Source organism: Musca domestica, unplaced genomic scaffold (genome assembly GCF_030504385.1).
Source record: "Musca domestica strain aabys unplaced genomic scaffold, Musca_domestica.polishedcontigs.V.1.1 9, whole genome shotgun sequence".
Classification (NCBI taxonomy): domain Eukaryota; kingdom Metazoa; phylum Arthropoda; class Insecta; order Diptera; family Muscidae; genus Musca; species Musca domestica.
Window position 1 is genome coordinate 11,580,438 of NW_026712435.1, and position 114,942 is coordinate 11,695,379.

At 34.5% G+C, this 114,942-nt stretch overlaps 2 protein-coding genes and 1 long non-coding RNA gene across 10 annotated transcripts; 1 reads left to right on the forward strand and 2 right to left on the reverse strand.

Annotated features, from left to right (window-relative positions):
• Positions 1-9,997: 9,997 nt before the first annotated feature.
• LOC101887251 (fibroin heavy chain) lies at positions 9,998-31,511 on the reverse strand. 6 transcript variants are annotated; one of them, XM_059131570.1, is made up of 16 exons: positions 31,375-31,511; positions 30,239-30,475; positions 20,119-20,189; positions 19,772-19,875; positions 19,570-19,650; positions 19,372-19,512; positions 19,268-19,312; positions 17,651-19,192; positions 17,504-17,590; positions 15,981-17,444; positions 15,571-15,917; positions 15,306-15,499; positions 15,120-15,242; positions 14,944-15,050; positions 11,117-11,179; positions 9,998-11,054 (listed from the first exon to the last, which is right to left on the reverse strand). In XM_059131570.1, the coding sequence occupies exons 2-16, from the start codon at positions 30,308-30,310 to the stop codon at positions 10,396-10,398; spliced, it is 5,100 nt and encodes a 1,699-aa protein (XP_058987553.1). In that variant the 5' UTR covers positions 30,311-30,475; positions 31,375-31,511; the 3' UTR covers positions 9,998-10,395. The 6 variants fall into 6 exon arrangements, with proteins under 6 accessions (XP_058987553.1, XP_011295152.1, XP_011295157.1 ...); XM_011296850.3 differs by lacking the exon at positions 31,375-31,511 and adding an exon at positions 31,013-31,147; XM_011296855.3 differs by lacking the exons at positions 11,117-11,179; positions 31,375-31,511 and adding an exon at positions 31,013-31,147.
• LOC109613913 (uncharacterized) lies at positions 30,248-83,543 on the forward strand. Of its 2 annotated transcripts, none has more exons than XR_009344190.1 (3): positions 30,248-30,340; positions 30,408-30,493; positions 83,148-83,543. It is a non-coding gene; the product is annotated as an uncharacterized LOC109613913 (long non-coding RNA). The 2 variants fall into 2 exon arrangements; XR_002195267.2 differs by lacking the exon at positions 83,148-83,543 and adding an exon at positions 31,313-31,403 and having other exon boundaries at positions 30,408-30,585.
• LOC101893488 (zinc finger protein 571) lies at positions 70,666-101,005 on the reverse strand. 2 transcript variants are annotated; one of them, XM_005186168.4, is made up of 4 exons: positions 100,108-101,005; positions 77,337-78,177; positions 77,089-77,261; positions 70,666-75,320 (listed from the first exon to the last, which is right to left on the reverse strand). In XM_005186168.4, the coding sequence occupies exons 2-4, from the start codon at positions 78,161-78,163 to the stop codon at positions 74,503-74,505; spliced, it is 1,818 nt and encodes a 605-aa protein (XP_005186225.1). In that variant the 5' UTR covers positions 78,164-78,177; positions 100,108-101,005; the 3' UTR covers positions 70,666-74,502. The 2 variants fall into 2 exon arrangements, with proteins under 2 accessions (XP_005186225.1, XP_005186224.1); XM_005186167.4 differs by having other exon boundaries at positions 77,089-77,279.
• Positions 101,006-114,942: the final 13,937 nt, after the last annotated feature.

Sequence of the window (114,942 nt, forward strand, 5' to 3'; positions counted from 1 at the left end):
AAAAAAATATTTATTAACACATGGGCTGAGAAACTCTGTATTTACTGCGCAAACACTCCTGTTTCTGTAGAAAACTGATTTTTGAGGAGGAACCTCATTTTGTAACCATTTTTAGGTGGCGCGTGCTGAGCGTGATTTCAGCTGACCTCTTTGGCAAGTAAACACGATCAGTTTGTTTGTTTACAAACTGCTGGACAACGAATGTTTTCTCATCGGAGAAAACCAAATTCGGCAGTTCAACACTTTCGGCCAAGCGAAGCAACTCCTTAGCTCTTTTAAGTCTATTTTCTTTCTGTTGCGGCATAAGTTCTTGAATTTCAATCGCTTTACCCCGAGCTAATATTTTAATATTTGCCGAATGGAATATTGCGATATGTACAGCTCACGAGCCATTTTTCGGCCACTGCGACGCGTGTTTCGTTCAAGTCGCTTCTTTATTTTTCGAACCATTTCTGCTGATGTTGCTGTTTTCTTTCGTCCACTTCCTTGACGTCGGGCTACGCTACCAGTATCACGGTAACGAGCGATGACACAAAAGATTTATTCACATTTAAATGCTGGAGTGCTCTAACGATAGCCACTTGTGGTTTTCCAGCCGAATATAAAGAAATCACACTATCTCGCTTGAATTTCATAACGAATAACTTTTTTTCTGGAAAATTCTCACCAGAATGCTTTTGTACGTTTGTAAACAATATAATGAGCAGTCACTGGTATAATTTAACCGCAGCCGGACTAGAAATGACAGCAGTCTGAAGTTGGTTGCAGTTTTTACATGTCGCACTGTATATTTTAGATGCAGTAAATTTTAGAAATGTAACTTTTTTAGGGGAGGACTGAGATCCAGAGTATACGTTCTTAGTCCACATCTACACATATTTTGTATATCATTGAAATATTGTATGTGATTCCTTACATAACCCATTTTTAAATGTGTTAGGCCACGATTCTCCTTCAGCCCATGGGTTAAACTAAACTGAACCCAAAAAAAAAAAAAAAAAAAATACAAATAAAAATAAACACCAAAGATTACTTAACGAATATTCTAGATTTTGATGACAAAATAAACACAACAAATTCTTATATGAATGTGAAATGAAAAAAAAAACAAAAGAAAATACTCAGAAATATTAAGGGACAAGTAAAACATGATAAGTTAAAAGAAAAATACAACAGAAAACATTATGTAAACTCAGCACACCGATAATTATAAAAACCCTACATTATAATACCTATATATTACCATTAATACTAATAACAAATTACTACTAAAAAAAGCAAAAATATATAAAGAAACAAAAAACAAAAAAACACAAAAATTAATTTGTAATTAAATTTCACGTACCTTTAAAGATAATGATTAATTCTTCTATTCGCAAACTAGTTTAGGGGAACACAAAAAAAACACAGATCAACTAAAGCCATTTTCCCTTGGTAAGACAAACAAATCCACACATATACAAACATATTTATTAACCTAAAAACCAAGTCCAGTATGTATGGCGGAGTCTTCAATTGTAGACTCTAAAAATATTACAAAAAATATTGTAACAACACACGAAAACATTTGAATTTATGGCTGTTTAAACACTTTTTTAGATATTGTAACGACAAACATAAGTAAAATAAAAATAAAAATAATAAAAAAGGAACACAACAACAAATATAAGAAAAACTAATTTTTTTAACGTAGAATGCCTACCTAAATACTAACAAGTTTCTTTCCCAACTCGTATATATTCCCATCAAAACGTAAGAAATAACACCACAACAAAAATAGAAATTAGAAATCAAACTTAAAGTTTACTTCATCCGTAAATACATACTTACATATGAATATACTACCACCATGCGCTTGCCCTGCAATTCTCGTGGGGGAAATTTTAAATACCATTCGGTCAATAATTAAGCTTTTTTTTAATCTGAGGCATTTTATGTGTAATGAAATACTTGGAGATATTTTCTTCTTCCTGGGCGACCTTATGTAGGCCATAGAAAAACAATATATGGAAAAACATCCTCAGAAATCCTGGGGATCAATTTTTAAAATATGCTGAAGATCATTTTTTTTAAATAATCCGGAGAAATGGTTTTTTTTCTTTGGAAAAAAAATCCTCAAAATTCCTGAGGATCGACTTTTTGTCTTTGGAAAAAAATCCTCAATTTTTTTATAGAAAAACATCCTCAGAAATCCTGAGGATCGATTTTTTGCTATAGAAAAAATCTTCAGAAATCCTGAGGATCGATTTTTTCTATAGAAAAGGATCTATTTTTTATAGAAAAAATGCTAGAAAAATGCTGAGGATCGATTTTTTTCTATAGAAAAACAACATCCTCTGCATTTTTTCTATAGAAAAAAATCGATCCTCAGCATTTTCTATAGAAAAAAATGCTGAGGATCAATGTTTTCTATAGAAAAAAAATCCTCAGAAATGCAGAGGTTCGATTTTTTCTATAGAAAAAAATCCTCAGAAATGCTGAGGATCGATTTTTTTTCTATAGAAAAAAATCCTCCTGTTAAGGTGATCATACCAAGTAAGAACCTTATGTGAATGAGTATCTTCGTTTTAAAGAAGTCACAATTTGGAATTATATTAAACACTATTTATTGGAGCAATAGATATACTGGACCGAGTTTCACCATATAGAAAACTTAGTTTCAATAGGAAAAAATATATCAAATTTGGGCTGATGTTACATATATGGTAAATAATAACCGTAAAATCGGATGAAGAAACGATCTCAATAAAACTTGGCAGAGGTATTCTCGAACTGTCCGGCATCAAATATCATTCTTGTGTAGTGCATATAACGCATGTGAGGGATTCTAACACTAAGCCGGATGAAACATATGTATGGGAGCTATGGATATATCTGAACTGATTTGCACCAAAGATGAATTCAGTCGGAATTGCCAAAATTCAGGTTATTGAGACTACTATTAGCCATTTGGTGCACAATTAATTGGAAATCAGTTGATGATATATATGTGTTAGAAATGCACAAAGACATAATACCCTTACGACTATGTGGTGTAGCGTATAAAATTGTTGGTTTTGTCACTGAGAGAAAAAAGTAGTTAATACGAACGCCAACTAAAGAACGAAGAAATAACTATTAAAATTATATAATATGGTTATGTAATGACTCTTTTGATAACCATGAAGTATTAAAATTAGAATTAAATATCGATATGTTTAGAAAAATACCCTCAAGTTAATTTCGATATGGTATTAAAATTTTGGATCACACAACATTGTCGTATTTGTGAACACTAAATTTTTAAGGAAAAATTGCGCCCAATTGGTGATATTTCTACTTCATTTTGGCCGCGGTAAAATTACTCCATCCGGAGTATTACCATTGTTGCATCTCCGATGTCAAGAATGATTCTATCTTCCCTAAATATAAAACATTTTAGCTTGCCTTTAATTTTGACCGTTCTTCAATAACAATTAAACCTTATGCACATGCAAGTAACAGTATTGTAGCTCAGATAAAGGCCTTAATTATTAATCATTTTGAAATCTTTTTATATGTACTATTAGTTCAAGGTATAGTTTCTGCATACTCGGTGTCATTTTTCCCAAAATTACTCCAGATAGTTGTTAAAACTTAATTAATTCTAAAAGTGTGGAGGTTATGCCATAGAAAATTGATCTATTTAAAATCTGATTACCTATTATTCCTCTAAGAGTTTTGCAGAGCATGTATGTATATAACATTTTAGCATGTTCAAAAGCCCATAGAAAAATACATAGCTTCAATGTCATCTCTACATAAATAAATAAATTTATAAACCCATTACTTCCATAACTACCCTCGTACATAATAGAGTTATTTTTTACTATATTAGTAGAAAAAAAGAGCAAAAATAGGCAAATATAAATCTTTGTAATCAGTCTATAGCAACAATAAATACACATACATATATCACAACATGCATACCTACATGCAATCTACATACATAACGTACATTACATGCAAATATGTATAAATTGTGCAACAGGTCAACAATTTTTGTTGTTATACCCCGCATTTATGCATACATACATACATACAAACATATTCTATTTATTAGAAAGAAAACAAAGCAAATCTGAGAAAAATAATAACTTTTTGTGAAATTCAGTGTCTTTAAACACATTAAATTACAATATTTAAACAATATTACTTACAAAACATAAATATAATAAACATTTATAATAACAAACAAAAAATAGTTTAGTGCAGAGAGTATTTATATGACAAGCGGAAAGCAAAATAAAAATCATTATATAATCTCAAACATATATACATAGATATATGATATGAATTTATATATATACAAACAAATATTGAAAGAAAAATAAAAATAAATTCAAAAGAAATAAAACCTCATTCTAATCCCCGCCTAAATAATTAACAAAAATACATTTACTATGTGTCGAATGTCCAGTTAAAAGAAATAACATTTAAGAGAAGAATTGAAAATAGACAAACATATAATTGAATTGCAAAACAAAAAACAAAGATAATATGTTTTATGTATATTTTGTGAATTAAAACATAAATTAAAAATAATAATCCAACAATTGTATGTACATTTATTATAATTAAAATTTATTTAATTTACTTTTAATAACTGTATTGTGTATATGAATGTAGTTACTACAGATCAAATCTACCAAACCAACCAACCAAACCAATAAGTATGTATATGTAAGTGTAAAATATCGATTACAAATTAATCAAAATTACATCTCATCTATCTGTACTGTAAATGCATCTGCAACATGTCAACAAACCAATCAACCAACCACCCCAACCAACCGTAGTTATGTAGGGTGACACCATTGTAGCACTCACAACAAAATAGGTTACAATGCACTACTGAACAGTTACTGGAAACGCCTTGTTGCGGATGCAAGAGAACAGACCAACTTATTCGTATCATTGATTCGTGTGCATGTGTCTGCAATTGAATTGGAATTTGATTTTTTTAAGAATGTTCACGAAAATTGCAGCGAAAACAATAATTCAATTGCAGATGACAAGAAAAAGCGAGAATAACAAAACATCAAATTTGTAAAAAATATATTCGAAAAGAAAAACAAAAAGTAAAAAAAAACAAGCAAAATTAACAAAGAATGCTGAGTCACAAAAAAACATAAATAAAAGAAGATGCAAATAAAATAACAAATATATATTAAAATTATGAAATTAAATTTGTGTTTTATTTTTTTAAAATGCGGTCAAAGTTGAAAATCTATTGGTTGAAATTGCGACATGCACCTTTGTTGTGACTGACTGTCCGTTATTTTTATACCCTCCACCATAGTATGGAGGGTATATTAAGTTTGTCATTCCGTTTGTAACACATCGAAATATACATTTTAGACCCCATAAAGTATATATATTCTTGATCAGCATAAAATTCTATGTCGATTTAGCGATGTCCGTCCGTCTATCCATCTATCCGTGTGTTCATCTGTGGAAATCACTCTAGCTTCCGAACGATATTAAGTAGATTGATGAAATTTTACTCTATATATTTGAGTCTGCAGGACTTTTGGTATTGAAAATGGGCCGTGCAGGTCCACGTTTTGGTATAGGCTCCATATGATGGTATCTCCCTATTTTCGGTATTTTGGTGATTTAAGCGATATTATTCACCGGAAATGTTTCAAACTTGTTATTTGAAGTTCGTAATGAATACTACAGCCTATGATAGAAAATTGTCTGTGCAGGTCCACGCCTTCATATATCCCCCATATAACGGCAACTCCCGATATTCGAATTTCGTACTGGAAGATACCAATGGGTACTACAGCCTTTGGCAAACATTTTTGTATGCAGGTTCAGATCTTCGTATAGCCCCCATATTACGGTATCACCCGATATTCGGTATTTTGATGATTTTAGCGACATTATTCACCGGAATTGTTTCAAATTTGGTATTTGAAGTTCGTAATGAATACGTCAGCCTATGACAGAAAATTGTCTGTGCAGGTCCACGTCTTCGTATAGCCTCCATATAACGGCACCTCCCGATATTCGGTATTTTGATGATTTTAGCGACATCATTCACTGGAATTGTTTTAAATTTGTTATTTGAAGTTCGTAATGAATACTACAGTCTATGACAGAAAATTGTCTGTGCAGGTCCACACCTTCATATATCCCCCGATATTCGGTATTTTGATGATTTTAGCGACATTATTTACCGATTTCTTTTCAAGGAACACGTCGTCCGTTAGACCCTAATATGACGGATACATTTGGTATTTGTAAGATTTTAACAAAATTTTTAACGAATGTTATTTTTTTCAAAATTGCTAAATTCGATCCAAATGATGGAGGGTATTCAAAGTTCGCCCTGGTCGAACTTACATCTTTTTTATTTGTTAGTACTCAAAATAAACAATTTTTTCAGTTTGACAATTTTTTTTAATCAAACGTCATCGTAATAAGTTTTCAGACTTTCAGGGTGTCACATATCATTAGAGTTTTTCCTTTTTCGTAAAGGATAATATGAAAAAGTTAACCTTTTACACCAAAAAGCCTCCAAAATCTTTAACACAAGTAAAACAATTGAACAATGAACCCACATCCAATTTTTCTGTCCAAAACTAAATTAACACCTCCATTTGTAAACCCTAGGAACCAACAGTGACCTCAATATGAAATATCAAAGTTTCAGCTCTATCCCTCCACCCAATTCCAAATTAAGTGACATTTAGTACACATATCCAAAACAATCTACAACTCTACATCCTAGACACCAACAATGATCCAAAATTAGTATCACTTTGTATTTATCGACAATTATAGTGTGCATTTGCAAAACCACCATCAGACCTCAATATAAAATGTCTGGAATCCAGTTCTATACATTCACTCAATACCAAATTTAGTAGCATTAATTTATTTTCGTACAGTTATAAACAATCAACATATTTCAATCTCAGATACCAACAGTAATCTTAATATCAAATTTCAGGATTTTAGCTTTTTAATTTCCCCCATTACCAAGTTTAGTACCATTGATTTCAATTATAGTACCCAAACCAGATCCTCCTCTCAACCACAGACACCAACAGTGGCATCCATATCAAATTTCGGAATTTCAGCTCTATCTCTTCAGCCAATGCCAAATTGAGTACTATGCTGTACACATTTTCAAAATCACCTCCATATCTCAAAATCAGATAACAGCAGAAACCTCAATATTAAATTTCGATATTCAGTCCCTAAAGAAGATTTTTTTTAAATGGAAACAGAGTTAACTGAAAACATTATACCCTCAGTCAGAAGATAGACAAAATTAAAGGCTTGAAGGATGGCCTTCTAACTTAATTATGCTATACCCATTAGGATATTGAAAATGTGATTTGGATTTCAGATAGGTCAGTATAAGAACCTATTTTAAAATTCAATATTTCATTCATCTATCATAAGACTACAGCAACACTTTTTATGGGTTTGAAATTATGTATTTTTTCACTTTTTCCTATAGCTTCCATATAAAGTTAGTAGATTTTGAGAATTTTAGCCACATTTTACAGCGAAATTGTTTAAAATTTGATATTTAACAGGGTAACCCTGGAAAAAAGGCTGATAAGACCTTAGTCACTTATAACGACATAACAGTGACTGATCCAAAGAGGTGCGCTCAGTATTTTAGCCGACAATTTGTGGAACAACCCGAGAGCGGTGGGCGAAGCGATTAGTACTACGTCTTATCAGACCGGAACGCTAAGTCATCCATAGCGTTGGACCCACGAAATCTTAATGGGATTTGAGTACCTGACGAAAGTTCTCAACCTTTCGCTAGCCACCCATATAGTTTCCGAAGCCTAAAAAGTTGGTTGGGTGGTCCCGCTACTGAAGTCAGGCAAGGATCCCAAATTCGCTTTTGTCGCCAGGCTTTACTCCACCCCAGCATTAGAGGAAGCTATCCAGTTGGATTCCGTCCACAATATAGTACCACAACAGCATTACAAGCCATTTCCACACATTTTAGTAGTGGATTGAACCAGTATAAGCCGTGTCATAGAACAGTGTTGGTAGCCCTTGATCTAATAAAGGCATTTGGCATGCCACACTCTTTGAGGATGTGCAGAAAACTATCCCCGGCCATGTTTGAAACGTCGAATAATCAACTATATGTGTGGACGCCAGTCGCACGAGGAATTCCGGAACAAGAAGTCCAACGCCCGTAGAGTAAAAAATGGAGTTTTCTAAGGTGAGGTCACACCTTCGGAACTGTTTAACTTCTATCTTTCCTGAATTCCTCCCCTTCCAGACGACATAGAGATCGTAACGTATGCGGATGACATTTTAGTCAAATGCTCTGTTCCAGAACTTTTTTTGCTCTGTTCCAGAACCGCAAGAATGTAAAACTTGTTACCTCGACAACCTTTCCTTTATGACATTGAAAATAATTGGGCTACCACTATTTTTTATTGGGAGTTCTTAATACAAAATACACTATTGCTCTGTTCCAAAACCTGCTAGAATGCAATTTTTTCGACACTTACAGACATATTTTCACAAGTGTAACTTTTAAGAGTTTGGCCTGCCCAAACTTATCTGCTTATAGCTTATCCATTTTTTATACCCTCCACCATACTATGGAGGGTATATTAATTTTTTCATACCATTTGTAACTCCTCGAAATACTCATGTCAGACCCAACAAAGTATATATATTCTTGATCAGCGTAAAATTCTAAGACGAGTTAGCCATGCCCGTCTGTCTGTCTGTTGTAATCACGCTATCTTTCGAACAAATTGAGATAGAAGGCTAAAATTTTGCACACATGTATATTTTGCCAGTAGGCAGGTTAAGTTCGTAAATGGGCCATGTAGGCCCAAGTTATCATATAGCCCCCATATAACGGCAACTCCCGATATTCGAATTTCGTACTGGAAGATACCAATGGGTACTACAGCCTTTGGCAAACATTTTTGTATGCAGGTTCAGATCTTCGTATAGCCCCCATATTACGGTATCTCACGATATTCGGTATTTTGATGATTTTAGCGGCATTATTCATCGGAATTGTTTCAAATTTGGCATTTGAAATTCGTAGTAGATACTGCATCCTAAGTCAAAAAATGAGCCATGTAGGTCCTCGTCTTTATATAGCCCCCATACAACGGAACCCCTCGATATTCGGTATATTGATGATTTTAGCAACATTATTTAACGGAATCGTTAAATTATTCGTTGGTATTTGAAGTTCGTAATAGATACTGCAGCATAAAACAAAAAATGGGCCATGTAGGTCCACGTCTTTGTATAGCTCCCATATACCGTACCCCCCGATATTCGGTATTTTGATGATTTTAACGACATTATTTACCGGGATTGTTTCAAAATTCGCATGTGAAGTTCGTAATGGATACTTCAGCCCATGCCAGAAAATTGTCTGTGCATGTCCACGTCTTCGTATAGCCCCCATATAACGGTACCCCCTATATTCGGTATTTCGATGATTTGGGCTACATTATAAACAGATTTTTCTTCAAGTTTCGCATTTAAATATTGTAATAACTTATGACAAAAGTTTCCTATGCAGGTCTACGTCGTCGTATAGGCATTCGGCATTTATTAGATTTTAACAGAATTTTTAACGGATTTTATTTATTTATTTATTTATTTTTTTTTTTTTGGGAATTGCCAAATCTGTACCAAATGGTGGAGGGTATTAAAAGTTCGGCCCGGCCGAACTTACAGTTTTTTTACTTGTTACTTTTGGCCCCGTATAAATTATTCTTGCACACATAGAATTAAAATATATTTTTGCCAAGGAAAGCCCTTTGCTCTCTACCATTATTTAGGGAGGAACTTGGGCTATTTGACCGAACCTTTAATAATAGCTTTGTAGGATTTTGAAAATATACAGCGACACGCACACTTGACGTTTTCCTAATAATGAAACCATTGACAAGTTACCCCATCTTTATTACCTACTTTAGCTTACATTTTATCACAATTTAAACACATCGAATTTAATTCGTAACTTTATTTTGCAAAAACAAAATATTGAATACAAAAGAAAAAAAGTAAAGAGGTTCAAAGTTAAGGGGGGAAATTCGAGTTGTATGTTAACTTATTAATAATTTAATTAACGAGTTGGGCAGTGGTAGGACTCACACACACGCGTGAATAAAACAAAAATTAAGAATACAAAAAATACACTTATATAACGGTACTTGGAGGTTAAGACTTAAAGTTATGATTAATGATGAGTGGGCTAGTTGTTACTTGGGTGTAAATCGATAGGAAAAAAATATTGGACTTAAAGAGTATTGTTGTTAAATTACAATGTGGCACGTTGACGTACGTATGTTGGCACGTACGTTGAATGGTGGAATTAGGATACATATATTTAGAGACTATCGATTCCTAACATTTACCGTTGGCGGGGGTTTTGGGGCGACATATTTTACTGCGTCCATTCACACCGTAAACAATGTTACAGGAGAAGGTGAAATAACCGCAGGTGGAGGATTTCGTGTAGTAGGTGGATTCGAAGTTCTTATTGTTTTCCGGAGGACTCTTTGAATTGTCCATGCTACCAGTTACGGATTTGGTTACAGTTACATAGCTGTCGGGCTTGCGGGGTGCCTTGGAGTCGGAGTTCTTTTCATCGGCTGTAATATTCACCTTATTCTCGGTCTTATGAGGCTCCAACGATTTGGTATGGAATTTCTTTTCAACGTTGACGGATCCACGGAAGCCACTGGGAACGATCTCTGTGGTTGAACGCATGGGATAGGTATGAACGCGACCATTTTGATTTTGTTCTACATTATATTTCTTTGTGGACTTTGGTACGGCTACTTGTTGTGTTTGTGTGGGTGATGATTGGGTGTGGGTGACGTATGGCGAAGGAATGTATGGTTTCTTAACTTGTGATTTGGCTGCATTGGCAGTTTTTGATTCGTCTTCTTCCATGCTGATGGGGGTCTCACTGTCGTTATATTCTTCTTCCTCGTATTCATCTTCATATTCGTCTTCTTCGGGTAAATTGGAATCATCGTCTAGTTTGTTGAATGGAGCAGCTGTCAGGGAGAGAGAAATGGAAATTATTGTCTAGGACTTGGAAATTATCCAATGAAATTACCATTACTGGGGGATTTGGGTTTAAATACGGCATTTTCTTCATCTACTTTATTTGCATTGACGGCTGTAAGGAGGGGAGGCAGGGATATAGAATAAGGTTATTTAATTTGCGACAAAGAAGGAAAAACAGTTAACAGTTCATTAAAACTTAGACCTTTGGCTTCTACAGAATTATCATGAATTATTTTTTTATTGGAGTCATACTGCGACTCTTATTTCCCCATCATTGATAAAAGTGGAGTGGGAACTGTTTGCAAATTATTTTTTTGTGGAAAACATTGACAAATCGATGAAAATTATCATCGCAAAATAAATTGTTTGTAGGTCTAGGATTTTGAATTAAAATGGTAGCCTCCATTTTTTATGGTATGTTAAGGTCTTACATTCAGTTTATTAAAAGGAGTAAATATATCTTAAATCGATACGGAGATAATATAAAGCTATTAGTTAAAAAAAAAAATTAATTGGATTTTGTTTTTACAGTAGGAGTAATCTAAAAAGGCTACTGAGGAGTCGAGTAATACCAAAAACTTCAATAACCAGTAAGGAAAGAAAACCGTAGAGAGGGCCAGCTTTCACTTGTGTGAAGTAAATCATACTAGTTACACTGTACGACAAAATTTAATCAGATTTACAGCCTCGGCCATGTCACTTTATTCAAAATATATTTTGACTTACGATATGATTATTCCAAATGTTGATTCTTAATGGAGAAGATATCGGAGGAGTGGGCCAATACTATCCACTTCTCATCTGAACTAATTCTGATATAAACTTTACCACGTGCCCGATTTATACTATATTGACAACTTCCTTCAGTTTATAGCAAATATGCGATAATTTTTGGAAAATATTGAAATAGACGTGAGGTCTCACTTCATCTAATACTGATACAAATATTGGGATGTCCAAAATGTAAAGGAAATCGGACATCTATTATCAATTTAAGCTTTTGTAGTGGAGATACGAGAATGAATGAGCCGATAAATTTCATATTTACATCAGATCTTTTGTTGAGCAAAATATTAAAATATACCAAATTTGACTGGAATCGCAAACTTGTTTTACAAGTTATGAGAAATATTTTAAATTGTAATATTTTGTGGAGGAAGGTACCAAAAGGAGTGGACCGATATTGCCCATCTCCTAACCCGATTTAAGCTTGATAAGCTTGATAATATGTAATGTGATAATGTGACGATGGACCAAGTTTGGATCAAATCGTATATTCCCTTCGTGCAGAGAGACAGACGGTCGGACGAACGGACGGACATCTTTAGATCGACTCCAAATTTGCTGAAACGGATTTGGTACAAAGGGTCTTAGGATCTAAAACCGTTATTTCGATGAGGCACGTTTTGGCCGTATCAAATGATACCCTCTGTAGTCATATGGCTGAGGGTATAAAAAGAAGACACGTGCATCGGAGTTTTGAAAGTTTACATTGCAAAGTAGCCTAAATAGAGCTGACAAATTTTCCTCTGTTCCACAGTTTTGGAGATTTTCGGATTAAGATTCTTAGGAATTCTTGCATTTTGGGTGTATAGTGTCTTCAACAATATTGCAGATGAAAACAAGTAAAAAAGCTGTAAGTTCGGCCGGCCTGAACTTTGAATACCCTCCACCATTTGAAACGAATTTGGCAATTTACCGTTAAAAATACTGTTAAAATATTAAAAACGACGACGTGGGCCTGCATAGGAAACTTTTGCCATAAGCCATTAAAATATTAAATGCGAAACTTGAAAAAAAATCGGTGAATAAAGTAGCTAAAATCATCGATATAGGGAGGTACTATTATTAGGCGGTAATACCAAAATGTGGACCTGCACAGACATTTTTCGTTTGAATTTGAAACAATTCCGGTGAATGATGTCGCTAATATCATCAAAATACCGAATATCGGGAGGTGCCGTTATATGGGGGCTATACGAAGACGTGGACCTGCACAGACAATTTTTTGTCTTAGGCTGTAGTATTTGTTACGAACTTCAAATACCAAAATACGGAATATTGGGAGGTACCGTTATATAAGGACTATACCATGTTCAATACCAAAAATCCTGCAGACGTAATATACATTTGAGTAAAATTTTATCAATCTACTTAATTTCTTTCGGAAGCTAGAGTGATTTCCACAGACGGATAGACGGGCGGACAGACGGATAGACGGACGGACATCACTAAATCGACATAGAATTTTATGCTGATCAAGAATATATATACTTTGTGGGAACTTAAATGTATATTTCGAGGTGTTACAAACGGAAGGACAAAATTAATATACCCTCCATACTATGGTGGAGGGTATAAAATAGGAAATGGAAATAGAGATTTCATTTCTTTGGTGACTTATATTGAAATTTTACGAAGAATATTTTTGTCTTTGACGTCATCCTTCTAACATGACGCTTTGTTGGAGATATTTGCACAAACTCTCTCAAGGTACGGCTTTAATCCTAAAATGTGTTTTAATATACATGAATTCTTGGCGTTTAGGTAGGATCTAGAGTATTGACATCTTCTAGGACCTATAGTAGAATTTTATGACAAATAATTTTATAAAATATCTTGACTTGCTATGATCCCGTTTAAGGGAGTTTTTAATCGCATTTTAGAAAAGGACGTTTTTTTTTCTCTTCTATATTGTCGAAGAAGGATTCTTAATCCGAAAATTTCCAAGGGTATTAAAGAAAGGGGAACTTGACTTTGCGATGCAAAAAACGCTGATATACGTGTCTTCTATTTTCAGCTCTACTTTCATAATCTGTCGGAAATTCCCGTAATTCTTTTTTTGTGTTGAACAGATTGTTACACTGGGCAAAGAAAAAAATGCAGGACATAATCGGTATATTATGAAATTAGATATAAAATAAGAAGACACATGTCACGGTGCTTTTAAAGGTATCATCGTAATGGAACAAAAATGGAGGAGGCAAGTTCCAACCTCTTCCATATCTTTTGCAATTTTCGGATGAAAATTTCTCGAGGTCTATATATGAGGTCTATATAAAAACGTGGACCTACATTGATTATATTCTGCAAGGACTAGTTCCTCATATTAAAAACAAGAAATTTGTGAAATGAGATGGGAAATATGTTTAAAACTTACAAAATCTTTGAAATTGCCACCAAAATTGGACCGACATGACCCATCTTTTCAAATGATGAATGAACCACAATATAATTTTTGAAGTTTTATGTGGCTTTAATGGATTCTGTTTAAAGGCTGTTTCAGCTATTAAAAAACAAAAGACCGGTTTGGTGAATCGCTTGAAGGTTAAAATTTTCGACTAAAATAATCCTCGTATTATTATCAGCAATATTTTTGAAGACAGAAAATGTCAAATATGTAAAGTTTTCGGGAACTTTTAATCCGTAAATTGCAAAAAATGTCTAAATAGGTCACTTTGCGATGTAACCTTTAAAACTCCAAGACACGTTCTACACGAATTTTGAATTTTATCGCAATGTAATATTGAACGTGTATTACGGCTTTCTAAATTTGAACTGATTCTGAACAAATGCGGGAAAGGTATTTCCAGGCTGCATCCGATATTTGGTTGCGAATATAATTTCTTTAGAGTGCACGGCTTTGAGAGGCTTAAATGGTATTTTCTACACATTCTATCAAAAGGGTGGAACAATAGATATATAAAATTTCTTTAGCACACAGCCTGTATCATAGAGCCTCTTAAGCTATTAGTACGCACGTCACTTTTGTCATAGGAATATAAGTTTGCAGATATAAATCCCAAGTACATAATTAGGAAGTGAAAAGTGGGAGAACCTTGGTATGTGGGGGTTAGGATTGCTCGCTCAACTAACCTTCTTTAGGGGTCTGTCCTGATTTCAATTGTAAATCGGGTATGGCATCAGATTCTGAAGTGAGAGCAGTTTGGGGATTGTACATGGTGTCGACACGATCAGTTACTCTGTAAATACAAGAAACATAACGTCCAGTTAGCAACAATTGACCTCAACGTGATAAAGATCAATATTACGCTTCAGTGTTTCCAAACTGGCTGATGGTATTGAAAAGTTCCCTGTTTTGTTCGCGGTAGGTGGCTACTTGTTCCTTGGTTCCAGAAGCAGATTGAGCGGCTCCATGATAAGAAACACCAAATCTGAAAATAAAAGATCATTGTTAATGAATCATAATCACCGTGCGTAATAACTCTCTGCCTTACTTGGATGTGCCTTGAATCTGAGATTGACTTTGGCCGGAATGAGAACCAGATTGAGCAGAAGCCTGACCGCCTCCTGTTGATTGAACAATTTCATCATCTTGTCCAGGACGGAAACCAATTTGAGCCTGTGATGATGTTTGTCCGGGTCCACTGGACTGAGCATCGGCTAGGCCACCCTTGTCATTGGCTTGGACCTTTACGGGAAAAAAAGTCATAATTTTATTGACACACTTTCTCCAGGAATGGCCATTCATTCTAATATTACCTCGCTTTGGCTTTGATGGATTAATCCACCGCTCTGTGAAGAAGCCTTGGTTCCACCATCTTTCTCATTGACTTGTACTTGAGCCTGAGACTGGGCGGCACCACCTTGACCTTGTGACTGACTCATGGCACCTTCTGCACTACCGGTGACTTGAGAGCTGGCAGAGCGGTCATTGTCCGAGGTCATAGCGCTGGCACTGAAGGAACCAGTGGAACTGTAAGTACCTTGAACTTGTGTCTTGGCAGTACCACCGTTCTTCTTGCCTTGAGCACTGGCCGCAGCCTGACCATTGCTGATCGAGGATTCAGCTTGGGAGAATGCATCATCAGCACCGACTGAACCGGAAGCTAAAATTATTTTTTTTTTCAATTACACACACTTCATAGCCAATTTTATTAGAGGACACCTACCCAGAACACCAGATAAGTCTCCGGTTGTTTGAGCTCCAGTGCCAAATGCCGATCCTGGTTGAACTATTTGCTGAGGTCCTTGTCCGCCATATGCTGGACCGACGCCGACGCCGCCTTGACCAACACCTCCAGTTGGGCCATAAACACCAGGTTGGTAACCAACACCAGTACCAGAAGGAGCACCTGGTCCAACTTGATAACCAGTGGAGGCTCCAGGTTGAACACCTGTACCTGGTTGATATCCACTGCCGGCACCGCCTGGCTGAACACCAACTCCGGGACCAACAGATCCTCCAGGACGAGTTTGATAAGCAGCTCCTGTACCGGGCTGACCTCCTGTGCCAGGTTGGTAACCAGCACCTTGTTGCGTTCCAGTTGGATAACCAGCTCCAGTGCCAGGTTGAACACCAGTTCCAGGTTGATATCCAGCTCCTGCACCTTGTCCAACTCCGGCTCCAGTTGGGTATCCAGCAGCCCCAGTTCCTTGTTGAGCACCAATTCCTGATTGGACTCCGGTTCCCGTTGGATATCTAGCAGAACCTGATCCTGGTTGAACTCCGCCTCCAACTCCCATTCCACTTCCTGTTGGGTAAGCGGCGCCAGTGCTAGGTTGAACTCCTGCTCCAGTTGGATATCCGGTAGACACTGTGCCTTGTTGAACTCCAGTTCCTGATTGTACTCCAGCTCCTGTTGGATATCCACCAGAACCAGTTCCTGGTAGAACTCCGCCTCCAACACCCATGCCAGCTCCTGTTGGATAAGTAGCGCCAGCGCCTGGTTGAACTCCAGCTCCTGTTGGATATCTGGCAGCACCAGTTCCTGGTTGAACGCCAGTACCTGGTTGAACTCCAGCTCCAGAAGGATATCCAGTTGTTTCAGGTCCTTGTTGTACTCCGGCTCCAGTTGGATATCCAGTTCCTTGTTGAACTCCGGTACCAGGTTGATAACCTGCGCCTCCAGTTACTGGTTGATAACCAACTCCGCCTCCTGGCTGTACGCCAGTTCCTGGACGATAAACACCACCAGTTCCGGTTTGAGTGCCAGTACCAGTTCCAGGTTGGTAACCTACGCCAGTTACTGGTTGATAACCAGTTTGAGTTCCAACACCTTGTTGATAACCCGCTCCCATTCCCTGTTGAACTCCAACTCCAGTTTGCATGCCAGCACCAACGCCAGTTCCTTGTTGACCAACTGCTCCGACTCCAGGTTGTAGGCCGGTTCCGGTTCCTGTTGGGAAAACACCAGTACCATATCCTGGTTGAACACCAGCCCCTTGTTGTTGACCTGGTCTTTGTTGGCCACCTACACCTTGTTGCACACCATAGCCAGGTTGACCTGGTCTTTGTTGTACAATTTGTTGAGGTCCAAAGCCCGGTTGAGTTGTTGTTGGTCTTCTTCCTGAGCTTGGTTGGCCATAAGATGGTGCGACACCAGCGCCAGTTCCAGTTTGTTGAGGAACAACTCCTAAATATGACATGTTGTTGTTAAATAAAATGTCTCTAGGAAAATATTTTAACAAGTACCTGGTTGTCTGAGTTGTTGTCCTGGTACGTACTGTTGACCAGCTCCAGGTTGGAGTCCTCCAACACCAAATTGACCAATTCCGGGACCTTTATGTATATTTAAGTACATTAAAATGTATATTTTTCAAAGTTTAGAACTTTAATTACCTTGAGGTTGAGCATAACCTGGTCTTCCCTGACCTTGTCCAAATCCAGGTCTAGATACACCTTGTGAGGGGAGTGTTGGTCTACCCATTCCAGCAGAAGGCTGTCCGGGTTGAACTAAGCCTGGTCTACCACCAGAAACTTGTTGAACAGGTTGTCCATAACCTGGTCTTCCTTGTTGACCAACACCTTGTGTGCCAAAGCCCGGTCTGACTGCGCCAGCACCAAATCCTGGTTGTTGAGGTGTTCCGTAGCCTTGTTGGCCAATTCCAGGCTGTCCCACTTGACCTGGCTGACCATACAATTGTTGGCCAACGCCAGGTTGAGTCTGTCCAAATCCTGGTCTTTGTTGGCCATAGCCTGGTTGGCTTCCTGATGGTTGTACGCCACTAACTTGCCCAACACCTTGTTGTTGTCCAGGTTGACCAAAACCTGAAGGTCCCTGTTGACCATAACCAGGTTGCGTTACACCTTGAGAACCGTAACCAGGTTGAGATAATCCTTGTTGTCCTGTTCCTTGCTGCTGACCATAACCTGTTTGACCAACACCTCCGTATCCTGGTTGGGTGATTCCTTGTTGTCCAGTGCCATGTGGCTGCCCAACACCAGGTTGACCAATTCCACCATATCCCGGTTGTACTACTCCCGGTTGTTGTCCGAAACCAGGTTGACCTGTACCTTGCTGGCCAAAACCTGGTTGACCAACACCTTGTTGTTGACCGTAACCTGGTTGACCCGTGCCTTGCTGTCCAGGTTGAGCTACACCGGGCTGTTGACCATACCCTGGTTGACCTGTGCCTTGTTGTCCTGTTGGCTGAGCAACACCTCCATATCCCGGCTGTTGACCAAAGCCTTGTTGTCCTGAAGGTTGAGTTGCTCCACCATACCCTGGTTGTTGAGCAAAACCTTGTTGACCTGTTGGTTGGCCAACACCACCAAATCCTGGCTGACCGGAACCTTGTTGTCCTGTTGGTTGAGCAGCACCACTATATCCTGGCTGTGTAACACCTTGTTGTCCAGTCGGTTGAACAGTGCCTCCATAAATGGGTTGCTGTCCAAAGCCTGGTTGAGCAACACCCTGTTGTCCAGTTGGTTGAGCAGCGCCACCATAACCTGGCTGTTGTCCAAAGCCGGGTTGTCCCGACCCTTGTTGTCCTGTAGGTTGAGTAACACCACCATAACCTGGCTGTCCAGCACCCTGTTGTCCCGATGGCTGACCAACACCTCCTCCATAGCCGGGCTGTTGTCCTACACCTTGTTGGCCATAGCCAGGTTGACCAGCTCCTTGTTGATCATATGTTGTGCCGTAGCCGGGCTGTGCTGATGTTGGCTGTTCCAATCCCTGTTGACCCAATTCAAAACCGGGCTGACCAGCTCCTTGTTGTCCTGCTCCGATTGGGACATAACCTTGTTGACCACCAACTAGATCTTGTGGAGTTTGCCCAGCCGAAGGCTGTGCTGCTCCAAAATCTTGTTGTCCACCAACGCCTTGTTGTCCAGCTCCACCAAGGTCAGCACCTGTAGCACCAGGTCCATATGTTGCACCTTTTATGAAAAATGAATTATCCACATACAAAAAGAACTTCTAACAATTGCTTTAGTTATCTATTTCCACATTACCTGGCTGTCCATATTGTCCTTGTGGTCCGGGTGAAATGATTTGTCCTACTCGAAAATATAAAGTGATTATTAATAAAGTCTGATTAAATCAAACGAAATCATACCTTGAGTATCGAACTGTCCACCACCAGGTTTACCAATAAGAGAAGATGGTGTACCATCTGTGTAGGTAGTTGAGGGTTGATATCCAGCTCCTCCTATGCCTCCACCGTAAATCAAAGGATCAGGTGAGCCAGCATTATAATCTTAAACAATGTTAGTTAGTGAACGTTTTCAATAGTTAGCGATCATTCGATACCTACCATAAACAGTGCTTCCCGCACATTCTCCGCAATCGCCTACAGAGAATTGACTCTGAGCCTGACCCATACCGTGACTTCCGGCTGCAAATGTAAGAAATGTTTTTAGAAAAGTTTCGTGCAGATTTTTTAACAATTTTTTCCAACTTTGAAATAGAGCTCAATAAAATGGAAACCCCTTAACCTGTAACCTTTCTCAACTTACATACTGTTGATCGGGAGCCACTTTCATTAGCTTCTGCCTCAGCTTTGCCATCCTGTTCAGGTTTACCGAAATTTAAGTACTGCGACTGAGTTTGACCTCGCATACTGAGAAAAATCAAGAGTCTATTAGTACGTGTCTGTTTAAACCAGATATGTTTATAAATGTATTATTAAGGGTCAGGTTACACTTCATGTTAGAGTGACCAAATATATTAATTTAAACTATACTTCTAAAAGCTTCTAAGAGCATGATATAAATATGCTAGGGATAAATGTGGAAACGGCCGCTTTAGATACCTAACATGATGCGTAATCTGGCCTTAATTTGTATGGTAATTGTTTACTCACTAGCCTCTATTGCTTCTTTTTAATCTCTGAATGTCGTCAATAAATTCCACATTTTCATCGTTTGAGGAGCCCTGAAAGAGGTAAAATTAAGAGGTTATTTAAATATATATTTTACTTTTATGTTTTTATTTTGTTTGTAAAATTGAGAAGGAAATGTAATAGATCTATGGCTACTTTTGAGGATCATAGAATTACTTTCTGAGTCGATTTATGGAAGTCCGTCCGTCTGCTTGTCTGTATTTTTGTGAACAAAATGAAGTTCGCATTTATTGTCCGATAAAGATGAAATTTTCCATACATCAATTGTTTGGTCCAAGGACGAACCCTATTGAAATTAGTGATAATCGGTCCAAATTTAAATAAAGCTCCCATAAATATCTTCATCCAATTTAAATTTTATTGTGTGCCAAATGTGAATTCGGCCACAAGAATAATATTTGGTATCAGATAACAGGAATAGATCAGAAATATTAAATCTTCAAATTTCAAAGTTTCTCAAGATCGCATCATTGTTTGACATAGCTCCAATACAGGGTGAGATGAAAAAAAACTGCAACCAACTTCAAACTGCTCTCATTTCTCCGACAGCTGTTAAAATTATTCAAGTGACAGCTTATATGGTTCACAAGCATACAAAAACATTTTTTTTTCAGAAAAAATGTTATTCGTGATGGAATTCAACGTGATAGTATGATTTTCGTATATTTGGCTGGAAAACCACAAATGCCTATCTGGCACTCCAGAATTTAAATGTGAATAAATCTTTTGTGTCTCGTACCATCGCTCGTTACCGTGATACTGGTAGCGTAGACCGACGTCAAGGAAGTTGACGGAAGAAATCAGCAACATCAGCAGAATTGGTTCGAAAATTAAAGAAGCGATTAAAAATGGCTCGGGAGCTGAACATATCACAATATTCCATTCGGAAAATATTGAAAAATGAGCTCGGCGTAAAGTGAAGGAATTTACACCGCAACAGAAAGAAAGTAGACTCAAAAGAGCTAAAGAGTTTGGCCTAAAGTTTTTTTTCGAAATCTGGTTTTCTCCGATGAGAAAACATTCGTTGTCCAGCAGTTTTTAAATAAACAAAATGATCGTTTATACCTGCCAAAGAGGTCAGCTGAAAATTACCTTCTGAAAAGAGGTCAGAATAAATGCCGAATATTATCGCGAAAATATTCTGCAGGGTGTATTAAAACCTTGGTGTCAGAACAAATACCGAATATTTTCGCGAAAATTTTCTGGAGAGTGTATTAAAGCAAGCAAACATTTTGGCCGCAGACCTTCGACATTCCAACAGGACTCGGCACCATCGCACTCAGCACGCCACACTCAAGAATGTTTACAAAATGAGGTTCCTCGCTTCATTTCCAGCGCACAATTGCCACCAAAATCTCCAAATACCAATCCGTTGGACTATTGTGTCTGGAGTATTTTGGAAAGCAAGGTTGGCACTAAAAAATAACAAAGTGTCGATCACCTCAAGTAAGCGCTTTGCCGGGAATGGGCCAAAATACCGAAGAGCAACATTCGGACAGCGCTAGACGGTATCATTGGCCGTCTGAAGCCCATAATTCGTGCCGAAGGTGACCAATTCGAACAAATCTAAACTTATTTTAAAATTTGATGCTTTTTCCGCCATTTTTTGATTTGATTCAATAAAATTAAAAAAAATGTAAAAATTATGGCGTTCGACTTTGTTGCAGTTTTTTATCTCACTCTGTATACATGTATAACCGATATCCGGTTTATTGTGTTCCATATGTCTAATATCAGCCCACATGGATTGATTTTTAACACTTCCGACCGAATTCAGCATGGAAGCACTTCAAAGTTGGAGAAAATCGATTACGATAAAGCTAAGAAATTTTATCAATATCGGTTCAGATTTGAAAATAGACCCCATACATACATATCTTCATCCGGTTATTGTTCAACATATATGTATGTAATGTCAGACCAAATTGGATAGATTTTTTTACATTCAACCGAATTTTTCTATTTTGTGGAACTCAGTTCTAATATATATTTTTAATATAATCCTTCTCGAAGTAATATCATGCACTCTTTAACAATGTTATTTGGCATGAGAGGTAAAAATGCCCCTGTCAAAAGTCGATGAAAATTGAATAAACCTACTATATATTGGTTCCCTCTGAGACCTCTAAAATGTCTCTAAAGCCATGATATTTACTCAAATGAAGTTCATTGTTGGTATTATCTATTCCACATAAATTCCCAACATAAACTTTTTTGTTACGGGAGCTCTACTAAATATGCATAGTGGTGTAGGGTATCATATGGAAGGCCCCGCCTGACTTTTGACCTTTCTTTACAAGTTTTATTATATACGTATTAAATTCAATATATTTGTTACGCATACATGTGTATATTCTATATTAGGTCAAGGTCGAATTATGTGCTGTAATCAACCCTCATAGTCAGAGGAAATTTTCAATTTAGATCGATTAAAACAAAATAAAGGTTTAGGTTTTCAAATTTCACACATCCCATAATGTATCGGTCCACTGCTTCTATAGTCCAAGCCACTCGTTCGGAACTTTCCCCATAACAATGATAACGCAAGGCTAAGGGTATACAGGGTGAGATGAAAAAACTAAGCCACTCGTCCGTCAGCTGTTAAAATTATTCCAGTGACAGCTCATTATATATATATAGCGTACAAAAGCATTTTTATGAAAAATTTCCGGAAAAAGTAATTCGTGAGGGAATTCAAGCGTGATAGTGTGATTTCTTTGTATTTGACTGGAAAACCACAAGTGGCTATTGTTAGAGCACTCCAGCATTTAAATGTGAATAAATCTTTTGTGTCTCGTACCATCGCTCGTTACCGTGATACTGGTAGCCGAATTCGCACTCAGCACGCGCCACCCAAGAATGGTTACAAAATGAGGTTCATCGCTTCATTTCAGCGCAAAATTGGAAAGCAAAGATCACCTCAAGCAAGCGCTCGCCGGGAATGGTCCAAAATACCGCAGAGCAACATTTGGTCAGCTTATTCTAAAATTTGATGCTATTTCCGACATTTTTTGCTCTCATTCAATAAAATTTAAAAAAATGTAAAATTTATGACGTTTGACTTTGTTACATTTTTTTATCTCAACCTGTACATGTTAGGACTGCATAATCTGTTTCATGGGATACTTGTATGTACGCATATAAGATACAAGTTTCTTATAAAAAAAAAAAAACACGGAAAGAAAACAAATTGAAGTTTTTAATGAGTTTCTTATTTGTCTTCTCTGCCATAATATGTCCTTTGAAATTACAGTTACAGTGTAGTTAAAATAAATTTTCAAGAATACATTTTTGGTCAATTTTAAAATCAGAACCACATAAATATTGCAGAATTAGTGGATTTAAAAAAATACGCATGCTCTCCTCAAGATTTAAAATTTTGGACTCATTTGTTATAGGGAAGCTTATGTCACTCATTTTCACTCTTAGAGCGAACTTTTGCTCTATTTTGAGCCGTTCTGCTCCCACTCTAATTTTTCAAACAGGAGTGACTCGGAAAATGAAAATGAGCAAATCTGTAACCTGGTCAATTTTTAGCGAAACAAAAACGAATCAACCCAATTTCTGATACCTCTTGTAAGGAAAAGTGCATACAGCAGAATGCGTTCTTCTTGGATAGATGCAAGGGGTAATGGAAGGGGCAAGGAGTAGGCTATAAAAACTATGCAAGATTTCCCATTCACTGGCTTCAAATAGTTTTTGATTGGCATTGCAAAATGTAGACTACCATTTTCGTGATGGTAGATTATGTTCTCGTGTATGATCGAATATTCTGATTGCCAATTATTGATTTCTATCTTCAAACCGCTTAATTGTGTTTGGCGTCTGATCAGACTTTAAAAACTCATAATATATTATTGGTAGCGCAGGGCGTATGTAGTTATCATTACTTTTGAGATACTGGTAATGCAAAGGGTTTTGTATGGCCTATGAGGTATAATTACTTTTTGGCGTAGCTCCCATATAGCTCCCATATTGCCTTTCCTACTGATTTCAAGTAATTCAAACGTCTTCATTATATTTTCAACGGGATCACCTCATCATGGTCATGTTCTGGGTAGGTAAAAACTTCCCGCCTATTTCACGGTGGAGTACGTTAGAAATTCTTGTGAATTTAAATATTTCTATTTTAAAATCTAATTCAAAATGTTTGTTCTAACACTTAAAACTGATTATTTCAAATAAAGTTCAATTTTTAATGTCAACTTTATCGCTGAGACCTACTTAGATTCTTGTGAGACGCTTCACTGATTCTAGTTCTCTGTTCTTGCTGTTGTTTTTATTGTCATTCGTTGATTTAAAGTTTTGGCTTGAATTCATATTTCAAATATGACCTTGGAGAATAGATTTATATAGTGGGCCATAAAAATATGTGTTGGCGCTTATCAAAAATCTTTGTAATTTCCTGAAGATTGACGATGAAACGGAAGTTCATAAAAATAAAATTTATTAGTTTTTTTTCTATTTTCTTCGTGTCTTAATATGTGTACAAATTTACGTACATATATTTGTATGGTTATGTAAAATTGTAAATAACACTGGGAAACACAAACAAGTAAAAAAGAACATTAAGTTCGGCCGGGCCAAACTTTTAATACCCTCCACCTTAGGGTAAAGGAAACATTAGAAGAAATGTGGCAAAAACCATCAAAATACCGAATATCGGGAGGTACCGTTAATGGGGGCTATACCAAATCGTGGACCCATACATGCAATGTTTCGCCACCGGAGCTGGAACCCATTATGACCAACAAATACCATTTTTCAGCCAAATTCGTGAAAAAATGTGGCATAAATCATCAAAATACCGAATATCGGGAGGTACCGTTATATGGGGGCTATACCAAATCGTGGACTCATACATGCAATGTTTCGCCACCGGTGCTGGAACCCATTATGACCTACAAATACCAATTTTCAGCCAAATTCGTGAAAAAATGTGGCATAAATCATCAAAATACCGAATATCGGGAGGTACCGTTATATGGGGACTGTACCAGAACGTGGACCGATATATCTCATTTTCAATACCAACCATCCTAGACACAACACAAATTGCTCTGCTTATTATGGGGTCTACGACGAATATTTAAGGATGTTACAAACGGAATGACAAAGTTAATATACCCTCCTTTCCAAGGTGGAGGATGTACAAATAATTGCAGAGGGAAAACTAGTAGATTGTGAAAGAAGTGCTAATAAGAGTAGATTACAAATTAAGCTAAATAGAGGGAGAAGGCCTCTAAATCTTCCACTTTTTTTCAATTTTGGGATTAATATTATTATATTTCTTAGAATTCTTACATTTTACGCATATACTGGATAATTTTAGTCATCTATTTTAAATATCAAGGGGTTCTTTTTAGCCTTGAAAAAAACTACACTAAGTCCTAGAATAAATCAGAACTCTAAATCTGAACTAAGCGCCAGTAATTTGAAAATATGTAAAACACATTTCTTTATTACTTATAGCGAAATGTTATGAAGAATAATTTTATCTTTGGCGTCATCATTTAAAAATGACGTTTTGCAGGAACTCATGACGTACGACATTAATTCTAAAGAGGTATTTTTAATATTTGTAAACTTCTGGCGCACCGCGGTTTTCCTACTCAAAACCATAATTTTTCGTCTACTTTCTTTATGGGATTCAATAGTAAACTTATTGAAACCGGAAATGGCGAAGCTATGTCTTTTGCACCAGAATTAATAAACTAGGACATCTAGAAGAAACAGTCTCCCGGGATAAGACAATGTGTTTCTCCAGTAAAGTCAAGAAGCATTTGGAGTAATCCTAATCCTTAACGATAGAGCAAATCAATCTGTATAAGGACAATAGGTTAAATTATTAAATTAGACCTATTCTAGCATACGAATCAATAGTTCGGTGAACAGCAATGGTTAAAAAATGCAAAATCAAAATCTTGCAGAAAATATTAGTTGTCTGGGCATCTGCGGAGCAATAAGGATTACACCAATAGAATAGAGCCAATAGAAATTCGGATTAGGTATGACGATCAATAGTTATACAGGTCACTATAGGAGATTTAAAATTAACGATTTTTATCGGTAACTCAACAATGAGTTAGAGAATCCCACTACAGGGTACAATGAAGTCAAGGTAGGGCTGTGAAACTAATTGATTTTATTTTTTTTATTTGCCTGGCTTAATATCAAATTAATTTGTGCTAATTTGGCACAAAAATTTGTATTGTGTCCAAGACGGTTGATATTGAAAGTGATTCACGGTCCATGTTTTTGTATACCCACCAAATAACGATACCTCTCGATATTCGGCATTTTAATGATTTTTGACACATTTTACCAAGAATTTGTTTAAAAATGTTGTAAGTAGTTCATAATGGGTTCTATCTCCGGTGGCAGAACATTTAATATCTAGGTCCACTTTTTCCTATAGCGCACATATAACGGTACCCACCGATATTAGGTATTTTGACAATCCTATCCACATTTCAAATTTGGTATTTAAGACTCACAATAGATAGAAATCTTTGTAGCATAAAATTGTCTGTAAAGGTTCGCGTTTTTTGGTATGGACCCCATATAACCATATAACGGCTTCACCCACATTATGGTTTCTTGAAAAGTTTAACTGCATTATCCAAACGGTCTTACTGGTATTTGTAGTTTAAAGTAGAACACGTTCGAATTCAAATACTTTCATATAATTATGTTTTATTTTACTGTTTTTTAAAGGGGAAACTAGATAACTTGCTTGGGGGTTGAAATTCGACCAAAATAATCTTCCGATTGTTGTCAGTAATATATGCGGAAAAATTAAGAATTACAAGGAATATAAATCCGATGATTTCAAATGTTTTAAAATTCAACTTTTAAGAACCATAATAAGTCTTTTGCATGAATGAAATTGACCATACATTAAATGTATCAAAGTGAACGCAGTTATGTGGAAAATATTGGTTCCAGATCTGTGAGGATTTTTCGAACAGATTTTAACAATAAGGACCACAACTTTTTAATTGAAAAGTAATACATTATTTATTTGCAATCCATCCATCAGAAATTAGAAAACAAACATTTATACTTGAAAACACTTATCCATATCATGAACGTTTCGATCTTTCTAGTCAATACAGTTTCACGTCTACAAACCCTTTACCGAGAATGATGGCGTTGTGAGGTATCACATGGTCGGTCCGGTCGACTTTTGGCTTACTTGTTATATTTAACAATTTTTAAAGGAGAATTTCTTCTTTAATCATAATGACAAAGCTATCCACCAGCTTTTACCGACCGAAATTTGAATCAAAGTTCTAACCACATTTGATTTGACAAAAACGTGCCTTATCGTAATGATGGTTTTAGACACTAGGTATCTTTGGGCCAATTCTATTTCAGGACACTTGGAGTCGATCTAAGGGTGTCCGTCTGCCTGACTGGTGCGCATGATAATTTTCGAAGGAAGTATCCGATTTGTTGCAAACTCGATACATCGTAATATTATTGTCAAACTTAGATCGAGTTCGGATATGGGTAATCGGCCCACTTCTTCAGGTACCTCCCCCACAAAAGGTCAAAATTGTTACAAAAAATGGACAATATCGGTCCAGTCCATCATTTACCTCCCAGACATAGGATCAATAGTTGATCTCATAAAATGCAAAGTAAACATCCGATACTTCTCAAATTTAACACATTCCAATAAACACAAAAGGAGCATCCGGCTATTTTCAAACTCTGCATATCCCAATATTTCGATCAACACAAGATCAGGTGTGAGGATGGAATAGGTCCGACAATTCCTTCTGAGTCAAAATTTGGATTTGTTATATATCCCATAATATGCGAAATAATCAACCGATTCTCTTTAAATTTCACATATCCCAATATTTTCACTAAAACAGGATCTGGTGCGAATATGATAGATATCAGCTTACACCTTCTGATACTTCTCCCGCAGAGGGGATCAATTTTCAATACTAATATCCCGCATAACATGTGAACCAAGACGGCAATTCTTTTCAAAACTAGTATATATATCTACACATTTTTCTCAGTCAGAGATCTGATGTGAATACGGAATTAATCTGCTCACTCCTTCTCGTAACTCCCCCATAAAAGGTTAAAATTATGATTAACAGTTATTCCCAAAAAAATTGGTTATATATCAGATTTTAAAATTTTGCACATCCCAATATCAATCAATAGTATTAGAGGAAGTGGGTATTTGGTCCACTAAATCTGGTACCTGTCAAGTCTGGAAGAAGTAATCGGCAAATTCCAAATTGGGCCCGTTGTATCATTTATATCAAAGTTATTTCAGATCAAAAGGGGATAAATAGTTCAGCATTGTGAATAATAATAATGTAAGTCAAAATATATGTTAATTAACTGACATAGGCTGAGGGTATACATCTATCGGCAAAACTGACAGATACTTTTTAACTTGTTCCATCGAAAATTGTTATTTTGAAATGATTGAATGATGAACAATATATATAAGAGCTATAACAATATCTGAACCGATCTTCACCAAATTTGACATACTAGCTTCTAGACTCAATTCGGTCATAAGTGCCAACATTTCATTTTGCCCATTAGACGTTTGGTGCACAATAAAAGGTAAATCGGACAAAGTTATATATGGGAGATATATCCAAATCCGAACCGATCTCGATAAAATTTAGCAAAGGTATTTCTGAGCTGTATTTGATATATTTCCCCAAATATTGTTGTTACAGAGTGCATATTACGACAGCGGAGGACTAAAATAACAAATCGGATGAACAATATATATTGGTGCTATATCTATTTTCAGCTTATTTTCAGGCCTAATTTGGTTGTATGTGCAAAATTCCATACTATTCGGGCTGATATTACACATGTGGTGCACAATAAGAGGCAAATCGAACGAAGATAAATATGGGAGCTATATCTAAATTTTGACAGATTATCTCCAGTATCAACAGGGTTCGTCCTTGGGCCAAACAAATGATTTGTGCAAAATTTCATCTGGATCGGATAATAAATACGAACTGTACTTAGTTCACAAAAATTCATGGACAGTCGAATGGACGGACATGCATAAATCAAATAAGAATGTGATTCTATGGAGATCATCAAAAGGAACTATGGGTCTATCTCGTTCCCTTTTGCCTTTTTCTGAACAAAGACATAATATCCGGACCACCTTGTGGTGTAGGGTAAGAAAAGGGTATCTTTAAAAATTAATTTTAATATTTCCTATTTGAAATGCCCACCAGATTTTCAAAAGCCCATATTATCTCAAAATACCAAATCACAGCCCATAATTTCTACATCTGGTGCCTATTCCAAATATGGCTATAATTTAAGTTTGGCTCGTTCTTACGACAAAATTTAACCTTTTACTGTTTTATTATTAGTTATGGCCAGGCTAAGAATTTGTTGACAGAGGTGTCTGCACCAAACCACTTGATTTAATTTCAATCCTTTCATAGTACAGGGTATATATATATTTTCACCATTCAGTTTTAATGTATGACAACTTGCTCCTGTATAAATGCCTTCATTGTTAACAAATTACAAATTACAATCTTTAACCTTATTCTTCACGATATTGGATTGTGTAAATACATATAAAGGCGGCTATAAAGGACTAAATGCTAAAATATTGTACATTTGTTCTTTACTAACTGCGAACATTGGTTCAATATGTGCACAAATGTTTATATGAATTGAAGTAATATGTTAATACCGAAACAGCTGCTGAGGGAGTTTTATTCTAGAATACGATTTCTTTCGAAAAAAAAAACTATTAATCTTAAGCTTTTCTCTTAGTTTTTTTTTTTTTTTTTTTTTTTTTTTGCTTTGGCGTCAGGATAGAAATTTTTTCCGCATTATTTTTTTCCGTATTCATGACTGTTCCTATGTTTTACACATGAAAATGTCAGCATATTTCATATTTTTAGTTAATTTTTTTCTTTTCATATTCCTCAGAGTTTTTTTTTTCTGACATTTACACTCTTTATTTGTCAATTTTGGGTATTACACATTTTACTTTCACTTTTGGTTTTCAAATGAAAAAAATATTACTATTTTTTATAATTCATTCACTTACAATTGTTGCTGCATTCGCACAAACGACAGCCAACAGTGCAACTCCCACTAGGCCCCAACGAAAGGCCTGCATTTTGACGACAATTGTTTGATGGGATAATGGGTGGGTATTGAACTTTCTTATATTTGTTTGGTAATAATTAGTTGATCACTTCGTAATTCGTTTAAAGTCTTTATTTTAGAGGTTCTTGACGTCGTCGTCAAAGAACGCCTTATTTCCGAATGAAACACCAGCAAACTAAAATGAGATCGAAAGGTACATTAATCACACCAACCAACTGAACTGAAATCTTCAAATAATCAACACAGGGCGATGTACATATTCCATTTAATCAATTATATTGTCATGTATGTATGTATAATTTTTTTTATTTCACTTCTTTGTATCACTAAAGAGCAAACATTTTCTCAGCACATATTTTTTAAAGAACATGAGCACATGTCCCCTTGTATTCTTAATAATCGCCAATATAGTGGAAAATCAAGATTTTATTGTTATTATTGTTAATGTTCTTGTTTTACTCTGGGCTTATCACTAAATTCACTTCTTTTTTGTTTATTTTTCAATTTTTTTAAGGTGGACAGTTTTGTCAAAGAGTTCGAACCAGAAATCTAGTTAATTTAGTTGATATATTTTTTAATAATGTATAAATCCTTTGGTAGTCCTTGCCACGGAATTTAGTTAGAACACATTCATATTGAATTTATTTTATATTTCAAAGCAATGAGGGTCAAAGAGGATATTCTTTTTTCTTTTTTTTTTTTTTTTTGTTACTTTTCAACGCAGGAATCTTCAGCGAATTCCTATGCTTCCGATCGCGACAACTGCTGGATTCCAAATAACGCACAATATTCCAAAGAGCTAAGAGCTGTACTTAAAGTATATTGAAATTTATTCAATTCCACATCGAACAGAATAAAGACAATTTCACAGATACTCTTCACACACAAACACCCACACGTACACACTCACACCCAAGATCAGGGCATGTGAGTACATAAACATTATTCTGTCGTAATAAATGACACTGTAAATATGCGTTCTGCCAATCGATTTATGTGAATATGTTTGTAGTGGGTCGATCTTCCAGCGACTACTCAATTACACACAGCAAGTACATGGATGGACTCACTTACGCTTCTCAACTTGGCACGCAATATCGCCCATCTCCCATACAAGATGGCCATTAGAGAATCGTACAGAGGGACAGGCAAAAGACATACTCGCCGGATGAATGGATGGATAGACCCTTTTGCCATTCAGCCCAAACAAAAAGTCGAACATCGTCGTCGTCATTACCACCATCGACCGCGATATTGGATTGAATATAAAAGCTCTTTATGGAAACAGAAATTAAATGGAGGGTGCGAAAATGATGGGACCACATCAAAGCACTTTGATCTTGTCAATCGATTACAATTTACAAGTGTTGATGTTTAAGCGATTTTCTTCATTTTAATCTTCCCAATTTTACGACTATTTTGAAATGTTTTCAAACACATCCGCTGTGGATGAACGCTTAAGAATTGTCCCATTTAAATTATTTTGAATTTAATTTTTTCATGAGGGGAAAATAAATGACCTTAAATTAAATTAAATTTTTAAGTATTTTCTGAATTACAGCGACATCTTAGAAACATTAAAATAATTGATGAGTTATGACATACTTTGATCAACAACAGGAATAAACAGAATGATAATTTTCAATCCCTGAATCGGGGAGTTGACATTGTCGGCCTACAGATTAGTCGAGGAGAAAAGACAAACATTGGCCATTAAATCAATGGCCGTACTTCTTCTTCCTGGGGATGCGGAGATTAAAATTTCACTAAAAGTGCAGTGATTTTGAAATAACTATATTTGTTTATTATTAAAAAAATATAAAAATATGATCAGTAGTGGAATTCTTTAACTAATTTTTTGGGTTACCAACAAATATCGGTAATATTAAAACGCAAAATTATGAATGAAAAGTGTAAATTAAAGTTGACAGCACTTTTGCTATAGGAATGTTTCATTTAGGTTGCTAACTTTCATTAGTAACTTAAATTATAAGCATTTAAATTTTACCGATTTTTGTCGGTTAGAGAATCCTACTACCGAGCAGTGTTTGTTTTATTGAAAGAATTATAAACCGACATGTTTCATACATATTTTCCAAATCTTTTTATATGATGAATATGCAATACACATACCCCAAATATATGAAAAACTTGAAAGTCGGCTTTGACCGACCGGTTTCAATTCGGGGATATATTTTTTTTCTTTCGAAATTGCGTTTTTTGACACTTTTGAGTAGATGAGAGATGTGTTTTGCACGATATTCCACTGAAATGTAGATGCTCGCATGTAGATAGTTATACCTCCGATCTCTGATTTTATACGTAACATCTGAAAGCTAAGTGTAGGCTAGATGTAAAAACAAGTAAAAAAACAACGAACTTTTAATACCCTCCACTATTTGGAAGGAATCTAAAAAATTAAAAAAAATCCGTCGAAGAAGACGTATATCCGCATAAGTATTTTTTTGTGGGCTTAGTGGACTTAGAATTTTACGCTGATCCAGAATATATACAGGGTGAGATAAAAAAAAACTGGAACAAAGTCAAACGCCATAATTTTCACATTTTTTTAAATTTTACTGAATCGAAGCAAAAAATGTCGGAAATAGTATCAAAATTTAGAATAAGTTTAGATTGGTTCGAATTGGTCCCCTTTGGCACGAATTATGGCCTTCACACTGCCAATGAAACCGTCACACGCTGCCCGGCGAAGCGCTTGCTTGAGATGATCGACACTTTGGTATTTCTTAGTGCCAACCTTGCTTTCCAAGATACTCCAGACATAATAGTCAAACGGATTGATATCCGGAGATTTTGGTGATCATTGTGCGTTGGAAATGAAGCGAGGAACCTCATTCTTGGGTGGCGCGTGCTGAGTGCGGTGGAGCTGAGTCCTGTTGGAATGTCCAAGGTCTGCGGACAAAATGTTTGCGTGCCCAAGGCTTTAATACACCCTCCAGAATATTTTCGCGATAATATTCGGCATTTATTCTGATAATCGACCGCGGCGATTAATACGAGCGGAGAGCGATCATCGGCTGTTATGGCGGCCCACATCACACCATAAACAAACTTTGTGCACCGAACATGCACATTTTCAGCTGACCTCTTTGACAAGTAAACACGATAATTTTGTTTGTTTACAAACTGCTGGACAACGAATGTTTTCTCATCGGAGTAAATCAAATTCGGCAGTTCACCACTTTCGGCCAAGTGAAGCAACTCTTTAGCTCTTTTGAGTCTATTTTCTTTCTATTGCGATGTAAGTTCTTACACTTTTTGGAATTTCAATGGCTTTATCCCGAGCTCATTTTTCAATATTTGCCGAATGGAATTCTGCGATATATTCAGCTCACGAGCCGGCCATCGCGACGCGGGTTTGGATCAAGTCGCTTCTTTACTTTTCGAACCATTTCTGCTGATGTTGTTGTTTTATTCCGTCCACTTCCTTGACGTCGATCTACGCTACCAGTATCACGGTAACGAGCGATTGTACGAGACACAAAAGATTTATTCACATTTAATGCTGGTGTGCTCTATCATAGCCCCTTTTGGTTTTCCAGCCAAATATAAAGAAATCACACTATCACGCTTGAATTCCATCACGAATAACTTTTTTTCTGGAAAATTCTCACCAAAATGCTTTTGTACGCTTGTAACAAATATAATGATCTATCACTGGAATAATTTTAACAGCTGTCGGACGAGTGGTAGCAGTCTGAAATTGGTTGAAGTTTTTTCATCTCTCCCTGTATATCTCTATACGATATCAGGTTTTTTGTGCACCAAATGGCTAGTATCATTTCAAATGAACGGAATCTTAGCAAATCCGACTGGATTCAGCCTAGAAGCAAATACTTTAAAATGTTGGTGAAAATCGGTTCAGATATAGATAGCTATAGCTTCCATATATATGTTTCATATGATTTGGTGTTAAAGTCCCTCACATGCATAATATGCACTCCACAACAAGCATATTTGATACCGGACATCAGATACAGCTCGAAAATACCTCTGTTAAATTTTATTGAGATGGGTTCAGATTTTTATATAGCTTCGATATACACTTTCATCCGATTTTACGGTTATTTTCCACCATATATGTAATATCAGAACAAATTGGATAAATTTCATTTCATATTCAACCGAGTTTTTTTTCATTTGATGAAACTCGGTCTGGTATATCTATTGCTCCAAAAAATATTTTGTTTAATATAAGTCGTATCAGCAATGTTATTTGGTACTAGAGGTACAAAAGCCTCCGTCAAATTTGTTAAAAATCGATTAACGAAGAGTGAGTTTTATTTTAGAACTGACCCATTACTTTCAACCAACTGGTAATGCAGATGATATTTTGTTTATATCATGTGTTAATGGATTGTTGTATGGGTCACACAGATCCGTAGCTTTTGCTACATGTGTATACCATGCATTGATGCTCAGTGTATGTTGTCATTTAGATATTAACTTTTGACCTATTTTATACAAAATATTGACACCCATTAAGTTTGACACTCATACAAAACACACAATCCGTCGTTTTGTAGCAGCAGCAGAGGAAGAAGAAGAAGGAAAATAATGCATTTTCACAAGACCAGGCATTTGTTTGTTGCGTTCGCCTTCCAAACGATCGATTCATGTGTGGAACAAGTGTTTGCGTCCGATTGCACAGACAAATTGTTCGAAAACGCTTTTCACACGCACTCAGACAACGCTGGCTGCTGATGCGACAATATGACATTTGAAATTAATTGTTGTTGTAATGGCGAGTGAGAGTGCTCTCAGATACTTGAATTGTTCTTTGCAGTTTCATTCGGTTTGTTCTTGGTGTTGTTGTTAATTTCAGCGCCACACTGTCCATCGAAAAATGGGGTTCAATTGGTGGGGATGGTTTCGTTGTATTGGTGTCCCGCTTTATGTCATAAGTAATCGCATGGCATTTTGGGTTTCATCTTCGTCGTCGTTTGGTGCTGTCAGTGTCCCTGTATTCATTTCCATATTGAATTGAAATGTTGTTTTTTGTTGTTTTTTTTTCTTCTAGTGATCGATGTAATTCATTGTGTTTTGTGCTCTTGTTATGACTTCTTTCATTTGTTTTATTGTTATTGTTAATAATTCTCTATGGCATCGCTAAAAGTCACAACATGTCGGCTTAATTTGTCTGCTTGTCCACGCACAATCATCTAAAAATAAATGACTTGTCGTTTGTCGGAACCATAATTAAGTAGGTTTTTATTATGAAATTGTTCTAAGATGGAATGAATTTGGAGTGGAATTTGGAATGGGATCTTTATGGAGGACAAAAAGCAGTAACATATTGGATTACAATTGCAAGTAGTAGTTAGTTCTTTTCCATTCCTATTGTCTAATATATTTGATATAGGTTTTTGACGGAGGTGTAATTATACCCTGCGTCACCCTTTGGCTTGAGACATTTGTTTGTAACATCCAAAATGATCAGCAAAAAATGTCTCCTGAGTCGATTTAAGCTCTTAGAAAGCAAATTACAGGTTGCATTGTTTGGTAGAAGGACGATCCCCATGGAAATTGGAGTTAATCGGTACAGATTATATATCTTCGTTCAATTTCAATTTTACTGCAACCAAAATGCTTGATAAATGACTGAATAACATTTGCACGTAATCGTGTTACGTTTAGCTAACTGAAGTTAGGAATATACGACCAAGTACCGACTATAATGCAGATATAGATGTAACTCCCATATTTATGTTTAAATTTAAGGCTTCCTAGAGTTGCTAAATGGAAAAAGAATAAAAAATAGAACTTTTTATACCCTCCACCATTTGCTAAGTGACTTAAGTAAAAACAGGAAAGAAAAATAAAAAATCAGATGTACCAAGTAACACTGCTTTAGAGAGCACAATATTACTTCGAGAAGGATTATATTACACAAGTAAAAAATTAGTAAGATCAACCGGGAAGAACAAATTTTCAAAAAAAAAAAAAAAAAAAAAAAAATATATAGAATCCTTTGAGAAATACCTATTTCAAAAATGTCAATTATAGGGATTTACTGTTACATTGGTTAGGCAATTTTGTGTCACAGATGGTGGTACCCATCAGGAATTTCAAATACGACATTTATTACAATTCTGATGAATAATGTCACTAAAATCATCAAAATACCAAATATAGGGAGGTTGCGTTATATGGGGGCTATACGAAGACATGCATAGACAATTTTCTGTCATAGATATCCATCAGGAACTTCAAATACGAAATTTGTTACAATTCTGATGAATAATGTCGCTAAAATCATCAAAATACCGAATATGGGGAGGTAGTGTTATATGGGGTTTATGCCGTAATACGGACATTTGAGTAATATTTTATCAACCTACTTCATTTTGTTCGGAATCTAGAGAGGCTTCCACAGACAAAAGGTCCGTCCTTTGCTAAATCGACATAGAATTTTATTCTGATCAAGAATTTATATTCTTTAAGGGGTTTAAAATGTATATTTTGAGATGTTACAAGCGATCTGACATGGTATGATGAAAAAACTGCAACTGACTTCAGACTACTGTCATTTCTAAGTCACTCGTCCGACAGCTGTTAAAATTATTCCAGTGACAGCTCATTATACAAGCGTACAAAAGCAATTTGGTAAGAATTTTCCAGTGGCCGAAAAATGGCTCGTGAGCTGAACATATCGCAATATTCCATTCGGCAAATATTGAAAAAAATGAGCTCGGGGTAAAGCCATTGAAATTCTAAAAAGTGCACGAAAGGGAGTAGACTCAAAAGAGCTAAAAAGTTGCATCGCTTGGCCAAAAGTGGTGAACTGCCAAATTTGGTTTTTTCCGATGAGAAAACATTCGTTGTCCAGCAGTTTGTAAACAAACAAAATGATCGTGTTTACTTGTCAAAGAGGTCAGCTGAAATTGTGCACTTTTGGTTGGCCACCAAAACTCAAGCGCCGGCCAAGGTGCTCGTATTAATCGACCGCAGCATCAGAATAAATAAAGAATATTATCGCGAAAATATTCTGGAAGGTGTATCAAAGTCTTGGGCACGCAAACATTTTGGCCGCAAACCTTGGGTATTCCAACAGGACTCAGCACCATCGCACTCAGCACGCGTCAAACAAGAATGGTTAGAAAATGAGGTTTCTCGCTTCATTTCCAGCGCAGAATGGCTACCAAAATCTCCGGATACCAATCAGTTGGACTATTGTGCCTGGAGTATTTTGGAAAACAAGGTTGGCACTAAAAAATGCCAAAGTGTCGATCACCTCAAGCAAGCTCTTCGTCGGGAAATAGCGCAGTGCAACATTCGGGCAGCGTGTGACGGTTTCATTGGCCGTTTGAAGGTGCCAAATGTGACTAATTCGTGCCAAAGGTGACCAATTCGAACAAATCTAAACTTATTCTAAAATTTGATGCTATTTCCGACATTTTTTGCTTTAATTCAATAAAATTGACTTTGTTGCAGTTTTTTTATCTCATCCTGTGTATAGTGAATATGAATAATCAAATTTGAAGAACTATGGAAAAATGTTAGAAAAATGCGGCTTAAATCGTCAAAATACCGAATATCGGGTGGTATCGTTATATAAAAGGAACTAGACCCCTAGTTCACCACAGTGTGACGTAGGCTATAAATATGTATATAACAAAGAAAGAAAGTTGTTCAGAAAAACGTTGACTTATATAGAAATTTGTCTATGTAAGCAAAAAAACCCATTACGGAACCCAAATACCAAATTTTATATAATTTCGTTGGAAAATGTGGCTAAAAACTTTAAAATACCAATTATGAAGACGTTTTTTGTATGGTACCTATACCAATATTTTGCCACGTGAAGTAAGATACGTTATAAACTCAAATTACAGAATTTAAAAATATTTTGTTAGAAACTGCGGCTGAAATCGTAAAAAAATCGAATATCGAATGGTACAATTATATGGAGGCTAGAGGAAAACGTGGACCCGTATAGACAATGTTCTGCTCCTGTCCATTATGAACTCTAAATACCGAATATATGTATGTGGAGGGTATATAAATATTTTGTACAATAGGTCTGTAAAAAAAATACTTCAGTCAAAATTAGTGGAAATCGATTCAGATTAAGATGAAGCTCCCATATATTAGTACCATTCCACTTGTGGGTATAATTTACTTCATAAAATCCCAATATAAACGCCCGCCCGACTTTTTACATTTTCTTATTGGCTTCATATTCCGTTTGGATATTCAATAATTAAAATCTACATGCGTATGTCCACATGTAGCTTTGCAAGTAATCAATGTTCCATATTTACATCTCAGCCTCCAATAACTTTAGAATACAAGGGTATATACATACATATTTAAAATTGACTGACAATATTGTCATAAGAAAATTAATTAAGGTCTTTGTAATTATTGACCAGACTGAACTAAATTGGCATTAAAAGATGCCGCATGGAATACATCACCACCATCATCATCATCACATTCGAATACATAAACATTAAAGAGGTCATTTTAATGAGCATAAAGATCCCGACCCATACAAATGCGCCCAGACAGAAATTTATGTCGACATTAAAAAGGTACAAATTGCAATTGAAGACATATTTATTGGATGCGTTTCAGACTCGATTTTATCTGTTGCACTTTAAATATTTGCCTGTCATTTCAGTTGTGTTGGCACAACATTTGCCGCTCATTGAATCTGCAACGTTAAGGTACTGTTTATATAATATTTTATCACTCAATTCAATATTGTGTGTAGGATATTTCCTGTTTGGATTATAGGAGAAACATCAACATTAGTTTCTGCAAATTCATTGAAAATATTGGTCATTTCCGTATGTAAAAAGCCCTCAGTAATGCACATGACCCTTGAAAATAAGAAAAACAATATTTTTTTAGGAATTTATAAAAACATCTGTGGAATGCGGTATCTGTTAAATTTTAAAATGTTTTTTTTTTTGGCAAAGGTTGTGACAGAAGAGAATGTTGCCACGGTCATCAAAAACTTTCCAGCAATATCTTGAAAACTATGAGCCGAATAACCTATTATAAAGCAAATAAAATCGGCGCAAAGTGAGCGCGTCAACTAGAAAACAAAAAGTTTCAAGTTCGAGGCTAAGTTTAATGTCAGCAGCGGTACTTTGTCCGGTAAAACGGGTAAAAAACGCATCTAAGTTTAGGCGAGCCGAATTTGTAATACTTTCCACGATTTGGAAGGAACTTCCTAAATTAAAAAAAAATACTTTGAAAAATGTCGCCAAAACTTTTAAAATTCTGAATATTAGGTGTTACAGTTATATGGGACTATACGAAAACATGAATATCAGTAGCCAATTATCTGCCAGAGAAGGTGGCTTATTGCTAACTCAAAATACCTATTAAACTTGGTAATTTTATTGTAAAATTTGATAGAAACTATAATACAGGATATAGAGAGTACTATACGAAAATGTGACCTACATGGGTAATTCTGTCATACGAACAACAAATACCAAATTTGAAACAAGTTTGACACAAATGATCAAAACCCGAATATATAGAGGTTCAGTTATATGGGGGCTTTACCAAAATTTGGACCCATAGGGAGAGTTCTATACAAGGGTGTTTTCTACATACTGTGAACACAAAGTTCAAATTTACATCTAAAATTATGACTACGACAACCAAAAGACCTTAAATATGTCGGGAGAGTTATATATAGCTATAACACAACGTGGACCTGTACCACCAGAAGGATTTGTCCGGTAAATTCCATACTCACGCCATATATCTAGTTAGGAGAAATATTTAGATATACCATGTTTTAAAAGAATCGCTGAATTGTTCCGCAAGTTATGAGAGCATTGAAATTTATGGCACTTTGTGGGGGAAGTATCAAAAGAGGTGGACCGATATACATCATATTCACCTCAGATCTTGTGATGGTCCTTTCGTATTTTATGAGCGTTTTGTTATTCAAAATGTTGGAAGGTACCGGAAGGAGTGATCCAACACACATCTGATCTTATGTTGATAGAAATATTGGTATATGCCGTATTTGAAAATTATCGGATGATTATATTTTTTGAAAGTTGCATTAATTCAAAATTTTGACCCTATGTAGGGGAAGTACATGATGGAGTGGGTCGGTATTGCCCTTTTTCGCACCTGATCCTTAAACACTGATGGTATAAAAAGTTGTAAAAGAGAATGCCACGTTTAACTGTGCTCTTTTCATTTTGGATAGCGCTATTATATTTCCAAGGATATTGGGAAATTATCTATATAGGTTCACGATATCGTTTTGCCTCCAAGTAACGGATGATTTTAGCCACTTTTTTCAATGGAATTGTCTGAAATTCTACACAAGGAGTTCTTCGTGAGTACTTTACCCCCTAAAAGAGAACTTTCTATATAGGTCCACAATGTCGTATATCCCCCAAACATCGGTAAATTCCAATATTCGGTATTTTTTAAGATTTTAACAGAATTTTTTATGGATTCAATTTTTTTTTGAAAATTTCCTAATTTGTCCCAAATGGTGGAGGGTATTCGAAGTTCGGCCTGGCCGAACTCACATCTTTTTTACTGGGTTGAAATAAAATTACAATCATATGATATTGTAAACAACCTTGATGTTCCATTTCGTTATTATCGATTTGCTCTTTAATGTAAAAGTTATGAAAAGTGTCAAATAAACCAAACAACTTCTTGCATTTGTTCAGGATTGTGTTTTGAATATGATTGTGGTGTCATCATAAATATTAAGTGACAGTCCGCTTTTGAGGAGCATACTGTAACCGCACACGCCAGATTTGAGCCCATCAAATTTTCCTTGTTCCCAAAAATAAAAGTGATAAGCACCTAATTGTGGAGTGGGTTCAAGGGTGTAAAAAATAAGAGAGTAAAATGGCTGTTTCGAATACTGTATTAAACTCTCCAGAGTAGAGATTTCTTAAAAATACAATAATAAACAAACGTTGTTTCTATAAAAACAATAATATTGGGATTAAGCCTGACTATTTTACAACAACAAAATGCAACACTTTTAGTTTTATTAATGAGTACAAACCGATTTTATGACACAGTCAATTTCTTAGAGGTAAACAAACGAAATAACATTATTTGCTCAATTTACAATCAGAACTAATCGCTAAATGAATACCAAAATGGACGAGATTTTAAAAGAATGTGGAAAACTATTTTTTATGAGAGTGCTTCGTAAATATGTATGTAGAAATACAAGTTTGCAATTTAGGTACTACATAACTACATATGTACACTGAAACATGATTATGATTTTTCTATTATTTCAGTTACCGAACTTGCTTCCACAGCGAATTGAAATGAGGCAAGCCCTAAAAATAAATGTTGCGTTACTTTCGTAATGCCAGAAAGGTTATCGCCGTTGAAAGAGTAATTGTTTCAGAATCCGCTACTTTCATGTCAGTATTGAGACATGACAAAACATCAACATTTTTTAGTTATGTGCCGAAAAACGTTTCATTTTTTTCTAAATTATCAGTAAATAATAAACAATATTTAAATAGTGACGAACTATTTTATGTTGAATAGTTTATTCGCAGCTGAGAATGATTAAAGAAAATTTATTAAGAACAATAAAAACAAATGACAATTGGTCGGCCCTGAATATGAGTTTGTTTTTTTGGTTTGTTACAGAGTTCAATGATTTTGAGTAGTTTTGAAGAGGAATATAATTTGAGATTTTTGATTGAGATTAAGGAAAAATTTACAGAGTTTGTCTGCAGATTAGGTTATATTTATACCCTACACCACAAGGTGGTCAGGATATTATGTCTTTGTGCATTTGTAACAGGCAAAAGGAAACGAGATAGACCCATAATTATTTTGATGATCTGCATAGAATCACATTCTGAGTCGATTTATGCATGTCCGTCCGTCTGTCCATGTATTTTTGTAAACAAAGTACAGTTCGCATTTATTGCCCTATCTAGATGAAATTTTGCACAAATCATTTGTTTGGCCCAAGAACGAACCCTATTGAAATTGGAGATAATCGGTCAAAATTTAGACATAGCTCCCATATATATCTTCCTCCGATTTGCCTTTTATTGTGCACCAAATGTGTAATATCAGTCCGAATAGTATGGAATGATCAGATTGGACCTGAAAATAAGTATGCCAAATTTGATCGAAATCGGTTCAGATATAGCTATAGCTCCCATATACATTGTTTATCCGATTTTTTATTTTTGTCCTCCGCAGCCGTAATATGCACTCTGTAACAACAATATTTGATGAAATATATCAAATAAAGCTCAGAAATATATTTGCTAAATTTTATCGAGATCGGTTCAGATTTGGATATAGCTGTAACAACAATATTTGATGAAACATATTAAATACAGCTCAGAAATATATTGCTAAATTTTATCGAGATCGTTTCAGATTTGGATATAGCTCCCATATATAACTTCGTCCGATTTACCTTTGATTGTGCTCCAAACGTCTAATATTTGCCCAAATTGGATGAAATTTGGCACTTACGACCGAAGCCTAGAGGCCTAGAAGCTAGTATGTCAAATTTGGTGCAGATCGGTTCAGATAAAGCTATAGCTCCCATATATACTGTTCATCCGATTTGTCATATTTGTTACCCACAGCCGTAATATGCACTCCGTAACAACGATATTCAGGGAAATATATCAAATACATCTTTGCCAAATTTTATCGAGATCGGTTCCGATTTGGATATAGCTCCCAAATATATTTTTATCCGATTTCAAATTAATTGTGCACCAAATGGGCAATGCAAGTCCGAGTTTAAAAGATACAAATGCTTCGGCATATTTAGTCCTTGAACTTTAAATTATAATTATTATCATAGCGTGTACGTTTAAATTCTCCCATAAAAGCTTTTAATTTTTATGCGCAGATCTAATAAATTAGCAAACTGGTGTAGGGTATCATAAAGTCGGCCCAGCCCGACTTTAAGACTTTCTATACTGGTTTTATTTGAAATATGATTTTTTTACCCACTATCATTCACCGGGGGGCATAATCAGTGTGTTACTCCTTTTGTAACTCCTTATGGATTTTCAAGATGGATAGGAGATTTCAATTTTGGATTGTTACCAAATAATAACTAACTTGTGAAATCTATCGTAACATTTATTATGTTCCGCTCAAGTATAGACTTTGCATGCTCAGTCATATACATAGTTATCCAGCAATTATTTACGAAGGTTGTGAGTTCGAGACTCTGTGTCGACAAAAGAAAAAAATAATAAAATAATGTGTGTTGTTCATGTAACACTTGAAATACTTCATTATATTCGCAGCAGTAGCGCCGTTAGGGTATTTAACTGCAAATCGTAAGTTTGAGAAGTGGTGGGCCAAATTGGATTGTATTGACTAGTTCCATCTCTTTATATAATAATAATAATAATAATAATAATAATAATAATAATAATAATAATAATAATAATAATAATAATAATAATAATAATAATAAAAACAATTATTTGAGCTTGATTTTTTTTTATTAACAATAAAAAAGGTCGAAAAACCAGAAAAATATTTATATGATATATGTGATGGAAAATTTTAAAATGTATGTGAGGTACCAGATATAGTAGACCGAGGTGTTCCACTTCGACTAATACTAATCAAAATACTGGGATGAATTTACAGAAAATCTAACATTTTTTACAATTTTATGCGAGTATTTGTTAATCAAAATGTTAACCTTTTGTGGGGGAGATGCGACAAGGAGTGAGCCGATAAATTCCATATTCCAATCAGATCTAGAAATATTTATATACACCAAACTTGAAAAGAATCGCTGACTTGTTTCCCTAGTTATTAAAATTATAAATATTAAAAAATGTTATCCTTTGTGGGCCAGGGACCAGAAAGAGTGCGGCGATATATCCTATCTTGATGCCAGATCTTGCGTCAATAAATGTATTGGGATGTGTGAAAATTTAAGGGAATCAAAAGCTTATTTCCCCATTTATGAGAGCTTAGTTATTTTAAATTTTGACCTCATTGCGGGGAAGGTACCAGAAAGTGTTCACGCCAGATCTTGCATTAATAAAAAAAATTGGGATGTGTTCGAGTTTTATGTTTGATTGGATGCTCATTTCGCGCTTCATGAGCTTCATGGTTGTGGGAGAAGTACCAGAAGAAGTTGTCCGATCTATCCCATCTTCATACCAGACCTAGAGTTGTTAATAATATTGAAATATTCGAAATTTCAAGACTCTTGACTCATATTTCACATTTAATAAGCTTAGAGATTATTCACAAATTTTACCCTTTTTAGAAGGAGGAGAATGTATCAAAATCATCAAAGTACTGAATATAGGGAGGTACCGTTAAATGGGGGCTATACGAAAAATTGGATACACATATACAATGATCTGCCACCGGAGCTAGAACCATTAAGGACTCAAATGCAAATTTTTGGACAAATGTGGGGAAAACCATCCAAATACTGAAGAAGTATGTTATATAAGGGCAATAGCTAGACATGTCCATACTTACTTTTGAGGATCTTCATAGAATTACTTTCTGAGTCGATTATATATATATATATATCTATATCTATAAAAGAGGAAAATGTTTGTACGTTTGTTTGTTTGTTTGTTTGTTTGTTTGTTTGTTTGTAATTTATGGACTCGAAAACTGCTGAATAGATTTTTCTGAAAATTTCCATATATACTGCAACATCGCCTGAAAGTAACATAGGCTATATACATTTTTGAATTTCCACTTGGAACTGGAGATATAGCATCAGAATCGGAGGTACCTCCCAAAAATTTAGATTTTATATGCACATATCTATTGATCGGTTAAAGATACAGTCTCCAAATTTGGAATGTGTAACGGAATTTGGAACAAAAATAAGTTTGGTAAATTATATTGTAATCGGTTCAGATTTGGATATAGCTCCCATATATATTTTCGACCGATTTCGTTCATTTGATGCCTCAAACACAATATGAATGTTCCATTCCAATGAAATTTGGAATATGTGACGGGATTTGATCCGAAAATAAATTTGTCAAATTATATTGAAATCGGTTCAGATTTGGATATAGCTCCCATATATATTTTCGGCCGATTTCAAGCATTTGATGCACCAAACACGCTATGTATCCCCAATTTCAATGAAATTTGAAACGTGTGATAGATTTTATCTAAAAAAAAATTATTTCCCAAATTATATTGAAATCGGTTCAGATTTGGATATAGCTCTCATATACATTTTCGGCCGATTTCATGTATTTGGTGGACCAAACAAGATATGTATGTCCAAATTTAATGAAATTTAAAATAAGTAACGGAATCGGGAGCAAAAATGAATTTTTCAAATTATATTGAAATCGGTTCAGATTTGGATATAGCTCCCATATATATTTTCGGCCGATTTCAAGCATTTGATGCACCAAACACGCTATGTATCCCCAATTTCAATGAAATTTGAAACGTGTGATAGATTTTATCTAAAAAAAATTATTTCCCAAATTATATTGAAATCGGTTCAGATTTGGATATAGCTCCCATATACATTTTCGGCCGATTTCATGTATTTGGTGGACCAAACAAGATATGTATGTCCAAATTTAATGAAATTTAAAATAAGTAACGGAATCGGGAGCAAAAATGAATTTTTCAAATTATATTGAAATCGGTTCAGATTTGGATATAGCTCCCATATATATTTTCGGCCGATTTCAAGCATTTGATGCACCAAACACGCTATGTATCCCCAATTTCAATGAAATTTGAAACGTGTGATAGATTTTATCTAAAAAAAATTATTTCCCAAATTATATTGAAATCGGTTCAGATTTGGATATAGCTCCCATATACATTTTCGGCCGATTTCATGTATTTGGTGGACCAAACAAGATATGTATGTCCAAATTTAATGAAATTTAAAATAAGTAACGGAATCGGGAGCAAAAATGAATTTTTCAAATTATATTGAAATCGGTTCAGATTTGGATATAGCTCCCATATATATTTTCGACCGATTTCAAGCATTTGATGCACCAAACACGCTATGTATCCCCAATTTCAATGAAATTTGAAACGTGTGATAGATTTTATCTAAAAAAAATTATTTCCCAAATTATATTGAAATCGGTTCAGATTTGGATATAGCTCCCATATACATTTTCGGCCGATTTCATGTATTTGGTGGACCAAACAAGATATGTATGTCCAAATTTAATGAAATTTAAAATAAGTAACGGAATCGGGAGCAAAAATGAATTTTTCAAATTATATTGAAATCGGTTCAGATTTGGATATAGCTCCCATATATATTTTCGGCCGATTTCAAGCATTTGATGCACCAAACACGCTATGTATCCCCAATTTCAATGAAATTTGAAACGTGTGATAGATTTTATCTAAAAAAAATTATTTCCCAAATTATATTGAAATCGGTTCAGATTTGGATATAGCTCTCATATACATTTTCGGCCGATTTCATGTATTTGGTGGACCAAACAAGATATGTATGTCCAAATTTAATGAAATTTAAAATAAGTAACGGAATCGGGAGCAAAAATGAATTTTTCAAATTATATTGAAATCGGTTCAGATTTGGATATAGCTCCCATATATATTTTCGGCCGATTTCAAGCATTTGATGCACCAAACACGCTATGTATCCCCAATTTCAATGAAATTTGAAACGTGTGATAGATTTTATCTAAAAAAAATTATTTCCCAAATTATATTGAAATCGGTTCAGATTTGGATATAGCTCCCATATACATTTTCGGCCGATTTCATGTATTTGGTGGACCAAACAAGATATGTATGTCCAAATTTAATGAAATTTAAAATAAGTAACGGAATCGGGAGCAAAAATGAATTTTTCAAATTATATTGAAATCGGTTCAGATTTGGATATAGCTCCCATATATATTTTCGACCGATTTCAAGCATTTGATGCACCAAACACGCTATGTATCCCCAATTTCAATGAAATTTGAAACGTGTGATAGATTTTATCTAAAAAAAATTATTTCCCAAATTATATTGAAATCGGTTCAGATTTGGATATAGCTCTCATATACATTTTCGGCCGATTTCATGTATTTGGTGGACCAAACAAGATATGTATGTCCAAATTTAATGAAATTTAAAATAAGTAACGGAATCGGGAGCAAAAATGAATTTTTCAAATTATATTGAAATCGGTTCAGATTTGGATATAGCTCCCATATATATTTTCGACCGATTTCATGTATTTGATGCACCAAACACGCTATGTGTCTCTAATTTCAATGAAATTTGAAATGTGTAGCGGAAATTAAAACAAATATACATTTGTCAAATTATATTAAAATCGGTTCAGATTTAGATATAGCTCTCATATATATTTTCGACCGATTTATGCACCATACACGATATGTATGTTCGATTCCAAAGAAATTTGGAATATGTAACGGGATTTTGATTAGAAAATAAATTAGTCGAATTATATTAAAATCGGTTCAGATTTGGATATAGCTCCCATATATATTATCCGCCGATTTCACATATTTGATGCACAAAACACGATACGTATTTCCGATTCTAACGAAATTCGGCATGAGTGGCTAAATTTGGTACAAAAATAAATTTGACAAATTATATTCAAATACGCTCAGATGTGATTATAGCTCCATATATATACTCAGCCGATTTCACATATTTGATGCACCCAAAGCGAGAGAGACAAAATCTGGCACCAGCAAAAATTGCCAAATTATATTGAAATCAGTTGAGGTTTGGATATAGCTAACATATATATTTCGGCCGATTTCATACATATTATGCACCAAACACGATATATATGACCGATTCCAATGAAATTCAGAATGTGTGGCGGAATTTTGTTATAATAATAAATGTGATAAATTAATTGGAAATTAGTTAAGATTTGGATATAGCTCCCATATATATATTCTCGGCCGATTTCACATATTTGACGCACCAATTTCAATTAAATATGAAAGGTGTGGCGGAGTTTGGTGTAAAAGTAATTTTTTTTAATTATATTTAAATCGGATCAGATTGGGATATGATTTTAATAAGAACCATTGACCCACAACGCCTTAGGCTAACACTAAAAAACAACACAACAATTTATTTGAAATACGCTTATTACGGCGAAGTATGTTGCTATCTCGAATTCACTACTTGCAATAGAAATGCCACTCTACTTAAAAAAATTGCAGTTTCCTGCACGCTTGGTATTTGCTATGAAATAAATAAATCCAAAGGACAAACCCTTCGTGTATGTATGTCATGTTACTGCTTTTCTAATGGTTTTGGTTATTTACGCCTTAAATTAGTGCAATATTTTTTTTTTAATTTTTAAATTTGTTTTTCTTTATCCAACATATATTCGTAAATAAAATTTTGAATGCATATAAAATCAAAAGGGGTAGCGAAGCGCACCGGGTTCAGCTAGTATATATATATATATATATGTATATATATATATATATATATATATATATATATATATATATATATATATATATATATATATATATATATATATATATATATATATATATATATATATATATATATATATATATATATATATATATATATATATATATATATATATATATATATTTATATATATATATATATATATATATCTATATCTATAAAAGAGGAAAATGTTTGTACGTTTGTTTGTTTGTTTGTTTGTTTGTTTGTTTGTAATTTATGGACTCGAAAACTGCTGAATAGATTTTTCTGAAAATTTCCATATATACTGCAACATCGCCTGAAAGTAACATAGGCTATATACATTTTTGAATTTCCACTTGGAACTGGAGATATAGCATCAGAATCGGAGGTACCTCCCAAAAATTTAGATTTTATATGCACATATCTATTGATCGGTTAAAGATACAGTCTCCAAATTTGGAATGTGTAACGGAATTTGGAACAAAAATAAGTTTGGTAAATTATATTGTAATCGGTTCAGATTTGGATATAGCTCCCATATATATTTTCGACCGATTTCGTTCATTTGATGCCTCAAACACAATATGAATGTTCCATTCCAATGAAATTTGGAATATGTGACGGGATTTGATCCGAAAATAAATTTGTCAAATTATATTGAAATCGGTTCAGATTTGGATATAGCTCCCATATATATTTTCGGCCGATTTCAAGCATTTGATGCACCAAACACGCTATGTATCCCCAATTTCAATGAAATTTGAAACGTGTGATAGATTTTATCTAAAAAAAAATTATTTCCCAAATTATATTGAAATCGGTTCAGATTTGGATATAGCTCTCATATACATTTTCGGCCGATTTCATGTATTTGGTGGACCAAACAAGATATGTATGTCCAAATTTAATGAAATTTAAAATAAGTAACGGAATCGGGAGCAAAAATGAATTTTTCAAATTATATTGAAATCGGTTCAGATTTGGATATAGCTCCCATATATATTTTCGGCCGATTTCAAGCATTTGATGCACCAAACACGCTATGTATCCCCAATTTCAATGAAATTTGAAACGTGTGATAGATTTTATCTAAAAAAAATTATTTCCCAAATTATATTGAAATCGGTTCAGATTTGGATATAGCTCCCATATACATTTTCGGCCGATTTCATGTATTTGGTGGACCAAACAAGATATGTATGTCCAAATTTAATGAAATTTAAAATAAGTAACGGAATCGGGAGCAAAAATGAATTTTTCAAATTATATTGAAATCGGTTCAGATTTGGATATAGCTCCCATATATATTTTCGGCCGATTTCAAGCATTTGATGCACCAAACACGCTATGTATCCCCAATTTCAATGAAATTTGAAACGTGTGATAGATTTTATCTAAAAAAAATTATTTCCCAAATTATATTGAAATCGGTTCAGATTTGGATATAGCTCCCATATACATTTTCGGCCGATTTCATGTATTTGGTGGACCAAACAAGATATGTATGTCCAAATTTAATGAAATTTAAAATAAGTAACGGAATCGGGAGCAAAAATGAATTTTTCAAATTATATTGAAATCGGTTCAGATTTGGATATAGCTCCCATATATATTTTCGACCGATTTCAAGCATTTGATGCACCAAACACGCTATGTATCCCCAATTTCAATGAAATTTGAAACGTGTGATAGATTTTATCTAAAAAAAATTATTTCCCAAATTATATTGAAATCGGTTCAGATTTGGATATAGCTCTCATATACATTTTCGGCCGATTTCATGTATTTGGTGGACCAAACAAGATATGTATGTCCAAATTTAATGAAATTTAAAATAAGTAACGGAATCGGGAGCAAAAATGAATTTTTCAAATTATATTGAAATCGGTTCAGATTTGGATATAGCTCCCATATATATTTTCGGCCGATTTCAAGCATTTGATGCACCAAACACGCTATGTATCCCCAATTTCAATGAAATTTGAAACGTGTGATAGATTTTATCTAAAAAAAATTATTTCCCAAATTATATTGAAATCGGTTCAGATTTGGATATAGCTCTCATATACATTTTCGGCCGATTTCATGTATTTGGTGGACCAAACAAGATATGTATGTCCAAATTTAATGAAATTTAAAATAAGTAACGGAATCGGGAGCAAAAATGAATTTTTCAAATTATATTGAAATCGGTTCAGATTTGGATATAGCTCCCATATATATTTTCGGCCGATTTCAAGCATTTGATGCACCAAACACGCTATGTATCCCCAATTTCAATGAAATTTGAAACGTGTGATAGATTTTATCTAAAAAAAATTATTTCCCAAATTATATTGAAATCGGTTCAGATTTGGATATAGCTCCCATATACATTTTCGGCCGATTTCATGTATTTGGTGGACCAAACAAGATATGTATGTCCAAATTTAATGAAATTTAAAATAAGTAACGGAATCGGGAGCAAAAATGAATTTTTCAAATTATATTGAAATCGGTTCAGATTTGGATATAGCTCCCATATATATTTTCGACCGATTTCAAGCATTTGATGCACCAAACACGCTATGTATCCCCAATTTCAATGAAATTTGAAACGTGTGATAGATTTTATCTAAAAAAAATTATTTCCCAAATTATATTGAAATCGGTTCAGATTTGGATATAGCTCTCATATACATTTTCGGCCGATTTCATGTATTTGGTGGACCAAACAAGATATGTATGTCCAAATTTAATGAAATTTAAAATAAGTAACGGAATCGGGAGCAAAAATGAATTTTTCAAATTATATTGAAATCGGTTCAGATTTGGATATAGCTCCCATATATATTTTCGACCGATTTCATGTATTTGATGCACCAAACACGCTATGTGTCTCTAATTTCAATGAAATTTGAAATGTGTAGCGGAAATTAAAACAAATATACATTTGTCAAATTATATTAAAATCGGTTCAGATTTAGATATAGCTCTCATATATATTTTCGACCGATTTATGCACCATACACGATATGTATGTTCGATTCCAAAGAAATTTGGAATATGTAACGGGATTTTGATTAGAAAATAAATTAGTCGAATTATATTAAAATCGGTTCAGATTTGGATATAGCTCCCATATATATTATCCGCCGATTTCACATATTTGATGCACAAAACACGATACGTATTTCCGATTCTAACGAAATTCGGCATGAGTGGCTAAATTTGGTACAAAAATAAATTTGACAAATTATATTCAAATACGCTCAGATGTGATTATAGCTCCATATATATACTCAGCCGATTTCACATATTTGATGCACCCAAAGCGAGAGAGACAAAATCTGGCACCAGCAAAAATTGCCAAATTATATTGAAATCAGTTGAGGTTTGGATATAGCTAACATATATATTTCGGCCGATTTCATACATATTATGCACCAAACACGATATATATGACCGATTCCAATGAAATTCAGAATGTGTGGCGGAATTTTGTTATAATAATAAATGTGATAAATTAATTGGAAATTAGTTAAGATTTGGATATAGCTCCCATATATATATTCTCGGCCGATTTCACATATTTGACGCACCAATTTCAATTAAATATGAAAGGTGTGGCGGAGTTTGGTGTAAAAGTAATTTTTTTTAATTATATTTAAATCGGATCAGATTGGGATATGATTTTAATAAGAACCATTGACCCACAACGCCTTAGGCTAACACTAAAAAACAACACAACAATTTATTTGAAATACGCTTATTACGGCGAAGTATGTTGCTATCTCGAATTCACTACTTGCAATAGAAATGCCACTCTACTTAAAAAAATTGCAGTTTCCTGCACGCTTGGTATTTGCTATGAAATAAATAAATCCAAAGGACAAACCCTTCGTGTATGTATGTCATGTTACTGCTTTTCTAATGGTTTTGGTTATTTACGCCTTAAATTAGTGCAATATTTTTTTTTTAATTTTTAAATTTGTTTTTCTTTATCCAACATATATTCGTAAATAAAATTTTGAATGCATATAAAATCAAAAGGGGTAGCGAAGCGCACCGGGTTCAGCTAGTATATATATATATATATACCTCAGTCAAATTTTATCTAGATCGGATCAGATTTAAATATACTTCTCATATATATCTTTATCCGATATCAGATTTATTGTGCACCAAATGGCCACTAACACCCCAAATGGACTAAATTTCTTCAAATTTGATAAAAATCGGTTCAGATATAGCTATAGCTCCCATATACATGTTTCATCCGATTTGGTCTTTAAGTCCCTCACATGCGTGAGGGTGCTACATATCAAATACAGCCCAGAAATACCTCTGCCAAATTTTATCGATATCGGTTCAGATTTCGATATAACTCCCATATATGTTTTTATCCCATGGCTAATTTGAACCCAAAAGAACTGAATCTTGACAATTCCGACTGAATTCATCCTAAAAACAAGTTAAAGAGTATCTGTCAGTTTTGCCGACAGATGTATACCCTCAGCCAATGTACGATTACTTAAAAATATTTTGACTTCTGTTATGATTATTCAAATGTTTAACCTACCGTTTTTATAACAGATCCTGTGTTCATAGAAATATTCAGATGTGCCAAGTCTAAATGGAATCGGATGTTAATTTCGGGTTTTATGGGCTTAATGGATATTCAAAATACCACAAGGAGTGGACCGATATATTCTATCTTAACACCAGATCTTAGGTTTATAAAAATATTGCGATATGTGAAATTTTAAGACAATCGGATTCTTACATCGCATTTACTAAAAATTATTACAATTATTAAAAATTGTTGCCCTTTGTGGGGGAGGCACTTGATGGAGTGGATTATTGATTCTCTTTTTGTGGGGGAGGTACCAGAAGGAGTGGACTGATGTATTCCATTTTGGCACCAGACCTTGGGTTAATAAAATTATTGCGATGTCTGAAAATTGAAGACAATCGGACTCTTAAATCAAATTTTATAAGAGTTGTAATTATTCAAAATTTTGACCCTTTGTGGGAGAGGTACTTGATGGAGTGGACCTATATTGTCCATTTTCACCTCTGACGTAGCATTGACGTAAATATTAGGATATGCAAAGTTGGAGCAAAATCGGATTGTCTTTTCTCTTCCTGTGCAGAAAATATATTTTTGGAAAGTTTCGACATTTTGTGTGGGTGGTGTGGGGGGATACGAGATGGAGTGGACCGATATTGTCCATTTTCGCACGTGATCTAGCACTGATGAAAATATTAGGATTCGCAAAGTTGAAGCAAAATCGGAATTATTTTCTTTGAAAATTTTGACATTTTGTGTGGGAGGTACCAGAAGGAGTGGACCGTCCACTCTTCCAAAGTCGATCTAAGTTTGACAATAATATTACGATGTACCAACTTTGAATCAAATCGGATGCTCCCTTCGAGAGTTATCGTGCGCACCAGCCAGACGGACGGACGGGCATCGCTAGATCGACTCCAAAATTTCCTGAAACGGATTTGGTCCAAAGAGACCTAGGGTCTAAAACCGTTATTTCGATGAGGCATGTTTTGACCGTATCAAATGATATATACCCAATGAAGCCATATGTCTGTGGGTATAACAAGTACTTTAAATTTGATGAAAATTGGTTCAGATATAGCGATAGCTCCAATATATATGCTTCTTCTGATTTGGTGTTAAAGTCCCTCACATACGTAATATGCACTCCACAACAAGGAAATTTGATACCGGACATCAGATACAGATCAGAAATACCTCTATCAAATTTTATCGAGATCGGTTTAGATATACATTTTTATCCGATTTTATAGCCCAAATTGAATAGATTTTTTTCGAATTTTTCCATTTGGTGAAACTCGGTCTTTATGGAAGTCATATCATGCACTATACAGCAGTGTTTGGTACTAGAGATACAGAAGTCTCCGTCTAATTTGTTGAAAATCGATTTAGAGTTAAATATAGTTCCCAAATTGTGACTACACTAAAGCCATGACTACTCAAGCATTCAAATAAGGTTCATAGTTGATATGATCTACTTCACATAAATTCCCAAAATAAACTTTGTTCGTTACGGGAGCTCTACTTAATACACATAGTGGAGTAGGGTGTCATATAGTCTTCCCCGCCCGACATTTTAATTTCCATTTATTGTGAATGCTATAGATGAGAGGAAATAAATCTTCATTAACACAATTTCGTGATGTTTTCCTGGTGTTATGCTCTCTATAAAATCGATAGTCCTTGTTTCTTTTTCCCTGAGCTTCTTCTGATAGATATCCGATTGGTACTAAATGATGCTTTATGACGTCTGCTACATGGCATAGGATTTTGCGCACTGTTGCAGACATATTTTTCCATCCATATTTTGTATCATATATATGAGGAGTTCTTTGGTAATCATTTTAAATTTTGAAATTAGATTTATATGGACTCCAGTTAATCCCAGTACCCTTTCCAGAGCTGTGTCAAAGACCTAAAATTGTAAAGACTAGACAAAAGGCATTTGTGTCGACAATACATAGAGTAACAGCTCATGGCAAAGGCAGTAAGTTCGGCCGGGCCGAACTTTGAATACAAATACCTAATATCGGAAGGTGCCGATATATGGGGGGGGGGGTATACGATATTGTGGAGCTATATAGACAAATCTATGTCTGGGGGTAAAGTACTCACAAGGAACTCCTTGTGTGGATTTTCAGATAATTCCATTGGGAAATGTGGCTAGAATCATTAAAATCCCGAATATCGGGGGTACCGTTATATGGGGGATATACGATAATGTGCAAAGACCTAAAATGGTAAAGACTAGACAAAATGCATTCTGAGCAAATGGTTTGTGTCTACAATACATAGATTAACAGCTCATGACAAAGACATCTATCTATATATAAATGAAAGTTGTGTTAGTTACTACGCTTATAACTTAAGAACCGCTGAACTGATTTTAATGATTCATACAAATTCGGAATTGTCTCTTATCCGAAAAGAATAATATCCAAAAAAAAAATCGCGTAAAAATGTGATATGTTAACATTTTCATTTTGACTTTTCAAATGTACAATAGTAATGTTTTATTTTGCATAATTTTGTTTCCATTTTGACTTACTTTTTTCTAATGTACATTTGTAGTGTTTTTTATATTTTATTTTTCAATTCGAATATTAATACCAATTTATTTAATTGACTTGATTTCTTGAGAACTGAAATTGATGGCGGGTTACATGGAAGTGTAGTACCGAATTATGTGGTGGCGAAACGGAATAGATGAAACCGAAATAATTTAATGCGGTCACACCAAAGTTAAAAGATAATTACTTTTTCAAAATCGTTAAAAAAATCACGAAAAAAGAGATCTCATTGCAACAATTCTCAAAACGGGAAAATATCGAAAAAAATTTCCAATGGAATTGAATTTTAAAATAAAAGTACATTTTATTGACAAACTTTGTAAGGATCTTTAAACAGTTGCTGTAAAAAATCAGCGAACAAGTTGAAGATTTTTTCAATTTGTTATTCTTCTTTTGTCAATTTTTTTCAATTTGTATTATCATATTGAATTCAGTGGATTTTTTGTGAACGAAATAAAGAATAATTTTTCACTACATACAATTTTTCACAAAAAAAAAAATGAAATAAGTGCGAAATACGATGGTAACTGACATCTACTTTTCAACTCCAGGGCCTACTTCTTTCATGTGACAATAATTCGTCCAATGAGAGCTCAAAATGCAAAAATTTTTGAGAGTACAATCAGTAAAATACCAAATATAAAGAGTGCAAAATAGTAGAGCGAATGGGACTTTTAGTAAGCAAAGGCTTTGTATCTTTCCAAAAGTTCTTCCCGAACATTTAAGATACGTTAAATCGCTTTTGCAGGTCATGATATCGATCACAAATAACCATCGTATGATTTAAGCCATTTTTGGAGTCTACGCCACTTTCTTCTATTTTTGGCCCTTATTTGGCATCTTTATTTCTAAGGGGGTCGAGAACCTCTTCGCATAAAATTTATTGAGTAGGGCCCATATTGGTCTTGACCACTAAAAAATTGTATTTATGCTACCCTGGGGTAAGGAACCATCGTACAGATAATTGCCACATAGAAATTTATTTATGTAAAGTCCCCACATTTGAGTATCGCCAAGTCCACTTTCACATCTAATGTGTGGTCAGAAAAGAAAATTTTGTATTCTATTGAATTTGTAACCCCACAAGAGAATATTGGTTGGGAACGTAGATTTGGGATGTACATCTATATGAAAAAAATTGTGAAAACATAAACAAATTACAAATATAAGAAAGTAGCACGGGACCGAATATTTGTCATCGTCATTGAATTATACTATGATGAAGAATATGGATTTTATGGGGTCTCCAATTTACAATTTAAATCACAAATAAAATTAGTTCCCATATTACGGTAATGGGTGTAAAATAGTAATTATATTTGACTATTCTGAAATCAGTCTGACCTCAATTATGAGGTGGATAAAACTATTTTTACTTATTTAAATCACGGGATTTTTTTTTCAGTTTGACATGCTATGTTGTTCTGCTATATTTTCGATTTGGCCTCTATTTGTCATCTTGGATTATAAGGGGAGAAGAAAGTTTTCAATGTAAGTCGATGTTTCGCATTTGACCATATTTCAAAGGATTTGGCTAAAAATGTGTATTTGGGGGTGAAAATCTTACACAAAAATTTCAACATATCTACAAATTTTAGAATTTTCTCCATGTAATAGTACCCTCTCAAGTCCACCTTTTGGCGGACAAACAGACCGACATGGTTAGGGGGACCTATGAGGACTCTAATGCACAATCTGAGTTGCTAATGGGTTTAAAAAAGTAATTAACTTTGGCTATTCTTAAATCATCCAGCCCTCAATTATGAGGTGAACAAAATACAGTAAATTCCAAATTACTGCTCATTTGACAAAAAATTAAAAATTAATCGACCAGTACATGAACACTTATAACAATCATATCTTTGAATAATTATGCTTTGACAAATATGCATAATAGACTAAAACTACCGGCCGGCAACGCGGACAGGGCCAGCTAGTATTAATATAAAATCCACAATTACAGAAACGGATAACAAATAAAAATTTGAAAAATCCAAAATTTTGGTTTCAAAATTATATTCCATGGGCCTTTCCAAAACTTTGCATATTGCCTTAGCGGTTTAAATCAGTTAACATTGGTAACTATGTTGTTATGATATCGTAACAACAGAGGTATTTCCACAGGGTTACCATATTTTGACTCTGTCTTGTCCTATCTTTACACTTCTATGTCTTTGTAATGTGGACCTATATAAAGTGCTCACAAAGAACTCCTTGTGTGGATTTTCAGACAATAATATTGGAAAATATAGCTAAAATCATCAAAATACCGAATAATGGGGGGGTACCGTCAAAATACCGAATAATGGGGGCTATACGATATCGTTAACCTATATAGAGGACTCTATGTCAGGGGGTATAGTGCTCACAAAGAACCCCTTGGGTGGAAATTCAGATAATTCCATTGAAAAATGTGGCTGAAATCAACAAAATACCGAATATCGGAGTGTACCATTATATGGGGGATATACGATATCGTGGACCGATATAGCCCATCTTCGAACTTGACCTGTCTGCAGACAAAAGAGAGATCTGTGCAAAATGTTAGCTTCCTATCTTAATTCGTTTAGACTGTAGCGTGATTACAACAGACGGACAGACGGACGGACAGGGCTAAATCGTCTTAGAATTTTACGCTGATCAAGAATATATGTACTATGTTGGGTCTAAAATGATTATTTCGATGAGTTACAAACGGAATGACGAACTTAATATACTCTCCATACTATGTATGGTGGAGGGTATAAAACCACAAATACAGAAAAAAAATTGGTTTTAAAATTCTATTCCATAGACTTTTCCAAAAATTTGTATATTGCCTAAGCGGTTTATATCAATTGTTATGTTATGATATCGTAACAAAAGAAGTATTTTCACAGTGTTGCCATATTTTGACTCTGACTTGTCCTATCTTTATAATCCTATGTTCTTGGCTGTGTTTCCATCTTTTGTATTTCCCGTTCCTCGTTTTCTATTCCTATCCTATTATTGCCATTATTATATGTTCATATTTACGAAACTCATTCTGAATACAGAGTTAGATGAAACAAGTAAAAAATCAGTAAGTTCGGCCGGGTCGAACTTTGAGTACCCTCCACCATTTGAAACGAATTAGAAAATTTTCAAATAAATAAAAAAAAAATAAAATTCAGATAAAATCTTTAAAATATCTAATATCGGAAGGTGCCGATAAATAAGGGGGGGGGGGGGGGTGTTGGTTTGGAAAATACGATAATGTGGACCTATGTAGAAAAATCTATGTCTGGGGATAAAGTACTCACAAGGAACTCCTTGTGTGGATTTTCAGATAATTCCATTAGAAAAATGTGGCTAAAATCGTCAAAATACTTAATATCGAAGAGTTACCGTTATATTGGGACTATACGATATCGTGGACTTATATAGATAATTATCTTACAGGGGATAAAGTACTCACAAGGAACTCTTTGTGTGGAATTTCATACAGTACCATGGGAAAATGTGGCTAAAATCATCAAAATGCCGAATATCGGGGGGTACCGCTATATGGGGGATATACGATATCGATAACCTATAACGAGAATTCTCTTTCAGGGGATAAAGCACTCAGAAGGGACTCCTTCTGTGGAATTTCAGACAATTCTATTAAAAAATGTGGCTAAAATCATCAAAATACCGAATATCGGGAGGTACCGTTATATGGGGGCTATACGATATCGTAGACCGATATAGCCCATCTTCGAACTTGACCTGCCTGCAGACAAAAGACAGATCTGTGCAAAATTTTAGCTCCCTATCTTAATTCGTTTTGACTGTAGCGTGATTACAACAGACGGACGGACATGGCTTAATCGTTTTAGAATTTTACGCTGGGTCTAAAATGATTATTTCGATGAGTTACAAACGGAATGACGAACTTAATATACCCTCCATACTATGTATGGTGGAGGGTATAAAAACTGCAACCAACTTTAGACTGCTGAGGGCTAAGCCACTAGTTCGACAGCTGTTAAAATTATTCCAGTGACAGCTTTTTGTAATGTTTATAAGGGTACAAAAGCATTTTGGTGAGAATTTTCCTAAAAAAGTTATTCGTGATTCTTTATACTTGGCTGGAAAACCTCAATTGGCTATCGTAAGAGCACTCCAGCATTTAAATGTGAATAAATCTTTTGTGTCTCGTATCATCGCTCGTTGCCGTGATAATGGTAGCGTAGCCCGACGTCAAGGAATTGAACGGAAGAAAACAGCATCATCAGCAGAAATTATTCGAAAAGTAAAGAAGCGAAAGTAAAGAAGCGAAACCCGCGTCGCAGTTGCCGAAAAACGACTCGTGAGCTGAACATATCGCAATATTCCATTGGGCAAATATTGAAAAACTAGCTCGGGTAAATCCATTGAAATTCCAAAAAATGCCGCAACAGAAAATAGACTCAAAAGAGCTAAAGAGTTGCTTCGCTTGGCTGAAAGAGGTGAACTGCCGAATTTGGTTTTCTCCGATGAGAAAACATTCGCTGTCCAGCAGTTTGTAAACAAACAAAATGATAGTGTTTATTTGCCAAAGATGTCAGCTGAAAATGTGCACCTTTGGTTGGCCACCAGAACTCAAGCGCCGGTAATGGTAATGATGTGGGTCGCCACAACAGCCGATGTGTCGCTCTCCGCTCGTAGTAATCGACCGTGGCATATAAATAAATGCCGAATATTATCGCGAAAATATTCTGGAGGGGCACGCAAACACTTTGGCCGCAGACCCTGGACATTCCAACAGGACTCAGCACCATCGCACTCAACACGCGCCACCCAAGAATGGTTACAAAGTGAGTTTCATTGGCCGTTTAAAGGCCATAATTCGTGACGAGAGTGAACAAATCTAAACTTTTTCTAAAATTTGATGCTTTTCCGACATTTTTTGCTTTTATTCAATAAAATTAAAAATATGGCGTTTGACTTTGTTGAAGTTTTTTTATCTCACCCTATATACCCTCTCTAGCCATATGGCTGAGAGTATAAAAGGATTGTTTGAATAGGTCCGCCTTCCCCTTTCTGGATTCTCGAATATACATGCAGTAGGAATCTCTAAATCTATTCTCTATTTAACGACAAATTTCGATTACGGAAATTTTTCTATGCTTATTTTTCGAAAATTAACAAATTAGTGGTTAATTAATTCACTTTTTACATCAAAATTAGCCTTTACAAGGCTACTGATTGTTGTTTTAAACAATGCCATGTATGTTATAGATACTTTTATCACAAAAAAAAAACTAACTATTTTTCGATTGTAGATCTTATTCTTTATTGTGATATTCGTATGAAGGTCTAATTCTAATAAAAAAAAAAAAATATATATATATATATATATATATTATTTGGTATATGAAATCCACTGCTCCAAATGGAGGAAGCCCAGGAGGAGTGCATAAAATCTTTGGTATATATTTAGCTGTATGAACTTCGGTTAACGTAAATAAACGAAATAAGTTCTTAAATTATTACAAAAAAAAAATAATATATAATACATACGTTGTTGTTGTTGTGTAAAAAAACATTAAACAAAAAATATACAAATGAAATGCTTTGATCACTATAATAAATAATAAACAGAAATAAGTTTACATTAAAAAATACAATAGTTTGTAATGTGGACCTATATAAAGTGCTCACAAAGAACTCCTTGTGTGGATTTTCAGACAATAATATTGGAAAATATAGCTAAAATCATCAAAATACCGAATAATGGGGGGGTACCGTCAAAATACCGAATAATGGGGGCTATACGATATCGTTAACCTATATAGAGGACTCTATGTCAGGGGGTATAGTGCTCACAAAGAACCCCTTGGGTGGAAATTCAGATAATTCCATTGAAAAATGTGGCTGAAATCAACAAAATACCGAATATCGGAGTGTACCATTATATGGGGGATATACGATATCGTGGACCGATATAGCCCATCTTCGAACTTGACCTGTCTGCAGACAAAAGAGAGATCTGTGCAAAATGTTAGCTTCCTATCTTAATTCGTTTAGACTGTAGCGTGATTACAACAGACGGACAGACGGACGGACAGGGCTAAATCGTCTTAGAATTTTACGCTGATCAAGAATATATGTACTATGTTGGGTCTAAAATGATTATTTCGATGAGTTACAAACGGAATGACGAACTTAATATACTCTCCATACTATGTATGGTGGAGGGTATAAAACCACAAATACAGAAAAAAAATTGGTTTTAAAATTCTATTCCATAGACTTTTCCAAAAATTTGTATATTGCCTAAGCGGTTTATATCAATTGTTATGTTATGATATCGTAACAAAAGAAGTATTTTCACAGTGTTGCCATATTTTGACTCTGACTTGTCCTATCTTTATAATCCTATGTTCTTGGCTGTGTTTCCATCTTTTGTATTTCCCGTTCCTCGTTTTCTATTCCTATCCTATTATTGCCATTATTATATGTTCATATTTACGAAACTCATTCTGAATACAGAGTTAGATGAAACAAGTAAAAAATCAGTAAGTTCGGCCGGGTCGAACTTTGAGTACCCTCCACCATTTGAAACGAATTAGAAAATTTTCAAATAAATAAAAAAAAAATAAAATTCAGATAAAATCTTTAAAATATCTAATATCGGAAGGTGCCGATAAATAAGGGGGGGGGGGGGGGGGTGTTGGTTTGGAAAATACGATAATGTGGACCTATGTAGAAAAATCTATGTCTGGGGATAAAGTACTCACAAGGAACTCCTTGTGTGGATTTTCAGATAATTCCATTAGAAAAATGTGGCTAAAATCGTCAAAATACTTAATATCGAAGAGTTACCGTTATATTGGGACTATACGATATCGTGGACTTATATAGATAATTATCTTACAGGGGATAAAGTACTCACAAGGAACTCTTTGTGTGGAATTTCATACAGTACCATGGGAAAATGTGGCTAAAATCATCAAAATGCCGAATATCGGGGGGTACCGCTATATGGGGGATATACGATATCGATAACCTATAACGAGAATTCTCTTTCAGGGGATAAAGCACTCAGAAGGGACTCCTTCTGTGGAATTTCAGACAATTCTATTAAAAAATGTGGCTAAAATCATCAAAATACCGAATATCGGGAGGTACCGTTATATGGGGGCTATACGATATCGTAGACCGATATAGCCCATCTTCGAACTTGACCTGCCTGCAGACAAAAGACAGATCTGTGCAAAATTTTAGCTCCCTATCTTAATTCGTTTTGACTGTAGCGTGATTACAACAGACGGACGGACATGGCTTAATCGTTTTAGAATTTTACGCTGGGTCTAAAATGATTATTTCGATGAGTTACAAACGGAATGACGAACTTAATATACCCTCCATACTATGTATGGTGGAGGGTATAAAAACTGCAACCAACTTTAGACTGCTGAGGGCTAAGCCACTAGTTCGACAGCTGTTAAAATTATTCCAGTGACAGCTTTTTGTAATGTTTATAAGGGTACAAAAGCATTTTGGTGAGAATTTTCCTAAAAAAGTTATTCGTGATTCTTTATACTTGGCTGGAAAACCTCAATTGGCTATCGTAAGAGCACTCCAGCATTTAAATGTGAATAAATCTTTTGTGTCTCGTATCATCGCTCGTTGCCGTGATAATGGTAGCGTAGCCCGACGTCAAGGAATTGAACGGAAGAAAACAGCATCATCAGCAGAAATTATTCGAAAAGTAAAGAAGCGAAAGTAAAGAAGCGAAACCCGCGTCGCAGTTGCCGAAAAACGACTCGTGAGCTGAACATATCGCAATATTCCATTGGGCAAATATTGAAAAACTAGCTCGGGTAAATCCATTGAAATTCCAAAAAATGCCGCAACAGAAAATAGACTCAAAAGAGCTAAAGAGTTGCTTCGCTTGGCTGAAAGAGGTGAACTGCCGAATTTGGTTTTCTCCGATGAGAAAACATTCGCTGTCCAGCAGTTTGTAAACAAACAAAATGATAGTGTTTATTTGCCAAAGATGTCAGCTGAAAATGTGCACCTTTGGTTGGCCACCAGAACTCAAGCGCCGGTAATGGTAATGATGTGGGTCGCCACAACAGCCGATGTGTCGCTCTCCGCTCGTAGTAATCGACCGTGGCATATAAATAAATGCCGAATATTATCGCGAAAATATTCTGGAGGGGCACGCAAACACTTTGGCCGCAGACCCTGGACATTCCAACAGGACTCAGCACCATCGCACTCAACACGCGCCACCCAAGAATGGTTACAAAGTGAGTTTCATTGGCCGTTTAAAGGCCATAATTCGTGACGAGAGTGAACAAATCTAAACTTTTTCTAAAATTTGATGCTTTTCCGACATTTTTTGCTTTTATTCAATAAAATTAAAAATATGGCGTTTGACTTTGTTGAAGTTTTTTTATCTCACCCTATATACCCTCTCTAGCCATATGGCTGAGAGTATAAAAGGATTGTTTGAATAGGTCCGCCTTCCCCTTTCTGGATTCTCGAATATACATGCAGTAGGAATCTCTAAATCTATTCTCTATTTAACGACAAATTTCGATTACGGAAATTTTTCTATGCTTATTTTTCGAAAATTAACAAATTAGTGGTTAATTAATTCACTTTTTACATCAAAATTAGCCTTTACAAGGCTACTGATTGTTGTTTTAAACAATGCCATGTATGTTATAGATACTTTTATCACAAAAAAAAAACTAACTATTTTTCGATTGTAGATCTTATTCTTTATTGTGATATTCGTATGAAGGTCTAATTCTAATAAAAAAAAAAAAATATATATATATATATATATATATATATATTATTTGGTATATGAAATCCACTGCTCCAAATGGAGGAAGCCCAGGAGGAGTGCATAAAATCTTTGGTATATATTTAGCTGTATGAACTTCGGTTAACGTAAATAAACGAAATAAGTTCTTAAATTATTACAAAAAAAAAATAATATATAATACATACGTTGTTGTTGTTGTGTAAAAAAACATTAAACAAAAAATATACAAATGAAATGCTTTGATCACTATAATAAATAATAAACAGAAATAAGTTTACATTAAAAAATACAATAGTTTGTAATTAAATAAAAAAACATGTTTATTAAAAAATCCAATTAAAAATAATATTGCACCAATTACGGCCGTGTTTTGAAAAAAAAAACTAAGTAGTAAATAAAAAATAAACATTTTTTTGGTTTCTTTCTTATTTTTTGGAAAATAATATTTTTGACTTTAAATTGCTAATTTGTTTATAAATTTATGATAAAATCAGATGAGCCTTTTGTTTTGGTCCCATCTGATTTGTGACTAATTTTAAAGACTAGATCATCTCGTCTATATTCGCTTCGAACCAAAGGCTCTTGGCCAAATACAAGTGTGCTGCTTAAGGCTAAATCGACAAGTCGATGTGTAAATCTAAAGACTAAAGTGCGGTGGCTAAAAACTAATGTTCGAGTAAAAACGGCTTGCTGCTTTTGTGGTTTTCTTTGCTCATTGGAATTTCTAAAACTACACAATAGATTTTATTGTTGTTGTAAAATAACAATTAAAAATTGATTGCAATACTGTAAAGTTGTTATGTGAATAAATACATTCTAAAGTTCTAAAAACAAAACTGAAAAATTATAATAGAATGATAATTATGTATCCATGTGTTAATTTTGGAATTTTTATTATTACTTTGGTTAGTCTCAACTCCCAGAACATCAAATTATGTGGAATATATTTGGCCCACTTATTAATAATGTCGATTCTGCAAATGATAAGGCATGTGAAACTATATTTAGAGCTAAAGGTGTGATGCATCGGACCACATATTTTGAACCTTCCCCTCAAAAGGTCATAATTTCGAATAAATAGAAAATTAATAGTTTTTAAAAATTTGAAATTGGTGTCCTATTTTTCTTCAAAATTAGCACTTTTCAATATTTCTACAAATAAAACTTCCTTTGACACCTATCTTACAAAACTTCTAAGATTCTAAAGAACTAGTTAGAAAGTTTCAATAGTCTCAGCATTTGACCAGTTTTTTATGTACACGTATTTTGAGACGTACCAAAAGATTGGGCGCACATATCCCCACTTTTCACCAGATCGAATACAAATATTAAAGTGTGCAAAATAATTTATAATTTTATAAAGCTATGTTTATGAAAAATAGTGTACCAATATATTCCAATGATTGCTCCTGACCCAAATTTGATATAAATATTACCACGGACCAAATTAGTCCTATATCGGGAAAATTATTCGATATACATTAAATATATGTATAGTATTTTTCCAAATTTTTAAACGGTTGTGAGGAACGAGTGGTCGAATATATCCCATTTTCACACTATCACAAATATAGAAAAAATATTAAAATGTGAAATGTTTGAAAAAATTGGACATTGGCATTGGACATAAAGGAGTTGTCATTAAAATTGTTGATCATTTGTGTTTGAGGTACAGAAATGGGTGGATCTATGGTGTCCATTTTAAATTCTGACCTATGTCTAATTATACGCTACACCACACTGTGGTCTGGGTATTATGTATTTGTGCATTTGTTTGTAAAATGGAGAAGGAAGCGAGATATACCTATAGTTGCTTTTGATGATCTGAATAGAATCAAATTCTGAGTCGATTTATGCATGTCCATCCGTCCATGTTTTTTGGTAAACAAAGTACAAGTCGCATGTATTAGCCTATTGAGGTGAAATTTTAACAAAATCATTTGTTTGACCGAAGGAGAAACCCTATTGAAATTGAAGAAAATCTGTCAAAATTTCGATATAGGTTCCATACATATCTTCGTCCGATTCGTCTTTTATTGCTCACCAAATGTGTAATATTAGTCCAATTAAGATTGAATATGTAGCGTACGACCAAATTGACCATAGAAGCAGGTATGTCAAATTTGAAGAAAATCTATATCTATAAAAGAGGAAAATGTTTGTACGTTTGTTTGTTTGTTTGTTTGTTTGTTTGTAATTTATGGACTCGAAAACTGCTGAATAGATTTTTCTGAAAATTTCCATATATACTGCAACATCGCCTGAAAGTAACATAGGCTATATACATTTTTGAATTTCCACTTGGAACTGGAGATATAGCATCAGAATCGGAGGTACCTCCCAAAAATTTAGATTTTATATGCACATATCTATTGATCGGTTAAAGATACAGTCTCCAAATTTGGAATGTGTAACGGAATTTGGAACAAAAATAAGTTTGGTAAATTATATTGTAATCGGTTCAGATTTGGATATAGCTCCCATATATATTTTCGACCGATTTCGTTCATTTGATGCCTCAAACACAATATGAATGTTCCATTCCAATGAAATTTGGAATATGTGACGGGATTTGATCCGAAAATAAATTTGTCAAATTATATTGAAATCGGTTCAGATTTGGATATAGCTCCCATATATATTTTCGGCCGATTTCAAGCATTTGATGCACCAAACACGCTATGTATCCCCAATTTCAATGAAATTTGAAACGTGTGATAGATTTTATCTAAAAAAAAATTATTTCCCAAATTATATTGAAATCGGTTCAGATTTGGATATAGCTCTCATATACATTTTCGGCCGATTTCATGTATTTGGTGGACCAAACAAGATATGTATGTCCAAATTTAATGAAATTTAAAATAAGTAACGGAATCGGGAGCAAAAATGAATTTTTCAAATTATATTGAAATCGGTTCAGATTTGGATATAGCTCCCATATATATTTTCGGCCGATTTCAAGCATTTGATGCACCAAACACGCTATGTATCCCCAATTTCAATGAAATTTGAAACGTGTGATAGATTTTATCTAAAAAAAATTATTTCCCAAATTATATTGAAATCGGTTCAGATTTGGATATAGCTCCCATATACATTCTCGGCCGATTTCATGTATTTGGTGGACCAAACAAGATATGTATGTCCAAATTTAATGAAATTTAAAATAAGTAACGGAATCGGGAGCAAAAATGAATTTTTCAAATTATATTGAAATCGGTTCAGATTTGGATATAGCTCCCATATATATTTTCGGCCGATTTCAAGCATTTGATGCACCAAACACGCTATGTATCCCCAATTTCAATGAAATTTGAAACGTGTGATAGATTTTATCTAAAAAAAATTATTTCCCAAATTATATTGAAATCGGTTCAGATTTGGATATAGCTCCCATATACATTTTCGGCCGATTTCATGTATTTGGTGGACCAAACAAGATATGTATGTCCAAATTTAATGAAATTTAAAATAAGTAACGGAATCGGGAGCAAAAATGAATTTTTCAAATTATATTGAAATCGGTTCAGATTTGGATATAGCTCCCATATATATTTTCGACCGATTTCAAGCATTTGATGCACCAAACACGCTATGTATCCCCAATTTCAATGAAATTTGAAACGTGTGATAGATTTTATCTAAAAAAAATTATTTCCCAAATTATATTGAAATCGGTTCAGATTTGGATATAGCTCTCATATACATTTTCGGCCGATTTCATGTATTTGGTGGACCAAACAAGATATGTATGTCCAAATTTAATGAAATTTAAAATAAGTAACGGAATCGGGAGCAAAAATGAATTTTTCAAATTATATTGAAATCGGTTCAGATTTGGATATAGCTCCCATATATATTTTCGGCCGATTTCAAGCATTTGATGCACCAAACACGCTATGTATCCCCAATTTCAATGAAATTTGAAACGTGTGATAGATTTTATCTAAAAAAAATTATTTCCCAAATTATATTGAAATCGGTTCAGATTTGGATATAGCTCTCATATACATTTTCGGCCGATTTCATGTATTTGGTGGACCAAACAAGATATGTATGTCCAAATTTAATGAAATTTAAAATAAGTAACGGAATCGGGAGCAAAAATGAATTTTTCAAATTATATTGAAATCGGTTCAGATTTGGATATAGCTCCCATATATATTTTCGGCCGATTTCAAGCATTTGATGCACCAAACACGCTATGTATCCCCAATTTCAATGAAATTTGAAACGTGTGATAGATTTTATCTAAAAAAAATTATTTCCCAAATTATATTGAAATCGGTTCAGATTTGGATATAGCTCCCATATACATTTTCGGCCGATTTCATGTATTTGGTGGACCAAACAAGATATGTATGTCCAAATTTAATGAAATTTAAAATAAGTAACGGAATCGGGAGCAAAAATGAATTTTTCAAATTATATTGAAATCGGTTCAGATTTGGATATAGCTCCCATATATATTTTCGACCGATTTCAAGCATTTGATGCACCAAACACGCTATGTATCCCCAATTTCAATGAAATTTGAAACGTGTGATAGATTTTATCTAAAAAAAATTATTTCCCAAATTATATTGAAATCGGTTCAGATTTGGATATAGCTCTCATATACATTTTCGGCCGATTTCATGTATTTGGTGGACCAAACAAGATATGTATGTCCAAATTTAATGAAATTTAAAATAAGTAACGGAATCGGGAGCAAAAATGAATTTTTCAAATTATATTGAAATCGGTTCAGATTTGGATATAGCTCCCATATATATTTTCGACCGATTTCATGTATTTGATGCACCAAACACGCTATGTGTCTCTAATTTCAATGAAATTTGAAATGTGTAGCGGAAATTAAAACAAATATACATTTGTCAAATTATATTAAAATCGGTTCAGATTTAGATATAGCTCTCATATATATTTTCGACCGATTTATGCACCATACACGATATGTATGTTCGATTCCAAAGAAATTTGGAATATGTAACGGGATTTTGATTAGAAAATAAATTAGTCGAATTATATTAAAATCGGTTCAGATTTGGATATAGCTCCCATATATATTATCCGCCGATTTCACATATTTGATGCACAAAACACGATACGTATTTCCGATTCTAACGAAATTCGGCATGAGTGGCTAAATTTGGTACAAAAATAAATTTGACAAATTATATTCAAATACGCTCAGATGTGATTATAGCTCCATATATATACTCAGCCGATTTCACATATTTGATGCACCCAAAGCGAGAGAGACAAAATCTGGCACCAGCAAAAATTGCCAAATTATATTGAAATCAGTTGAGGTTTGGATATAGCTAACATATATATTTCGGCCGATTTCATACATATTATGCACCAAACACGATATATGACCGATTCCAATGAAATTCAGAATGTGTGGCGGAATTTTGTTATAATAATAAATGTGATAAATTAATTGGAAATTAGTTAAGATTTGGATATAGCTCCCATATATATATTCTCGGCCGATTTCACATATTTGACGCACCAATTTCAATTAAATATGAAAGGTGTGGCGGAGTTTGGTGTAAAAGTAATTTTTTTTAATTATATTTAAATCGGATCAGATTGGGATATGATTTTAATAAGAACCATTGACCCACAACGCCTTAGGCTAACACTAAAAAACAACACAACAATTTATTTGAAATACGCTTATTACGGCGAAGTATGTTGCTATCTCGAATTCACTACTTGCAATAGAAATGCCACTCTACTTAAAAAAATTGCAGTTTCCTGCACGCTTGGTATTTGCTATGAAATAAATAAATCCAAAGGACAAACCCTTCGTGTATGTATGTCATGTTACTGCTTTTCTAATGGTTTTGGTTATTTACGCCTTAAATTAGTGCAATATTTTTTTTTTAATTTTTAAATTTGTTTTTCTTTATCCAACATATATTCGTAAATAAAATTTTGAATGCATATAAAATCAAAAGGGGTAGCGAAGCGCACCGGGTTCAGCTAGTCATCTATATATATAAAAGAAAGTTGTGTTAGTTACTACGCTTATAACTTAAGAACCGCTGGACTGATTTTAATGATTCACACAAATTCTGAATTGTCTCCTCTCCGAAAAGGATAATATCCAAAAAAATCGCGGAAAAATGTGATATATTAACATTTTCATTTTGACTTTTAAAATGTACAATAGTAATGTTTTATTTTGCATGATTTTTTTCCATTTCGACTTACTTTTTTCTAATGTACATTTGTAGTGTTTTTATATTTTATTTTTGAATTCGAATACTAATACCAATTTATTAAATTGACTTGATTTCTTGAGAACTGAAATTGATGGCGGGTTACATGGAAGTGTAGTACCGAATTATGTGGTGGCGATACGGAATAGGTGATATCGAAATAATTTAACGCGGTCACACCAAAGTTAAAAGATAATTACTTTTTAAAAAATCGCTAAAAAATCACGAAAAAGAGATCTCATTGCAAAAATTCTCAAGTCTGGAAAAAATCGAAAAAAAATCAATAGAATCGAATTTTAAGATCTTTAAACATTTGCTGTAAAAAATCAGCGAACAAGTTGAAGATTTTTTCAATTTTTTATTCTTCTTTTGTCAATTTCGTTCAATTTGTATTATCATATTGATTTTTTGTGAACAAAATAAAGAATAATTTTTCACTATATACAATTTTTCACCAAAAAAATGAAATAAGTGCGAAATAGGATATTAACTGACATCTACCCTTCAACTCCAGGGCCTACATCGTGGTGCAGCTGGAAGATGCGAACACATTTAAACAAACAAAAATGACCGAAAAAGTCTAATGAGGCTCATTTCAAAGCATGGACCTACTTCTTTCATGTGACAATAATCCGTCCAATGAGAGCTCAAAATGCAAAATTCTTTGGGAGTACAATCAGTAAAATACTAAAATTAAAGGGTGCAAAATAGTAGAGCGAATGGGACTTTTAGTAAGAAAAGGATTTATATCCTTCCAGAAATTCTTCCCAAACATTCAAGATACCTTAAATCGCTTTTGCAGGTTTTGATATCGACCATAACTCACGGATAAGGGTACAACCCGATTTCATATTTATATAACCATCTATGATTTAAGCTATTTTTGGGGTCTTTGCCACTTTTTTCATTTTTTGGCCCTTATTTATCATTTTTGTTTCTAAGGGGATAGAGAACCTCTTCGCATAAACTTTGAAATTTTCAGAGTAGGCCCATATTGGTTTGACCACCTTCATCAATTGATTTGGCTAAAAAAATGTATGGGGTAGCATCATGCAGATAATTGCCACATAGGAATTTATTTAAGTAAAGTCCCCACATTGGTGTATCCCCAAGTCCACTTTCACATCTAATGTGTGGTCACAACAGAAGATTTTGTATTTTATTGAATTTGTAACCCCCAGGAGAATATTTGTTGGGTCACGTTTTATCCTGGTATATCCTTCGTCATTTAATTTTACTATGAACAAGAACATAGACTCTTTGGGGACGCTAATGCGCAATTTGAGGTGCTATGGTAATGGGTTTTAAAGCGTAATTAACTTTGACTATTCAGAAGATATTTATTTCTATTTAGTCGGATCAATATTTATATTAAAATTTGTTCACCTTTATGAACTAGATTTGTGAAAGATTATGATATATAAAATTTACATTACAGGCTAAAGTTTAAGATAAAGCTATAGCTCTCCTATATATTTTTCATCATTATTTTTGTCCCCCATAGCCGTAATATGCACTCCACAACAACGATATTCGGAAAAATATATCAAACACAGCTCAGAACAATCTTTGCCAAATTTTCTCGAGATCGGTTCAGATTCGGGTGTATATATCCCATATATATCTTTATCCGATTTCAGGGTTATGGCCAAAAAATTATTAATATAAGCCCAAATGGAGTAGATTTTTGCCCATACGACCAAATTCAGCCTAGAAGCAAATGCCTCAAAGTTGGCAAAATCGGTTCAGATATGGCTATATATCTTATATATTTGATTCACCAGATTTGTGGTTTAAGTCCCTCACATATATATTCTAGAAATACCTCTGCCAAATTGCATCGAGATCTGTTCAGGTTTGGATAGATCGAATTCAGCCTGGGAGAAAGTGTGTCAAATTTCGTGAGAATCGGTTCAGATACAGATATGTATTTAAGTCCCTCTCATCTATAAAATTGACTCCACAACAATGGTATTTGGTGCTAGTTATCGGATGCAACTTAGAAATACCTCCGCTAAATGTTATGGAGATCGGTTCAAATTTGGATATAGTTCGCATAGCTCCATTCCCCATATAAATGTTTATTTGTTATGGGTAGCTCTACTCAATAAGCATAGTGGTGTGGGGTATCATAAAGTCGGCCCGTCCTACTTTTGACCTAAATAAAAAAATTATAAACCACATTGCACACTCCCATTGCTCAATATGAGATTAGTAGACAACATTTTTGAAGTTTCGCGTAAGAGGTACCAGACTTGAGAGGCGTTTTCACACTTCCTCTATAAAAGGCAAATATATCGACGCATGCTCACTTTGAAATTTCATAAATTTCGAGAGTTTTTACCAAAATGTGGATCACTGTGTAATTATTGTAATTATAAATATTAACATGTGCAAATTTTGAACTGTATATACCCACAATGAATATGGACCGGATCTGGAACTCTCTTTGAAAGTTTGGCGAGAATATCCCAAGGTGTTCAGAAATTCATTCAATGTTAACGGTTTAACGGATTTTCCAGTCAAACGTCTGTCAATAAATTGAAGGACTGCACTCATATAGACCATCCTCATAACCGATCTTGATTTTAGAAAAATATTAGAAATTGAACCCTATGAGATTGACGGTTGTTTATATTTTTGTCTCAATATGGAAAAAATCCCAGAGAGAGAGAGAGAGAGAGAGAGAGAGATGATATTGTTATAGCATATGCAATTCTGAATGTATCAAATATATATTTTCTGTAAGCGTACGTATGAGAATATCAACAATTATCGATACTTATATATTCCCTTCAAATATTGTACCACAGAAATCATAAAATTGGGGAAGAATACTTCAGAAATACAGAGAATACCCAGAAAGCATTTCAGAACTAAAAATTAATTTCTATGTAAAATTAGAAAAAGAGAAGATTTCGAAGTTCGGCTGTTCCCCAGGGCTTCTCGGTGTGCGTTCCTGCAGAGGCCTCTTTGTTTAGCACGTATTCGAAGGTCTAGAAATATACATAAATATTTTTTCAATTTCACATGCAAAATCTTTTTCTTTACGGAAATCTTATATTCAAAGATAGATAGATAGATAGATAGATAGATAGAGAGAGAGAGGGAGAGAGACCAATTAATTTCACCTTCATGGGATACACATTATCATTCTCAAAGAAATGAAAATATGGAAAATATGGTTTCTATAAAAAAAGTTCTACTCTTTGGAAATTCTACATAACTACTAAATGAGAGTGTACATATTTCAAAAATTAGATGTGTAAATAAATATGTACAAGTACGTATGTAAGTAAGTTTACTATCACATGTGTTTTTTTGGTTTTGGTTTCTATTAACTTAATAACTATGTATGTATGTAAGTATGTTTGCTTGTGTACTAAAATCATAAAAAATACCATCATTACATTGTTACACGAGAGAGAGAGAGGAGATGGGTGGGAAGCCTTTCGAATACGTATCCTTCCAATTAGTGTCTTTCCTGTTTTTTTTTTTGATCCTATTCATATCTCTTTTTGTTTTATGCACAGTTTCATTGTCGATTTGTATAAATTCCTAAAAATTTCTTCTGAGATACATTTTGTTGTCTTTTTCCAGTTTCAATGATTTTTTTGGTTGGCTAACCTATTTTCAGGCCACAATGGCATAGTTTCCAGTCAATTCAAAAGGACTTGTTTTGGCCGAATGTGTAAAATTGTTTTTGGGTGAAAAATCAACAGGTTGATCTTGCAGTTGTTCGCTAGGTGGCGCTGCTGTTGTATTATAAAATTGGACTTGCATGTGGGTGGTGGTGGAGGCGTTGGTTGGAGGAGCCTGGCTTACATCCACACTCAGATGGCCAGATGAAAATAGATGACCTCCACCCGATAGACTGGTGATGGCTGGTGTCTGTATAACACTTATACGTTTATAATGATCATAATCCTCCGCGCCCATTGGACTGGTCAACATTGTATAGGATTTTTGGTGTTGTTGCTGCTGCTGCTGCTGTGGCCTATCCATCCCAGTTTCACTGGCCAATGCAATTATTTGTAACCCTCCTGAATTGGCATTTGTAGCCGCCATACTGGCATATTGTAATACTGTCTGCTGTCGTTCTTTTTCCTTTTGCAATAGCTTGGTGGCCAATGTGGATTTAGCCGATTCGGCAAGATTACCAAGATTGTTAACATGATTTTGTCCATAATTACTTGATGTCATGTTGTTTTTTGGGGTTTGCTGATGGCTATGCTGGGATCGATTGGATCGTACTTCCTTGTCAGATCTATGGTGATTTTTCAAACACGAAGACTCTTCATGTTTATACAGGTAGGATTTGAGGGCAAATGCTTTGCCGCATCGTTTGCAGGTGTGTGGTTTTGTATTCGAATGCGTCTGTATGTGTGCACGTAAGTTTGATTTGTCGGCAAAGGCTTTGGTGCAAACGTTGCATTTGAAGGGCTTTTCACCTGAAATGAGAGAATGTGAGAATTTGTTTAAATATTTTATTAGGATATTTGGATATAAATCAGTGGGGGAAAATGATAAATGTACACTCTTGATCATATGTACATCTCTAGCACAAAATCATTGCACGAAACGGCATTATTCGCCGGAATGGTATCAATTTTCGTATTTGAAGTCCCTAATGTGCGTCCTGGTCTTCGTAGAGTCCCCATTTAGTACTCCCCTATATTCGTCTGTTGTAATCATTCAAGAGTCAAAACGAATAAAGATAAAAGCTAAAATTTTGCACAGATCAGTCTTTTGTCTGCAGGCAGGTCAAATTCGAAGATTTACTTCATCGGTCACGATATCATATAGCCCCATATAACTGTACCCCTGATATTCGGTATTTTGATGATTGTAGGCAAATTTTTCAATAAAATTGTCTGTTCGGAATTTTGATGATTTTAGGGACATTATTGACTAGAATTGTTTTAAATTTCGTATTTAGAGTTCGTAATGGGTACTACAATCTATGACAAAAAATTGCGTTGCAGGCCCACATCTTCATATAGCATCTATATTACGGTACCTCCCTACATTCGATATTTTGACGATTTTAGGTACCCTATTTACCGAAATTATTTCAAATTTCGTATTTGAAGTTTCTAATAGCTACTACAGCCTGTGATAGAAAATTGTCTATGCTGGTTCAGGTCTTCGTATGGGCCCCATACATCGGTACCTCCGTATATACGGTATTTTGACGATTTAAGGTAGAATTTTCACCGAAATTGTTTGAAATTTCGTATTTGAAATTTCAAATAGGTACTACAGCCTACCACAAAAAATGCGTATGCAGGCCCACGTCTTCGTATAGTTTCCATATAACGGTACCCCTCAACGTTCGGTATTTTTTTGATTTTAGCGACAATATTAACCGCAATTGTTTGAAATTTCGTATTTGAAGTTTCTAATAGCTACTACAGCCTGTGACAGGAAATTGTCTATACAGGTCCAGGTCTTCGCAAAACCCATATATCGGTACCTTCCTATATGCGGTATTTGATTTGTTTGAAATTTCGTATTTGAAGTTCCTAATAGGTATTGGAGACTGTGACAGAAAGTTGTCTATGGAGGTCAAGGATGATTTCAGCTAAATTATTCACCGGAGATCTTTCAAAATTTCGTATTTAGAGTTCGTATAGGCCACATACATCGGTACCTCCCTATATTGGTATTTCGACGATTTTAGGTTAGGAGATTTCGTATTTAAAGTTCTTAATAGGTACTACAGCCTGTGACAGAAAATTGTCTATGTGCAGGTCTTCGCATAGGCCCTATATATCGGTTCCTCTCTCCAATATTCACCGAAATTGTTTGAAATTTCGTATTTTAAGTTAATAATGGGTACTACAGCCTGTGACAAAAAATTGTCTATGTCGGTCCAGTTCTTTGCATAGCCCCCATATATCCTCCGTATATACGGTATTTTGATAATTTTAACTACATTAATCCGGATTTTTTCAAGTTTCGTATTTAAATATTGTAATGGCCTATCACAAAAATTGCCTATGCAGATCCACCTCTTCGTCTGGAATCACATTATAATGGCTCTATTCGCTATTTTTAAGATTTTAGCAGAAGTTTTAGCGGATATTATTTCTTTGAAAATTTCCTTCCAATTATGTAGGATATTCAGAACCGGTCGAACCTACTCCCTTTTTACTTGTTAAATATCCGTATTAACTTTACAAAAAGATTTAAATTTTAAAATTCTCGCAAACTTACCGGTGTGCGTTCGAATATGGCCCTGCAATAGCCACGGCCTAGAGAACTTTTTGCCACAATACTGACACTCACAGCCCTGGCTGTGGGTGCGAACATGCATCGAAAAGGCAGGCATAGAAACATAGACCTTCTCACAGAATGGACAATGTCTGGCCTTTTTATCCATAATCGACCTGAAATGTAAATCATCGCTAAAATTAGACATTTTTAAATCCTCCATCGACTCAAAATCGTTAAATGTTACGGACCTATGGGTTTGTCGATGTCTTGCCAAGTTCGATGATGTTGAATACTTTTTGCCACATTCAGGACATATGTGTTCATCATCGAGAAGATTAAGACCAGCATCCGTATGGGATTCCATGTGCATTTGTTGTAAGATCTCATCACTAGACGATGGCGTAGCTTGGTGTTGGTTATAGCATTGCTCATCACTGCTGCCACTGCTACTGCTGCAGCTGCTGTTACTGCTGCCGGATTTACTGCTACACGATGAGTGTTCATCGTAACGTGGTGAATTATCGGATATTGTGGATCTACGCAGTTTTTTGCGATCAAATACTTTATGGCTATAATAGTTGGAGTCATCATCCGAAGAGGAATAGAACGCGGCACCATTCGAATTCGAGTTACAAACATGAAGATTATGTTGGCTGCGTTGATGATCATGTAGATGTTGAAGGTGGTCATACTGCTGCTGTTGTTGCTGGAGATTATATTTTTCTTGCTCTGGGAAGGCATCAAATGACGGCACGGGTGATCTGTTTTCTGTCTTAATGGCGGCGGATATTTCACAATTTAGCATTGTTAAACACTGCCTCTTTTCATCGCCCTGATCTTCTTCGTCAGCTGCCTGTGAATGCCCTTGTATATCTTTCATCAGTCCATGTGCGGTTTTATGGTTAATTATCTCATTACGACGTTCAACGTTCAGTGACTCCATTTCGCCAATGTGATGGTGTTTCCGTGGCCACTTCTCCTCCGCGGCGGTGTTTAATCGACCAGCTGCCACTTCGGCTAATTGCGTCAAATTATAAAGCTCTTCGGGTATAACTGCTGTCTGTTCCTTGGTCATTTTGTACAATTGATCTGTAACAATAAAATAGTAAAGAAAACATAATTAAATACCAATTCATGGTTCTGCAGATAATATTAAAAAAAAAAAACAAGAATGTTTCGTTTCCAACAAATTAATTAGATTTCGATTTGAAATATCTTCATGACAATACAATTTGTCTTTTCATTTCCCGTTAATGAATTTCGAAAAAGAAAATAATAAGATTTTGAAACATCGATGACGTCGATGAGGAAGGAGGCTTGTATTAACATACATATGTACATATATCCCATACAACAAGTGCATTTTTGGTTTGCTCGATGACGGGGAAGGTGAAGGCGGAGAACACTTGTCAAAACAACCTGCTGCATCAACTTAAGTGCGTCATGTTATAAACGATTGAGCGGTATATAAATTAAAAGCTACCATTTATAAACAGCGATCACAAACTCATGCATATTGATGTACATTACATACACACATTCGGACATATCTCTGCTCATTTATTTCTAATGATTTGAATTGAGGCCAATTTTAATTGTTGTTTCCCTTTTGATACAGGGTTGGACAAAAGTTGGCATACTAAAATAATCACTTGTTTAACATATTTAGTAAATGAGGGAATGTTCCTAGAGAAAAAACTCTGTCATTCAGATTGGAAAACATATCTTTGAATGGCCCGTGATAAGCGATATTTTTCACCAAAAATCTTCAAACAATTAATAATTTTACAGTCCGGCGAAATGTTGCAGAAATTCAAGAAAAAAAAAACAAGTTAAAAAGAATTAGTCGGTTTTGCCGACAGATGTATACCCTCAGCCAATATTCGATCATTTAAATCTATTTTGACTTCTGTTATGATGATTCAAATTGTTGACTCTATGGAGTAGGTTTCGAAGGTTTGGGCTATATTGGTTATTTCCTTCACTTTATATGAGATATGTGATAATTTTTAGAAAAAGTTAAAATGTTCGTGAGGTACCAGATAAAGTCATCATCTTCACAACAGATCTTGTTTTAGCAAAAATGTGTTGATATAAATATTTAATATCGCTTTTTATGAGCTTCATGGATATTCAAAAAATTGTACCCTTTGAGGGTGAGGTATCAGAAGGAGTGGGCCGATTTATTCCATCTTCACACCAGACATTGGGTTAATAAAAAGATTGTGATGTGTGTACTTTGAAGACAATCGGACATCAAATTTTATAAAAGTTAAAATTATTCAAAATGTTGACTCTTTGTGGGGGAGGTACTCGATGGAGTGGCCCGATATTATCCATTGTAACACCTGACCTAGCATTCATGCAAATATTAGAATTTGCAAAGTTGGAGCAAAATCGGATTATTCTTTCCCTTTTTTTTTTTTTTTTTGAAAATTTCGTACCAGAAAGAGTGGGCCGATATTGCTCATTTTCGAACTTGATCTCTGTTTGATAATTATATTACGATGTACCAAATTTGGATTAAATCGGATACTCCTTTCAAAAGTTATAGTCCTAAAAAGAATTTAATCCAAAAATACATAAGGTCTAAAACCGTTATTTCGATGAGGGAAGTCATAATTTATAAAATGGTATATAACCTCTCTAGTCATATGGCTGAGGGTATAAAATACCCTCCACCGCTTTAGCTGTATCCTAAACGGAAAGTAGTAAGTAGATCTTAATCCCAAAAAAGTTTTGGATTCCTATGCCAAACTTTTTTAAGGGCCCATTTTTTGGCCCTCATAGTTTCTATTTCAATTACCATAATATTGAAGTGCAAAAAACATTTTGAATTTTTAGTAGGTTTAAGAATATTTGTTTTATATACTTTTGAAAAAGCTTACAGCTTTTGAGATCAAACTAAAACAAAAGTATTGACCATTGATATGCATATTTTTTCGTCCATTGTTTTTCACTTTGTTACCATTCAAGGCATCATTTTTAGATCACTAATAAAAGATCACCCTGTATGCTGTGTGAATTGATTGTGTGTCTGCATGTCTGTTTATTCAAACTCAAACAAACAATTTCAATATTCAAATTAATGACCAACAGAGCAAAGTAATGTCCGATATGATTTCGTTTAGTTGTTGATTTTAAAACAAGAACAACAACAATGCAAATAATTTTATATCGTTGCATATGATTGACTTTACACATGCATACACATACGTCCCTGCAGGCATGCATACACACATGCACACATTTGTATGTTCACAGCATTGGGCACTTAACCTAGTTCAATAATTGGGACGAAAACATGGTAGTGGCGCGAGAACAAGTGGATCTAAAAAATACTCAGTGCATTGCAAGGTGTTGTGCCAAATTGGGTGCGACAGACGAAAGGCGTAATCATGTGCTACGAAAATATGTAAAACTATTAAAAATTAATAAAAAAAATAAAAATATGTATGTGTAGCTTTTAAGTTTACATAAAGAGTTTGGTGGCGTTTTGATTATTAAATGTTTATTTTTTAACAAAAAGCAAGATGCCTTCCAAGGTGGCGTATGTTGAATGCAAGTCAGTAACTACCATTTTAGTGGTAAGCATACGTCACATGGTACTTGAAGAAAGTTAAATTCAAAGTGAAGCAAACCGTGTGTCACTTAATCCATAGCGAAAATAAACAGAGAAACTTTTTACCGATCAAAACAATTGTACTATTTTTATAAAGGAAGAATAGGCTTTGGTTGTAAAAATGTTTGGTTGTTTAAAGTTCTACGATAGAGCAACTGTTGTAACTTTTAGTAATTTTCGTAGCCCTTAAGTATGAAATTTCGAACTCACTTATATCCCTATTGATTAAAAAAAATATAAAATGTAATTTTGTACCATTTTGTACATACATAGTATGGAGGGTAAATTAAGTTCGTTATTCCCTTTGTAACTTATCGAAATAATTATTTTAGACCCAAAAATATATATATATATTATTGATCAGCGTAAAATTAGAAAGCTAAAAGATAGAAAGCTAAAATTTTGCACCGATCGGTCTTTTGTCTGCACGCAGGTCAAGTTCGAAGATGGGCAATATCGGTCCACGATATCGTATAGCCCCCATATAACGGTACCCCCGATATTCGGTATTTTGATGATTTTAACCACATTTTTCAATGGGATTGTCTGGAATTCTAAACAAGGAGTTCTTAGTGACTACTTTACCCCCTAAAAAAGAATTTTCTATATAGGTCCATGAAATCGTATAACCCCCATACAATGGTGCCCCCCTATATTCGGTATATTGATGAATTTAGTCACATTTTTCAATGGAATAGTCTGAAATTCCACGCAAGGAATTCCCTCTGAGTACTTTACCCCTTGGAAGAGATTTTTTTTATATAGATCCACGATATCGTATGGCTCCTATAAAATGGTGCCCCCGATATTCGGTACTTTTATTAATTTAGCCACATTTTCCAATGGAAAAGTGTGTACTTTACCCCCTGGAAGAGAATTGTCTATGTAGGTTTACGTTTTAATATATCACCCATATAACGCTACTCCGAGATATTCGGCATTTCCAGGATTTTCGCGACTTTTTTTTACCGGAATTGCGTCAAATTTCGTATTTCAAGTTCGCAATGGGTATTACAACATATGACAGAAAATTGTCTATGTAGGTCTACGTCTTGGCATAGCCACCATGCAAAGGTACCTCCCTTTATTCCGTATGTTGATGATATTAGCGACATTATTCATCGGAATTGTTTCGAATTTCGTATTTGAACCACCACATCTTCGTATAATATATATAAAAATAAAAATAGTTCGGCCCGGCCGAACGAAGCAGCTTTTTAATTGTTTATTTCCAAAATTTTCAATTTCCCAATCTATCGCCCAATTATAATTTTGTTCAATTTTGTAGTTCTTTGAACTTTCAAGACCATATTGTACCTTTCAGTACTTTTTCATTCTCTTAAAGTATCAAAAACCAGATTTATTTTTATTACTTTTCAACAAGAGTTTCCCGCGTAAAAAAATTCAAACGTCTAGCTCTTATCGATCGTAAAATAACAATGCAATATATATAATGTACACTCTCCAAGATTGGTACTTTATCTCACCTCTTCGTAGCAATAACATCCCTCAAAAGGGCCCGTTTGTTTAAAATTGTCAGATAATTCTATGTTTTAGAATTTCAGCTCTAAAATATTTAGTAGTTTCCAGTACTAGATTCCAAAACAATAAGTACGTTTTAGAAAAGAGTACTAATGTCCCAAAAACCAATTTATCTTTTATTCCGCATCAAGACCTACATACAACAATTTTAGCTCTAAAAGTATAGAGTTTTGTGCCAAAATTGAGTTTTAGGGACGAATATCCAAAGAGAACAACTAAATAACATTTTTTAGCGAAGAAAATTAGGAAAGAGAAGAGTGAAGGGTGGGATATTTTGGACACTACAGAGTTGCATAAAAGGGTTTTTAGAATTTTATTTATGTATGCACTGTTTAATAAAGATAACTCAAGGAAACCTTATTTCAATACAAGGTAACCCTAATATTTATAATGTATTTCATAATTACTTTGTCAAATCTAAGCTGTTTCTATCTCTGATTTTTGAATATACAATGGAAATATATATTGTGGCCATAAAATTTTGTCAAATATACAATTTCATACAATAAAATAATACCATTTTAATTCTGCCGTGGTTGCAGAAAAAACTCATATTTTCTGGCAATAAATTATACAATTTTGGCCAAAAGAATTTTAAGAATTTTTTGAAATATAAACAAAACCAATTCTCGTACTGAGTTTAATTTTTCGTAGCTCCTTTGATATTTAACTACCTTTTTGGCTGTAATATTATTTGTAATAAAAATCTGGAATCAAAAAAAAAGGAAAATATTTTCTAATTTTAGAAAATTGAAAATTGAACGAATCGCATACCTTAATGCCCATTAAAATTGTTAATTCTTTTTATTTTACTGCAAACTAATATTAATCGCCCCCACACAAAACATGCCTCATTAATATGAGCATTTTAATAAATTTCCTCATTTTTATTTAGGTGAAAACGAAATTACACATGCAATCGCAACCCAATATCGGGAGGAATGGGATTTCCAGAGACTGTTGAAAATAAGCACTCACCGCTATAATAAATATAAATGTATTTTAAATATTATTATTGAAGAAAGTTCAAAGTCCTTTTAATGGAAAAATTCTTGGTAAACAGAAACGCAAAAATATATATGAGTGTGTATGTGTGTGTACATATGGGGGTGGAGTAGCTGTCGAGTGCAACCCGGTGTAAAGACCATTTTTAACCACCAGCTAGCTTCACTTGCTGCATCAACGTTGCCATCATCAACATCACTGGATGGGATCTCAAAATGTTTTCTATTTTTACGATCGATGTTTTAAAACAAAAACTTTGAAAATAAACAGCGTTGTGGGAAAAGAAGGGCATTTCGTACAGTATTTTGACATTTACAGCCAAATATCGTTTATATACATATATACTATAGTACGTTTACACTGTACTGCAGTTAGTAAGTAAGTAATAGCGCGTTTAGAAACAGTTTAGGATTTATTCCACCAGGTTTACGGACCGGATTCCCGCCGATGATTTAAGCTAGTCAGAAAAGCGTTTTATGTATTCTCACCTTAATTGACTGACTGACTTAACGATTCATCAGCACCCAGACGAAACGGCTTAAGCCAGAATCCTGAAATTTTGGGTGAGGGTTAATCTTGGTATGAAGTTGTCAGATAACGTAAAGATGATGTAAAGATGTAGTTCTCAGAATGTGTTCTCATGTACACTTAGTACTAAACGGTACTAAATTTTGTACAATTCAAATTTGGAGAAACAGATAGAGCTGGAATCTTGAAATTTGAAATTAACATTACTGGCGGAAGGTAGGATTGGGTAGTAGGTTTTCAAAATTTGTCCCAATGTGCACAAAAAGTACTAAATTTGGTACAAATTCGTTTTGGGTGAACCGATAGAGATGGGATGTTGAAATTTTGGATTGTAGGGAGGTAATTTTAGGAACGCATACTTATGTGTACTAAGTGGTACTACATTTGGTACAACACATAATACGTGCTAAATTTGGTGGTGTTTTGTGCTGTTTGGTTGATACTTGGCGGGGGATTTGGAAATACGTACTTAAATGTACTAAATTGTATTAACGTTGGTATTTGGGGAAGGAATAGGGCTAGAAATCTGAAATTCGGAGTTGGAGTCTTTGATGTTGTGTAGGATACACAAACTAAAGTGTTTTTTCGAAATACGAACAATTGGAGAACCGAAAATTTGGGAGAACCGATAGAGCTGGAATGCTGACATTTTGGAAACAATATTGGAATCCAGACATTTTGAAATAAGATTTTAATTGGATTGTAGAACTGAGATATGTAGTTAGTTATGGAAATTTGTACACATGTGTACTAAATAGCACTACATTTGGAACTAAATGGTACTAAAATCCGAAATTTGGCATTAAAATCACAGTTAGTGTGTTGGGTTGAGGTTTGGAGGTGGTTTTGGAAAGTATAAGTATTACAATTGGTATTTGAGTAAGGGATTGATTTGGAAGTAAAAAATTTGGCATTCGTATCACCTTTTGTGTGGTTTGGTTGATACTTGGCGGGGTATTTGGATATACGTAATAAAAGTGTTTCTAAAAAATATTTTTTGAAAAGTAAAGTTATTTAAAAATTCTCTTAAGGATTTCTCTTTTATTATTTTGTCCACCTATGATTTAATACATTCCCAATCCACTGAATGAATGTATATTCATATTTCCGATTACGAAGTAGCGGCTATTTGCTAATTATAAAAATATTTGTAATTTTTAACACCCTGCACCAAAATGAAGTGTATTGTCAGGGGTGGACATTTCGGCTGTTGTTTTTTCTGTGGCAACACTAGGTACGAGTAAAATATATCCCATGTTTATGCATAAACCAAAAATCCCTATTTTGAATTGAAAGAATTAATAAAAAACATTGAGAAATGTAAATTTAAACCTTTATTCAGCTTCACATTTTCATAAGATTTTTGGCAAGTTTCAGCCAAACCCAGCTAACTTTTACTCTACTGTAATATTAATGACAAATTCTACCATGCTTAATAGTCCAAAGAATAAAACTGGGGAAGTGAATTGGCCTATTCGTCCCAATTTTGGGGATTTTTTTACCGACAAAAATCGGAAACCACATTTTTCAGTAAGTTTACAACTAAATAAGATAGTCACTAAGTCCTAAAGAGAAATATTTCGTAAGACAAAGTTCGGAGCGATTTTACATAGTTCAAAACTCTACAAAGAACAATATAGGGATGTATTTTCAAACCAAATTGAGTTGCACTTTCACAGCCCTCAAAGACAGGAAACTAGCAGGGACAGGACATTGAACGAAATTTTCGATACAAAAAATAACAAATTAAATATCCAACATTTCAAATTTCATTTAATGCAATTAAACAGTTTCTCTATTTTTCGTTTTTGTTTTCTTTTAATTTTCTTTATGGTCATTCTGTGCGTGCGAGTGTGTGTGTTGTGTTTTTGTACTTGATTTTAATTTGAAATTTATATCATTTAATTTATTATCATTAAATCTGACATTGATTGTACAATTTAGCTAAGGAGGCGCAGAAAACGATGCTTGTAAATTTTCAAAGACTCATAATTTTGTGTCACAACGAGTTTTACGCGTCCGTTCCGTCCGACGTGTATCTAGTTGGATATGTGTGTGTGCGAGTACATAAATCTCAAAGTGCATTTGAAAATCATCAGCATACGGTGTTGGAATATGAGATATGCATAAATAGACACACAAATATTCAATTTCGTACTAGCAACAATGGTACCGCAAGGGTACCGTTGCAAATTCGTCCATGTATATTATTTGTGTTCTACATTCCATGGCATTTATTTTGGGAACATTCAATTGCATTAATATCGGCAAGTGATTGGTTGGATGTGAGTTTTCCAATTTTAAAAGAGTTCATTTTTCTTTATTCTTTATTGCATTTATGTTTTGAAAATGCATTGACACCTTTGGAACTTCCGGATATTGGGGTTTGGGGGCACAAAATTGCACAAACGAAATTTAATTTTAATGCCAGCAAATTAAAATGGCACTTATTCATAGTGAACTAGTAAGGAAAGGCCAAAAGTTGGGCGGGGCCGACTATATAATACCCTACACCATCCTGCGTATTTAGTTGAGTTCCCGTAACAAAAAAGTTTATATTGGGAATTCATGTGAAGTAGATCATACCAACTATGAACCAAATAACATTGTTGTATAATGCATGATATGACTTCGGTAAGGATTATATTAAAAAAAATATTTATTGGAGCAATAGATATACCGGACCGAGTTTCACTAAATGGAAAAATTCGCTTGAATATCAAAAAATCTATCCAATTTGGCCTGGTATATATGGTGAGCAATAACCGTAAAATCGGATGAAGTTGTATATCGAAGCTATTGAAAAATCTGAACCGATCTCGATAAAATTTGGCAGAGGTATTTTCCGAGCGCATATGAAACATACGTATGGGAGCTATAGCTATATCTGAACCCATATTCACCAAAATTTGAAGCACCTCTTTTTAGGCTAAATTACGTCAGAAAAGTAAAAATTCAGTCCATTTGGGCTGATATTAGCCATTTAGTGCACAAAAAACATCAAATCGGATTAATATGGGAGCTAATCCAAATCTGAACCGAACTTGACAAAATTTTAAACACTTATTTCTGAGCTATATCTAATATCTGGTACCAAAGATTATTGTATTCGAGTGCATATTACGCATGTGAGGGACTTTAACACTGAATCGGATTAAACATATATATGGGAGCTATAGCTATATCTTAACCGATTTTCACCAATATTTAAAGCACTTGCTTTAGGACTGAATTCAGTCGGAAATGACAAAATGCGGTCCATTTGGGCTGACATTAGCCACTTGGCGCACAATAAACCTGATGTGGGAGCTACAGCTATATCTGAAGTGATTTACACCAAAAATCTAGGATGAATTTATCCGTAATTGCTAAAATTTAGTCCAATTGGGCTAATTTTAGCCATTTAGTGCACAATAAACATGATATCGGATAAAGCTATATATGGAAGCTATATCCTAATCAGAACCGATCCGAGTATTTTTGAGCTCCATAAGTTATCTGTTTCGAAATGTCATCCTTGTGGAGTGAATATTACGCATGTTTGGGACTTAAAACCCCTAATCGGATGAAACATATATATGGGACCTATACCTATATCTGAACCGATTTTCTCCAATATTTAAAGCACTTGCTTTAAGGCTGAATTCAGTCGGAAATGACAAAATGCGGCCCATTTGAGCTGACATTAGCCATTTGGCGCACAATAAACCTGATGTGGGAGCTATAGCTATATCTGAAGCGATTTACACTAAATTTGAAGTACTTATTTCTAGGATGAATTTATCCGTAATTGCTAAAATTTAGTCCATAGTCCATAAGTTATCTGTTTCGAAATATCATCCTTGTGGAGTGAATATTACTCATGTTTGGGACTTAAAACCCCTAATCGGATGAAACATATATATGGGACCTATACCTATATCTGAACCGATTTTCTCCAAATTTGATGTACTTGCTTCTAGACTGAATTCAGTCGGATGTTTCAGGTCCTTTGGACCGATATTGACCATTTGTTGTACAATTAACGAAATCGGTTGAAGATATATATTGGTGCTATATCTAAATTTGAACCGATTCTCACCAATTTCAATGGGGTTTGTCCTTGGGACAAACAAATATTGTTTTCAAAATTTCATCTCTATCGTATAAAAAATGCGACCTGCATTTTGTTCACAAAAATACATGGACTGACATGCATAAATCGACTCAGAAGTGATTCTATGAAGATTCTCAAAAGTAATTATGGGTCTATCTCGCTTCCTTCTCCTTGTTACAAACAAATGTACAAAGACATAATACCCTTACTACGATGTGTTGTAGGTTATAAAAAGCAATACATTAAGGATTCCAATTTACAAAATAAAAATGTTTTCAATTAGCTTGCATAAAAATATATCACCGGAAACCTAAAAGACTTGATTGCAAGAAGTTCGGCAAGAAATTGTAAACTCTGAGTAAAATTACTGTAAAAATGTCTCTCTCGAATCGCTCTCTTTTTCCAAAACTTTTACGTTTTTAGGGATTGGGCCAATATGTCCCATTTTTGCATCTGACCGCAGTCTTATTTTAATATTACCAAAAAAGTGGAACGATATTGCCAATCTCCGAATTTGAACTAATTTTGGTAAAAATATAACCATGTATAAACTTTGGACCAAATCGGATATGTAATGTAACATATAATGTTGTATTTTATTCCTATTAAAGGACGGGGTTCTATTTCGGATAAAATCCATTTATAAATACCTGTGAATATCCTTTATTTTCAATCCCTTAGTTTGTATAAAATTCTGTAACTTTATCACTTGATTTATTTATATTTGCATACATATCTTCCAATCATATTCAATTATTTTGCTGAAATAATTATTTGTTTTTTTTTTTTCAAAAAATATCCAATTTATCGGAAACACAAGTCTGAATTTTTTGAAAATGCAGCAATTTTTCTAATTAAAAATGAAATATTGAAATTTTCTTATGAGAAATTAAATGGTAAAAGTGGGGATTGCAAGGGAAAATAGGATTTTGCTCACTCTCTCTCTCTCTTCTCGTTTGATTTGAGGTGTATCGTAGAGTAGTGTATTTTTAAATATTCATCATTTCGTTATAATTATTATTAATAACCTGCAGATCCTTCAATAAATGTTTATTTATTTGCAATATTTTTTCTACGCTGTAGTGTTTATCTGATTGAAATCATGCATAAATCGTTCGGCAAAACAGCACCAAGATCTAAGACCATTGCAATGAACTTTTTTTCTGCCGAATGATCATCTGTTACATGGGCATCGCTTACATGCATTGGTGTGAGTGTGTATTTAATGTATGAAGAAAGATATTTTTGAAAATAGATTGAAATTAACAGGTAAGATGTGTATTGGGGTTGGGAAATGTGACAATTTTTGAAAAATATGAAAATTGGGTTTATATTAAGAATGTGCTTAAGGTCCAGAATTTAAAATATTTTCAAAAAATTTAGATTTTGAGAAATTAATAATATTTTTGACATTGTATTGCAAGTAATTCTCTTTGTTACTCTCCAACCTAATATTCACGACGCCATGCCATGTCACACACACACTTATATATTCGATGGCTATGTGAAAAGCGTCAGTGGCATCCAACAGATAAATAAAGAAAATCATGCACCGTCAGTGTCCATTTATAATCAAACGAAAGAAAAAACGCATTCACCAAAGCAACACTTGTTAAATTTATTATTAAAGATTATGAATTCTTTTGATATTTTGACATTTAGAGGATAGATACAACCTGAACTATGTAAAAAATTTACGTTACCGAATTCATGCAACAAAATATCGACTTCTGTTGAAAAAAAAAACTTAGAAAGGGTTGAGGTCAAACAAAAAAAAAACTGAATGGCGCTAAGTTTGTCTGTGCTGAATTTTTTTCTTGCTTTAAACATGATGCAAGAAATCTGGTTAACGCCTTGTGTCCAAATCATGCATTTTAAGCTAGACATTTATATGATTTGAAAGATCTTTTGTATTAAAAAAATCCTATTTTGGCGCAGTCTTCATATAATTAAATTCAATTTTTACCATTGTTTCTGCCTCTAATTTCATTCAGTACTGAAACCTATATACAGGGTGAGATAAAAAAACTGCAACTAACTTCAGCTCTAACTGCTCTCATTTGTAAGCCACTCGTCCGACAGTTTTTAAAATTATTCCACTGACAGCTCATTATATTTTTTACAAGCCTACAAAAGCAATTTGTGGAGAATTTTCCAGAAAACAAGTTATTCGTGATGTAATTCAAGCGTGATAGTGTGATTTCTTTATATTTGGCTGGAACACCAGAAAGAAATGGTTCGAAAAGGAGGAGGGTGCATTAAAGCAAATATTTTGGCCGCAGACCTTGAACATTCCAATAAGACTCAGCACGCGCCACCCAAGAATGGTTACAAAATCGCTACATTTTAAGCCCATAATGGCCACCAAAATCTCGGGATACCAATCCGTTGGACTATCGTGTCTGAAGTATTTTGGAAAGCAAGATTGACACTAAAAAATACCAAAGTGTCGATCACCTCAAGTAAGCGCTTCGCTGGAAATGGGCCAAAATACCGCAAAGCACCATCCGTTTGAAGGCCATAATTCGTTCCAAAAATGACCAACTCGCACAAACCTAAACTTGACACCTAAAATTTGACGCTATTTCCGAAATTTTTTCTTTCATTCAATAAACTTTAAAAAAATGTAAGAATTGTATATGGGACCTATAGCTATATCTGAACCGATTATCACCAAATTAGGCATACTTGTTTCTAGACTCAATTTGTTCGTAAGTGCCAAAATTAAAATTACACATTTGGTGCGCAGTAAAATGCAAATCAGATGAAGATATATCCAAATCTGAAATATCCACGATATCGTATAGCCCCCATATAACGGTACCCCCCGATATTCGGTATTTGGATGATTTTAGCCACATTTTCGGATGGAATGGTATGAAAATCCACAGAAGGAGTTCCTTGGGAGTACTTTATCCCTTTGAAGAGAATTATCTATATAGGTCCACGATATCCTATAGGCCCCATATAACGGTATCCCCCGATATTCGGTATTTTGATGATTTCAGCCACATTTTTCAATGGAATTGTCTGAAAGTCCACACAAGGAGTTCATTGTCAGTACTTTATGCCTTGGAAGAGAATTATCTATATAAGTCTATCATATCGTATAGCCCCCATATAACGGTAACCCCCGATTTTCGGTATTTTGATGATTTAAGCCACATTTTTCAACGGAATTGTCTGAAATTCTACACAAAGAGTTTTTTGTGAGCACTTTATCCCCTGAAATGAAATTGTCTATATAGGTCCACAATATCGTATAAGCCCCTATGCATCGGTACCCGATATTCGGTATATTGATTTTAACCACATTTTCCCATAGTCTTGTCTGAAAATCCACACAAGGAGTTCTTTGTGAGTACTTTGTCCCCTGGAAGATAATTATCTATATAGGTCCACGATATCGTATAGCCCCCATATAACAGTTCCCCACGATATTCGGTATTTTGATGATTTTATCCACATTCCCCAATGGAATTATCTGAAAATCCACACAAGGTGTTCTTTGTGAGTACTTTACCCCAGACATATATGTGTCTATATAGGTCCACAATATCGTATATCCCCCCATATAACGGCACCTTCCGATATTAGGTATTTTAAAGATTTTAAAGAATTTTCAATGGATTTTATTTTTTTTGAAAATTCTTTAATTCGTTCCAAATGGTGGAGGGTATTCAAAGTTCGGCCCTGCCGAACTTACTGCTTTTTTACTTGTTATTTTTGCCGAATGAAAACATAATCAGATTGCACGATTTTCCGAAAAGATCAAGTCCATTTCATTTAAAAACATATGTACCCATATAAACAAATAAATTTATAAAGCAAACAAAAAAAACTTCACAGGTTGTTAATACATCAACATGTCACATTAAAAACAATTTAGTGAATGTCCAATTTATTTTTCGTTTTCGTTTTTTACAATGTTGACTCTCCTTAGATGAGAGACACATGGTCACCCACCAACATTTCGATTTCGATTTAGTTCAACATGTGATCATTTTCTTATAATGACAGGCGGTGGAACGTCTGACTGGCTGACGGACTGATCGTCTAACCAACTACGAGGTGTTCAGGCACCAAAAACATTGTACGTACACTCCGCACTCATGTGTTAAGTATCGACTAGGTAGCAAACATTTGTATGTACCTACATGGGCGTAAGCATATTAGTACTTATGTCCATTCATCCATCTAACTGTTCATGATTCTTGACAGGCAATGATCTTCGCATGTGGTACAAAACCCCCCTCTCCCGCAGAAAAAAAAAAAACAATCTGAAGGAAGATACCACAAGAATAGGAAACAACAACAACACAGCACAAACACCATCGCCACAAAGAACAACAGAACAGCAACAACTACTGCACAAAAGACGGACAAAGAAAAGTAACAACAATTAAATATGCTTAAATATTTTAATGATGATGATTCGTTTATAGACAGCCAAAGAAAATATTGTACTGGCAGCCAACAAAGTGTGCTGGTGGTCAACAAAACCAAAACCAACACCAACAATAATTATATTTCCAATTCACTTGAACACTCACTCTGTGGGTTGAGATTTTTCAGGAAATGTCGCCACACGTTCTTTTATCTATGCTTCTTCTTTGCTGTTCTTTCGTTTTTGCGATTTCTGGTGAAATTCCCATTTGGCGTAATTTTTTTTCGCACAGCATGAGAGCACAAAGAGTTGTCGGGTTTTGTTGCTGTTTTCATTGATTTTAAGCAAAATATTTTCAAAATATTCCCCAAAATTGAAGGAAAACAAATTACGCATAACCTCCTAAAATACAAATGTACCTATGTAAATATGGGACATTCCGTGGGGGGTTGCCTATCTTCACAAGTGTGTGTGTGTGTGTATGCTCGATCTCTAATTAAAACAGGCTGTTTACTCGGCATTTAAGTAGATATTGTCTGTTTACTTAAGAGCTAAGTAAAGGACAGTGAATTGCGAGAGATTTTGACAGTCACGCCCGATCTTTTGTTGATAAAAATATTGAAATGTGCCCAGGTTGAAAGGAATCGGATACATTTTTCGCGTTTTATGAGTTTCGTGTTTATTTAAAATTTTGACCCGTTTTGGGATGTGCAAGAAGGAGTGAACCGATATGTTCCATGTTCTCACCTGATCTTATGTTGATATAAATGTTGGGATATGCCCAGTTTGAAAATAATCGATTGTTCATATCGTTTCTATGAGGGTTATTCAAAATGTTGACCCTCTGTGCGGAAGGTCCCAGAAGGAGTGGATCGATATCCACCATTTTTGATCAAAAATATTGAGATGTGTGGAATTTGAAGAGAATCGCATGCTTAGTTTAGTATTTTATAAGAGTTATTATTATTCAAAATGTTGACCCTTTGCGGTGGAAGTACATCATAGAGTGGGTTTATATTGTCCATCTTTGGTGCCTCACATAGCACTGATACAAATATTAGGATTTGCAGAATTTGACCAAACACTAGTGATCCCTTCTTGTTCAATGAGGTAATCTATTTTTTTTTTTTTTTTTTTTTTTGGAGCAAATCGGATACTCCTTTCAAAAGTTATCGTGCGCACCAGCCAGAGAGACGGACGGACATACTCCCCTAGATCGAATCCAAATATCCTTAAACGGATTTGGTCCAAAGGGACCTAGGGTCTAAAATCTATATTTCGATGAGGCACGTTTGGGCCGTATCAAACGTCATATACTCTCTGTAGTCATATGGCTGAGGTTTTAAAAAGAGAAAGATGAATTCCCAAGATCAGGAGATTTGTTTCGTATTCTTATTGGAAGCATTGGGTGAGATCTCTCTTACTCTGTCAAATAAGTTACTGAGTAAATCGGTCCTGATTTTTGATGTTATGGTCCCAATTTTATTGTAACTTCATATTTCGTGTTTTCAATGGGTAGTTGAACTCCTCGCAAAAAAATATTCCATCTATTTCAACTTTGGAGCATTTCTCTGCTAATGCTCAGAGTTTGCAATTATCAGATCCCAATTCTTAGGATACGACTCAATACCATACTTAAATCAGATCATGGTAAATGAAATAAAACAGTTAAGGAATTCTGTAAGGACAACTGATCTTTAATTATAATAGTCTTCTTTCAAAAGCCTCTTAGCCTAGAGCACACAACAAACCTATACGGGCTTAAATGTATTTCCCCCAGGTCATGTGGCGATCGTTTTCGCCATTCTTTTCAATCTAACATATGTCAATATTTTAGTGTAGCTATCATAAATTGTACCTCCTGATTTTCGATATTTCAAAGATTTTGCCCAGCCCAATTAGGTGTAAATGGACATTTCGGGTTCTCAGTATGTGGTTTAACTTTTCGCAAAAAAAAAAAAAAATGTTAAAGTCCTAATATAAAGAAACTCCAACATTTTAAGGATTTTAATGGTAACCGATTTTTCAATAAATCAAGATTTCAAGATTTACGTCGGAAATTACCGCCATTCCACAGACAATAAGTATAGGTCCATTCTTCGGTATAGACCCATATTCGATATTTTAAAGACCGAATAGAACTTTTGATGACCTCCCCCATCGGTAAAAAAAACCGTTGAAAATAGCGTCAGCATAATTCAGTATTCTATCAAGTTCCATGAAAAGCTAAAAGTACCAGTGAATTCAGAAGGAAACCCATGAAATATTGTTTATACATTCGTTACATAAATACGTTTTATAAATAATCTCGGACAACCAGTGGATGCTGGACAGAACACCAGTGGATGCTCTTGCGTATGACTAGTTTAAAGGTTGAGAGAGACTTTTTCATAATTTCTACACCACATAGTGGTAGGGGTATTATGTCTTTGTTTGTAACAGGGAGAAGGAAACGAGATAGACCCATACTTACTTTTGAGAATCTTCAAAGAATCACTTTCTGATTCGATTTATACACGTCAGTCCGTCCATGTATTTTTGTGAACAAAATGCAGTTCGCATTAATTATACGATTGAGATGAAATTTGCCAAATAATATTTGTGTGCCCAAGGACGAACCCTATTGAAATTGGTGAGAATCGTTTAAAATTAAGACATAGCTCCCTTATATATATTCAACCGATTTCGGATTAATTGTGCACTAAAGGACAATATCAGTCCAAATTACGTGAATCCGACCGAATCCAGTATAGAAGTGAGTACATCTAAATTGGGTAAAACCGGTTCAGATATAGCTATAGCTCCCATATATATGTTTCATCCGGTTTGGTGTTTTAAGTCCCTCACATTCGTAATATGAACTCCACTAGAATGATATTTGGTATCAGATATCTTATCGAACTCGGAAATACCTTTGCCAAATTTTATCGAGATCGGCTAAGATTTGGATATAGGTTTATTAGGTTGGATTTCAGGTTTATTGTGCAGATAATAGCTAAAATCAGCACAAATGGAGTGAATTTCGAGTAAAAATTAGGAATAATTATAACTCTCATAAAAATGCGAAAAAAGCATCGCATTCTCGTTGTTTGGTATAAAAGATAAACACGTCTCCGTCAAATTTAGTGAAAATCGATTCAGAATTAGATATGCCTCCTTCTGAAACCAAACTTTAACTGCTCTGCTCTGTTGATAGGTGGTATGATCTACTTCAAATAAATTCTTTTGTTACAGGAGCTCTACTAAATATGGTGTGGTGTAGGGTGTCGGCCCCGCCCGACTTTTGGCCTTCCCTTACTGGTTTTGGACTTTTCTTAATGAGCCATGAAAATCTATTTTATCATTTCAAAATGACAAAATATGTTTTTAAATTTTAATTGGTAGTTATACATTTAAAATAAGATTCCTGAATTTCCCATAGAATTCCCAAACTTTAATCACTATTGTCGATAAAACATATCTCAAAAAACTTTTCTCTGAATTTCAATTTCACAAGAACATAACATTGTGGAATGACTCATATGTTTTGAATACTAGCAATGAATGAATTATACAACGAAGAACTGCGGAAAAACACAAAACCACCTTGGTCAGAAAATCCAAAAGAGATTAATTTATGCAAAGATTTTAGTGTGAAAATGCATAAATATATTTTGCGTGTCAGTGAAAAAAAAAACGTTAACAGATGGATGTGGCTATAAAGCACGACGAATTTAATAAATGCGTGATATACCCATATTAAAAAAGCATATGATAAAGTAAAGACTAATAAAAATTAATTTCACTATAAACAGGTTTCACTGTTTCAATAAAAAAAATACCTACAAACTTATAAAATTAAATTGTGATATATGTATATAGATAACTAGCTGAACCCGGTGCGCTTCGCTACCCCTTTTGATTTTATATGCATTCAAAATTTTATTTACGAATATATGTTGGATAAAGAAAAACAAATTTAAAAATTAAAAAAAAAATATTGCACTAATTTAAGGCGTAAATAACCAAAACCATTAGAAAAGCAGTAACATGACATACATACACGAAGGGTTTGTCCTTTGGATTTATTTATTTCATAGCAAATACCAAGCGTGCAGGAAACTGCAATTTTTTTAAGTAGAGTGGCATTTCTATTGCAAGTAGTGAATTCGAGATAGCAACATACTTCGCCGTAATAAGCGTATTTCAAATAAATTGTTGTGTTGTTTTTTAGTGTTAGCCTAAGGCGTTGTGGGTCAATGGTTCTTATTAAAATCATATCCCAATCTGATCCGATTTAAATATAATTAAAAAAAATTACTTTTACACCAAACTCCGCCACACCTTTCATATTTAATTGAAATTGGTGCGTCAAATATGTGAAATCGGCCGAGAATATATATATGGGAGCTATATCCAAATCTTAACTAATTTCCAATTAATTTATCACATTTATTATTATAACAAAATTCCGCCACACATTCTGAATTTCATTGGAATCGGTCATATATATCGTGTTTGGTGCATAATATGTATGAAATCGGCCGAAATATATATGTTAGCTATATCCAAACCTCAACTGATTTCAATATAATTTGGCAATTTTTGCTGGTGCCAGATTTTGTCTCTCTCGCTTTGGGTGCATCAAATATGTGAAATCGGCTGAGTATATATATGGAGCTATAATCACATCTGAGCGTATTTGAATATAATTTGTCAAATTTATTTTTGTACCAAATTTAGCCACTCATGCCGAATTTCGTTAGAATCGGAAATACGTATCGTGTTTTGTGCATCAAATATGTGAAATCGGCGGATAATATATATGGGAGCTATATCCAAATCTGAACCGATTTTAATATAATTCGACTAATTTATTTTCTAATCAAAATCCCGTTACATATTCCAAATTTCTTTGGAATCGAACATACATATCGTGTATGGTGCATAAATCGGTCGAAAATATATATGAGAGCTATATCTAAATCTGAACCGATTTTAATATAATTTGACAAATGTATATTTGTTTTAATTTCCGCTACACATTTCAAATTTCATTGAAATTAGAGACACATAGCGTGTTTGGTGCATCAAATACATGAAATCGGTCGAAAATATATATGGGAGCTATATCCAAATCTGAACCGATTTCAATATAATTTGAAAAATTCATTTTTGCTCCCGATTCCGTTACTTATTTTAAATTTCATTAAATTTGGACATACATATCTTGTTTGGTCCACCAAATACATGAAATCGGCCGAAAATGTATATGAGAGCTATATCCAAATCTGAACCGATTTCAATATAATTTGGGAAATAATTTTTTTTAGATAAAATCTATCACACGTTTCAAATTTCATTGAAATTGGGGATACATAGCGTGTTTGGTGCATCAAATGCTTGAAATCGGTCGAAAATATATATGGGAGCTATATCCAAATCTGAACCGATTTCAATATAATTTGAAAAATTCATTTTTGCTCCCGATTCCGTTACTTATCTTAAATTTCATTAAATTTGGACATACATATCTTGTTTGGTCCACCAAATACATGAAATCGGCCGAAAATGTATATGGGAGCTATATCCAAATCTGAACCGATTTCAATATAATTTGGGAAATAATTTTTTTTAGATAAAATCTATCACACGTTTCAAATTTCATTGAAATTGGGGATACATAGCGTGTTTGGTGCATCAAATGCTTGAAATCGGCCGAAAATATATATGGGAGCTATATCCAAATCTGAACCGATTTCAATATAATTTGAAAAATTCATTTTTGCTCCCGATTCCGTTACTTATTTTAAATTTCATTAAATTTGGACATACATATCTTGTTTGGTCCACCAAATACATGAAATCGGCCGAAAATGTATATGAGAGCTATATCCAAATCTGAACCGATTTCAATATAATTTGGGAAATAATTTTTTTTAGATAAAATCTATCACACGTTTCAAATTTCATTGAAATTGGGGATACATAGCGTGTTTGGTGCATCAAATGCTTGAAATCGGCCGAAAATATATATGGGAGCTATATCCAAATCTGAACCGATTTCAATATAATTTGAAAAATTCATTTTTGCTCCCGATTCCGTTACTTATTTTAAATTTCATTAAATTTGGACATACATATCTTGTTTGGTCCACCAAATACATGAAATCGGCCGAAAATGTATATGAGAGCTATATCCAAATCTGAACCGATTTCAATATAATTTGGGAAATAATTTTTTTTAGATAAAATCTATCACACGTTTCAAATTTCATTGAAATTGGGGATACATAGCGTGTTTGGTGCATCAAATGCTTGAAATCGGTCGAAAATATATATGGGAGCTATATCCAAATCTGAACCGATTTCAATATAATTTGAAAAATTCATTTTTGCTCCCGATTCCGTTACTTATTTTAAATTTCATTAAATTTGGACATACATATCTTGTTTGGTCCACCAAATACATGAAATCGGCCGAAAATGTATATGGGAGCTATATCCAAATCTGAACCGATTTCAATATAATTTGGGAAATAATTTTTTTTAGATAAAATCTATCACACGTTTCAAATTTCATTGAAATTGGGGATACATAGCGTGTTTGGTGCATCAAATGCTTGAAATCGGCCGAAAATATATATGGGAGCTATATCCAAATCTGAACCGATTTCAATATAATTTGAAAAATTCATTTTTGCTCCCGATTCCGTTACTTATTTTAAATTTCATTAAATTTGGACATACATATCTTGTTTGGTCCACCAAATACATGAAATCGGCCGAAAATGTATATGGGAGCTATATCCAAATCTGAACCGATTTCAATATAATTTGGGAAATAATTTTTTTTAGATAAAATCTATCACACGTTTCAAATTTCATTGAAATTGGGGATACATAGCGTGTTTGGTGCATCAAATGCTTGAAATCGGCCGAAAATATATATGGGAGCTATATCCAAATCTGAACCGATTTCAATATAATTTGAAAAATTCATTTTTGCTCCCGATTCCGTTACTTATTTTAAATTTCATTAAATTTGGACATACATATCTTGTTTGGTCCACCAAATACATGAAATCGGCCGAAAATGTATATGAGAGCTATATCCAAATCTGAACCGATTTCAATATAATTTGGGAAATAATTTTTTTTTAGATAAAATCTATCACACGTTTCAAATTTCATTGAAATTGGGGATACATAGCGTGTTTGGTGCATCAAATGCTTGAAATCGGCCGAAAATATATATGGGAGCTATATCCAAATCTGAACCGATTTCAATATAATTTGACAAATTTATTTTCGGATCAAATCCCGTCACATATTCCAAATTTCATTGGAATGGAACATTCATATTGTGTTTGAGGCATCAAATGAACGAAATCGGTCGAAAATATATATGGGAGCTATATCCAAATCTGAACCGATTACAATATAATTTACCAAACTTATTTTTGTTCCAAATTCCGTTACACATTCCAAATTTGGAGACTGTATCTTTAACCGATCAATAGATATGTGCATATAAAATCTAAATTTTTGGGAGGTACCTCCGATTCTGATGCTATATCTCCAGTTCCAAGTGGAAATTCAAAAATGTATATAGCCTATGTTACTTTCAGGCGATGTTGCAGTATATATGGAAATTTTCAGAAAAATCTATTCAGCAGTTTTCGAGTCCATAAATTACAAACAAACAAACAAACAAACAAACAAACAAACAAACAAACGTACAAACATTTTCCTCTTTTATAGATATAGATGTTGATGAATTAATGAATGAATGTAAATACAATTATTTTCCTCAAAAGAATTAAATCTAAAATGAAATTAAAAAAAAAGAAAACTTACCCCAAGAACTGAAAGACAAATCAACTACAAAGTCAGATTGGGAAGGAAAAAAACAACAACAATTGTATTTCGTTTCCAACAAATCGAATCGAAGAATAAATAAAGAAGAGTAAATATTGAGGTAAATATAGATCGATGATTCAGTCAATAATATTGAAGCTGTGGCTGAAATTTTCCGAATTGTTTTATGTGGGAGAGGCAGGCTGGTGGTGGGCAGGCCGGGGGAACCGACAGTTCACACTTTAACACTTTTGATTGTTTTTTTTTTTTGTTATTCCTTTTCACTTAAATTTCAAATAAAATATCAAGTTATTTTCCTTTTTCATTTGTTGAGCGATTTCCAAAATTTATCCGTTTTTCAAAATTCGATTATCCTTCAAGCATGCGGCACATGGATGCAAATACATTTTGCAATTTTATAAGGCAACAAATATTTTTTCAATAAAAAAAAAAAAAAACATTGGAAAAAAATTATGTTCAAATTGTTTTTGGCACGATCTCCTTCTCATTCATTAAAATCGGCAAATAACCTTCTTCAGCACAAATTCACTTTATTCAATATCTGTTTTCATTTTTCACTCTTCAAAATATTCAAATCTTCTCTGTGTGGTTTTTTCTTTGTTTTGTTCTTCTTAGCGTTCTTTTTTAGGATATTTTTCAGAAAAAACACGTTGTTGCTGTTGAAAATCTCGTAAAGGACTGAACAATTTTCAAATCGGCCACTTACATTTTACATATCTGAAAAAAGACTGCGCTCGGTACTGTGGTCTTTTTTGCTTTACTTTTTTTTTTTGGGAGAACATCTACGTAAGAGTTCAAATAGTCGCCGTGTCTCAGAAGGAAGCAGCAACAGCAATTGGTTTGGTAGGGATAGTCCGGGAGGCACAAATCCGATCGTGACAGAGAAAAAGAAAGAGAGAGAGATGGTGAGAAATTTGTGTGTGTTTTTTTTTTTTTTTTGGCAGCAGCCACTACAATACCACCACTAGCAGCGTGTTTTGATAACGGGTCGTGTGGATCGCATTAGGAGCAGCAGGCGAACTAGAGAAGGAACACACAGCCATCGCAAGAAGGAACAAGTGTGTCTGGTTAAAAATAAATCCGTGTACATTGTGAAATGTGCTCACATGTGTGTTTGCAGTTGTTCCTTTTCATACGTATGTAAATATGTGCATGTGTTATTACGTAGTCGTATATTAGGGTAGTAAATGTAGAATTGTTTTATCCTTTAGTAGCATCTATCAACAGCCAATCTGGATGAGGGACTTGGAACTTGGAGTAAAAGTATTCAATCAAAAAAGGGTCATTATTACGTAAGGATTTCAAATTTGACTGTACTAAAATGATAATAGTCAAATTGAGGTTCCCCGGTCAAGTGGCTCCAAAAAAACTCAACATTTTTGGGAATCTTCAAAGATTTTGTTGCCCGCATTATAACGTTTTTTTTTTTTTTTTTCAACTAATACTTATCATGTGAATGGTAACACTGAGCTTCCCCTGAACGAATATGGTTTGAATATCATGATAATATTACAGAATGTGCGCAAAAATTGTGTACAGATTTTCTAGAATATAAGAGATGCACCGCCATCTCTTTATGTAAACAGGCAAAATTGTCATATTAAGGGCAAAGAAAAGTTGCACGCATTCGTTAAAAAAAGGATGCACCAAAACCAATTAACTGTTTTGGCGGATTTTGGTCCAGAGGCATAATAGGGGTATTTTCTTCGAAAATTAAGTCAGTCAATCCGATCGCTATCGGGCCAGTTGAATGAATTTTTGTTCACAAGAACTGAAGAGGAGAATATTTGCAACATTTTATTTCAACAGGGCAGCGCTAAGTGCCCCAAAGCACAAGATACACTCGATTTTCAAAAAAAAAAAAAAAAAAAAGATAAGATATAGGGGTTGCCTATATAAAGAATTATATTCCAATTTAAAGGTTTGGAGTTGTGATTATAATGTTTCTCCATTCGAACATAAATATATTTTTAATCTTGATATGTCATATAATAGTGCATAAGATGTCATCTTGGTTTCGAACCGATCCACGACATCATCCAAACTATCTTTTCAATTTTCAAAATTTACGACCTCTGCTGCTCTAATTGGAAGAAAAATTAAATTATACATATTCAAGTTTTTATACCCTCCACCATAGTATGGAGGGTATATTAATTCTGTCATTCCGTTTGAAACACCTCGAAATATACATTTTAGATCCCACAAAGTACATATATTCTTGATCAGCATAAAATTCTATGTCGATTTAGCGATGACGGTCCATCTGTCCGTCTATCAGTTTGTCCGTCTGTGGAATCACTCTTGCTTCCGAGCGAAACGAAGTAGGTTGATAAAATTTTACTCAAATGTTTATTATGTCAGCAGGACTTTTGGTATAGTCCCAATATATTCGGATATTCGGTATTTTGATAATTTAAGCGACATCATTCACAGGAATTGTTTCAAATTTGATGTTTGAAGTTCCTTTTTTCGGTATTTTGATTTAAGCTAAGTTCGTAATGGATAAGACAGTATAGCCCCCACATAACGGTACCTCGCTATATTCGGTATTTTAATAATTTTAGCGACATTATTCATCGGAATTGTTTCAAATTTGGTGCTTGAAGTTCGTAAAGGATACTACAGCCTAAGACAGAAAATTGTCTGTGCAGGTCCACGTCTTCGTATAGAACCAATATAATAACGGCACCTCCCTATATTCCATATTTTGATGATGTTAGCTACATTATTCACTGATTTTTTTTTTTCAAGTTCCGCATTTGAATTTTGTAATGGCTTATGACAAAAGTTGCCTATGCAGGTCCACATCGTCGTATAGATCCTAATATAACGGCTACATTCGGTATGTTTAAGATTTTAACAGAATTTTTAACGGATTTTATATTTTTGAAAATTGCCAAATTCGTTCCAAATGGTGGAGGGTTTTCAAAATTATAAAGTATCGGTCGGTTTTGCCGGCAGATGTATACCCCCATCCAGTGTTCGATTATTAAAAAATATTTTTACCTATGTTACGATAATTCAAATTTTTGTCCTTCTATGGAGTAGGTTCCGATGGAATTGTCCAATATTGTCCATTTCGTATTTGTGGGTGAGATACCAGAAGGGGTTCGCAGATATATATCATCTTAACAACAGATCTTTTATTAGTAAAAATGTTTATATGTATAAAATTTGAAGAGAGTTGGATGCTTATTGCGCTTTCTTTGGCCGTTTTGTTTTTTTTTTCAAAATTTCTTACCCTATATTGTGTTGATGGAAATTTTGAGATGTACCAAGTCTGAATGGAATCGAATGTTAATTTCATGTTTAATGAGCTTCATGGATATTCAAAATTTTGACCCTTTATGGGGGAAGTACCTGAAGTGGTCTATCGATATAAATCATCTTCACAGCAGATCTTATATTTGTAGAAATAATGAGATGTGGAGAGGTACCAGAAGGAATGGTCAGATCTCTACCATCTTTATAACACATCTTATGTTAATAGAAATATTGAAATGTGCTAGGTCTGACTGGACTGGTGGTAATTTCGCTTTTTATGAGTTTCATGAATACTTGACATTTTGACCCTTTGTTTGGGTACCAGAAGGAGTTTGCCGATATATTCCATCTTCACACCAGACCATGGGTTAATAAAAATATTGTGATGTGTGTAATTTGAAGACAATCGGGCATTTTATAAGAGTTAAAATTATTCGAAAGTTAAACCCTTTGTGTGGGAGGTATTTGATGGAGTGGACCGATATTGTCCATTTTTCATTTAGACTTAACACTGATGCAAATATTAGGATTTGCAAATTTGTAGCAAATTGGATTATCCTTTCGCTCTCTGTGCAGTAAATTATTTTCTTTGAAAATGTTGGCATTTTGTGGGGGATAATCTCTCTAGCCATACGGCTTAGTGTATAAAAATGATTTTTCAATTGTCAAATTTTATGGCCAAAACTATTTCAACATCTTTGCATAATAAATTTGGCCACAACCATATCTTAATCCTAGAAACCAACAGTGACTTCAATACAAAATTTTAGGATTCAAGCCCTATCCATTCACACAAGGGCAAATTTAGTAGCATTTAGTACATTTCGAACAATCATAATACGCATTTCCAAATCCTTATCTTAAAGCTATATAGTGGCCTCCATGACGAATTTAAGAATTCCAGCTCAAATCATATCATATCAGATTTTTTTTCAATTCCCTCATCCAATACTAAATTTAGTAACATTTAGTACTTTTCGAATAATTATGGTATATATTTCAAAAACCGCCTGCATATCTCAGTTCCACGTACCAACAGAGACCTTAATATCAAATTTGAGAATTTCAGCCCTATCCCTTCGCTTAATACCAAATATAGTACCATTCAGTATTTTTCGTAAAATTATAGTGGACATTTTCGGAACCACCTCCATATGTGCAGGCTATGGCGATCCTAATACCAAATTTCAGATTTCAAGCACTATTCGTTCACCCATTGTCAAATTGTACCAAATCTAGTACTATTTAGTACTTTTCGTACATTCTTGCATCTGGAACAGACCAATGGTTAGCACAACTTTACAAACAAATTAATGTCAAAACACAATGGTTTTACTTTCTCATTTACCCTAATACACTCTTAAAGCTCTCTACTCAACCAAAACAACATAAAATATTCATAAGAGTCAAGAAAATAGGAAACTCTCCTATTCATATAGGAAATTCAGAGATTAGTCTCTTTTAGGCTCGTGCTCTCGGCATTGCTTTCCTTCTAATTGAGATAAAAGAAAAACAACAAAGAAAACTCTTAAACACAATAGGTTCGTTGCCACTGCTTTCAACATCGACACCACTGCCACCACCGCCACCACAGAGATGATGAGGTGTCTGCCGGATGGTGGCCATTGTTAACAACGTCAACTACCTCCTCAGACATTTGGCTGCTGTAAATGCAGAGAGCCGATCCAATGATCTTTCATTGCATTTCATTGCCCAGCATTGGTAGGACTTTGGCTGCGTAGATATGTCAATGTACCCTCAATGCAACACTGCGCAGAATCTTTTGTTTTGGCCTCATGAGATCAGACCAAGGAAATTGTGTTGTTGTTATTATTTTCTTCTCGAGAAAATTGTCTGAATGATGTGGCGAATTTCTGTAGATCCAACAACATAACTGATCTCCCTCACATTAAACTGCGTCGGCCATTGTCGGACAGTGTCAAGAAACTTTCGAAAAACATACGCTCTCCTAAAACCCCAAGTGCGGGGATGCGAAGCAAACTTTGATTTCTCTGAAATAGCCGCCTGATAGCAACATAAACAAAATGTTCCTCATGTTTAGCATTTTACCGGTCTCCGAGCAGTTCCCTCATAGTTGTTGTTGTTGCTTCTGCAAATAGTGTTGTTTTCGTCGTCATGTTATATATTTTTTACTACCTGTCCGCCGAAGCTTTTGGGGCGGATGTATGAGTTCTTCTTTCACTTAACGAATATTGTGCCATGCCACCCTTTACGTCTTCGTCTGAACTTTAAAAACAACGAAGAAGAAATAACAACAACCAAATAATTTGTTAGTTTCTTGACATTTAGGTGATTAGGAAAATATTTTTGGGCGGCAGCATCATTTGAGGCGGGCTAAGTGGTTGAAAATCTATACAAATGAACCTTAAGAATGTTCGAATAATTATACTGGGGTATCTTTTGACAGTGGAGTTCGAAAGTGAGCGGTCATAATTTGCCAAAATAATGAATATGGATAGACATGAATACTTGTTATGGAAATTAGCAAAGGATTGAGACTTACAAAATTTTTTTCGAACGAATTTTTAAGCTCCGGAATTGGAATAATGTAAATATTTTAACTTTAGAAAAAGCTTTTCATTTATACGTTTAACACAGGTATTCTGTAAATTGCCTGAAAGTGAAAGAGGGACATTTTAATGGGATTTTGTTTAATACTATTTTTATACCCTCCACCATAGTATCGAGGTTATATTAAGTTTGTCATTCAGTTTGAACACCTTGACATTTAGACCCTGATTAGTAGAACAGTGTTGGCTTGTTTGTTCGGGATACCATAGTATTTTGTTATTGCAAAATGGACAGGCTTAATCCCTCTATTGTTGTTTTTATAAAAACAACGTTTGTTTATTAGTGGAGAACGATGGTAATGTTTACCAGGGGTAAGGCAGAGAATACATAAGTTTCGAAAGAGCCACCATCAGTACCCTTGTTTTTTGTTTTGGATATTCTCCCCAGAAGTTATTTTAAAAATAACTACTATGACAAAAAACTTTTGTACCCAAGTGACGAGATCGTAAGCTCAATAGAAGAGGAACCAAAGAATTGCATAAAACTAAAATTCTTTTGGAAAATCTTCTAAATCCAACAACCGCACTTATAAACATTTTCGTCTTTCTCAACTTGTTCTTGATTAACATAAAATTCTATGTCGATTTAGAAATGCCCATCTGTCTGTTTGTCTGTTTATCAGTCCGTCCGTCTGTGGAAATCACTCTAACTTCCGAATGAATAGAAGTTGGTAATACAATTTAACTCAGATGTCTGTTCTGCAGGACTTTTTGTATTTAAAATGGGCTATATAGGTCCAAGATTTGGATTTGAAGACAATTGGAACTTTCTTTCAGATTTTATGAGATTCGGGATAAGATTTTAATCAAAATTTGTGAGGAACGTACTAGAAGGAGTGGGCCGATATTGTGCATTTACTCACCTGACCCAGCACTATTACAAACAATAAATTTGAAAAATTAGAACAGAATCGGATGATCCTTCTCTTTTTGTACGATGTAATTTTTTTCTTTGAAAATGTTTTTCTTTTTGGGGGAGATATCAAACTGATTTGACTAATATTGTCCATCTGCGAACTTGATCTAAGTTTGATATTAATATTACGATGTTCCAATTTTCGACGAAATCGTATACCAATCACGCTAGAGTCAAAACGAATAAAGATAGGAAGCTAAAATTTTGCACTCATCAGTCTATTGTCTGCAGCCAGGTCAAGTTCAATTTCAAGTTGGGCTATATCGGTCCACGATATCATATATCCCCCATATAACGGTACCTCCCGATATTAAGTATTTTCATGATTTTAGCTACATTTTCAATGGAATTATCTAACAATCCATACCAGAAGTTCTTTCTAAGCACTTTACCCCCTGGAACCCAAGTACAACGGTGCACACCCACCCCCCCCCCCATCCCCCCATATTCTATACTTTAACGATTTTCGGGACATTATTCATCTGAGTTAGACATTACTTCGTATTTAGAATTCGTAATGGGAACTGCAGCCTATGACAAAAAATTGTGTATGCAGTCTCACGTCTTCGTATAGGCTCCATATAACGGTACCTCCCAATGTTCGGTATTTTGCTGATTTTAGCGACATTATTAACCGGAGTCGATTCATATTTCGTATTTTGAGTTCCTAATAGTACTACAGCATGTGACAAAAAATTGTCTATGCAGGTCCAGGTCTTAGTATAGCCCCGATATAGCGGTACCTCCGGTATTTTGATGATTTTAGCTACATTATTCACTGGAATTTTTTCATGTTTCATATATTAATATTGTAATGGCTTATGACAAAAGTTGCCTATGCAGATCCACGTCTTCCTTTAGATGCCAATAAAACGGCTACATTCGGTATTTTTATGATTTTAACTGATTTTATTTTTTATTTTATTTATGTATACATTCAATATATGTCCATGCATAAATACAAGGTAGCGCACAACTACCAATCGCATTAATTTTTATACCCTCCACCATACTACTTTGTCATTCCGTTTGTAACACCTCGAAATACTCATGTCAGACCAAACAAAGTATATATTTTCTTGATCAGCGTAAAATTCAAGCGATGTCCGTCTGACTGTCTGTCTGTTGTAATTAGGGTATCTTTCGAACGAATTGAGATACAAGGCTAAAAGTTTGCACACATGTTTATTTTTCCAGTAGGCAGGTAAAGTTCGTAAATGGGCCATGTAGGTCCATGTTTTCATACAGCCCCCATATAACGGTACCTCCCGATATTCGGTATTTTGATAATTTTAGCGAGATTATTCACCGGAATAGTTTCAAATTTGGTATTTAAAGTTCGAAATTGATACTACAGCCCATGGTAGAAGAATATATAGGTAGATGCATCGACACAGCCGCTGGGACAATGAACTGTCAAATCAATTTTGGAATTAAAAATGTTCAAAAAAAAATGTCTATGCTGGTCCAAGTTTTCGCACAGCTCCGATATAACGATACCTTCCAACATACAATATTTTGATGATTTTAGCTACATTCACCGTTATTCACCGTTTATTTCAAGTTTCGAATTTGAATATGGTAATGGCTTTTGACAAACAATGCGTATGTAGGTCAACGTCGTATAGACCCCAATATAACGGCTATATTCGGTATTTTTAAAATTTTAACAGAATTTTTTAAGGATTTTATTTTTTGAAAATTTCCAAGTTCGTTCCAAATGGTGGAGGGTATTCAAAGTTCGGCCCGACCGAACTTACTGCTTTTTAACTTGTTTTTATTTGCTGTGTTTAACATGTCAAAATTAGTTTTGTATTTGTGTGTGTTATATCTATACAAAAGTTTCGATTTAAGTGTTGTTTAACTTTAATAGTGAATCGATATTAGCGGAACTTGTATGTAATATGTGTTCGCTTAAAATTATTAGTTGTTCAAAATTGTTTGTCACTGTTTCGAAGCGAGTAACATTTAAACAGATTTTGGTCGCTGATTATGCTGTCGCTCGGTCAGTGTCTGTCTTATTTATTTATATGTTGAACAATTTCAACACAGGTGTTTGGTCGCTCGATTTTCGGCTGACGTCTTAATACACGAAAAACCACTACTACATGCAGGAGCACTCACACACACACACACACAATCTCCCTCACTCAAATAAGCACAACAAAGTTTAATTTCATTTTTGACAATTTGTCAGGTGTGAAAACACATAAATAACATTGATCATAAAATATTTAATACACACTCACACACACACACATGCTAACCTTTACATGTTTATTCTTCTTTTTACAAAAGATAAAAATCAGCCAAGAATTAACGATAGCACGTTTTTGGTTCACCTGAATGCAACCTGATGTTGTTGTCGGTGTTTCATTCGTTTGCAAAACAACATTAAATAATTACAGCAGGGTCGGTCTGCATTGAACCATAAATCTGCCTAATTACCATGTAACACACATATGCATACACACATACACTCACAAAACAGTGATAATAATTGGCTAACAAATTGCACGTCTTTTAGGTGCAAAACAAAACCACTAAACAACGAATTGGGTTCTGCTCTTAATTAGAACTTTTTCAAGGTTTTAAAGCATGATGATTGGCAAGTGGGACTATTGTCGAATGCTGCGAAGTAGAAAATATTGTATTAATTCAGGAACCTTGAACTCTAAAACACAAGGTCTCTAGTCTGAACTATATAAACTACAAATTCTTTTATGTCAATACAGGATCTCGGCCGAGGATCAGTATTATATGCCACACGCGTCGGGCACGACGATAATGAAGCAAGGGAATGGACTCATATACCTGGTCCCGTTATATCTTCCATTCGGAAATTGGACATTGTGACAGAAGAAGTACCTTACTTACTTAATTCTCACTCGATGGTTCAGGACTCCATCAAGAGTTTTTAAATATATAAGGTAGCGAGACCAGTTAAAGTGTTTCCGGCGCTAAAAGGAAGGTGGGTTTCATTTCCAAAACGGGCTTAATATCAAAGGGATTTTGCCTTTATTTTCCATAAGCTAGCCGGAAAGTTCAACGTTTGCGAATAATGTTCGCACAACTTCAACGTCTGACAGGAAGCAAGGAAAGGCGTAACTGGAGTTTCCAAAAACTTATCGGCCGGTATGGCCCACATGTTTCTTGCTCAAAACCGTGGAACCAGGGTTACCACCAAGGAAATTGCATATTACACGCGGAGCGGGAAAATATTCTACATTTGGGAAAATTGCACATGTTTCACCAGCTCAAAAATAAACGTAGATTCCTATTAGCTTATTATCTTTATATTACTCGCTATTACAGAGTAGTGTTTTTCAAAACGAAACTGTCAATTATGCAAAATTTGCTGATCGCTACCAATATCATGAACTCATCCAGGCAAAGGGAGTGGTCACTTGGCTTTATTAGGCTATTGATATGACGATTTTGGTAAAAAAAACAACTTTTAGTGTCGAACAATCTCCAGTAAATGGGAATCATGCTCACTTTTTGCCTTGCCAAAAATTATCAGCTAAATATTCTCTCGGCAGTAGCATTTGGGAAGGGAGTGTTTAAATAATAAAACAATAAATTACACCTGCCACTAATTATACATGGGCCACACATACAACAAAAAATTACACACTATATGTATAGTTATAATTTAGGTGGCAACACCGCATGGAACGAACAATTGATACCATGATGTTCTTAATCATGCCAAAATATATAAATTTCAAATTAAAGTGAAATCAGAAGAAGAAGAAGAAGAAAGAAATCTTAAAAATACCGAATAAAGCCGTTATATTGGGTTCTCGACGATGTGAACCCACATAGGCTTTGTTTGTCGTAAGCCATTGCCATATTCATAATCGAAACGGTGAATAATGTAGCTTATATCACGAAAATACCGTATATATGGAGGTACCGTTAAATCGAAGACTTGGACCTGCACAGACAATTTTCTGTCACAGGCTGTAGAATCCATCGAACTTCAATACGACATCTCAAACAATTTCGGTGAGTATTGTACCTAAAATCGTCAAAATACCGAATATAGGGAGGTACTGATATATGGGGCTTGTATGAAGACCTGGACCTGCATACACAATTTTCTGTCACAGATTGTAGTTCCCATTACGAACTCTAAATACGTAATTTGAATCTACTCCGACGAATAATGACGCTAAAATCATCAAAATACCGAATATTGGTAGGTACCGTTATATGGGTGCTATATGAAGACGTGGACCTGCACAGACAATTTTCTGTCTGAGGCTGTAGTATCCATTACGAACTTTAAATACCGAATTTGAAACAATTCCAGTGAATAATATGGCTAAAATCATCAAAATACAGAATATAGGGAGGGACCTTTATACGGGGGCTATATGAAAACGTGGACCTATATGGCCCATTAACCTGCCTACTGGCAAAATAAACATGTGTGCAAAATTTTAACTTTCTATCTCAATGAATATTTCGAGGAGTTACAAACGGAATGACAAAGTTAATATACCCTCCATAGTATATAGACATAGGGTATTAAATGTACACACTTGTTGTGTGCATAGATATTGAAGGTGCCTTCAATAACGTCAGCGTCGATTCCCTTATCCTATCCTTACATAGGATAGACCATATTAACGAAAGAGCAAGCAAAGCTCCCAGATGCTGGCCAATCTGTTCAATATGAGGACTAAATCCAAAAATGACTCACTGGCTGTACAGAAACGTAATTAGACCTATTCTAGCATACGTATCAGTAGTTCGTTGGACCACAACGGAAAAAGGTGTAACATCAGAATGTTGAAGAAAGTTCAAAGCCTATGTATCAGAGGGACAATGGGGACAACACCAATGAGGTCTTTAAAGACTATTTATGTACGACCAATGGAAATAAAGATTCGGTACGAGGCTGAATAAAGGTCACACAACATACTTTCAAACATTTATACAAGTCACTATGGGAGACTAGATGCAGAGGATTTTTTTTTTTTTTTGCCAGAATACCGTAGTATAGACTAGTTGTGCCGTACAAAACACTAATTCTGTGGAACAACGGAAATCCTCTGATTCACAGACAGCTCAAAGTTAGGGCCTCTAGGGACCAAAATCTTTCTCCATCTACCGCACCACACTACGGTTCTCCAGGCGGAAATTCAAGCAATCGCAGAGACTCTGAACTGGTTTCGTGCAAACACAAGACCAACTACCATAAATCTCTTAAAGGACAGTAAATTCGTCATAAGGGCAATAACAGTCAATACAGTTAAGTCAATAACTGTATAGAACTGCATAGCGACGATCAACAACTACTCTTAACAAGGGTCTGTCATAAACTGCCAGAAGTTTAGAGAACATAAAACAAAATGCTTTTGAAAACTCGAGCTTTAAGGTTACGAAAAGTTCTAAAATGCTACCATTTGGTACTATGTGAACGGATATCGCTAAAAACTTTGGTATGAGAATCAAGGTTGAAAAGTAAGTGAAGGTAGTTTTAGAAGTGTGTACAATTTGTGCGAGCTGTACTAAATTTGGAGCAGTTTGGTTTGGGATGAACAGATGAAGCTTGAAATTTTGTATTGGGGTTTATGATAAAGAGGTGGTTTTGGAAATGTGTTCTACAAGTGCACAAAAAGTACTAAATAGTAGTATATTTCGTATTGGGTAAACAGATAGTGCATTAAGTCTGAAATTTGGTATTAGGGTCGCTGTTCATCTCTAGCTTGGATATATGGAGGGGGTTTTGGAAATGTGTTCCATAATTGTACGAAAAGTGCTTAATGGTACAATATTTAGTACTGGTTGAAGAGATAGAGATAAAGTTCTGAAATTTTATATTTAGATTACAGACGACATCTGTCTTTGAGAATTGGCGGTGGTTTGGAAATGTGTACTATAATTGTACGAAAATAACTAAATAGTACTAAATTTGGATCACTGTAGGTGTTTAGGATGGAGAGATGTAGATTGTTTTGAAAATGCTTACTAAGTGTTACTAAATTTAGTATCGACTGATTGGCTATAGCTGAATGGCTCAAATTTGGTTCCAGGGTTTGCACATGGAGACGTTAAAATATATTTTTGGACCGAAAAATTAGATGTGATTCCATTGTGCAATGGTTTTACTAATATCCTCCTCGGTAAACTTCAAAAGATTTTAAAGACTTTTTGGTGCAAAAGTTAAACATTTTCCTATTGTACTTTCCGACCAACCATGAAATTCAGTACAATGTATGAAGTTTTGATTAAAAAATTTGTCAAATCGAAAAACTTTTGTATTTTGGGTACTAAAAAGACCCAACAAGACCTGCTGGAATCTAAAATGTTAAGGTGGACTCTTCGATGACGATGTGACAGGCACTTCCTAATTTTTTATATTACGAGAATTTTTGACAAAATGCATCTAACAATTTTAACATGAAAACAGTTCAGTTAGTTGTAATTGTTCAGCAGAGGGTGGGAACATCATGTTTTCTATGCAAGAAATAAACAAAATAAATTTAAAATAGTAAAACTGGAAGATTTGTAAAGTATTTGTAGCTATTACACATTAATTTCTCGTCATAGCTTTTTATACCCTACACCACAAGGTGGTCAGGGTATTATGTCTTTGTGCATTTGTTTGTAACAGGCAAAAGGAAACGAGATGGACCCATAGTTCCTTTTGATGATCTGCATAGAATCACATTCTCAGTCGACTTATGCATGTCCGTCCGTCCGTCTGTCCGTCTGTCCATGTATTTTTGTAAACAAAGTACAGTTCGCATTTATTGCCCTATCCTGATGAAATTTTGCACAAATCATTTGTTTGGCCCAAGGAATAACCCTATTGAAATTGGAGATAATCGGTCAAAATTTAGATATAGCTCCCATATATATATTCGTCCGATTTGCTTTATATTGTGCACCAAACATGTAATATCAGTCCGAATAGTATGGAATTTTGCACGTACGATCAGATTGGACCTGAAAATAAGTATGCCAAATTTGATCGAAATCGGTTCAGATATAGCTATAGCTCCCATATATATTGTTCATCCGATTTGTTATTTTTGTCCTCCGCAGCCGTAATATGCACTCTGTAACAACAATATTTGGGGAAATATATCAAATACATCTCAGAAATACATTTGCTAAATTTTTTCGAGATCGGTTGAGATTTGGATATAGCTCCCATATATAACTTCGTTCGATTTACATTTTATTGTACACCAAACTTCTAATATTTGCCTAAATTGGACGCACTTACGACCGAATTGAGTCTAGAAGCTTGTATGTCAAATTTGGTGAAGATCGGTTCAGATATAGCTATAGCTCCCATATATACTGTTCATCCTATTTGTCATATTTGTTACCCACAGCCGTAATATGCGCTCCGTAACAACGATATTCAAGGAAATATATCAAATACAGCTCAGAAATATCTTTGCCAAATTTTATCGAGATCGGTTCCGATTTGGATATAGCTCCCATATATATCTTTATCCGATTTCAAATTAATTGTGCACCAAATGAGTAATACAAATCCGAATTTAAAAGATACAAATGCTTCGGCATATTTAGCCCTTTGAACTTTAAATTATAATTATAATCATAGCGTGTATGATTGAATTCTCCCATAAAAACTTTTAATTGTTATGCGCAGCTCTACTAAATTAGAAAAGTGGTGTAGGGTATCATAAAGTCGGCCCCGACCGACTTTAAGACTTTCTTTACTGGTTTATTTTTATAATAACAATATGCTTATATTATTCCTTATTCCTTTACTTCTTTTTTGTTTTGTTTTTATGCCTCTGTAATTCGCAGATTTATTTCGCAACAACTTATTTAATTCAGCATGGATGCATATTGATAAAATTTCAAAACTAAATCATTGTTTTATTTTTCTTGTTTACAACTTACAATCAATTATTTTTCCCCAAATAAATTTATTATATATTCGGAATTATTTACCATGTTGCTATATCGTTGTAACAGTTCATTGCATGGCTTTGATTGTCGCCCACCTTTTGTTTGCACCAACGGTGCGACGGTGCATTTTCT

Excerpts from the sequence above, each read along its gene's own strand:
- LOC101887251 (XM_059131570.1), bottom strand. The coding sequence starts at position 30,310 with ATGCAGGCCTTTCGTTGGGGCCTAGTGGGAGTTGCACTGTTGGCTGTC. Across the intron at positions 17,445-17,503 it reads ACAACAACTCAGACAACCAG|GAGTTGTTCCTCAACAAACT; the intron begins GTACTTGTTAAA and ends TGTCATATTTAG. Across the intron at positions 15,918-15,980 it reads AGACTTATCTGGTGTTCTGG|CTTCCGGTTCAGTCGGTGCT; the intron begins GTAGGTGTCCTC and ends AAATAATTTTAG.
- LOC101893488 (XM_005186167.4), bottom strand. The coding sequence starts at position 78,163 with ATGACCAAGGAACAGACAGCAGTTATACCCGAAGAGCTTTATAATTTG. Across the intron at positions 77,280-77,336 it reads AGACATCGACAAACCCATAG|CGATGATTTACATTTCAGGT; the intron begins GTCCGTAACATT and ends GTCTAATTTTAG. Across the intron at positions 75,321-77,088 it reads CCATATTCGAACGCACACCG|GTGAAAAGCCCTTCAAATGC; the intron begins GTAAGTTTGCGA and ends CTCTCATTTCAG.